This window comes from Rhinopithecus roxellana, chromosome 8, assembly GCF_007565055.1.
Source record: "Rhinopithecus roxellana isolate Shanxi Qingling chromosome 8, ASM756505v1, whole genome shotgun sequence".
Classification (NCBI taxonomy): domain Eukaryota; kingdom Metazoa; phylum Chordata; class Mammalia; order Primates; family Cercopithecidae; genus Rhinopithecus; species Rhinopithecus roxellana.
Genome location: NC_044556.1, coordinates 115,937,245 through 116,081,423, shown reverse-complemented (window position 1 = coordinate 116,081,423; position 144,179 = coordinate 115,937,245). Strand labels below are relative to the sequence as shown.

Sequence of the window (144,179 nt, the reverse complement as noted above, 5' to 3'; positions counted from 1 at the left end):
GGCAGGAGAATGGTGTAAACCCGTGAGGCGGAGCTTGCAGTGAGCTGAGATCCGGCCACTGCACTCCAGCCTGGGTGACAGAGCGAGACTCTGTCTCAAAAAAAATAAAAAATTAAAAAATTAAAAACTTGATGGACGCTAAACAACAGTTTTAGACTCAATTTAGGAGAGAATTCATTAGCTAGAAGATATATCCAAAGACTTGGCAGAAGGTAGCAAAGGGAAATGAAGACGAAAATATAAAAGAGAAGTTAAGAGGCATTGAGAATAGAATGAGATAACCTAATATATATGTATGATTGCATCCCAGGAGGAAAAATACAGAGAATGGAGGAGAGACAATATTTAAGATAATGGGATTTCACAAATTTTATAGTGCTAGTAAGAAATATAAATCCCAAAATGCAGGAAGTAAAACATTCCAGATATGATAAATAAAAAGAAATCCACATGTAGTACAATAGAGAGCTGGATGACACAAAAGACGAAGAGAAGATTTTGAAAGGAGCTTGCTAAGAGGAGAAATTACTTACAAAGGAATGGCCATTAGAATGACAGCTATCTTCTCCCTGGCAACAATAGAGACTAGAAAACAGCAGTTACAACTTAAATGCATTGAGAGAAAATAATACCAAATTATATACCCAGCAAAATGATCTTTTTAAAAAGAGGGTAAAATAATAACATTTACAGATTAAACAGAACCTGAGTTTACTGCCAAGAAACTGCTCTAAAAGACATACTTCTGAAATGAAATGCAGTTCCTGTAATTAATAAAAAAATATTTTTAAGATATACTTTGGAAAAATGGGGAAGATACAGAAGGATGATCTGAAATACAAAAAAAAAAGTATAGAGAGCAAAGAAAATGGAAAACAGGTAAAAAAAAAATTCGAACAGACACTGTCTAAATAATATAATAATATTGTGTCTTATTTCTGGGATTAAAAATTTGGAACTGCAAAAAATGAACAAAGTAGATAAATAGAACATAGATTGAAAATACAGTGATTCTTAGAATATCTGGAAATGAATGTTAAGATACTGTGTAATATTTTTAATGATTGAATTATAGCAAGACAGAAAATTTGGACATCCATTAAGAGGCTGTTACACGAGTCCAAAGGAGAAATGATGGTCCCCTGGACTAACAGGTGGCAGTACAAATGGAAAGGTGATAGTTTCAAGACGTATTTTGGAGAGAGAAAGAATGGGAAGAACCAAGAATAACTTCTAGGTTTTGGATTGAGTGACTGGGTGGAGGGTGGTACTAAATGAGATAGAAAAGCTTAGATCAGTAGGGTGGATGAGAAACAAGTCAAGTGTCCTATTTTGATATGCTAAATTTGAGAACCTTGTGAGCCCATCAAGAAGGTAAGCAATGGACAATTTTATAGTTTTAAATAAAGCTCCAAGCTGAAGAGGACAATTTGGACAGTATCAGCATAGAGATGTCTTTTAAATTCATGGAATTGGATAAAATTACTTAGGAAAAGAATTTAGAGAAAGATTAGGGGGAGGCTCAAGGCAAGTCCTAAAACACACTGGCTTTTAGAGATCAGGTAGAACAGGAAGAGCCATCAAATAGACAAGCAGAGAACAAGGAAGTTTAGAGAAAGAGAGGAGAAGAGGACCAGGGTCACCAGGTCCAAGAGGGGAGAGTTTTCAAAAATTATTTTCGTGCACTAAGAGGTCAGGTTTGATGGGGCCAGAAACAAGTACAACCTTGATAGGGGTTTATTGGAAGAAGTATGGTGAGTGTTTAGTGTTTTTTGTGGATTTAAATTTTTTAAAGTTTTGCACAGTAAAGGATACTACTATTAACCAAGTCAAAAGGCAACCCACAGAATGGGATAAAATACTTGCAAATCACATCTTTGTTAAGGGATTAATACCCAGAATATACAAAGAACAATTCAACGACAACAAAACAAACACTTGGTTTAAAAATGGGCAAAAAACTTGAATAGACATTTCCCTAAAGAGGATGTAAAATGGCCAATAAGCACATGAAAAGCTGCCCAACAAAACTAATCATTAATGAAATGCAAATCAAACCCCAAATGAGGTATCACTTTTTTTTTGTTTAACTTTTATTTTAAGTTCAGGGGTATAGGTGCAGGTTTGTTACACAGATAAACTTGTGTCATGGGGGATTGTTGTACAGATTATTTCATTACCCAGGTATTAAGCCCAGTACCCATTAGTTATTTTTCCTGATCCTCTTCTTCCTCCCAACCTCCATCCTCCAAAGGGCCCCAATATGTGTTATTCCCCTCTATGTGTTCATGTGTTCTCATGATTTAGCTCCCACTTGTAAGTGAGAACCTGTGGTATTTAGTTTTCTGTGCCTGTGTAAGTTTGCTAAGGATAATGGCCTCCAGCCCCATCCATGTCCCTGCAAAGGACATGATCTCATTCTTTTTTACAGCTGCAAGTGAATGTTTAATTAAATGGGAGAGAAGGAAGTAGAGAAGGTGTCTGAGATGTGTTCATGTCAGTTGGGTATGAAATGGGACAGAGAAATGTACCTGGATAGAGAAGTGAGATCAATAAAGGGGTTTTTGAGATTTGGAGATATCAGGGTGTTCTTGTATAGTATAGGGATGACCTAGCAGAGAAAGGGAAGTTAATAATGCTGGAGAGAATGCAAATCATCAAATAAGTGCAATCCTTGAGAGGATAAGAAGGGATGAGATCCAGAAGATAATGGAAAGATTGGCATTTAGTAGAAAAGGAATACATCCTCTATTGTTAACAAGGGGAAGAAAATGTATTAATGTTTTCTGATTTAGTGGCAGGAAGATGAAGGAGTTCACATCTAAAAGCTTCTAATTTCTCATTACAGTCAGAAATTTGATGATAACCTAAGGCTTAGGGGAAAAGGAGCTATAAGTAGCTGGGGGTGGAAGGAAGGCATGAAGTAGTACTCCCTTTCCTCTACATTACAACACTCCACGTGGCTCCTTTGTGGCAGTTATTACAATCTTTAAGTATTTTGTTTATTTTCCATTTACTCATTTATTATCCACCTGCCCTATTAAAATGTAGGCTCCATGTGGGGCAGGAACCAGGCCTGCCTTGTTCACAGTTAGAGTCAATGCCTAACAGAGTGCCCAGCACACATTACATCCTGAAAAAATATTAGCTGAAAACTGGATGAATAAACACGAGTGTATTCAGTAATCAATAATTATTAGAGAATATTAAAACTCCTAAGTGGAGGTCGCACTACTTGAAGTCATTGTTGAATCACCTGCCAGAGACACCTCCATTCTCAGTCCATTCCCAGTCTCAACACCTACTCCACTAGGGCTTCAGGGATACACAAGATCCTATTAAGATCCACCCACCCTCAGCACCTAGCACAGAGCCCCACACACAGTGTGACACCTGGCACTGAACCACCCTCGCCTCCTACTCTGACTGGCTGGCATCCAAAAAGTGACAGAACATTAAGGAAGATCCTCAGAATTTCTGACATTACCAAAAAGTGATTTTTTTTCCTTTCTCTTAGGAAACAGATGAAATTGAAGATGATCCTGTCTATTGTTCTTAAGTAAATTAACCAGCATCAGGTGCCCATTTCCCTGAAGACAGGCTGTCTGAAAAGGAAGAAAATGTAACAATGAACAGAATGTCTTCTGAGCCTCTTTATTTAGAAACCAGGCTGGCTTGATCTTTATGCTTCTATTAGCATCCCAATTGAGGCAAGAGAGTTATAATTCAATGCATGACAAGCCCATGATTTCTGCCCCAGGGAAGGCAATAAGTGGTGTCATGACCCCTTCCCACTGTCACCACCACCTCCACCAGTGCTAATTGTGCCCACAAAGCTTGACTGTGAACTGTGAGCAGATCTGCCTGGATTTACCTTCAAGAGCCCCAGACTGTTCAGACACTTGAGAAAATTCCACCTTTAACGAAAGCCTGGAAGAAGTACAAATAATATCTGACTATTGCTTGATGCTGGGTTGGAAAAGGAATAAAGGAACAGTGTGAACCTTCTAACAATCTCTTGACTTCCTGAAATGCCTATCTTGTTGAAATTCAAAGAATTAAATAAGACTTGGCCCTAGGAAGGGAGTCATCCATATTTTTGACAGATTCTAAAACAGCAACACACAAGAACACAAATATGTTCACACACACACAAGCCCCAGCTCCAGCAAGGTTATGAGCAAGCTAATAGTTAGCAGGCTTGACTAATACATCAGGAATGAAGGAAGACTCTTCACACACATATAGAGTGGAAAGGACTGCATCTCACCCACCATGTTCACTCCATTCATGTCATTGCCTTCTCCTCACCCAAAATGTCCACTCCATCCCCTCCCCTAAAATCTGCTTATCCTTCAAGTCTCACTCCTCCTGTGAAGCCCTCTCTAAATTCTCCAACACTTCTCTGAACTTCTGCATTACTGAGCCTAGAACTTCTGCATTACTGAATGCATAATGAACTTCTGCATTATTGAGTACACACAGCCTCTCAGTGCTATTTAAGAGTTCCAGGGCTGGGTGCGGTGGCTCAAGCCTGTAATCCCAGCACTTTGGGAGGCCGAGACGGGCGGATCACGAGGTCAGGAGATCGAGACCATCCTGGCTAACACGGTGAAACCCCGTCTCTACTAAAAAAAATACAAAAAAAAAAAAGTAACCGGGCGAGGTGGCGGGCGCCTGTAGTCCCAGCTACTCGGGAGGCTGAGGCAGGAGAATGGCGTAAAACCCGGGAGGCGGAGCTTGCAGTGAGCTGAGATCCGGCCACTGCGCTCCAGCCTGGGCGACAGAGCGAGACTCCGTCTCAACAAAAAAACAAAAAACAAAAAACAAAAAAAAAAGAGTTCCAGATTTTTTTTTATCTTATCTGCCCAGCAAGAACAGGGTAGCTCTTACATATTGCATTCCCCTAGAGCCACCAGAGAGCTGGGCATGCTGCACATGTTCAGTAAGAATTCAATGTGTATTTTTCTACTTGTCATTTGGTCAAATGGGCATATATATGGACAGTCCCATAATACTAATAACAACAACAATAGCTATTGTATTTAAGCAGTTACTACAGAACAAGTCCTATGTAAGTACTTTCTATGTATTACCTAATTTAAATTTCTCAATAACTCTATGAAATAGGTACTATATTTATTCCCACTTTATAGATGGGGAAATTTAGCCTTAACTCAAATTTATTGGTTAACTTTTAACCAATAAACTGATTCCAAATGTGTGTGTGTGTATTTATAACTTACAAAATTTTATTTACATTTTTTTTTTTTTTTTTTTGAGATGGAGTCTAACTCTGTCACCCACACTGGAGTGCAGTGGAGCAATCTCGGTTCTCTGCAGCCTTGACCTCCCAGGTTCAAGCGATCCTCCCAGCTCGGCCTCCTGAGTAGCTGGGACTATAGGCATGCGTCACCATGACTGGTTTGTTTTTGCTTTATATTTTTAGTAGAGACAAAGTTTCACCATGTTGGCCAGGCTGATCTCGAACTCCTGACCTCAAGTGATCCACCCACCTTGGCCTCCCAAAGTGATGGAATTACAGGTGTGAGCCACCATACCTGCCTTTATAAAATCTTAAATAGGGCATTACAGGCCCTACTAATACTTACCAAACAGAGTCATGGAATACCAGCCCCAAAAGGACTTTAGAGCTCATCTAGTCCAACTGTCTGGTCTTACAGATGATGAAAACAAACGTCAGGGGTATGAAATGACTCTCCTAGGACTAGTCAGCTAGTAAGAAGCAAAGGTAAGACTAGAGCTGTGAGTCCCTTACTCCTGAGGTATGTGACTTCTACCGCTCACAATTGTACCAAAAAATATATGTATTGTCTTTTCTCCTCCCCAACACAAGTTCTACATCTTTGAGTTTTATATCTAGTAGAGCTGATGCAGGAATCTCAGGTGCAGAGGTTTTTAGCAGTCCCTCTGGAATGAGCTAGGCTCTCTTCAGCCTTACTTTCCCTTACATCCCTTCCCTGCCATCTTCCCTCTCATCCATCTTCTGCCCCGAGGCTGGACCCCAACCCGAGGTTGCACTGCCCCTGCCCTTGCTCTTAACCAAAGCTTCTCTGTGGCAGGCAGAAATATGCTGCTGGGGCTGCCAAAAAACAGAGAGTAACACAGACTGTGACACAGGCAGCCCAAGCAGGGCCTTTGACTAGACAGAAATCAAATTATCCCCCACACAAGAAGAGGGGATTTATACCCTTGCCTGCATCTGGCTCTGCATGGCAGCCTCTGCCCAGCATGGGAGGAGGGGAAGCTAGAGAAGCACCTAATTGCACTGGGGCCCTCTAATCCAGTCACAATCTAATCAAGCTTGGGGCTGTCAGTAGCAATGCTGTTTTCAAAAGACACTTTGATCTTAAGAGTTGTCACTGCCAAAGCTGACCACATCAATCCTTCCGGAGCCAGAAGCTACCAGACTCACGTACCCATTAGACAAGGGACAGGAAAAAGGCCAGCACTCCAGACACACCAAACTGATTAGAACAATTTCCAAATGTTTCACTCTATGGGGAAATTGGGCATAGGCCCCTTAGGGAAGAGCACAGCAAGAGGCAATTCTCAGGTTTCCAGGAAATAAGTATTTTGCTTTATTTGTAATTATTAACACTGATTGCTTTATTTCTAATTATTAACAAAATAAGTATTTTGCTTTATTTCTAATTATTAGCTTTGAGTGACAAAATGTTTCCCAATAAAAAGGCCAAAACAGCTCTGTGGAGAGTATCTTTCTTTCTTCAGACTTAACTGGGAGAAATAAAATAATTGACTTCCTCAGGCTCCAATCTATCCTCTCTCCAAATCCATCCTTCAAAAAATAAATTCATTTATCTATATCACAAATCTTGCTTAAGCACCCAATCCATGGACCACTGAAGAACAAAGATGAATAAGACTTGATCCCTGGGAGACCAACACAGAGCAGGCCATTTCAGTGCGGTCAGTATGGACGATAATGTGCCTATGAAGCAGGAAGCTCGAGGGGTCACATGTCACTGTCAGATACAAAAGCTTAGAAGCCCACCCACACCCTCTCTACTTGTGGCAATCAATGATTTTCACCGATATCCCAGTCCTCTTTGTTCCAGGCCCATGGTGGGAATGTCTTTCCCTCCTCTTCCCATCACCATATGACTAACCTTGACCAACAAAATGTGAGTGGAAATGACACACGCCTTTTTTTTATTTTTATTTTTTATTTTTTGAGATGGAGTCTCACTCTGTGTCCCAAGCAGGAGTGCAGTGGCATGATTTCTGCTCACTGCAACCTCCATCTCCCAGGTTCAAGTAATTCTCACACCTCACCCTCCTGAGTAGCTGAGATCATAGGCACATGCCACCATGTCCGGCTAATTTTTGTATTTTTAGTAGAGACGGGGCCAGATTGGTCTCGAACTCTTGACCCCAAGAGTCCACCCGCCTTGGCCTCCCAAAGTGCTGGGATTACAGACGTGAGCCACCGCACCCGGCTGACATGCTACTTTTAAGTGGAAGTCTTTAAGTACTGATGTGCAAATTTCCATGTCTTCTCCCTCCAACTGTCTCAAAGTACATTTCAGAAGGTGGAAGCTCCATCAGCATGACCCTGGAGTGAAAAGGACAGGAAGCAGGCTTCCTGCTGACCTGGGATGGACTTGTAGCATGAGCAAAAATTGAACTTTGTTGATTTAAGCTTCTGAGGTTTTAGACTTGTTTGTTTTTACAGCATAATATAGCCCACCCAAACTCCCTAGGCTGGCACTTGAGACCTTCCCATAAAGCAGAGCACCTATTCCTCTAGGCTTTTCTTTAATAATACTTCCATGAATTCTACACCAAAGCCAAATTGGTCTGTCTACCATGCGCCAGCCATATCCAGAACATCTAACAAGCAGACTTTGTCTCATGCTAGTCCCTTTGCCCAAAATGCCCTCCTCCCATCTAAATCCTGCTAATCTTATAAAATCTAGCTTAATAAATCCCTCCTCCAAGAGGCCTTCCTGAATGACCTAATTTAGAAATGAATCCTGTGAATTCTGATAGCCCTTTAAGCATCCCAGTTATGGGTATTTATCTTATAGAATTTTCTAGAATATTTGGCCATTTATTTGTCTGTGTCTCTGCTAGACGTAAACTCCTTGGGAACAGGGCTTTGGGGCTCATTGGCCTTTGTAACCCACCCTCCACGTAACCTGCATTTTGAGTGCATTCCACATGGTAGTCAAAGGTTATCATTTTCATAGGCTGGAACGTTCCTTACAGCGCCTTTGAATCACTTTGTCTCATTTCTATATAGAAAATGTGGTGAGCTCTCTCAGTTGCATTATGAACCTGAGCCACTGCTAAATCCGACCTTCCAGTTTTTATCTCATATTTCTATTTTCTGGTCCACCTTCTTGGCCCTCATTATTTTCTTTTCACCTACATCCTCAACACTAGTAACTGGCTTTTTTTCAGAGGTCATTTTCCACCAAAGAACTAAACTATTATTTCAAGAGTCATGACTTCTGAGGGGTCGAGGTACAGGCATTGAGCAGTGAGCAAGCCTCCCTCACCAGGCAGGTAATTTCCCTCTGCACCCAGCCTCTCAGCAAATGGAGCAAACTCAACATTGCAGGTTGCTGCACCACATGGACCTCTGGGGTACTTGAGAATATCTGAAGCTGTAAGTGATAAACACTGTAACTCCCTCCTTGCAGGGTTCCTATGAGGATTAGAGACTAGCCGGAGCAATGCCCGATACACAACAGGTATCCAATGAGTGACAGCCATTGTGTTAGAACAAAGCATCAGTCAGGCCACACATGGTCACATGTATGTCTGAACATAATGGCCATAGAAGATCTAAGGTTGGCTGGCAGGGCTTCACTCTTCTCACCACGCCCCTCCAGCCCTGGCTCGATCTGTCACACATACATAGTCTCCCCCAACGCTCTGTACACTGTTTGAATTTCCAATGTTAGAAAACCTATCTTGTATGTTTGAAAATACTATGTCTGTCCAAGAAAGTCCCCTAGGACAATGAAAATAAATTTATGTGATAACTTCCATCATCTAACACATCATAGAAGATTCAGTAACCAGAGGCCAATCCAGGAAATGGAGCATAGGCTCAGGCACACTGTCCCATTGTTGGCGTAATGTAGGAAGAGACCCACAAATACAGAAAGAGAACATGGACCTTTACAGAAAGAGACCCAGAAATATGGAAAGAGAACTTGGATCTTTACAGAAAAGATCTTGGAACTCATCTAGGTCCAGTCCTTACCACATGTATGAGAATGCAGAGCCCAAGATATGTGAAGTGACTTGCCACAGCCCCAGATGCATTAACGAAAATGCTGGTTCCCAACTCCAGACCTCCTGATTCCCTGTTTACTGCTGCTCCTTCTACACCATGGATCTCCTGGAGACAAAGGGTGTTAGACCCCAAAGATCATTTTGCTGGGTCCCAACCTGCTGCACCCTTACTGTCACCCTCTCCCTCTGCACTTTCCTATATCATCACCATTGACATAAAATTTCAGTAATTAAAGAAAAAAAAAAAGTTGGTGAGGAGGGGAGGAAGAAGAAAAGGGGCTTCCTACACACATGTATAAAGCCCTGGCAGGCCCCAGGGAAATATACAGCTGCTCTAGCTTTCTGATTTGAGCTGTTAGCGGAGATTCCAGAAATTCAGCTGCTAACCACAGCAACGGAAGTCTTGCCTGCTCAGCCTCCCACATCTGTTCCTGGGCTCCAGAAGTGGGAGGGGAGGCCCAGCCTGGGAGGACTCAGAGCAGATGGCAGCTCCACTCCCTGTGGATGACTTCACTTGGGTAATTACGCCCAATGAGGAGGTTGGGAGGCCTCCTTGCTGATAATAATTAGCCAGGATAAATAAACTGAGCCCTGCTTGGAGGTCTTGGGAGAACATGGAAGATTAATATTAGTGACTATGGGTCACGGGGCACCTACTAAGTGCAGGCACTTTACAAACCATTTTTTGGTTAGTCCTCCCTACAAGCCTATAAGGTATAGGTTTTATGATCTCCATTTTGCATGAAAAAAACCCTAAAGCTTAGAAAATATAAAAGCAACACACCCAAGATCACTCAGGCAGTAGGTAACAGCTTCAAGGTTCAAACCTTAGTTCAAATGACTCAGGAGCCTGTGATTTTTCCTGGTGTGCCACACACATACCCTTGATGTCACTAGTGATCCAAAACAGGGGTCCTTTAACCAATATGAATCCAGTCCCTGCTCTCTGATAGACACTGACATTCAAAGACAATAAGCCACCAGCCCTCATCCAGGGGCTCACAATCAAGAGGAAAAACAAAGCAGAGACATCAGTAAGAATTATGCCACCAAATGGGAAATTCCTTTGCGGAGGTGGGTAGTCACCTAGATCATTTTTGTTGTTGTTGTTTACTTCCTTTCTATTGTCTCCAGGACCTCAAAGGCCATGGATGCATAGCAAAATGTTTTTGAGAGAAAGGAAGAAAGACTTAATAAATGCAGAAAAGAAAAGGGAAGTTCAGTATATATTTTTAGAACAAGAATTTTTAGAACAAGAATCTCCAAACTAAACAAAGGGCACACTATAGGGACTTCATTCGGTCTTGGAGAGTTTGGCTACCTCCAGGGCTTCCTTCCATGGCCCAGAGACGTTTATGGTGGATAAGAGATCACTCCAGTTAGACATCTCCCTATGGCTCTCTTTATGTCTTCATACCCTTGGTCTCGAAAAGTCATCAGGTCTCCCATTACAATCATTTTCCCCCAGAAAAGTAAAGAGAAGATCTTAGGGCTAAAACTGGAAGGAGAGCAATTCCATAAACATACCAGCTCCTAGAAAAATCTTCAGATGCTGGGTGATCCCAGCACTTTGGGAGGCCGAGACAGGTGGATCACCCGAGGTCAGGAGCTTGAGACCAGCCTGGCCAACATGGTGAAATCCCATCTCTACTAAAAACATACAAAAAATTATGCCAGGCGTGGTGGTGGTAGCCTGTAATCCCAGCTACTCAGGAGGCTGAGGCAGGAGAATTGCTTGAACACAGGAGGTGGAGGTTGCAGTGAGCCAAGATTGCACCGTTGCACTCCAGCCTGGGCAACAAAAGCCAAGATCGCACCATTGCACTCCAGCCTAGGCAACAAGAGCAAAACTCCATCTCAAAAAAACAAGAAAAATCTTCAGAGACTGGAGAGTCATCTGCCAGGATGGGACAGAAGGCTTCCTGCACTGAACAAGTCAGGAAACTAATCCATAAGGTCCCATCTCCACTCTGAGGGTCTTGTGTCATGTAAGCTGATCCCAGGCACAGAAAAGGATAAGAAGGTATCCAATTAAGGCTTTGAAGTTCTTGGAAAACCAGATAAAGGACCAAGAATTAAAAGGGAATATAATAGGTCATTCTTATTTGTGAAGATATTTATTAAGCACACATCATTTACTAGGCAGAATTTCTGAGGAGCAGTGAGCCAGACAGACCAGAAATCCATGCTCTCAAGGCACATACATCCTAGTGGGAGGAGACAGACAATTAGGGCATAAACAAAGTAATATAAGTTCAGGTATGGGAAAATTCCAAGAAAATAGGATAATACAATCAAGAGGTATTACAAAGCTGCCTAACTAGAAAGCTCAGGAAGAGCCTCTCTAAGAGGGTGGTATTTGAGTTGGGTTACGAATAATGAGAAAGTAATAGTCCAGAAAAAATCTGGGAGAAGAACATTGCTCTGTGACAGAGTAAGGCTGGCATGTTCAAAGTCAGTGCCATTGGAAGGAACCAGGGGGAGTGTGGAAAGAGAGCTGGGTGGGAGTCAGAGAATCAAAGGTCTTACAGGTTATGATAGGAAGTTCTTTTATTCCCATTACAATGGTAAATCATTGAAGGTGTTTAGGCAGGGGAGTGACTTGATCTGATTTACACTTTAGAAAGATAAGTCTGGCCACTGTGTAGTTTGGACTAAAAGAGTAGAGACAGGAGAACAAGTTGAAATATTACGAATGGGTTCGGTACATTAAAAAATAATCTCCAGTGATACAGCAAAGTTTATCCCATAAATATAAGGCTAGTCCAACACTAAGAAATCTGTGAATATACCTTATCACCACTCATCAGTCACATATCACTTAATGACAGGAATACGTTCTGAGAAATGTATTGTTAGGGGGCAAGCGCGGTGGCTCACACCTGTAATGCACTTTGGGAGGCTGAGGTGGGCAGATCACTTGAGGTCAGGAGTTCAAGACCAACCTGGCCAACATGGCAAAACCCCGTCTCTACTAAAAATACAAAAATTAGCTAGGCATGGTGATGTGCACCTTTAGTCCCTGCTACTTGGGAGGCTGAGGTGGGAGAATCACTTGAACCCAGGAGGCGGAGATTGCAGTGAGCTCAGATCATGTCATTAATCTCCAGCCGAGGCAACAGAGTGAGAATCCATCTCAAACAAACAAAAAAGAAATGTATCATTAGGTGATTTTGGCATTATGCAATCATCATAGAGTGTGCTTACACAAACTTAGATGGTAGAGCCTACTATACACCTTGGGTATATGGTAGAGCCTGATGTTCCCAGGCTACAAACCTGTACAGCATATTACTATACTGAATACTGTAGGCAACTGTAACACAATGGTAGGTACTTGTATACCTAAACCTATCTAAACACAGAAAAAGGACTGCTAAAATATTATAATCTTATGAGACCACTATAGTATATGTGGTCTGCCCTTGACTGAAACATCATTTTGCAGCACATAACTGTCTATGACAAAAGTACATGACTGGCTGGGCACAGTGGCTCACGCCTGTAATCCCAGCACTTTGGGAGGCTGAGGTGGACAGATCAGTTGAGGTCAGGCATTTGAGACCAGCTTGGCCAACATGGTAAAACCCTGTGTCTAAGAAAAATAGAAAAATTAGCTGGGCATGGTGGTGCATGCCTATAATCCCAGCTACTTGGGAGGCTGAGGCATCAGAATCTCGAACCCAAGGGGCAGAGGTTGCAGCGAGCCAAGATTGCACCACTGCACTCCAGCTGGGTGACAGAACGAGACTCTGTCTAAAAAAAAAAAACCAAAAAAAGGCATATGATTATTTCAATAGGGCATTTAATAAAATTCAAATGCATTCTAAATAAACATTTTTAAATGACAGAATAGATGAGTCATTTCTCAATATGATGAAGAGATTCTCTTTCCAACTGACTTTATTTTTAGCTGTAAAATACTAGAGGCCCCAAACAAAGATCCCCATTATTTCTATCATGGTTTATTATTTTGTTTATAAAATTCTAGACAATTCAATAAGATGTAAGACATAAATAAGAAGCATCAGTTTGGAGAGAAGAAAATTATCATTATTGATAGAGGGTTTGATTTATTTCTCTGCTGAGAATCTAACCTGGACATGGGGCTACTGTGTCCCTGCTGTTTACAATATGCTACTTCACTGAATCCCACGACACATTAGGGGGTCACATCTTTCTTCTTATTTGATAGACAAAGATGAGTAACTTTCCTACCTATGAAGCAAGGAAGCTGAGATTTGAACATAAGTTTGTGATTTAAAAGCCTGTGTTCTTACACCATGTTGCCAAAACATTGAAAGCCAGAGGTTGCCAGCAATTCTTCTTTCCTGTAGCTCCAGAGCTATGGAAATTTCAGCCTGCCTCTGGGATCAAGGTAGGACCTAGAGCTTGCCAGCATCTCAAAAGTCTTGGTGCCAGAGGAAAGCAGCTGCCTCCTTCCCTGCATCCCCTGTGCCATTCCAACTGGAAGGAGGCCCCAGAGTCTCAGCTTCTCTGCATAAAAAAAAAATGCCAAGGAACTCTGCATTTCAGTGTGAGTCTTAGTCCTTCCTAGGAATATTTAAGTACCCAAAAAAATATGTTTTTTAACCCAGCTGAGTCTACTATTAGTTGAACTGTGTTTGTAGTGCTAGAAGATAGTTTCTCTTGCCTCCAAGTTTTTGCCACATCATTGTAGTTCTTCACCTGCACAGCAAAGTCACATCATTGTAGTGCTAGAAGATAGCTAGAAGATTGGCCTCTGCCTCTAGAAGTGTGCTGACCCTGCCCAGAAGCTACGTGTTGCTGCGTGAGACTTGAAGAAAGAACCCAGGCCCCTGAGTTATGACTGTACAACCTGACTGTCTCTCTGGACTCAGACAAGACTTAACCCTACACACAGGGATGCTGAGAGGTTTCCTGAACCAAATAATTCTGCCACCTGAAGCACTGAGTCCCTGCTGAGAACATATAGCTTTCTCTTTTCATCTTGGATGTGAGCATCAGAATAAAACGTATCTCTTCTCATTTTCAAATGAAACCCTCAATTCAAAGAATTGAGGCCTATTGCCTCTCTAATATAAAGTGGACTGACATCTCTCTACATTTTCCTCATTACTCTTGAAATGCCAATGTCATGGGCAACAGGCAGTTCACCAGCTGCCTGAATTCAAAGTTGGCAAGCCCAAACTGACCTCTTCCCAGCAGCCAGTCACTTTGAAGCTTTTCACTTTCCTGTGGATGCTTTCTTTCCTCCCATCATAAACAACACAATACCCACCTGCAAGTGGCCTCTGTATCCTGGCCCTTGTCCCATCTCAGCCTTCCACTGTGCAGCGGGTATGAAGCGAGGATGTGGTAGAAAGAAAAGGAGAAGGATGGGAAGGACATGAGGAGGGGAGGAAAAGAGAGGAGGAAGGAGAAGGAGGAGCACCTGAAGAAGGGCTAAGAGGGTGTCAACAGAAGACTGAACCCACAGGGTTGTGGCATGTGGCACCATCTCTGCAACACAAAAGCATTGGTACTAGGAGAAATCTTTATCATTGCCTGAAGCATCTTTTACTGCACCATGAGGGCCAGGCTTTCCCCAGTTGTCTCAACTCATATTCTGACCACATACCTGGGCACTGAGGAGTGTGGCATCTCAGTTTGGGAACCTTGGGAAATCTGTCCCCAAGGAGGCTTCCTGTTTCCTGATAACCAACGCTTACCACAAACTCTGGAGGAATGCCCCACCGTGTCCAGAGGCCGCTGTGCCATTCTCTCCCCAGCCACAGGACCCTGGACAGCTCCCTGCGGACCCTGGGGCCCTCCCTTTGGAGGTTTCCAACAAAGTTACAGGGTTTGCCTCTCTTGGATTTCAGTCACATCAACAATAAAGACAGATTTTTAAAAATAAATGTGGGGCTCTCTGATCCACAGGCAGGGTTGGTATTCTGCAGAACACAAGGCTTTTTAAACATGGCACCCACGTCCCCCTCGAGTTGCCCCGTTTATCATTATGACAAGATGTTTATTAGCAGCAGAGCAGTAAACAGTGAGTGAACATCTGAAAACAGGACTATAAAATTCTCTAAATCACAGCTTCGCACAGCCACCAGCACTGGGATGAGCCTTCCCTTCATGGCTCTGGAAAACAAGGCTGCTCTCCATCTGCACCGGGGTCATTTACCCTGCTTAGATGCTGTAGAGGGCTTTTTCCTAGGTAGACTCATTTTGTCTCTTGCCCATTTCATTTGCACAGTTTCTAATGTATGCCAGATGCTGCACTCAGTGCCACGACCTGAAAATGGTGCCAGACTTGTGGGAGCTCACAAAATATATGCAAGTGGCAGAGTACAAACACGACAACATCCTTTGCTCTCTGAAGGAGCCAGACCCCACTTTTGTGTGTGTGTGTTTGTGTGTGTTTGTGTGTTTGTGTGTGTGTGTGTGGTGTGGCTCTATTCATTTATTTATTTGCTTTTTTATTCATTCATTCATTCATTTTTAGAAACAGGGTTTGGCTCTGTCACCCAGGCTGGAGAGCAGTGGTGAATCATAGCTCACTGTAGCCTCAAACTCCTGACCTCAACTAATCTTCCCACCTAGGCCTTCCAAAGTGCTGGGATTACAGGCATAAGCCACTGTGCACAGGTTCCCCCTTCTTTCTGTCTTCTACTAACCACCACACAGCCTATGCTCATACTTCTTATAAAGGATCTAGTTTGTATGTGTCCTGAGATGAGTTTAGCCACTTATTCCGGGTCGGTGTTACTGACGATCTTCCAGAAGGCTTGCTTGGCACTACCACATTCTTTTAGGCCACAGAGAGGAGGATTTGGTTGGTTGTATAAAGATTCATGAAGCTTCCATATTATCTTCGTAGCAGAGGCCATATCACTGTAGTTCTTCACCTGCACAGTCTGCTGGGCTTTCTGCTGGGCTTGCTCCTGCAGCTGCTTCCAGTCTCCTATGTCACTCAAGACACAACGTGGTAGGTCACCTCACACCTCACATGTCAGACTTTGTGCATCCCATCTCCCACACTGTGGGACCCGTGGAGCACCCCCTGCCCCAACCTCCTAGGCACACACACTGGAGGGCCCCTGAGGCTTCTGCTACAGGCAGGCAGGAAGGGTGTGCCACTAGCTCACCATGGTCTACCTTATGAGTTCTGCCTTCCCTAGTGGCTGCCCAGAGGGTCCACGTAACACAATTCAAAGTCCACGTAACTAGAAATACGAAGGGGCTAAGGCCCCATGGGGAAGAACCTTGGCTGATCAGAGTGGGAAGATAGGGAGGAGAGAGTGGGTCAATTCTCCCTTCCTCCCAACAGACTGTTCCCAAACACAGTGTTTCTGTTCAACCTCTCCCGAGACCCAGCATTTGATGGAGCAATAGCTGGGCTTCTTGGTTAAACTGTAGCCAGTTTGGTAACACAACTCTTTGTATTTGCTTTTTCTCATTCCCATCTCATTTCCCCTCTTCCCTCACTCTCACTTCCCTGGAATCGTACTCCTGCACCTCTATAGAGCATGAGCTCATAAGCTTTGCTTCAGGTTCTGTTTCCTAAGAAATTCAGGCTAAGATACCTCTCAACCATAAACGACCAAAAATAACTTCCCCACAACCTTCTATTTACCCTGCTCGGCCAGTCTCCTCAAGCCTACTCAGACATTGCCTGGCAGCCAGCTCCCTGCTACAGGGTGGAAGAGGAAGCCAGGAACTTTTCAAAAGGAATCAGAATGGAAGGTGAAGAAAGGTCACTCTTTGATAAATGCAATGAGATCCTTTATCAGCCTGAAGGACCAGGCTCCTCACTGATGAGGAGAAGCATGCCCCAAGCTGGGGCTTACACAGACACATTCCCCAGGGATGATGGTTTATGTGGGGGAGAAGATGGCGAAACCATGAGGTCTCCTTCAGGGTGGAGCACCATGAGCCCAGCTGGCCTTGGATGGGGCAGTGCTGGCCCTGGTGGTGCTTCTGACATGCTTGGCACTTTGCAGAAGGTATTACAGTGGATAAGCATCAGGCTTCAGAATTAGCTATTTTTAGCATCATGTGGCTTTGCAACTATCTTTGTATTTCTTTTATTTCTTTACCAGATATAAATAACTAGAATTTTCTCCAATTTTTTTCCCTTCTCTAGCAGGTATCCCCAGCAGTCAATTAACGATGAGCCACTATAACACACCTAAATTAACAAATCTACAATCTTCCAAGTTTTTTTTTTACTGTTTTTAGATGAATGTACGATGAGAAATTCAGCATTAATTAATTTTGGATTTTCTTATTACAAAAAAGAAAGTGAAGGACCTGAAAGCACCAGAACAGTTTCAATTTATTTACCTTCATTGGAATGTCTTCTAGAATATGTAAAAAGTAATAAAATGTATCTTTCACGCTACATGTACAATAAGAACTTCTATGATTGTATATATGCCTTTAATGTATTTTCCCCTCAAGATTATCAACTGTGTGCTTGACATTGAAAATTAAATCCATTATCAGTTGAAATTTTTGGTTATAAATGTAATAAGAATCGTTTCACAAAGAGAAAACATGTAAAGCAGTATTAAAATTTGGCCAAACAAGTGTTCTGTATCTACTTTAATAAGTGGTTATTCTTGTAAAAAAAAAAAATAGCTATTTTTGGCACACACATCCCAAACCTCATCAAAACTGATGCAGACCCATAGTCAGGTCAAGCTCCCCTGGTGGTAAATGACATGCTCTTACAACACAACTCTCCAATAGATAGGGAAAAGTATTAGTCCACAAAATGGCCTGTGCTCTGAAGTGTAAGGTGAAAGGCCACATTTGCAACCGGAATCTATTTTCAAAACACATATTCTGTGCTTACTACATATAAGCAGTCTAGAGGCTGAAAATCCACAGATACATAAGCCCCCAATTCTGACTTCAAAAAGTTCACATCTATTTCAGGGCACCAACACACTCACAGTTTTAATATGACATGGCATCATAATAGAAATGCAAAGTGGGAGCAAAAAGGAGGGTATCTGGTCTAATCAGGAGTCTAGCTGAGATTTCTAAAAGAATGTATAAGAAGCAACCTGATAATATCCAGTGATATAGGACAAGGGACTGGCACATGCAGAGTCTTGAGGAATCAAACCATTCTGAAAGCTCCTGCCAAACATTCCATGGAGGGTTCCTCATTCAGAAGCCTCCTGCTGCTGCTACTATTGCTGTTCCCACCACCACCAGCAGCCACACTCTACAATGACATCATCTAGGAACCTCTACATCTGTTAGGGGTACTACTCACCTCTGGCCTTTTCCCCCAAAGCTTTCATGAGTATTTGCTCTACTTGTTACATGGAACAGTGGATTGGCCAGGCAGATGCATAAGAGGCCTCCCATGTTCCCACGAATAACAGTGGCTCCCTAAGGCAGAGATTGACAGTCTCAGGAGGGAGGGCCAATAAGGCAAGCAAGGGATTAGAACATAGGCAGTATGAAAAACAATAAATCCTAGGGGAGTTACTGGAAAGGTCATGAGGAAACTTTCCAAGAAGATGGAGAAGTTCTATATCCTGGTAGAAATGGGGATTATAGAAGCATACATATTCATTTGCCAAAACTGACTAGTTAAAATATATATAAATATATTTTATATTCATTTATCAAAAGGTATTATTTATCTTCAATGTATACAAATATTACCTTTAAAGACACTGTAAAAAGATAACAATAAAACCAAATGGAGTCACAGGATACATGAAACAAAGAATGGCCAAACGTTGATAATTGTGGAAGCAGGATGATGGATTCATACACCATTGTGTTTATTGTTTAGTGTGTGTGTAAAGACTGTATGCTTTGTCATGCATGGCCACTGAAGTCTCTATTCTGTTAGTTTAGTGGTCAGCTAGTGAGATGACAGAGGTGTCCTTAAACACCTAGAGCCAAAGAAAAAGGAAAAATGAAAAACTATCTTCCCGGTCTTTGTATATTGGTTCTGTGATGGGGCACTTCTTCAAACACAGGCCATTTATGATTCTGCCTTAGCCTTCACTTCCTGCTTTCAGGGAACCTACAGGTCAGCCAGAGGTGAAAGCATGGGGTCTCCTCAGGTCTTCCCTGGACATGTGTCCAGCCCTGAGCATGTGGTGGCCTTCTAGATTCCTCAGTATGCACAGGAGCTTTTCAAAGCCCTTACTCCCCCAAGTATCTCCTTCCCTAGCTGCCTCTTCCTTCCCAGGATTTCCCATCTGCTGCTCGCCCTGACTTTTATCCTCTGCCACAGGTGGCTGCAGCTTTTAAATGCTTCCGACGAGCCACTTCAGCCCTGAGAAAGATCCAAGTCAAGAGAAACAAACGGAAGCCCTGAGCCTATCTTTCAGGGAGCCGCCAGGCAGCTTAAAACACATAACCACAATTCTTTGAAAATAAGAAGAGCACTGTTCCTGCTAGTACCAGCAACCTTTTCCAGGAATATAGATCACTGTCTTCACAGCTGCTACAGAATTGAGTGGGGCTTGGTGAGTAAGTTAAAACAACTCAGTGCTCTCTTCCCAAAATTCAGCAGCTTCTTTCTTCATTCATTCAACCAGCATTCGCCTACTTGTTGTAACTTTTTTAAATTAGATTCCAGAGTTCTGAAAAATTTGATTCTGACAGTTTTTGCCAGTTAAATCACTGCTTTAATGGAAACAGATGTTCTAAGTTCCCTACTTAGTCATTTTCAGTGACATCACTCTTGTTTATTCTGTATGTGTTTCAATTCTTCTGTAGTGAAAAGTTTTATAAATGCCCCATGTAATTCTGGTAACAATCATTTGCCCTTATCAAAGTTTTTAAAATCACTAGTTTAAATGAACTCTGGCTCTCTTTGTGATTTAAGTAACCTTTTTTAAGAGACTAGTCTTGCTATGTTGCCCAGACTGGTCTTGAATTTCTGGACTTAAGTCTCCTCCTGAGTAGCTAGGACTACAGGCATGTTTCGCTGTGCCTGGCTATTGATTTCAGCAATTTTAACTTACACTCCCTGTCGTCTTTAGAGTTAACCAGCTCTAGAATGACATTTCATAAGTGTCTCTGAAGCCTCCAGGCACCTCATATCCCTGTGTCCATCAGGGAAGCCTGTGTCAGCCAGTTCTGGAGCATCCAGAAATGATGAGGCATTTCACAGAGCCCACCAAGACTCAGTGGATGGGTGCTAGTGTTTCTCCTGCCCAATTTTTTTTTTTTTTTCTTTTTTTCTGAGACAGAATCTTGCTCTGTCGCCCAGGCTGGAGTGCAGTGGTACGATCTCGGCTCACTGCAAGTTCCGCCTCCCGGGTTCAAGCCATTCTCCTGCCTCAGCCTCCCGAGTGGTTGAGACTACAGGTGCCTGCCACCACACCCGGATAATTTTTTGGTTTTTTTTTTAGTAAAGACAGGATTTCACTGTGTTAGCCAGGATGGTCTCGATCTCCTGACCTTGTGATCTGCCTGCCTCGGCCTCCCAAAGTGCTGGGATTACAGGTGTGACCGCGCCCAGCCTCTCCTGCCCAATTCTAAGCATACCTCTCTTCAGTCTTTGTGTCCTTCCATCATTTTTCTCTTAAGACAAGCAATACACAGAGAGAATTGCAACAAGCACATCCATAATACCAAGGACTACTTATTAGTAAACATGTTTGGTTTTGTGATTGTCTTATTTTTATCTTAATCAATGTGAATGTTACTTACTCCCACTTCCCAGAATCTTCACCAGACCCTCAACAGATAGGGACCTGAAGGATTAGGCTTTTCTCCCCTTGAACACGCTTCCACATGCACAGCTAAGCAGCTCAGTATTTGTGAATGCTTTTTCTGACCTTCTCTCTTTCTTTCATTTAACTACTTTAGGGAATGTTTCTGGCCACCTAAAGGGAACTCTGAGTGACAAACAGATCTCCATGTGGTTGTTTTTCCTAAGCCAGATGCATGTAACACCTGGCAGCTGAGTCGTTTGGGGAAAACAGCTTCTTGTCACACCTCTCTGATTCCACCAGCCCAGGGAATCATTGGAGAATCCAGAAACAGTGGCATGGAGCTAGGCATTGCCAATTCTTACTTTTCACAGAACTACGGGGAGCGTGAAACTCTGCAACCCTTCTTTTGCTTTTGTATAGCTTCTTGGTTTCATCTCAGAAGAACCAGATGGGAATGCATTCCTTTCATTTGTTAATATTTTGTTAATGTGCAACTCTACATACATAATGCACATCATGCTATTCCTATGCCAAAAAGAAACCCCGAGTGTCTCCTCACTGCCAGTAAATTAAGCCCAACATCTTTTCAAGTTTCAAACGAGCTGAACCTGATATATTTTTCTAATTCTATTTTGTAGTGTGTAGAGTACTGTGATCTAGGCAAATCAACCATCATCTGCTTTCTCTTTTGCCCCAGACTGTCCCTCTTTTGTGATTTTGCTTATGCCATCCCCTCCAATTCAAGTGTCCTCTCATCCCGTTGTGGTGACCGCACACCCAGCCATCCTTCTGGAGTCAGCACGACCCCAACCAACTCAGAGCTCACCTTCTTCTCAACCCCGTAGCACTTTGGGGGTTCCTCGCTTACTCCGTTTTACATTTTGCTTTGTATTGCAGTTTTGATCGGTCTGTCTCTTCCACTGTGTTAAAAGTTTCCTGAGGGGAGGGAAGGTAGCGTAGTGACTTTTGCTACTGACAGTATCTCCTATGTCCCAGGGATTCAAAAATGTTCACCCAAATGAATGGTATATGAGAAGAGAATTAAATGGCATGGCAGTCATTTCCCTTGGGCATCAAGCATCCCCCCCACAAGTGAAACTAAATTTGTCTTCTTGCAAGTACTTATTTAGTGCCTGTGAAGCGCTTGCATTTAGTTCCCCAAGTTGAAGGTCCTAACCAGCTAGTGTAGTGCTCATGGAATTGACTGATCAATGCCTAAGGGATTAGAAGAACTCCATTCAAGACTCACTGACTCTTCTCTTGCTAATTATCTTCAGGGTCTCATGAACAAATTGCTCTGTAATCAGTAATTTCATCCTCTGCACAGAGCCTGGGCTTAACTTAAGAGGTCTGAAAAACAACTCTGTCCTCTTCCACCTCCAACAGGGATAAGAGGGCGATAAGCAGGCCTGAGATTGAGGCCTTAACACTAAGTGAGTTTAACATACAGACAGGAAGGCTCAAGAGCTCAAAGGACCCTTCGTGACTATTCAGCCCAATACTCTCATTTTATTAGGTTGCTGCAAAAGCAATTGCGGCAATACACACAAGAAAAATGCAGATGGAAGAAGGGGGCCACTTCTCCAAGGTTATGTGTTTCCTTAAAGGTAGAACTACATGGAGGCCTGATTCCCAAGGCCGCTCTACCATTAATTACGCCAATGTTTTCCCAAATCCGCCTCAGCATGCAAATCACCTGGTGTTTTTGTTAAGAAGAAAGAATCATGAAGACTGTTCTGCGGGATTATCGGAGACAAGGAATACAGGCTAAATAAGTGGCAAGTTTCATGCTTAGACGTTCCCGCCCTTCAGCCTGGCCCGGGTTCCCCCTGCGTCCTGGTTGCCACTGCTTGGGTGCCCATCTGCTGCCCTCGCGGAGCTGGGCCATGGGCGCAGATGTGCCCCAGCGCTGCGCGTGGCGTTTCCACCGGTCCGCTCGGTGGCCTGAGCCTTCTGCAGCCATTGACCCGGCTGCCCCTCCCAGTGTTCCTGCCACCTCCGGCTCTACCCCCTCGACTTCGGCCTCGGTGGCGTGAAGAGTTCGTGCTGGCCCTTGCTCGCTCAAATCTCCTCTGAGGACCTCACGGTCCCGAAAATGCTTTCATTGTGCTCCTTGGTCGCATGCGCCTCACTTGCATTCTCCGGCTGACCAAGAAGCACAGGGAGGCAAGTCCCAGGCTGGAACAGTGGCTCTGCATGGTCCGCACGTCCCCTTCTCGGCACTGGCTGTCTACTTCAGGCACATGTATTGCTAGGCTGGGGTGTGCACCGTTTTTGCCAGCCTGGAGTATGCTGTCTCCTAATCAACATAGGATCCCACATGGAGGCGTGGTGGGACTTCCGGAGCGAAGAGCAGACCCTCTTGACCTGAGGGAAAGCTATTCTGAACCCTTCAATCCTGCTAGGGAGGAGGCAGCCCACTGCCGGGAAGTCAGAATCAAGATACTACTCTACTCTGGTCTTCCCCAACCAGTGTCCTCTCTTGTCCCTACTGAAAACACAGGTGGGGTGAGACAGAAGGGTAGAGGCCAAGGCTGACTCCAGTGCTGCTGGCCTATCCCTGGCCCTCAAGCAACAGCAACCCTACCTGAGAGGCCCCAAGAAGCTGAGCTAGCAGAGACCTCCAGCATTTGGTACTGAAAAGAGTCCAGAGGCTCACGACCACCATCCAGTTTTTTGGCCTTTACATAGCCACCTTTTGCTGAGGTCAGGCACCCCTGGGCAGTGGCTGCTCCCTGACAATCACAGCCATTTCTCTTCACAAGGTCATTCACATGGCTGATGTATCTCATGATCTACTGTGCATACCCAGGCCTGGAGCCACAGTCCCCTGCCAAAGCTTCTCAGGTGGTCTAGTCCTGACCTCGCCTCTTTGATTTGGGGTGTGCCCTAGGGTGCATACCCTTCCCTATCTGAGCCTCAGTGTGTCCATGTGTGTGATGGGGAATGGGTGTGTTATGTGATTTCCAAGGGCTCTGTCAATCTGTGGTTCTGATGTCACCGATGGAGGTGGTGTTCTGTACCTAAAGGATGACCCATTCCAGAAAAAGCACCAGCACAGCATGTATTTCCCTTCCCTTCTGAAGTTTCTGGCTTATAGACTTCCCCTCCTTTAAAAGGTATGGGGTGGAGGGATCATATCCACAGGTCCCTACCCTGAAATGGGCTCCCTTGTATACCCCTGTCTTCCCTACTGCTCCAGGCCCTGAGCTTTTTTGGTTGTACATTTTATTTTAAAAGAAAATAATGTTTTTTTGCCAACAACAACAACAAAGTTTCATGCTTAGGAGATGGTAAAAGGAGGAGCCTTTAAGCAGAAAAAGAATTTGTAGGTTGATGGTGGAATTGTAAAGGGGAGTGGAGAGGAGTTCAGTTTTTGAAATGGCACTGCAAGTAACATAATAGTACAACAAAGTGTTTTATGATCTAATTGGAAAAACTAGACTAGGGCACTGCACACCACGTCTTAGAATTAAGCACGACTGGCAATGGAGGAGCAGAAATGACCATGATTACTAAATGACTAGGAAAAACTTCTTGGAGGAGGTAGTGTTTGAGCCAGACCTTGAAGAAGAGCAGGACTTAAATGGGGCCACAGAGGGGTGCAGAGTAAAGGCAATTGGGCGGAGGGGTGATTTTCAGGGACATTAGAGACCAGCTATCCTCAATCAAGAGATGAGGGAGTCTGGAGAAAAAATGTTGCAGTCAAAACAGCTAAGAAAACAATGCTTTTCAGTGGTCTCTCCCTCTTCCCTCCTCTTGGTGTGACTTACATAACTCTGCACACTTACTTTCCCACCAATATCACCCAGCACCTGTTCAGAGCAACACCCCACTTGTATCTCTCCTGCCCTAAACAACTCCCACATTCTCAACCTGCTCAGTCCCTCTCCCCACTAATTAGTCAACCAGTGCTCAGGGCTTACTGTGTGCCAGAGCCTGTGCCAAACAAATGACATGTAATGTCTTTTTTAGTACTCACAGTTTAGCACTTAGTAATAGTTATTATTATCTGCATTTAACAGAAGAGCGAATGAGGTATGGTAGGCCAAATAACGCTCCTGCCTCCCCCAAAAAATATCCACATCCTAATGCTTAGAACCTATGAATACGTTATCTTACATGTTGAAATATGTTGGCTGGCACGGTGGCTCATGCCTGTAATTCCAGCACTTTCGGAGGCCAAGGCAGGCGGATCACGAGGTCAGGAGATGGAGACCATCCTGGCCAATATGGTGAAACCCTGTCTTTACTGAAAAAATTACAAAAAAAGTAGCTGGGTGTGGTGGCAGGCACCTGTAGTCCCAGCTACTTGGGAGGCTGAGGCAGAAGAATGGCCTGAACCTGGGAGGCAGAGCTTGCAATGAGCGGAGATTGTGCCACTGCACTCCAATCTGGGTGACAGAAGTGAGACTCCATCTCAAAAAAAAAAAAAAAAAAGTTACAATGGCATTTTGCAGATGTGAATAAGTTAAGGATCTTAAGATGGGAGATGATCCCAGGTTCACTGTGTGGGTCAATGTAATCACAAGGGTCCTTGTAAGAGAGAAGTAGAAGCATCAAAGTCAAAGGGAAGATGTGATGATGGAAGCAGAATCACACAATTAAGAGTCATGCACCTGAAGATGGAGGAAGGTGGAAGCCAAGGAATGCAGGCAGCCTGCAGAAGCTAGGAAAGGCAAGGAATTCAATTCTTCCCAGAGCTTCCAGAAGGAACACATCCCTGCCAAACATCTTGATTATAACCTGTAAGACCCATTTCAGACTTTTGACCTCTAGACTGTAGGATAATAAATTTGTGTAATTTTAAGTTCCTAAGTTTGTGGTAATTTGTTACAACAGCAGTAGAAAAAGAATATCCTGGGTTTACACAACACTTGCACTTTAGCAGAGACTTTTACTACCTTAACTCAATGCCGTATCTTCAAACAAAGGAAATCTGGCAAAATCTGGCAGGCCAGTAGGGGAGACATCTGTATGTGTGTGTGTGTGTCTGTCTTGCAGAGTATGCGTGAGAGGGTGTTGTAAGAAGTAGCTGTTGGAGTGTTTGGAAATTCATAATAATGTCAAACAATCTGTTCTAATGGAGAGAATTCCCCAAGCAGTCAATGCCACACCTGGAATAAGATTCTGACAAAAGTACCTAAAGAAATTACAGGTGGTGGCTCACACCTGTAATTCTAGGTCGAGGCAGGTGGATCACCTGAGGTCAGGAGTTTAAGACTAGCCTGGCCAACATGGCAAAATCCCGTCTCTGCTAAAAATACAAAAATTAGCTGGGCGTGTGGCAGGTGCCTGTAATCCCAGCTACTCAGGAGACTGAGGCAGGAGAATTGCTTGAACCTGGTAGGCAGAGGTTGCAGTGAGCCGAGATCATGCCATCGCACTCCAGCGTGGGTAACAAGAGCAAAACTCCATCTCAAACAAAGAAAGTAACCTGGTCAGAATGCACCACTCAGAGACCTCCCTCCTACTACGGTTTTACATCCCTCTCACTGCCTTTATCCTGGAATCAGTGGCTGCATTTTTGTTCTCCAGGAGCCTGTTGTCAACCTGACTAATTAGGCGGGTGCAATGATCAGGAATGGGAGCCATAAAAGGAAAATTGCTGAGAGGTTGGCTGCCCATTAGAGAAGGGCTATGCCTATCACTTCCCCATTAATAAAAGAAAGGTGGGACTTTGCATGAAATCTCAGCTCTAATATTGCCTGGCTGGTTTTTATTGGCCATGAGAGGCTCTAAGCAGGAAATTCTGGGACAGTTCAAAAGTGCTGTATTATATAAGATTTACTTTGCATTCAGCAAGGCAAAGTAAAGTTACTGTGCTGGTGGTTAGGTGCTGAGGTACCTGACCATTTTGTTTCAAGAAAATGTAATCAATTACTTGGGGAAAATACAAAAATTGACCTATGATATGATGAAAATAACACTTTGTCCTCTGGTCTTCCTCCCAAAAACCCATACCCTAGTCTAATCTTGAGGAAAAAAATCAGATAAATCCCAGTTGAGGGCATCCTACAAAATAACTGACCAGTTCTCCTCAAAACTGCTGTAAGGATTGGCAACTATAGCGATTGCTATTTCCATAGTGTATAAAAGCTCTGGCTCCTGCCTACGCTGGCCCCTACCACAAAGCCCTCTGCAAATCTTAGCCTCAGGATCCATGTGGGTAGCTCTCCTAATTTCAGAAATAACCACCGTAAATGAACACAAAGACTTACATGTGCAGGATTCAGGAGACATGACCTTGAGTAGGTGATCTGCCCTCTGGAAAGCCATCTCCTCACTTGTAAACTGAAGAAGTCGGTTTAGGTCAGCGCTTGTCAATTCTAACTGCATACGAATCACCTGAGGACCTTGTTAAACTGCAGTTTCTGATTCAGTAGATTTGGAGTGGGCCTCAAGAGTCTTCACTTCTAACAAATTTCTAGATGAGGCAGATGCTTACTGGACCACAGACTATATTTCAAGAAGCAAGGGTCTGGATCCTTGGTTCTCAAAACAGGGAAAATTTTGACCCACAGGCGGACATTAGGCAATGTCTGTAGACAGTTTTGGTTGTTACAACTGGAAGGCAGATCTACTGGCATCTAGTGGGTAGAGGCCAGAGAAGCTGCTAACATCCTACAATGCATAGGCCAGTCACCACAACAAAGAATTACCTGGTCCAAAATATCAATAGCACTGCTGCTGAGAAACCTTAGTCTAGATCAGTCATTCTCAAACTTGAGCGTGCATCAGAATCACCTGGAGGATCTGCTAAAGCACTGATTGTAAGGCCCCTCCCCAGAGTTTCTGCATCAGTGAGTCTGGATGGGGCCTGTGCCTTTGCATTGCTAGCATGTTCCCAGGATGCACTTGGAGAACCACTGGTCTTCATGACTCAGATCCTTGCAGTTCCAGCACGCCTTGCCTCTCCCACTGCCCACACACCGGAGGCCATGACTCCTCATTCTAAAACACCCAACACAGCCAGAACTTGTTGGTTCCAAGGTAGGAACTGGCATATTTCCCCTGTGACAGCTTTAGATCTCGAGATGAGGCAAAAATCGACGGGGAAACCAACTCCATCTTAAAGAACTTTCCCAGTACACCTGGCCCTGTGTGTAGGTGGATCCACTTTTAAATGAAACTAACAGCCCTTCTCCTGAGGCTAAAAACAAAGCAATGGAAGGACAGTTTACACCCAGTTTTGTTGCCCCCTGCCCTCCATTTTTGTTCCCCACAAATGACCCATTAAATGTCAGAACCATGTACAAGGAAACAGCTAACAGGCAAAGAAACATAGCTGTCTTTCTAGGATGACATGTTGGTGGGCCCATGAGATGGCACACAGTGAGACTCCTCACCTAACCCCTCCATTCTTCTCACACAAAACAGCACAGAAAAACTGTCTCTATTAATCCAGGCGACCTAGGGAATGAATACACACACCCTCACCTCCCAGCTTGCCCACTTCTCTGAGTGACCCTGGGGAAGTCACTTCACCTCTGGAAGCCTTGGTTTACAATCTGTAAATGAGAATGATACAAGTACTTCATGGGTTACTATGAGGCTTGATGCATGAGGCAGCCTATGTTATTGACCCCAACTATGGACCAGCACCATGTTAAGCACTGGGGCTATCGCAGTGAACAGAACAGATGAAAATCCCTGCCCTGCTGGTTCATGGTAGGACCTCAACATTCTTTTTTTTCAAGATGGAGTTTCACTCTTGTTGTCCAGGCTGGAGTACAATGGTGCAATCTTGGCTCATTGCAACCTCCACCTCCTGAGTTCAAGTGATTCTCCTGCTTCAGCCTCCCAAGTTGCTGACATTACAGGCTTGTGCCACCACGCCTGGCTAATTTTGGATTTTTAGTAGAGACGGGGTTTCACCATGTTGGTCAGGCTGGTCTCGAACTCTTGATCTCTGATGATCCACCCGCCTCAGCCTCCCAAAGTGTTGGGATTACAGATGTGAGCTACCACGCCTGGCCCTACCTCAACATTTCTTGTTGAATTTACCTTAGACAAATCAGTGAGTGCTCCCCCTCCCTAAGAGATCAGTCAACCACAGCCTCCAATCCACTTACAAAGAAAAGCTCCAACAAGCCAGGCAGCTCAAAGCAGAGGAAATGGAGTCAGTGAGGCCTTCTTCAGGATGAATTATTTTTCGCTTAATATGGTATGGGCCGCAGCTCCCTGAGCTTTAAATATTAAGGGTTTTATTATGACTATTTCATTACTCTGAGCAGTACATTGCAGGAGACAAAGTTACTCAGTGTGACTAAAGCAGGAGGTGAGGCTGGCTGGTGTCAGATGCCCAGTCCTGTTGGGTGGGCAGGGAACTGGGAGCTGGTGAACCACAGTCAGCTGAGAACTCCCAGCCGGCAGAGGGGAGGACAGGATGTATCTCATTCATCAGTGGATATATGGAGCAGGCCCCATTTGTGCCAGGGACTGTGCAGGGCAGAGGGGACACAGCAGCTCTCTGGGCACAGGTGTTGAGTGATTGGCTCTGCAGCAGACTGCCAGACCCAGGCCCAGGACTCCCAAGGGCCAAAGAGGACTTTCTGGTGAAGGCTCCATTTAGACAATGGCTGTGAGCTCTGGCTGGTCAACCTGGCAGGTCAGTCTGAGCCTCTACAGGCCCCACATCAGGGGTTCTGTCAGGGGGCCAGCAGCCATGAGCCAGCCTGCCCTAGTCTACCTCCTTTCTTCCAGCACCCCAGTCCCCTGGCCTTCCTCTCCCTGTTGCGCCTTCTCCCAAGGGAACCCCCAGCATTCGTGGTCTTTTCAGTGATTACCCTGCCTTTGTCACTCTCTCCCTGGACCCACTCCCATGTCTGATTAAATGTGACAAACTCTTCCCCAGGGCTGGGATCAGAGGATACTGATTTGCTGGTGTTATTCCTCTGAAACATTGATTCGGTAAACATATATTCACATTTTTCGTATAGGTCTTCTGGAGGCTATTTTTTAACCCTAGGGAATGATGGATGCAGAAAGTTGCAGCACCAGGGAACAACTGAGGGGACAAAAGGTCAGATATGGGGAGGAAAACATTTGTTTCCTGCCACAATAGGCTGCTAAGGTCACAATAACCATAAGAGGTAGGTATTATTTAGGCAGATTTTTTGCAAATGAGGAATCTGTGGATAAGAGAGCTTTAAGGGACTTTCCTAAGTGTCACACAGCTAGCAAAAGACCCAGGATTTTCCTAAAATCACATGCCCTATCATCCATGAGAAGCCAGCTCTTTGACCCCATGTGCATGGCCTCCTGATAAACTTTGGGGTTAGGAAGCCCAGACAAGTGAGGCCTCCTCTAATACCTGTGCTGAACCTACTCCCTCACTTTCCCTCCTCGACCCCCAAAGCCCCAGTCTGTGGGTATAGCTACAGCAATTGGAGAAAGAGGTCCAGCAGCAAGGCGCAGCCTGTGCCCACACAGGAATGAAAACTGTTCAGGTGTCCCCTGACAGGAATCACAGTCCATACCCAGGTCAACTCTATGTGCGAGTCCGAAGGCCAGACCCTGATGCAGGACAGCGGGCCCTCGGCATCACTTCTCCAAGCCCTGCCTGGGGAAGCGGGGCTCACTGAAGCTAAGCTGGCCAACTGAAGCCAGTTTCCGGCTAACAGCTGGTGTAGTGCCTTCATGTGTCTGCCCTCCCGGGTCACATTTGCATTTTAACAGCCACCTTCATGTTGCCCCACTGGGAAGTAACAGTTGCAGGGCAGGGGGGAGCGGGGTGGGGATGATGTGCTTGAGAGAAAAGGGTGGACTTTCCTAGACCTGGAAACGTTTTTTATTTCCCAAGAGCTATTTTTCTATTTCCTACTCAAGCCTTTTTCCCCTTAGGCTGCTCCTTGCTTCCTTTCTACTGTAGCAGGAAGGGCTCACAGCTTTCAGGGCCCCCTGCCTGTCTTCTCTCTGGCACGGCAGCTTAGCCTCAGCTGGGGCTCCCAATTAAGCAAGAGCTCGGGCTAATGGGTTCCCTCAGCTCTCCCTCAGGGCAGCTGGGAGGGGTCCCTCCCGCCCTTTCTCTGTATCCCTGACACTGTGCCACTCTCCTCCACCCCAGCCCCACCACACACTTCCCCAAGCCGGCCTTGGATTCCCGCATCTCAGATCCAGTGCCTTTGACTACTACACACCTGCCAGCTCCAGGACTGATTGCTGATCATGGCCGCCACTGCCCCCTCCCCTGAACTAAGTGATGACCGAATCAAGCCCCCACACCCTTACACACCCGTAGTAAAATTGGAGAGGCTCTGGGTTTGGTGCTTGGTGATTCAGGTGTGACTCCCAGTTCTGCCACTTGTACGGGTGACCTTATTCAGGACATGTCATCTCTAAGCCTCAGTTGACTCACCTGAAAAATGGAAGGCAACCAATACCCACCTACTTCACAGAGTTGTTATGAAGATCGAATAAGATTATGCATTCAGGAGCGCAGTAAATAATACTCCTGTCTTCTCCTCCTGAGTTCTGAGAGGAGAAACATGATTTAAAAAAATAAAAATAAAAAGACTAAATTGAGGCAGAGTACATTTTTTAAAATCAGTCTTGGCCAGGTGCGGTGGCTCACGCCTGTAATCCCAGCATTTTGGGATGCCGAGGTGGACAGATCACGAGGTCAGGAGACCGAGAGACCATCCTGGCTAACATGGTGAAATCTACCAAAAATAAAAAAAAAAATTAGCCCAGCTACTCAGGAGGCTGAGGCAGGAGAATGGCATGAACCCGGGAGGTGGAGCTTGCAGTGAACAGAGATCACACCACCACACTCCAGCCTGGGTGACAGAGCGAGACAGAAAGGAAAGAAAGAAAGAAAGGAAAGAAAGGAAAGAAAGAAAGGAAGGAAGGAAGGAAGGAAAGGAAGGAAGGAAGAGGAAGGAAGGAAGGAAGAGGAAAGGAAGAAGGAAGGAAGAAAAGAAAGAAGAAAGAAGAAAGAAGAAAGAAAGAAAGAAGAAGAAGAAAGAAAGAAAGAAAGAAAGAAAGAAAGAAAGAAAGAAAGAAAGAAAGAAAGAAAGAAAGAAAGAAAGAAAGAAAGAAAGAAATCAGTCTTATTAATAGAGCTAAATTGAAGAACATGGATTAGACTTGGGGCCAAGGGGGCTTCCTGGTATGTCTCTCCTGAATGCACATGTGAAAGCAGAAGGCATCACAGGCCTTCTGGCCCTGCAAAGCCCTAGCCTGTAGAGTGTAGCTGCAGCAATTGGAGAAAGAGGTCCAGCAGTAAGGCACAGTCTGTGTCCATGCAGGAATGAAAATAGTTCAGGGGTGCCCTGACAAAAATCTCAGTCCAGATCCAGGTAGCAACTCTACCTGCAAGTCAGAAAGTCAAACCCTGATGCAGGACAGCTGGGCCTCTGGGCATCACTCCTCCAAGCCCTGCCTGGTATAATGGAGTATACCATTTTTATCTCCAATATACATGTACAAGAGCTGTGGCTATTACTTGCTACAGAAGAGGGCACTAAGGCTCAAAGAGATGAAGCAACTTACCTAAGCCCATACACCCAATAAACTGCAGAGCTGGGATCTGAAGCCAATTAGTTGATTCCAGGCTCTCATCACTAGTCTAGGGAATACCAGGGCCTGGCTAAAAGACAAGTGACTTTGCTGCGGTTGGAGGCAGAGGTATGGGACAGCAACTATCTCAACCAAGGGGTCATGCTTATACTCTTCACTTCACCATCTCACTGCATTCACTTATCCACTCAGTAAACTTCTATCGAGCACTGCGCTGTGCTAGACCATCTTCTAGATCCTCAGGACGCAGTAGGAAACGACATAAGTCCCTGCTTACATTCTGGCAAGGAGACAAACCCAGAAGAACTATCCACAGAGGAAAGGCAAGTACACAGATAGAGACTAAAACAGATAAATTCAATGAAAAACGAAATCAGGGTTAAGGGATAGACCATTCAAGGATGGCTGCTGTGAGTGTCACATCCAGCAGAGACCCAGTACAGTGAGCAAGTGTGACTATCAGGGGAAGAACATTCCAGGCAGAGGGAACGGCCAATGCAAAGTTCCCAAGAAGGAAGCAATGCAGTCATCAAATACCAGCCAAGTCCTGTCAAGTAAGGCATTGCGACTAAAAAACAGCAAGAAGGAGAAGGGTAGGAGGTGAGGTCTTAGAGTTAGTAGGGAGTTATGGGGCATGGATAGTGGTGATACATAGTCTAGTTGATCACAAAAAACACTGGGTTTTATTCTTCAGTGTGTCAGAAACTGGGGGATTATCAAACCAGTGAGTAACTTGATTGAATTTACATTTTTTAAATATGGCTATGGCTGTTATGGGAATAACAGGCTACAAAGGGCAATAATGGAAACAGGGAGCCTAGTCCAGTTATGAAGCTATTACAGAATTTCATCTGGCACATAATGGTGGCTTGCACCAAAGGGTAAGCAGTGGAAATCTTGAGAGGTGGTTGGATTCTGGATGTATTGTGATGGCAGCAGGATAGTTACTGTCCCCAGAAAAAAAAAAAGAAAAAGAAAAAGGAAGCCCAGAGCCCAGAAGTAGGAAGGGAGGATGAATGCACCAGGTGTAGTGTATCCAGTTAACAAGACCTGAACCCACTCTGGAAGCAGCTCCCTGACCCTGGCCTGGGATCTCTACATTGGATGCACCAAACAACACCAAATGTCCAAGCCAGGACCTAGCCCCAGTCACGGATCCATCCCTGATTCCTCACCCTTCTCCTGTCAAGATGGCAGGCCAGATGCACCATCTAACACTTGCTGTGTATTTTTCAAATGATATTTTCCCAGTAGTGAAAATACAACATGGCACTTTAATGCAAGATGGTGGAACAAAGGAACAACTCTCGGGGGAGGCATCTCAAATCCTCCCATTCAGGGAACCACACACATATCCCACAGAGAAGCCGGTGATGCTGCATTTCAATCAATATCCCTGAGCAAGAGCTTGCCAGGTGCTTGCTGCAATACCAAGCTATATACTGCAGAGGGCTGTGCTCCTAGCCTGGTGGTAGAGAGGGGGATAAATTAAGGGTCCAGTAGATTGTTCACCAGGGGCTGCGGGGACACAGGATAAACAAAGGCTAAAGCAAAGGATAAACCCAGGGTGAGGAAAAGAGTCTTCAGTGTGTGCCCTGAATGCGATTTGGTGATGGGGGTCCAGGGAGAGAAGATCAGGTAGGGCAGCATGTGAGCAGAGACCTGGAGATGCGAAAAGGCATGGAAGCAGAGTAGACCCATACAGGGAGTAGTCTAGTGCATCCTGAGCAACAGAAACTACAGCAGACACAACTAGTTTTTACTGAGCAAGGTGCCAAGCCCTGCACTGAGAGCCTGTAAGCATTCGCTCACGTGTTCCTCACCACACTGTGAGGCAGGCATTGTCACAGCCCCATCATGTGGGATGAAGACACTGAGGCTCAGACAGCCTAAGTGACTGGTCCAAGATTATACAATTAGTAAGCAGTGAAACTTGGATTTTTAAAAAATAAATGTCTTTTATTGAAATATTTTACAGAAAAGATCACAAATCCTAAGTGTACAGCTCGAAAGAGTATCACAAAGAGAACACACCCAGTAACTACCACCCAGATCAAGAAACAGAATCTTACCATTCTGAAGCTCCTCTCATGCCCCTCCCCAACCCCTTCCCTTCCCTTCCCTTCTCCCCGCAGTAAGCACTATCCTGAGTTTTAACTCCATAGACTAGTTTTTGGAGTTTACCTTTGCATCCAGGTCTGTGGCCAGGATCTGTAGTACAGACAGTAATAGGTGGATGGCTGTCCGCAGTCTGATAGGGTCTGTGCAGGATTGCCAAGCTTGTTTTCCCCAGCTGCATCCCATTCTGTGCTGTTCTCCTTGAATCTCCTTGCAGGGGCTTGTGGGAGACAGGTGCTAGCTCTAAAGAGGACCTCTGGAAACAAGTGAGGGAGCCACCTGTGTCCAGTGTGGGAGAGTCCATTCCTGCGCTCAAGGAGCTGGCTATGCACTAGGCTGCAGTCAACGAGGTTTACTACATCCCATCTTTAGGAAAATATGATTTAATGACAAGAATGTCCTTTTGGAGAGAGCAAATCAATAGCTCTGGGCAGTATCTTTGAGCAGATTTAGCCATATTCTCAAAGTAAAGGGTTTCAATCTGTGAAAGGTGAAGAAAACTCTATAGTCATTACCAAAAAAAAAAAAAAATAGAAAGACTTCAGTTTGTCAACTGGATAATAAGACTCAAGACTCACTCCCACCCCTCTATCCCACTCCTGGCTCGTGTTCTGAAACAAAAGCAAAAAATAAGCATAAATTGTGCTGAGAAAATGATTAGCTTGGGCTCCTTTGAAGCCCTAAGTCACATAAGCCTCAGCCCATCTGCCGAATCTTCATACAGAATTCCATGGTCCCAGCCTTTACTGACCATTCTCCTCTCAGGAAGTCTTCTTTTTCCTCTGTCCCATCATTCAGGTCAAGATGGACTTCTAACTTTCTCAAGTGGCCTCCAGCAAGAGTCTGCTCTCCTCAGCAGACAGTCCTGACTGGAGTGCTGTAATGCTAACTGGAGATAGCTTAAAGGGTTGTCCCTCTCAGAGGCAGCATCCCTCCTCTCAAAAGTTACTCTGAGTTTAGGGAACAGCCAGCTTAAGGGAGACTTAGGCCAAGCCACAGAGACAGGTAAAATGAAAAGTGGATGCTTCCATAACATCTAAGTTGGGAAAGTGCCTTTAAAATGCAGATATCAGCTGGGCATGATGGCTCACACCTGTAATCCCAGCACTTTGGGAAGCTGAGGCAGGCGAATCACCTGAGGCCAAGAGTTTGAGACCAACCTGGCCAACATGGTGAAACCCCGTTTCTACTAAAAACACAAAAATTAGCTGGGCATGGTGGAGAGTGCCTGTTATCCCAGCTACTCAGGAGGCTGAGGCAGGAGAATTGCTTGAACCTGGGAGGTAGAGGTTGCAGTGAGCCAAGATCACACCACTGCACTCTAGCGTGGGCAACACAGTGAAACTCTATCTCAAAAACAATAATAATAAATAAAATGCAGATATGAATGACAAGGTCTCAAATGGGGATATTATAAGGAAACACAAACCCAGGCTAAGGGCCGAGGTGCTCACCTGCTTGTCAGGTGAACAGGGACTTCCATGGACTAGTTCAGTGGAGAGCCAAGTAACTGTAAAGATATCCAAGAGGGAGAGGGTTGGAGAACAGAACTCAGTCTTTGAGATAGCATGACATGGGGGAGGCAGCAGGGTGTAAGGGTATTGGGTTTACATTCTGCAGGCAGAAAAACACGGGTTCAAATTCCGGCTTCTCCATGTATTGCTGACGACGTAATTTACTTAACCTCTCCTAAAGCTCAATTCCCTTTATGGAAAGAGGGGTAATTCAATCTACCTCACAGGATTCAAATGAGGTTTAAAACAAAACAATGCATTTCAGTGACAGGCATACAGTAGAGGCTAACTAGATAAATGGCTGATGAATGAAATGAATGGGAGAAATTACAATTGCGCCCCCTGGTGAAGTTTTGAAGCCTAGCACATTGGAGAATGACAAGCACATGGGAGGTTAGTGTCATTACAGGATGTGTCAATATGTCATGGCCAACACTTACGCACACACACACACATACACACACAGAGTCTACCTCTGCCAGATTCTCCTTGCTGCTACAGCAGCAGAGGTGACCATGCATTAGTCCTTTCTCCTTATTCTCACACACACACGAATGCAACCAAGAGAAAAATCTCCACATCTAAGTGTGTCCAAAAGTCGCATCCAAGTTCTGTATTATCAAATGTCTATTAGCAAACTCAACAAAAATAAACAATGGAGAAAACACTCCCTATTCAATAAATGGTGCTGGGATGACTGGCTATTCATATGTAAAAGAATGGACCCCTACCTATCACCACATACAAAAAATAACTCAAGATAGATCAATGACTTAAATCTAAGACCTCCAGCTGTAAGAATCCTAGAAGAAAGCCTAGGAAATACCCTTCTCAATATTGGCCTTGGCAAAGAATTTATGACTAAGTCCTCAAAAGGAACTGCAACAAAAACAAAAATTGACAAGAGGGACCTAATTAAACTAAAGAGCTTCTGCACGGCAAGAGAAACCATCAAGGAAGTAAACAGACAGCCTACAGAATGGAACAAAATATTCCCAAACTATGCATCCGACAAAGGTCTAAGACCCAACATTTATATAAAACTTAAATCAACAAGCAAAAAGCAAATAACCTCATTAAAAGTGGACAGAGGACATGGACAAACACTTCTAAAAAGAAGACATACAAGCAGCCAACAAACATATGACAAAATGCTCAACACCACTAATCATCAGAGAAATGCAAATCAAAACCACAGTGAGATACTATCTCTCGTCTGTCAGAGTGACTTTTGTTAAAAAGTCAAAAAATAACAGATGCTAGTAAGGCTGTGGAGAAAAGGGAACACTTACATGCTGTTGGCATATTAGTCCAGCCACTGTAGAAAGCAGTTTGTAGACTTCTCAAAGAAGTTAGGCTGAACTACTATTTGACCCAGCAATCCCACTACTGAATATACGCCCAAAGGAAAATAAACCATTCTACCAAAAGGACACATGCACCCATGTGTTCACTGCAGTGCTATTTACAATAGCAAAAACATAGAATCAACCCAGGTGTCCATCAACAGTGGACTGGATAAAGAAAATGTGGTACATATGCACCATGGAATACTACACAGCCATAAAAAAGAGCAAAATCGGCCGGGTGCAGTGGATCACGCCTTAATCCCAGCACTTTGGGAGGCCAAGGCAGACGGATCATGAGGTCAGGAGATTGAGACCATCCTGGCTAACACGGTGAAACCCTGTCTCTACTAAAAATACCAAAAATTAACCTGGCGTGGTGGTGGGTGCCCATAGTCCCAGTTATTCAGGAGGCTGAGGCAGGAGAATGGTGTGAACCTGGGAGGAGGAGCTTGCAGTGAGCCGAGATGGCACCACTGTACTCCAGCCTGGGGGGCAGAGCAAGACTCTGTCTCAAAAAAAAAAAAAAAAAATTCATGTCCTTTGCATCAACATACATGCAGCTAGAGGGCATTATCCTAAGTGATACAGAAAACCAAATACCACATGTTCTCACTTATAAGTGGGAGCTAAACATTGCACATACATGGACATAAAAATGGCAACAACAGACACTGGGGAATATTAGAGGAGGGATGAAGGGAGGGGCACAGGGGCTGAAAAACTACACACTGGGTACTATGCTCTCTACCTGGGTGATGGATTCAGTCATACCCCAAACCTCAGCATCACCCAATATACCTTTGTAACAAACCTGCACATGTACCCCCAATTCCAAAATAAAAGCTGAGAAAGAAAAAAAAAATGCCTATCAGCAAACCAGATGGTACTGTTGGTGCTGTTGTTGACTGCATGATCAAACAAATTTCTAACATAAAATAGCAGAGAACAGGTCAAAACCCTCTCAGAGGAAATGCTCTTCTAAAATAGTCTCTCTTTGGTCCCCATTCCCACCCCAGCAGCCCCCTGACACACACACATACACACACACACACCAATGTGTGTGCATGGAAAGCTCACCTTAACTGAAGTTTTAAAAACACCAGTTTGATCAAATCAATAAAGACTTTTTAAAAATAGACTCTGAAAGAAAACGGCCGCGAGGATCTCACTGGGGTGTTCTTCGGTGCAGCAGGCGATAAGCACGGTGACTGACATTTCCAGCCTTTCCTCCTCCCCGCTCATCCCACGGATCACGAACAGGCGCTTTAAATCTCCCACCAGCTTGAGAAGGGGTCAGTCTCTTTTCCTCAGGCATGAGAAAGGATGGCAAAGTTCTCTCTACCATTCAGTTCCTTTATTGGTCCTGAAAAGTGACAGTGGCTTTTCTTCTTGGGAACTTATGTCAAGGGTTAGGGCAGCATCATGCCCCACCCATTCTTAATCTCCTCTTCCTCAGGGTCCCTGCCTGGGAAAGGAAAGTGCCCCTCTCCACAGGCTGGAGCATAACCCTCCCACAGGGCCACCCTTCTTGGATGCCAGGCTGACACCTCCCCAGACAGTGTCAGAGCACAGTGTTCAGCTCCACACTTTAATGACACTGCTGTTTCCTGGCTCTGAGATTTGTCCGAACCTGCCTGGTATATCTCGGCTTACTGTGAGTCTCTTCTTCTGGAAGAGTTTACATTCTGGTTAATTTGGTAAATGCCCATGGTGGACCCAAACTTCCTAAGCTCTGAGGGCAGTTTAGGGAAATTTATATTAACAATTATTTTAAAGCTTCATAAATATATGGCACTTATGAATTTTCAAAATTACTTTGATCTTCGTTACTTCACTTAAATCTGACACAATCCTATGAAGTAGAAAGGACTTGGTATTAACATCCCTAAATAAAGAGATTAAAGATTAGAGAGTGGTTAGTCCAGGGTCATGCAAATAGTCTACTGCAAAGCCTGGGTGGTCTCTAGCAGGCAACAGTAAAGCCATATACACATGAAACAGGTGTATGAAGAAGTGGGTGAGACTGAGACTGAGAGGGTGGATGGTGCAGGTCCTGTAAGCTTCCTTCTCACAGATTGACCAATCTGAGTTCTACAGGAGAGACACCCACAAGTCCTCCTTCTTGAGACCCCCCTAGGTCTAGGAGTTGGGATTGTACCTCTTCGTGCACATTCCATTCTGCCCTGTACAAGAGTTGTGTCTATATGTGAGGGGCCACTGGCCATTTATGAGGTCCTGGAAGGCAGGGGGGGTTTGGCACAGTACCTGGCACATGATAGGTGCTCTCTAGTGCGTTTGAACTGACTGTCCTCCAGCTGTTCTGAAGGTTAAAACAGGACTTTGCTGTGCTGTGGCTCATTCTCACCCTCTAGTGGCCAGTTTTAAGAATAACAGCCTACAGATGAACCTGAGTTTCCAAAGCCAATCAGGAGGCACTGCCATGCCTAGGCCACAGTCCACGTTCTGGTCAGGAAAAACTCAGTTATCAAAGGAACTGTTTAAAAATACATGTGTATTTCGGGCCGGGCGCGGTGGCTCATGCCTGTAATCCCAGGACTTTGGGAGGCCGAGGCGAATGGATCACGAGTTCAAGAGATCCAGACCATCCTGGCCTACATGGTGAAACCCCGTTTCTACTAAAAATACAAAAATTAGCTGGGCGTGGTTGCAAGTGCCTGTAATCCCAGCTGCTTGGGAGGCTGAGGCACGAGAATCGCTTGCACCCGGGAGGCGGAGGTTGCAGTGAGCCGAGATTGCACCACTGCACTCCAGCCTGGCGACAGAGCGAGACTCCATCTCAAAAAACAAAACAAAACAAAACAAAAAACATGTGCATCTCCACTAGCGAGGGGTCTGGCTCTAAAGCAAAAGTTAAATAAGGAAATCAGCCAACTGTTTATCAGGCACTGACTACGTGGCAAATACCCTGCCAGGACACGTGAGATACAGGAAAAACACATTTCACAGTTCCTGACCTTAAAGGAGCCCACAATTTAATGTGTAGTAACAACACTCCACCACCCAGGCATCCCAGCATGCTTCACATACATAGAACAATGGAAGTTTTAGAACTCCAAGGAACATTTGACACTGTGAACAAAGCAGAATTTCTCTGGAGGAGAAAGTTTGAAAAAACCAATGAGACACTTTTTTTTTCATCATCATGGTTCAGATAACCAGAAAACCTTCCTGCTACAAAATACCTAGAAGTTCTAGATAAAATACAAAAAATAATAATAATGAAGTCCTGCTTAATGCATAGGTGAGCGTAAAAGAAAATGACATTAGACAAGGGCCAAGAATAGCAATTTAAAATAAAAATCAACAAGCAGATTTGGACTATAATGAAATGGTTTTTCTAAAAGCTAAAAATATGGTCATTGAAATTAAAAACTTGGTAAGTTTTAAACAGCAAACTAAACATGGCTGAAGAGAGTAACTAAATTGGAAATGATCTAAGGAGCTTAGCTACAATGTAGCTTGAGATATAAAAAGATTAAAAAAAAGGCAGGGCACAGTGGTGCATACCAATAATCCCATCACTTTGGGAGGACAAGACAGGTAAATCACTTGAGTCCAGGAGTGCGAGACCAGCCTGGGCAACATAGTGAAATCCTACCTCTACAAAAAAATACAAAAATTAACTGGGCATGGTGGCTCACGCCTGTGGTCCCAGCTACTTAGGAGGCCGAGGTGGGAGGATCACTTGAGCGCAGGAGGTTGAGGCTGCAGCAAGCCGTGATCACTCTGCTGCATTTCGGCCTGGGCAATAGAGTGAGACCCTGTCTCAAACAAACAAACAAACAAAAAACAGATTAAAAATAAAATAAGAGAGTAAGAGACTTAGAGGAAAGAACAAAAGGTCCTATGTACATGGAACCACAGATCAAAAGATAGAAAATAGAGAGAAAGGTGAGAAGGCAACACTAGAAAAGATAATAGCTATAAAATTTCTAGAATAGATGAAACACATAGATCTTGCCTTCAGGAAGAACAAGTCCTAAGTAAGATAAATAAAAATAAATCCACATCTCAGCACATCATAAGAAACTGCAATACATCAAAGAGAAGTCTTTTTAAAAGACAGAAAACAGAAGACCAATCTATTCAAAATGTTGAGAGAAACAGCTAAATTATAACTCAAGAATGAGGGTAACATAAAGGTATTTTCCAACAAAGAGTGTCCCACTAATACTTCTGCCAAAGAATTACGGAAAAATGTGTGTTATGAAGAAAACTGAATCCATCACCAAGATTGACAATGCAAAATAACATAGTGAACAAAGTCATTAGTAATAATCTGGGAAAATCGAAATGAGCACTGACAGGATAAAACCGTAATCGTAACCAATGTCAGGAATATAAAAGCAAGGTGGAACTATAATACTTAACATCAATAACAGGTAAGATAGAGTGGTCAGAGTTTAAGCTTTCAAAGCTTTCATATTGTTTAGGAAGAGGAGAGAAATACTGATTAAATTCAGACTTTGTCAACTATACATGTCAATTTTAAAAGATGGCCACTAAAGTAAGAAAAATACATTGTGTAATTTTCAAACCTAAAAAGAGGATAAAAGTGAACATAAAAATCTCAACTTTTGGTTAAACATGGTAGGTTGAACCACTGTTTTCTCTCTGCTCTCTTCCAACACCACTCTAAAAACAGTGAATTTAGCAAGATCGCAGAATAAAAGACCAACATATAAAAATCAATTGTATTTTTATATACTTGCAACAAACAATCGTAAGTTGAACTTTTTAAAAAAACACTATTTACAATAGCATCATAAAATATAAACTATGTAGGGATACATCTGATAAAAGACAGATAAGACTTATACATTGAAAACAATAAAACATTGCTGACACTTTTAAAGACCAAAATAAATGGACAGATATATCTTGTTCATAAATCAAAAGACATAACACTGTTAAAATGTCAGCTGTCCCCAAATTGATCTATGGATTCGACACCATCCCAATTAAAGTCCCAGCATGTTTTGTGGAAATTGACAAGCTGATTCTTTAACATTTATATAGAATTGCAAAGAACTCAGAACAGCCAAAACGATTTTGACAAAGAATAAATTTGGAGAGCTGACACTACTAGATTTCAAGATTTATTATAAAGCTACAATAATTAAGGCAGTGTGGTATAGATGTCAAGACAGACAAAACAATGGAACAGAGTCTAGAAACAGACCCACATATATGGACAAATGACTTTTTCACAAAGGTGCAAAGGCAATTCAAAAGAGAAAGGACAGTCTTCAATTATGGTGCTAAAACACATGGATATCACATGTAAAAAATGAACTTCCATCTATTACCTCACACCATCTTAAAAAACTAACTTACCAGGCGCAGTGTTTCAGGCCAGTAATCCCAGCACTTCGGGAGGCTGAGGCAGAAGGATTGCTTTAGCTCAGGAGTTTGAGACCAGCCTAGACAACATAGTAAGACCTTGTATCAAAAAATCAAAACTTTAGCCAGGCATTGTGTTGCACTGCTGCAATCCCAGCTACTCAGGAGGCTGAGGCAGGAGAATCACTTGAACCCAGGAGGTCAAGGCTGTAGTGAGCCATAATTGCACCACTGTGCTCCAGCCTGGGTGACAGAATGAAAAAAAAAAAAAATTAACTCAAAATAAAAAAAAAAAAAAACCTCACCTAAAACTATAAAACTTTCAGAAGACAACACAAGAGAAAAATTTCTGTGGCTGGGAGTGGTGGCTCACACCTGTAATCCCAGCACTTTGGGAGGCAAAGGCAAGCAGATCACTTGAGGTCAGGAGTTCAAGACCAGCCTAGCCAACATAGTGAAACCCGTTTCTACTAAAAATACAAAGATTAGTAGTGGTGGTGGGTGCCTGTAATCCCAGGTACTCAAGAGGCTGAGGCAGCAGAATGGCTTGAACCTAGGAGGTGGAGGTTGCAGTAACCTGAGATCATGCCACTGCACTCTAGCCGGGGCAATAAAGTGAGATTCCGTCCAAACAAACAAATAAACAAACAAACAAAAAAAACCACTGGCTGGGTGTGGTGGTTCACGCTTGTAATCCCAGCACTTTGGAAGGCCCAGGTGAGCAGATCATGAGGTCAGGAGTTCGAGACCCACCTGACCAACATGGTGAAACCCCATCTCTACTAAAAATACAAAATTATTAGCCGGGTGTGGTGGCGTGCACCTGTAGTCCCAGCTACTCAGGAGGTTGAGGCAGAAGAATTGCTTGAACCTGGAAGGTGGAGGCTGCAGTGAGCCAAGATCACGCCACTGCACTCCAGCCTGGGCAACAGAGCGAGACTCCATCTCAGAAAAAAAAAAGTGACATTAAATTAAGCAAAGATTTATTAGCTATGGCACCAACCCAAAATTGGTAAGTCAGACTTCATCAAAATTTAAAGCAAGAGTTTTCTAAAAGACAGTGTCATTTAAGAAAAGAAAGACAAGCCACAGAATAAAAGAAAATATTTGCAAAGTATAAATTTGAAAATGACTTGTATCCAGAATACATAAAGAACTCTCAAAACTCAGTAAGGAAGGCCAGGTATGGTGGCTCATATCTGTAATCCCAGCACTTTGGGAGGCTGAGGCAGGAGGATCACTTGAGGCCAGGAGTTCAAAACCAGCCTGGGCAATATGGCAAGACCACATCTCTCTTAACGAAAAAAAAAAAAAAAAAAAACTCAATAAGAAAACAAACAACCCTCCTCCAAAAAATGAGAGAAACTTTGATACACACAACATGGATGAATCACAAAATTGTGCTGAGTAAAAAGCCAAACAAAAAGGAGTACATACTATATGATTCCACTTATATAAAATTCTATAAAACACAAAGTAATCTCTAGTGAGAAGAAGGCAGTTCAGTGGTTCCCTGGAGTAGGAGGGTGGATTACGAAGGAGCATGAGGAAACTTTAGGAGGCGATGGATATGTTCATTATCTTGATTATGGTGATGGTTTCACAGGTCAAATTTATCAAATTATACACTTTAAATATGTGTAGTTTATTTTATGCCCTTTATACCTCAATAAAGCTGTTTTTTAAAACAATAAATGTAAAAATAATAAAATAAAATTATATTAACAGATGTCATTGGCTGAGTGCTTGTCATGCTTGACTGTTTCTTTTTGCTTATATTATCTTTGCACATTTCATATTTTATTCAGGGTAGGAATGCAGTCAACTAAAAGGATCACATTTCCCAACCTCCCTAGGAGGTAGGTGTAGACCTAGACTAAGTTCCGGCCAAAGAGATATAAGCAGAAGTGTCATGTGGTGTTTCTGGAAAGTCTTCCTTAACAGGAATAAGACATGCCCTTCATCTCTTCTTCCTTCTGTATAGAATGAAGATCTGCTGACTGTGACTCCAGCAGCCTTTTCAGACCAAAAAGTGACTTTGAAAACATCAACCAAGCGCTGATGATAGGAACAGGAACCTGAGTCCCTTACGATATGATGAAACCGCCGTATTAGCTCGGACTTCCAAACCCTAGACTTCCGTGAGTAAAGTCAACTTCTACCTTGCCTAAGCCAGTTGTTTTGGTTCTTTTGTTTTTCTATTATGTGCCATTGAACCTAATCCTCACTGAAAGAGCCTCCCTCAGTGATGCTCAGTATGGTGGGGCTACTTCTCTGACACTGGGGCGCTTAGGTTTTATGACAAGCTGACGCCTTGAGTGAACATTGTCTTTGTGCTTCCTGCTAGCTCGCAGACATTGCCCCAAGCCTAGCTGACACAGGCTTTGATTCCCTGAATCCACTTTGCTGATCGCATCTGCTCTAATCTGCTTTCTGGCTTTGTGTGGACATCTTATTTTCCTTACAAATATATTGGTCGAGGCTGAACTCAATCAATTCTTAGTACCACTTTGGCCCAGTTGCACTTTGTACTGAAAATGAGTAACACAGTATATGTTTGTGTTATTTTTTTTTTTTTTTTTTTTTTTTTTGCCTCCAATGCATGTTATACCGATTATTTCACATGGTCTTCTAAACCACTAAATTGAGGAGGGCAGAGGTGACGCTCTCATTTCTCAGATGAAGAGGACTGACAGAAGCGAGCAATCTACAAACGTCCCCAGGAAAGAGTGGGGCATTGAGAGTAGAGCGAGGACCCCGACTCTGCGCCTGTCCTGGCTGCAGAACAGCTCTCCCTCAGTCACTCACTCCTTTATTCCCATTTGTCTTTCAAATGCTTGCCAAGCACCTCCTCTGCAGCAGGAACCTGCCATCCCACGTGTTGGGAACACTAAGAGGAGCCAGACATGCTCCAGGCTCTCGAGGAGCCGCCAGTGCAGAAGAGGCCACTCGCCATACACACCCACAGTGCCATGGACAAGCGAGCTGTCAGGGTGGCATCTCAGGATAGATGATGGAAGTGCAAGGAAAAGGACAATTCCCTGGCATCTTCCCTTATCTGCTTTTAGGTAAGAACTAGAGCATTCTGCCATTTCCTCCTCTTTTCCTTTGATTACCAGTCATTTCCACCTTCCATTAATTCCAATCATCTCTTGACCTCTGTGGAATAAATGGACTTTAATGTGTTCCCATTTTTCAATATCATTGCAAATATTTTGCCAGTTTATCACATTTCTTTTTGACAACTTACTGTTTACTTCTCTCCACCCTGGATTTCTTTGAGAAAGATTCACTTTCTCTTCACCCATTCCTTAACCAGCATTCACTCTTCCTGCTATGAGGTGACCCCATCTCCCATTACTATATCCCCTGAAGCCTTCATGTTCCAGGCTTTCCTCTCCTCAGCTCTGGTTAGCTGTCTTTGTGGCATCTTTCATCACTGGGCTTTCAGAGGCGGAACCCCCAAAGCCTGAGCTTCTCCTGAAAGACTCAGGCCTTCCATCAGACTCAGGGCTAGAAAAATATAACCTTTACCAAAAGGCAGCGTGATGGTAGAACATCCACTAGACCAGGGCCTAACCAAAGCCTTGCTCTCTAGCTAACCATGACCTTGGACAAATCACCTTCTTTCTCTGAACCCCAATTTCCCCTTAGGTAAAAAAAATAGGACTCAACTGCAGCCTTGCCCAGCCCTGACATGATATCATTCTAACTATATAAACCAGTGCTGCCCAATGACATGGCCACTAGCCATGTGGCCATTGAGCCCCTTGATATGTGGTTAGTCCAGATTGAGATGCGCCGTGAATGCAAAATAGACACACCAAAGACTCTGTACCAAAAAAAGCATGTAAAAATCTCATGAATAATTTTACATTAATTACATATTAAAATATTTTAGATAGTTTATATAAATAAAATATAACGCAAAAATAAATTTCACCTGTTTTGAGTTTTTTGTTTTGTTTTTGTGTGTGTGACAGGGTCTCACTCTGTCACCCAGGCAGGAGTGCAGTGGTGTGATCATAGCTCCCTCAGTCTCAAACTCTTGGACTCAAGTGATCGTCCCACAGCAGCCAGCCAAGTAGGACTATAGATGCGCACCACGATGCCAGGAGTCTTACTATGTTGCCCAAACTGGTCTCAAACTCCTGGCCTCAAACCATCCTCCCACCTTGGCCTCCCAAAGCACTGATTACAGGCATGAGCCACTGCACCCAGTCCTGTTTTTTACTCTTTTAAATGTGATTCCAAGAATGTTTTAAATGTGGGATGCTCATTTCGTTTCTACAGGCCAGAGCCAGTACAATTATCTCACAAGAAGCCCAGCACCACTGACTGAGGCTTAGCTCATTCCACACGCAGGGTAAAGAGGAAAACCTTTGGTCTGCCTTAGTCTCCAGGTGACCAGGATGATTTGGATCTGGACAGGGGTTCGTAATCTGAGGCTAAAGCACTGAGCAGAATTCAGGTAATCCATGAACTTGAAAAATGACATCTATCTTTTCACTAGTCTCTAACTGAAATTTAGCATGCCCTTCCATTATGAAGGCAATTTGTAGGCATCATAGAAATATTGACTGTATTAGTTTGTCAGCCACAGAAATCAGTTACTTTCACAACACATTATTGTTACAGAAATGCAAAATATCACTCAGGTGCATCACTACCACACAATTTTGGTAGATATTAGACCTGCTGCTGGATCTCGTTATTTGATGTGTGAATAAAGCAACACGTATCTTACTATATCCCAGATTTGTCTTTATGTTTTGGTAACCGCATTGCAATTTATTTCCTTTGATATTTGTGGGGTGTTATTTCATGTATGTAAAAACATTCGGAGAAGGGGTCCTTCTGTAGCCTGCTAGAGGGGTTCATGGCGCTCCCCTACAAAATGTATGTATATAAACCCCAACTGACAAAGATGGGGTATTTTCATCAGCCAGGGTACCGGAACATCCTGAGTAGAGGTGGACACTGGGCCTAAAGGGATTCCAGGTATGATGTAGACTGTCCTGCTAAAGATGCCAAGTGTCCCTCAGCTTGTCTGACCCCCAGGCAGCCCCTTTGGCTGAAGAATCAGAGAACACAATATCAGACCCTTTCGCTTTGATGCCAGGACTTTTTGACTTTCACTATTTTGAAGAAATGGTGAAACACACACCATTAAATTGTAGGATCCCTTTAAAATTACTAAACAATATGTGCAACAGATATCCTTCCTTACGCCATCCTCAAACCCAACTTCCCTATCACGGCCTCACCCCAAAGTGGGCATCGGGATGGCAAAAGGCCTAGAAATGGGTGCGTCTCAGCCTGCGAGGCACAGAGCTCCAGGGATAGGCTAAGCTCTAAAACCCATTTGATGTCTGATCAAAATATCCTACTTTGGTTTTACTAAAACCTTCTCTACAACAGCTGAGTTTAGCCTAGGGGCAGGGCTCTAGCAGTGGCTGCTGAGAAGTCTAGTTTAGGTATTCTTTCCCAAGCCAACTCTGTCCTAATCCAATCCACTGCAGACCTACAGCCCAACGATGGGATCTTGACCCAGTCACTTTGCTTCTGGGTCTATTTCATCATCTGTGAAATGAGAAGCCTGGGTTTAAATGGTTTCCAAGCTCAAGGGAGAGGCTAAGGGGAGGCTCCAGACCCCCCTTGCCAGTTTCAACCACACAGCTTTGCTTTCCTCTAATTTCCACATTGAAACTTCAGGTAAGACTTCCTGAAGGGATCCACAGCCAAAACATGTTTGAAGGCCACTGGGCTCGCTAATTTGTAAAAGCACCCCAGCTCTAGCAGACATCCTAAGGAACACTCCCAGGAAAATTCCAGCCCAGAGCCTCCTGGGGTCTGACAACCTTAGAGAACGGTGCTGACTTTGAATGGGCTTGGGGGCAGCCTCGAAACCCTCTTTCCAGTCTCCATGCAGGCAGGGGAGGTCCTTAAGCAACACATAGGACATTTCTGGGAGAAATGGGATCCCCAACACAACGAACACCACAGATTTTAATGGTCTATATGGTTAAATACACAAGGCCCCTAGTTTCCAACCCTGCCTGTCTGTCCGATTCACCTGTCCAGTTTGTTATAAAAGATTCCCTCCCCAACATGGCGAAACCCCATCTCTACAAAAATAAAAAAATAGTTGGGCATGGTGGTGCACACCTGCAGTCACAGCTACTCAGGAGGTTGAGGTGGGAGGATCACTTGAGACCAGGAATCTGAGGTTGCAATGAGCCATGACCATGCCACTGCACTCCAGCCTGGGCAAGAGTGAGACCCTGTCTAAAAAAAAGATTCCCTCCCTAGAATTCTCAGGAATGGATCCCACTCAAGTTTTTAAACAAGCTCACCCACTGATTACGATGGCCATCTTGTGGAACCACTGCAACAGATGGTAGCAATAGAGAATTAAGGGGGTCAGCTTCCATCTCCCCTAGTGAAGACTTTAAGATTTTCCAAAAGCCAGGTGCCGTGGTGCATGCCTATAGTCCCAACTACTTAGGAGGCTGAGGCAGGAAGATCCATCCCTTGAGCCCAGAAGTTCAAGACCCACCTGGGGAACAGCATAGACCTGCCCCATCTCTTAAAAAAAAATTTTTTTTCCAGAAAAAAAAAAAAAAAGAAGACTTCTAGGGACACTCCAACAACTCTCTTACAAACCATGATAGCCAAGCATATGCCAAGTTCAGCAACCCAAAACAACCTTCCTGTTGCAATCTGAATCCCACCATTAGATGGCAGGCACACACCACACAACCTGACTATACAGCTTGTCCTACTTCCCAGCAGTTGTTTTGGGTTTAAATCAAGTTTCCTTCTCAGTAAAACTGGAGCATGACCACATTCCTTATATATTTCGCAGGACTGTTTTAAGGATAAAATGAAAGTGTAACGAGAGCTGGATAAGTTGAATGTGAACATTACAATGCAAGCTGGAAATTTCAGAAACAGAAGAGAAAGTATATGCCATTATAAAGAGAAATCTTGAGAACATCCACAACTACAATTATCTTGGGTGAAAAACTCCTGGGCTTTTCAGCATAGAATTCCACCATCACATGTGAGCAATTTAGGCAGAGGCCATGGTGGCTTTCCCTGGACCAGAACAGTCAGAATTCAGTGAGCACTGCATTAAACCCTGCACCATTTTCATTCTAGGCACCATGTCATAGGCACCACTGGATCTAGTCTAAACACACCCTCAGTAAGAAAAGGCAATGCTAAGCATGGATATGACTGTATGAAAAGGGAGTATGTATAAGGCACAACTTCATATTCTCCTGCCCCTCACCACCATTCATTTAATTGAGAATATAAATCTTGGGTTTAGTCCTAACTCAAATTTTTTACTATTTTGTTATTTTAGTTCATGAAAAAATTATAAGCATATGTATGTGTGTGTGTATAAATATACATGCAAACACACACACCCACACAAAATCCAAAATCTCTCAAGTAGCTTTACTTCATTCTGGGTTTAGAAAGTGATTTGATTCCTTTTTTCCTCTTTCCGGCATTCAAGATGTCAAAGCGAGGATGTGGTGGGTCCTCTGGTGCGAAATTCCGGATTTCCTTGGGTCTTCCGGTAGGAGCTGTGATCAATTGTGCTGACAACACAGGAGCCAAAAACCTGTATATCATCTCCGTGAAGGGGATCAAGGGACGGCTGAACAGACTTCCCGCTACTGGTGTGGGTGACATGGTGATGGCCACAGTCAAGAAAGGCAAACCAGAGCTCAGAAAAAAAGGTACATCCAGCAGTGGTCATTCGACAACGAATGTCATACCGTAGAAAAGATGGCGTGTTTCTTTATTTTGAAGATAATGCAGGGGTCATAGTGAACAATAAATGCGAGATGAAAGGTTCTGCCATTACAGGACCAGTAGCAAGGGAGTGTGCAGACTTGTGGTCCCGGATTGTATCCAATGCTGGCAGCATTGCATGATTCTCCAGTATATTTGTAAAAATAAAAATTTTAAACCCATTAAAAAAAAAAAAGTGATCTGATTACGGTCTGCTTTAAAATAGAAATCTAAACATCCCCCCCAGCACCAAATAACAGAACTCCATCTCTGGTTCCATCCTCTCAAAGCACTTTCCCATATCTCAAGTCTCCTCCACCCCTTATTTAAAATCTTTCAGCAGGTCCTAACAGGTTTCTTTTAATCTGCCCCAATTAAGGGTCTGATTAAAGCAGCACTAGTCAAACAGGCATCTCCTCCTAGCTGTGGAGCTGAAGGATGGATGGCTCAGAGGATGTTGTGTCACAAGGGTAGGGAGACAAAACTAAAAAATCGACTCCGGGACATTACTGGCCTGCACCACGGTCCCCTCCAACTACAACAAAGGTGCAGAAACACACAGTGAAAACCAAGTGGCATCCCAAGCAACGCATCAAAATCCAGAGGTGGTCAGCTTGGGATAGGCGAGACTGCGAGCAGTGCAGAGGGAAACTGAACCACAGCTAAGCACCGATTTGCATGACCACTGCCTGTGTGACACCAGGCAAGCCACTTACTGTGACTCACAACATCTTCACCTGCCAGAAGTTGACAATGCTTACATTAGCTCTTGCAGGAGCACCTGAGTGTTGCTTAAAATAGCCACCTTCTGAGGACAGATCCTGTTAAAAAGCTGCTAAATTCACAGATGGGGTTGCACCTGTCAGAGTGGAACTAGTGGCTAGAAAGAAAACGGCTCTGCCCATCAGTGACAGTCATTGGGTGCCTGGCAGGCAGTGGTGGAAGAGATGAATGAGAAGCTACGAAAGGTGGCAATTAATAGTGGATAGGGCGTGACAAAGAGCATAAAAGCCATTCCCCCCCCCCACTTTTTTTTTTTTTTTGAGACAATCTTTCTCTGTTGCATTAGTGTGCAGAGGTGCGATCTCGGCTTACTGCAATTTCTGCCTCCTGAGTTCAAGTGATTTTCGTGCTTCAGCCTCCCGAGTAGCTAGGATAACAGGCATGCACCACCACACCTAGCTAATTTTTTAGTAGAGATGGGGTTTCACCCTCTTGCCCAGGCTAGTCTCGAACTCCTGGCCTCAAGCAGTCCTCCTGCCCTGGCCTCTCAAAGTGCTGGGATAACAGGCATGAGCCACCGTACCCTGACAAAAGCCAATCATTTTTCTATTTTTGGTGGGTGGCCTAGGTCTTTAAAAAACAGGGATGAACATACATATACATCCATTCACAGCGTGTGGGCAACATGCAACTGTTTTGTTGTTATAATGTAAACTTTCCTCATCTTCCACCCACCTCCCTCAAAAAAGTTTACTTTATTTAAAAGGGTTTGTTTGGGCAAGGAAGGGGCTGGGTCACCAGCCTAAGGAAGGCAATGGGGCAGAGGCCAGGTAAACTGGATGGCATCAGGGGAACACAGCGCCAGAATGTCCTAAGAACCAAAGGCTCCCAGAAACCCTGGCCCGGGCTTCCCACTTGATAAGAACTGCAAGTCCACTACCTGAACTGGTATCTGAGACCAGGTGAGGCCTGGGGTCTGCCCCACATACACCCCAGGATCATGAGGCTTCATGACAGCAGGCCCAGTGACATCTACACCACATATGCACAGCATGGCCCCTCTGGAGCCACTCGGGCTTCACAGCCAGGATTCGGTCGCTGCTCTGGGCCAAGCATCACACAGAAGGCGAGAGCCGGATCCTTTTTGTCTGTCTTTATTTACAGCAAAGTACATAGTATGTGGTCACTTTGTAACCACTAACAATAAAGGTAGGGTGGTAAAAAGAAAAGGGAGAGGAGCAAGCATCTTAAAAGGGGGGAAAAAAAAGCCTAAGTCTGTATTTAGCTACTCACCCTGCTCCTGAGGCAGGACTGGGTAGGCTCTCCCTGCCTCTAAGACCATAGTCAAGCTGACCTGGAATGCCAGTCCCAGTATGAGGAGGGCAGAAGAACGTCCAGAGACAAAAGATGAAAGCGGACTGAGCTCTGGATGCATCCACTTATGCCTTTGCCAGACAGTTCCCTTCCTTGTTTTGTTTGAATGCTTCCCCCACCCCACCCTGAGCAAAGTGTAAAGGGCAACGGTGGCACAGAAGTACAGGCGGTCCCTTCCAGAAGCAGTCCTGAACTCCATAACCCACCTACCTAGCTGCTCCTCAGCCTGCCCAGTTCTTGGCCCTGGAATCTTTAACAGGCACATAGGAGATTCCAGGGCAGAGGAAAGTATTTCTCTGCAAGAGGCTACTTCCCTCCAACAGCCATGGGGGCCAGTGCAGGTCAAGGTTGCTAAATCAAGGAAAATGCACGAGAGCAGCAAGAGAGATCATATACAAACCAACCAGGCTTCCGGCCCTCCTGCTGCCCGACTGCTCCGAGGTATACACAAGCCTCCGGCCCGACCCAGCAGCCTAATGAAATGCTGGCAACCCACCCTGGGCGTGCCCACAAGTATCCAGCTCCAAGCCCAAGTGAGGCGGGGAGTCAACTTCCCCATGACTGCCAAGTGGCCAAGACCAGAAGCAGGGACGATTAGGCTAGTTCTGCGGCAAGGTGAACTAGAGACCCTGTCTCTGCCCTCCTCCCCGGCCTGTCGCACAGACATCCTGTTGTTTAACCCACTGCCTTTGCAAGGACCTGCTCTGTCCGCTCCAAATCAAAGGACACTTGCATCCTTCTTACATAGACTCCCATCTCTCTGCTCATAGTGGTCCCAGGCTGCCCGAGAATAAGAAACTTGGGTCAGTAGACGGCTCATTAGTGTGAAGGAGTGTGAGGCCAGGCCTTCCCGTGACATAATGCTTCTGGGCTTGTTTCCTAAACACTTGGTCCACACACAATACCTGGGCAGGAAGAGAGAACCGAGCACCACTGGATGGCTCTGGAGCCAGGGGACTTGCATGCACATACAACCCACATCACCCTACTCTGCTCATCTGTGCCTCCACCCTGAACAGCAAAGAGTACCTAGATGGCAAATGTCATGGTTTCTGGTCTAGTAATTCTACTCCTAACTCTCCATGGAATCAGAGACCCAGAGGCTCTTAAAAAACTAAGACCATTGTTTGTTCCACAGAAAGCTCAAGTTCAGATACAGAGTTGGCTAAATGCTGGGCTGCCACAGAGGGCTAGAGCCTTCCACCCCTTCCTTGTTCCAGACATGGTGTGTCACAGACCCCAGCAGACACTGTTCTGTGTCCCCAGCCAAGCCACCAAGAATTGGTGATCATGTGACAAGGGGCAGGGCAGCCCTTATAGCTGTTTCCAAGCTAGGAATGGCCTACTCAGAGATACTGGAAACTTGGTCCCAACACCACAGGTAGATGAGGAAGCAGCTAGGTAAAGGCTCAGAGATGAGACGAGTCCATCTTCCAAGGCAGTGGGATAAACAGCCAAGGCACTAAATGGTTTGGCACCTGGGAGCTTCAAGTAAAGTTGAGCGTGCTGCCCACTGAAAGACCAAGGCTCTCCCAGACAGGGGTGGGCTTCACCTGAGCACGGCCCAGTGCCGCCAAGGCCAGGGGCCCTGTGTCCTCAGGGTGCTAACCCAGGCCTGCATTCCCTGCTTCATCTCAGAACTGATCAAGCCATGACTACAAGGATAATAATGATTGATCCTCAACACACACTCCAGAACTCAGCCATCCTGGTGAGCACTGGCTTTCAAAGGAGGCATCTTAGGAGCCTTCCCTTGCTCCAAGTAGGTGGCTGCTGTGACTGGGAGCTCCTTTCAGAGCCTGCATGGTCTCCTGAAAGTCTCCGGGTGGCAAGCTCTGTTGGGGACTAGGTTTGACTCTTCTAAAATAGCAAAACAGATTTAGAGTCAAACTGAACCCAGAGAAGGGGAATCAGGCTGGATGGTGCTGAGTCTGAGGGGAAAATTTGGTGTGACCAGGTAGTAACGGAGACTGATTTACCTGAATGGCTCGCAGAGGCTCTGAGAGCAATGTAGAGAGAAGGTTCTCCAAAATGTTTCTGGCAATGGCAGCCACAGTGGGAGAGCTAACGGCACAGTCCACCAAGCACTAGGGTGGTCAACAATGAAATGAAAATCTCTGGCTCTTCTGTGGTCAGAAACTGAGGCTCGGGACTCTATAATCAGACCTCCTTCAGGCTCACTTGGGCTCCCCTCCACCCAGAATGTCAGGAATCTGTACTTCCAGAGAAAACACTGCCACCAAGCAGCAGCTCTCAGGAAAGCTAGAAATCTTCACCCCAAATATTTCAACCTCAGACTCCAACTTAGGTACCTATGATTTAAATACTCCCCTTTTAAATACTTCTTAAAAACTGCTTTTCTGAGCCCCTTTTATGCTCTGCAGCTGCCATATCCACTAGGTGGTATTGCAAATAAGTAAATCATCCTGGCCATGATGCTGCTAGCGAGAATCCCTGACCAAAGTTACTCTCCTCATCTCACTGCAAACCTCCAGGAAACAGAAACTACTACCCTTCCATGGACAGAGCTCCCCTGCCAGCTCGTGAGGTGCTGCTGCCGGCGTCAGTTACCGAAGCCCTCACCCACGCCCAGCCTGCAATGGGGCACTCTATATTCCACAATACAGGAAAAAGCCCAAGGAGTCAGATCAGTTACGTCCCTGGGAAGCAGAAAGAACCAGTGATTCTTCAGATATGACAGCAGGCACAGTTCTGCCCTCTCCTTCCCATCTTCTACCAGGAAGCGATCCCATAAAATCTCTTCCAGGGAAGGAAAGAGGCAGCTCTGGCTTCTTGGAGAGACGGAGAAGCAGGAGGGTGAGGAAGGAGTCACCAAGCTATCCAAGCAGCCAGAGGCGAGAGGGTGGGAGCAGGGCAGAAAGAAAGTGCAGAAGACTTGTTCTCCTCAGTGGGCCTCTTCCCTGAGTTTGATTTTTGAGTTGAGGTTTTACCTAATTTCAACTCAAAAAAAAAAAAAAAAAAAAAGAAAAAAGACAAGAATATCTCTCATTGACATATCGCTAAGCTCCAGCTCCAAGAGTGGTATGTGACAGAGGAGGCAATCAAGGTTTTCCAACCCCATTCCCATCGAGTTCCACGGGGGCACTCAAGAGCAATGGGACTTTAGCCACCCTCCCCGTCTCTCACAGATGCCCGAGCCTCCCTGCCCTGGGACACAACAGGCAATTTCCCCTTGGTGAAATTCCAGCTCCAGTCCTAAAAGACTCAAGTACAGACCCTCCTGCAAAATACTTATGGCAAACAGCTTTACAGTATTTGTACATTTACACAAAAATAGATCCTTTTATATATATATGTATTTATAACTGGTTACACGTTGGATTCATAATTAGGCATCACCAGTAGTAGTTGGCACAGTTTTGTTATTTAAGCTCAGGGTCAAGTTCCGTTTCATTTTGTCGTTCCAAAGTACAAAAAGAAAAAAAAAAAAAAATCAAAGGCATTTCATCTCCATGGTGTTTTCTTAAATACAGTAATGTCATAGGAAACAGTATGTACAGATGAGCAATGCCTCCTGACCCCTCCTCTGTCTCTTGGAGATAGGGGCTGGGGTCCGATGGAGACGGGTCAATGCGGCCTGCTGCTGGACTCCGATGCCTGCCTCTTGCGTGAAGGGGTGTAGCCGTTGAGACAGCCATTGGTCTGCCGTTTGGAGGGCCCTCCATTCAGGATGTCCTGGATGTGCTGCACGATGAGGTTGATGGCCACTGTGGGGCAGAGACCAGCAGAGCGTTATGGGTGCAAGCACGGGTGCAGGGGTGAGTATGGCAGTCTGTCTGGGGAAAGGGCACGCAGGAACCACAGCTGAAAGACTTCCAGGGAAGTGGCTCTGCCACTTGCAGGCAAGTCATCCAACTTTCCAGTGGCTCTGCCTGGACTAATATGATCCCTCTCCTTTGCAGGAGGGCTAAGACAGACAATGCTTAGCACAGAGTAAGCCCTTAATGAATGGGTATCTTATCAGGAGATGATCAGTCACCACTGGATGAAGCACTTGGGCCAAATTCTGCAGACGTGCTAACCAGCCATGGTTCTGCCACATCTATTAGCTATGAGACCCTTCTACCAGGAAACCTTCCAGTTTTCCATCCTAAGACAGAGCATCCCGATGGAAGGCCCTCTGTCCCTCCAAACCACATAACAGAGAAAGCTATCTTTTCTTAGCATTAGAAATAAATTATATACCTCAACCAAGAGGTCAATCTAACATCACCAAAAATGGAATACACATCAAATGCTCTCTGATGTGATAAACAAAGAGGACCACGCCATCTCTCTCCGGGGACAATTCCTTCAGATTACATAAGCTCATGAATCCAATCATAAGAAAGCAAAAGACAAAACACAAATTGAGGACCATTCTACCAAACAATGGGCCTGTTATGTTTCAAAAATGTCTTAAAAAAAACAAAAGATAGGGAACATCTCCAGGTTAAAAGAGGTCGTATCAATGGTAAGTGTCTTGGATTTAATGACTGCATTGTGGTGATGAAAAAGAATGCCTTTGTCCTTAAAAAATACAGGGTTAAATATTTACTGCTATAACTTACTCCAAACAGCTCAATAAATAATCTTTTTAAATGAAGGGAAAATTAAATAAATTCTAAAGAGAATGAAGAAACCAGGTCCCATCTTACAGATCAACTCTGCCACACTATGCCTAGTCCAGAGACATTCATACTTCCTAGACAAGCCAAAAAAATAAAACAAAAAAATAAAAAAATAAGCCAGGTGCTATGGCTCATGCCTGTAATCCTAACACTTTGGGAGACTGAGGTGGGACGGCTGCTTGAGGTAGGAGTTTTAGACCAGCTTAGGCAACATAATGAAACCATCTCTACAAAAACATTTTTTTTAAATTAGAGCATGGTGGTGCACGCCTGTAGTCCCAGCTACTGGGAGGCTGTGGCAGGAGAATCACTTGAGCTCAGGAGCTGGAGGCTGCAAATGAGCTGTGACTGTGCTACTGCACTTCAGTCTGGGTGACAGAGCAAGACCTTGTCTCTAAAGTAAAATAAAATAAAATGAAAAATAAGTACAATAACAGTAGCAATGAGCTCCCTTTAGAAAGAGCTACCGTGATGGCAGGTCACTCTAAATTAGATCGAGGGAATCTACTTTTGCTAAAAGGTGGCCTCAGAAGCAAAGTATCCAAGTGTCATCATTGGGAAGTGATAGTAAAACGTAATCTACAGCCCTCCATTTCTGCCAGAGAAGCACAAGTGCATGTCTGTCACCATAACACGTGGGTGCCTACACCCAGCAATCTGTTCCCGAGGCCAGACATGTAGGTGGAAAGGTTCTGCTGACACAATCACAGACAAGCAGGGCAGCCAGGTCTGCAGAGCCCTGTATGGTCACCACGTCCTGCCCAAATTATGACTGACAAAGGGCAGACGTTATACTCCAGGATGACACTCCGCCGGGACTTACCTAGATTATCTGCACCTCTAGGGATGATCACATCAGCATACTTCTTTGTCTGTGGAGAAAGACAGTTAAAATGCATTAACACAGTTCAGAGACAACTGGCGCAAGCCCCTCTCCAAGGGAACACGGGGAAAGGGCAGCCTTCATACTAGCGAGCCGAGAGGGGTAGCTTTTAAGGCTTCAAATATAATATTGTTTACAACTTCACAGTGAATGCATCTATTAATAGAAATTTGGGGAAATCTAAGGAATTGCCTTGTTTAGCTGAATTGTGAATGAAAGAAGATAAGCAGGGAATGAGGAAAATGAGAACGAAGGACTGAAGACTTTTATGTATCAGCGAGGGAAAAATGGTCTAGACTGAGTGGTTAATCCAAAACCAATTCAAAATTCAATTTATAATTATCTACCATGGATTTTTATCCACTTTATCTACATTACAAAAATTTAGCTTTTATTCAAGTTCTCTCTCACTCTTTTTTTATTTTTTTAAGACAGTGTCTCACTCTGTCACCCAGGCTGGAGGGCAGTGGCATCATCACAGCTCACTGCAGCCTTGACCTCCTGCGTTGGGTAGATCGTCCCACCTCAGCCTCTGAGTAGCTGGGACTACAGGTACCCGTCACCACACTCAGCTACTTTTTGTTATTTTTTATAGAGAGGCGGTATTACCATGTTGCCCAGGCTGGTCTCAAACTCCTGGGCTCAAGAGATCCACCCACCTGGGCCTCCTGAAGTCTCAGGATTACAGGCATGAGCCACTGCTCCCAACCAAGTTCTCATTTCTAACGCTTAACACTGTTTCAGCTTACGACCTACGCAGAGAACATGGTCTTTGAAGCCAAACACTTAATTGCCTCTATTCCACTAGGACAAATATGAACTAGAAAAATCCAAACTTTCCAGGGGACTGGTTCACCTCAGACTTTTACGCATAGTCTAAAACATGACAATGTTCACTCCTAGCACAGGGTAAAACCAGAAAAAGTATTCTTCAATGATGACCAGTTCATAGGTTCTGTTATTACCCAAATTTTTTAAAAAAGAAAGGCCACAGGCCGGGCGCGGTGGCTCAAGCCAGATTTTTGACTCCATATTTTAAAAGCAGCTTTTGCATTTTGAACAGCCAAATTTACTTCCTTTTCTCCTGAACATGTGAAAGTCGCTATCACTCGGCCTATAAAGAGGGGAAACATCAGTTTTATCTCAAATTGTTGTCACATATTTAAATAAAATACTATCTATAGGCCAGGCACGGTGGCTCAAGCCTGTAATCCCAGCACTTTGGGAGGCCGAGACGGGCGGATCATGAGGTCAGGAGATCGAGACCATCCTGGCTAACACAGTGAAACCCCGTCTCTACTAAAAAATACAAAAAACAAGCCGGGCGAGGTGGCGGGCGCCTGTAGTCCCAGCTACTCGGGAGGCTGAGGCAGGAGAATGGCCTAAACCCGGGAGGCGGGGCTTGCAGTGAGCTGAGATCTGGCCACCGCACTCCAGCCTGGGCGACAGAGCGAGACTCCGTCTCAAAAAAAAAAAAGAAAGGCCACAAAGAGGCATATTTCTTTTTCGTTGTTCCAAATTTACTGAGATCTTGTAGACCATTCTACAAATAACTGCATCCTGGTATATACACTAAGTCTAACATAAGACCACATAAACCACACCTCAAGCGTGTGGGCTTCTTACTCTGTGCAGCTTCCACACTAGGACTGCTGAAAGGCAACGGTGTCAGCCCCAAACCCAAGTCAAACTGAGCAGACATTTATCAGGTCCAAGTTCCTGGCTTACACGGGAATGAGCTGATCTTCCCTGAGCAAAGAGTGGCTGGACAGTGGGAGCAAGCAAAAATAACCTGGAAAATATCTATGCAGAATTTTTAGCTTTGTTACAACTAAGTTAAACAGCAGAAAACTGACAGTTAACTATAACTGATTTCCAATAATAAATTCATCTTGTGTTCTTATTAAGTCAAAAATAACAGGAGAGGTCCTCAGACAGATAAATGGGCGGAAAGAAGTTCATAGCTCCTTAGCCTCCTCTGATTTCTTCCCAGTAACCTACTCTTGTAACCCAGTAGTCTCCGGGATAATGGACAGGGCATCAACGTTTCTCAGTTGGCTCAAAAAGTCCACCTGTCCTGCATCTAAAACCAAAGTCAAGTATGGGTTATTGTAAAAGCTACTAACATCCTTGAAGAAACAAAGTTTGAGGATCATATTTTCCCAGAAGAAAAAGAATGAAGTTTATTATTAGAATAAATAGGGAAATTCCAATACCCAATCTTACTCTAAATCTATTCTCATTGTCTTCAGAGATTCCAGCCTTCCCAGTATATCTCAACCAAGACCAGGTTAAGTCCCAACCTCTTCCTACCCTTCCTCCTCGTCTCAGAGCTTAACTACAAATAATTAAGGAGCCAGACCATGGTTTGGCCAAGCTGGAGAAGACTCAGTGACTCAGGAGGATTCTCCTGAGTTAAAAACTTCTCCTTCTGCAGCCCCACCACACCACACCTCTTTTCTCTGGTAGCCTTCCCTCAACATGGCCCTTCCTGTCTTTCCTGGGCTGAGGACCAACTCCCTCCGTTCTTCCTTCTCTGAAAGCCACCTCACTAGAGAATTCCTAGCTGCCACGGGAAGGACTGGTGCGTGTGCAAGGGTGAAGGGAAGGAAGCTTATTCCAGTAAGGCATGACAGTCCCCAACGCGAGCTAAAGACAAGCTCAAAGCAGGGCTCACCAGTGATGGCGGGAGAGGCTCAGAGGGGAACACCTCGGGGCACAGGACCCAGTGCATCCATACTTCACCTACTGCAGGCCCTTCAGAGATCCAAATGGCTGAGGACTCTCCTTGGATATGATACACCCTCAGTAAAGAGTCTCACCTCATGATCCCACCAAGCAAGAAGTCTAGAACTAGCTGGGAATTAAATAACCTGCCTAAGGACTGGCAGGACCCTACAGGGCTACCCAAAGAAAGAACAGCAGGACAGGGCTCCTGGAGAACACAGAGGACACAAGGGCCAAGGGCTGCCCTCTCTTAGGACTTTGGGACAGAGGATCACTGAGAGAGAGGAGTGAGATTCAGGCAGGGGAGCTCCACCAACTTGCATACCTTCATTTGTATCATCAAATTTTAAATTCTACATGCAACAAAAACAAACCAAGAACACAACTCACTGGCAAGCAGAATTCCTCAAAGGCAGGCTTGACGAATGTAATGTACTGAGATAAAATCTGTTCAAGATCCCTGCCTCTCTCGCTGATGTCCCTTAATACTGTAAGAGAAGGGAGAATAAGAATCAAAAAACGGTGTAGGAGCCAGCGCACACCCGCCCTTCATGGGGTGGACCTAGCTCCCACAGGCTCCACAATTACTCTAGATGATTCTCAAGCTGGAATCCTGAGAGGCTTGACCAAGAGCAGATCAGCAGCGGCTTCGAAAAAGACAAGTTACATTCTGACATCTTACAATGGTCAAACGTGGCAACGATAACAATGCTCTTTCAAACAAAAGGTTGTCCATGGAGGCCAACAGCCTTCTTGTTTTAAGCAACATTTGATCCAAACAAAATATCAGTGTGAATTTAAAAAAAAAAAAAAAAAAAAAAAAGGCAGGGCAGCCCTGGAGAGCTCACTGTTAACAGGAAGCAATCTGGGCCCACGGAGGACTGGGTTACACGCTGCCTCCCTGCATGCACTTACCTGTGTTCAGAAGTCCAGCGACCCGCTGCTCAGCTCACTGCTCCCAGCTCCCACCCATGCTCCCTCTGCAGCATGGAGCCCAGGCCAGGCAGAGGACCCAGCCATGGTTAACCATTTCCACCTACCTCAAACACAGAGGTTTGCCACAAAAAAAAAAGAAAAAAAAAAAAAAATCACTCAGTGAAAGATAAGAAAACCATGGTCTAGAGAATGGTGGGCTGGCGCTGATGAAGCCCAAACTGACAACAAACTCACCATCTTCTGTCTTCTACCTTCTTCCCCTTGGTCAGTTTTATCCAGGGGCTTTTACCATTCTTTTTTTTTTTTCTTTAAAAATGTTTTTTCTTTTAAGACAAGGTGTCTCGCTCTGTCACACAGGCTGGAGTGCAGCGGAGTCATAGCTCACTACAGCCTCAACCTCCTGGGCTCTAGCAAGCGATCCTCCCACCTCAACCTCCCAAGTAGCTGGGACTGCAGGCACACATCACCTCAATGGACTAATGGTTTTTTTTGTTGTTGTTGTTTGTTTTTGAGACAGAGTCTCATCACTCTGTCGCCCAGGCTGGAGTGCAGTGGCTCAATCTCGGCTCACTGCAACCTCTGCCTCCCAGGTTCAAGCAATTCTTCTGCCTCAGCCTCCTGAGTAGCTGGGACTACAGGCACCTGCCAGCACACCTGACTGATTTTTTACATTTTTAGTAGACACGGGGTTTCACTGTGTTAGCCAGGATGACCTCGATCTCCTGACCTCATGATCCGCCTGCCTCAGCCTCCCAAAGTGCTGGGAATTACAGGTGTGAGCCCTTTTTTTTTTTCCTGTAGACACAGCGTCTTGCTTTGTTGCCCAGGCTATTCTTGAATTCTTGGGCTCAAGTGATCCTTCTGCCTCGGCCTCCCAAAGTGCTGGAATTACAGGCAGCCCATACACTCTTTATTAAATAGTCTTCTGTCAATAAAGAGAAAGAAGACTGATCACCCTGGTTCTGCCGCTGCACATGAGCCTTAGTTTCCCCATGAGTGGGGAGTTTGGAAGGAGATTCTCTTAATTAAAACTGCCTCCCTTTGCAGATGTCATTTTAAATGTTATCTTAATTTAATCTTATCATCTGAGCTGCTAAATCTTTTACCCCAAAAAGTTACCGCATCCATCTACAATCATTTGAAGTGGCTCTTCAGCTCTCTCCCAACCATTTCTCAGTGAACAGACTCAAGTGTGGGGTGAAACTCACTGTAAACGAACATGGGGTATAGCTGTGACAGAACTTCTGAAAGCCATGTGTCTAAATAGTTGTGTCTTTATACACACATGCACAGATGCATGCACAGAGGACAGGGAACGGGGAGGCTGTCATGGCTATCATCCAGGCTGACAGGAAGTTTACAAGATGAGAAGGCTAGAAAACTGCCAGGAAATCCACATTTCCAGAAAGCCGGGCACTAATGATGCTGCCATTTGACTTTTGTAACAGCTCCTCAATTTACGAAGTGTTTTCTCCATGGGAGACCTGGTAATAAAACAGTTGATTGGTTGCTAATGTGTCAGGACTTGCCCACCCAGCCCAGCAGCAGCCTTCTCCAGCCAGGAAATGGTTTTCCCCACCCCTGCAACGCTGGACCTGGGCTCCCGCTGCCGACCTGCTGCTCTGGCAGATCTGCTGGGAGACTCGCCAAGAAAGAGCCCTGAGGAGCTGCCACGTGGCACACCCCCCAGAAGTCCTCAGAGCTCCGGCACACGTGGCTAACCAGAGTAGCACTGCCAAAACACACAGCCAGCGCGGCCTCCAATTCTTCACACGTCTCCAGATAAAGCCCAAAGAAAAAAGGAAACCAGATCAAAAAGGTATCACAGCTAGGAAAAAACAAACACACCCGTGCTTGGGCAGCTTTTACTTAAAACCCTGCAAATGCCTGATGCTGGGATTGTTTCGCAACACATGCTTTTCAGACAATTGCTGAAGGCTTTAGCACTGGAGAAAGCTTTGTCCTTCTCCCAGCACACACGCGCACACACACGTGCACACACACACACGTGCACACACACACACAGTGCATGTCCACACCCTGTCACGTAGTCCTCCTACTGCCCTCAGCCTGGGCCTTCAGCCCCCTTCCTTCTACAGACCTGGTGGCTTCAGCTGTTTTGTCATTGGCGAGAGGAAGCTGGTCGTGCAGAAAGTAGGAAGAGGAGGGAAATCACAGTGAAGCTTCTACAGCCCAGAAGTTGCTTTCTGTTCTACCTCTACGGGCTCTGGGGGGGGAAACTGCCCCGGACCTGAATCCTGACCCCAATAACTCCTACCTCTGTGACCTTAAGACAAGTGACTTTAACCTCTGTGAATCTTAAGTTCCCTAACTATAAAACAGGAACAATAATGGTACCTTCCTCATAAATATTAATTTAATAAACAAATATAAATATTACTATTCAGGAATACAGAGATGTGCATAAAATTCTTCAGCACCCGTAGCTGGCGCCTTAGCACACGTTCAAAAAGCATGTGTTCTATGATTATTACGACCACAACAGAAACTGAGGGCACGCTGGGAGGGTAGTGCCTCCCTGACAGAACTGCTCAACGCCATGGGAGGGCGGGAACCTCGAATTCAGGTAAGCAGGTCAGACCCAGCTGAGCAGGGTGAGCAAAGAGAAAAAGGAGTCCTGCGGGGCAGCTGGAAGGGCGGGGTGCCACACAGTAAGGGAGAGCAGGACACAAGCACATGGGACAACAAACGTGAGGAGGGAGAAGAAGGAAGACAAGGAAGAGTCTCACTGCAACTTTTATGCTGGAAAAGCAAATAGGGAATGGGTCAGAATGTTGCCCAGACACTGGAAACACGCAACATCAGAAGGCCTTGCCCACCTCTGCTCCCCAAGAACCTCCGATAGAACGATCACCTCAGGCAGACTGGGCCTCCCTGAGCCAAGAACAACAGAGGGCCAGCCACCTCCCTGCACTGAAAGGCCCTGCTCCCCAGGCAGAGTCAGGAAACAGGGCTGCGCCAAGGACTGAGTCAAAACAAGGTCTTGGCACAAACTGGAAACCCCAGGGGCTCAAAAACCAGCTCCTCCATCACTGCTCTGACCCCAGCACGGTTGCTGGGCCAGGACAGGCCCTTTTGGAGGACAGGGTACAGGGCAGGAAGCTACAAGTCTGCCCACATTCCCTGCTGGGTTTCCATGTCAGCCCTTCCAAACCCAGACGTGCTCTTTCTGGTTAGCCAAAAACCGAGAACAAAACTTAGAAGGACCCAAAATAAAGACAATTCCTCAATGGTGAAGTCAATCACTTTAAAAATCTGATGAGGAAATGTGCTACTCTATAGTAAATGAACAGGCTGAATCCCCCTAGGGCCAGTGCAGCCCTAATTCTATGTGAACCAGAGAATGACGCATGAGGAAGATGAGGGGTCAGCCGTCCTAAAGCTCCCTGCCCCGCTTCATCCCTGTCCCTGTATTAAGGGCTGAGAGAGAAGATGAAGGCAAACGAGGCTAGAAACCAATCCCTAGAATGTCAAGGGTTTCCATCAGGAAGGAGGTAGTCTCTAGAGCTGCTTTACTCAAATACAGATTTCTCCCACATGAGGGTCAACTCAGAATATGGAGGTCACATGCCCAGGAGGGTGTGACAGACGGGTAAAATCATGGAGCTAACTCAAGTCTCTAGGAATGTTCGAGCTCACTCAACAGCTGCTTCTGACTAACCAGCCTCCCTACCCCAGCACCCCCGCACTCCACAAAGCACATGCCAAGCATATTTTTTGTCCTACGTGGAGAGAGAATGAATTTGTAGAAATAGCATGCAGAAAAGTCCCATAAGTCCATCAGGAAAGTGACTCGGCAGTAGGTGACATGTGAAGTCAGCAGATCTGAAATGAGAAAGCAGAGCCCTGCCCAGGCAGCCTGTTCAGAAGGTGGAGAGGCAGAGCTGGCCCTAAGAAACCCCAGGAGAGGGCCAGCACCACCGTAGCAATTGCTCCCATTTCACACAAGAATCCTGTGCAAGAAAGGAAGGGAAAATGTTCTGTTGAACCCACACTGTGATGATCTGTTTGAATTAAACACTAGGATGCACTTTGTTTCCAGCGTCATTGCTGCTGCTCAAAACTTGGTTCCAATCTCCTGTGCTGGCTCTTGCACTCCCTGCTGTGGGGCTTCCCTCGGCAGCACTGCATCCCTGAGACTGAGCACCACTGCTGGACTCGTGATGGCATCAGCCTGGACATCACCAGCTGCTGAGGACAATACCTGAGCAGATCCCTTTGAAGGACCTAACCAGTGTTGTCAGAAAATTCAGAAAATGAACAGCACCAACCCCTTCGGCAGAAGCAGATTTCTGATCTGTCACATAGATATTTATCGACTTATGCACCACCAGGCATTTTACCTGCATTACCTCTCATCTTCACAACTACAGCAGAAGTACCAACCATAAGACCACATTCTAATAAGAAAATGAGATACAAAGAAGTTAAAACACAATCTGCCCAAGGTCACACATCTAGTAAGTGGTAAAACCAGGATCTCAGCCCAGCTCACCTGACTCCAAAATTTATTTGTCCCTGTGTATCATGCTGCCTCTTTAATTTGACAAGCTGACATGGACACTGAGCAGATCAACCAAAGTAGGGCCTGAGTTTGCGGATTAAGGTGACAAGCCAGGCCCTGGGGTAGAAGCATGAGGGGCTGTCAGGCTCAGGGTTCAATTATCTATGCAACTCTTACCCAGCCAGAGTCGTGACACTAAAAGCAGGCCTGTCTCCCCTGCATTATCCATAAAGAAACCCAAGCCGAGGTGGCGCAAGAGCCTAGTCACAAAGCTAGCTGGGAAGAGCTCTGCTAGAACTAAAAGGCCCCTCCCATTCCATTCTTTTTCCATCACACAAAACTAACTGTCCCCACCCCATGTGGGAGCAGAATGTAGCTCCGACTGACTTAACAGCGTGCATATCTATTACTACTTAGAAGGGCAAAGCTCAGGACTTGTTTCTGTAGGTTATACTGGTCTCATTAATAGTCCTTACAATTACAGTGCTAAATGGGATAAACTACAGATCTGTTTCATGAACCGAAAAGAGAAAAGTACCCAGACTTTGAAGTCAGAGGTCTCTGGGATACAGCTTATAAAATCTGAAACTGTCAATAATGTGTCCTGTGACTAGGAGCTAACCTCGTCATTTCCCATGTCTCCCTGCCTCTTTCACACAACGGAGACTCGAACCTTCTCACCTTTCATTCCTCTATTCAGTCACCCCCACCCACTGCCCTTGCTGGGTCCTGGTCAACTCTAACTCTGCTAATACTCTTCTCATCTCAATTCTGCTCCCTCTCCCACCCACCTAAGGACCACACCCCTGCCTCGTGTCTAGATCAGCAGAGCGGTCTCCAAAGAGTTGCTCCAGCTACAGCTATAGGCTTCACTTACACTTCCTCTGTCAGCACCAGGGTCCAACACAGAACAGTGGCCACTTTACTTGCCTTGCTCAGAACTTCATAATAGCTTTCCCTTACCCACTGAGAACCAGACTAGAGATCTGTCTCTAAAACCAGACCCCAACCTGCTTTCTTGTGTCTCTTCGTACAACGCTCTGAACATTCCAGGTTCCTGCCATTCTCAGAACAAGCCACTGTCTGTACATCTGTGCTGTGCACCTTCATGGGTTGCCTGTATCGCCACCCTGCTACACCACATCCAAGTCCCAACCCCTCTTCGTCCATGAAGTCTCCCAATCTCTCCTGATGGAAGCAAACTCTCTGCTTAATACCCAATAGAGCTCAGTTCACAGGCTGGGCTCCTCTACCAAGGGGCACTGCTGTACCTTCAGCACACAGGCATGGCGGACTTAGCACGGACAGGCCCACCCTCAGCACGGCCTGTGGAGGGCACAGCTGACTTCCCTCCTGAGCTGACTGGAAAGAGTGGTAATGCCTCCATAAAGCCTGCTGGAAAATAAAGGGCTAGAGAAGCAGGCTAACAGGATGAGCTGCCCAGCGCTTTAGTCACAGGGGATCCTGTCCTCAGGGGCCCTACAGTTAGTTCCGCAAATCAGAGCATCTTCATTTTGATGTCTTGTGAACAAACTGCAAGGAACTAAGCATTTAATCAAACTTTTCCCAGCAAAACCAGACATCAACGTCTTACTTAGTCTCTGACCTCACAAGTCTTTCGTTATCCCAAACAGTAAGTGACTAATCCCTTCTCAAATGTCACCAAGTGTCTGGGCAGCAGGATATCCTGGGGCTGGACTGACGCAGCCGCTGGACCATGCGACACACAGCTGCCTCAGAGAAGGCATGGGCTTCAGACTCAGGGGGGTGGGGTCCTGTCAGAGGCTCCCAGGTCCTCTGCCCTTGAGGTGGCCACCAACAGGGCCACCTGGGGCTTTTAGAACGCACCTCTGCGAGAGAGCCGGGTGTCCGCATCTGTATCCACAAAAAGCTTCATCTGGAACAGGTCTCGTACCTCCTGGGAGTAGAAGGCCAGGATCCCTTCAAAGAGCACCACGTCTGCAGGATAGACAGTAACTGTCTCCTCCTTCCTGTAAAGCACAGAGCAGATAATGGACCAAGCCAGGCAGGGGCTAGCAAGGGGCAGAGAACAAGGGCCAGAACATCTGGCTGGGCTGGGTTCTGAGTTCCTTGCCCCCACAGACTTCAAGCGGGAGCTAAAGACTCGGCTACTACAGCCTTACACCACCACCAAAGAGCCAAGGGTGATCACGGCTGGGACAAAGGTCTCCTTTGACCACTTCTTCTGAGCTTTCACCATGAAACAGAAATACAGGGCAGACATCCTTCTCCTTGGAATCAAAAAAACCTGCTGTTGAATGAAGAATAAAGGCAGACAAAAACAGATGTGATTTCTTTTTTTCTCTGAGGGCGTCTCCAGAATGCTCTCATGCCTGGCATTTATGGAACCTAACACTCTGAACTTTAAAAACAGAAACTTACAGTTTTCTCTCAACAACCCCACCCCCTCCCCACCAGTCCTGAGGCAGCTGAAAAGGAGGGAGGCAAGGACAGAAGGGGAAGGGAAGGAGGGAAAATAAAGAAAAGTTTTGGGAAAGAGGATACAGACGAGAAAGCATTTGTGAGGAAATGCAGAATCCCGATGTCTGTCTGGTCTGGCTCTACCCCAAGCCAATACAGTGGCCACAGGTCACTCCTGAGCTCCCTAGAGCTGCTCTTCCTTATCAATAAAGCAGAAATACACATGACTTCATCCACCTAACCCACGTGGTTGGGAAGCCTAGGGCAGGCACTAATTATAAACATGACTTTTTTTTCTCTCTTTTTTTTTTTTTGGAGACAGGGTCTCACTTTGTCACCCAGGAGGCTGGAGTGAGAGTGGCGCAATCTTGGACTCACTACAGCCTCAACTTCCCAGGCTCAGGCGATCCTCCCGCCTCAGCCCCCTAAGTGTCTAGGAGCACAGATGCACACCACCACGCCAGGCTAATTTTTGTATTTTTAGTAGAAACGGGGTTTCACCATGTTGCCCAGGCTGGTCTCTAACTCCTGGACTCATGCAACTCACCCACCTCAGCCTCCCAAAGTGCCAGGATTACAGGCATGAGCTACCAAGCCCAGCCAACACGACTTTTCAAAAAGTAAGAAGAGTGAAACATTGCTAAACGGTTAGGTGATGGGCTTTCACAGATGGCCCTGCTTGTGCTCAGCTCTGCCTTGATGCAACTTTCACTGTATTTTGTCTTTTGATTCTGTCCTATGCCCACCTTACATGTCACCAACTGCCTCCTGCTCAAAATTCACTGAAAATAGAGTAACAATCATCATTGCAAGTTTTTCCGTCATCCTGACTAGCACACTGGCAAACCAAATAAAACAAAGTCTCTTAAAACAGTAGTTCCATCTGGGAAAGCACAAGGAGGTCAGTTATCAATGGCCAGCTCAAGAGGGTGCCGTTGGAACTCCTTCCCATAAACACTCCCTGATGCCTTCTTAGCTTGGACCACCGGGCTTGTGTATGAGTTTTAAGGCAGGCACTGTTGGGGTAGCTAGCAAGTGGCAGAACAGCGCAGGGAAGACGGGAGAAAAGGACTAGGATTAGGAAATGCCCTAGAATTGTGGTGTATCTGAGATGCATATCAGAACCATCTCGGAAGCTTATAAAAATATCCCTACCTGGATCCTGCCCCCCAGGAGCTCTGATTTCACAAGTCTGAAGTGGAGCTAGAACTTCAATACTATTTAGAAGCTCCCAAGATATTTCTAACATGCGGCCATGGTGAAGAAGCACCAGTCTAGAGTGTCAGCCACCAGAAAATGGTGTGCCCACTGTGGATAAGAAGGCAACCTAAAAGAGTTCAGAAAACAGGACCAATGGGTAAATAGTGAGCCACTCTCTAGGCAACTGCCCTACACCAACGAGAGGATGGGAGCACTCTGTCTAAAAATAAAGTGAATGTACGTGCGAGATTCCACTTGAACACACTAACAGAGAACACAATGGCTGCACTAAATTTACGTATACAGGTTGAGTATCCCTTATATGAAATGCTTAGGTGTTTAGGATTTTTGAATTTTGTTTTTTTTTTTTTTTTTTCAGATTTTGGAATATTTGCATTATATTTACGGCATCCCTAATATGGCAGGGGGAGAAAGGATCTAAAATGAGCATCCCTAATATGAAAATCCAAACCCTGAAATGCTCCAATGAGCATTTCCTTTGAACATCACATGGGCACTCAGAAAGTATCAGATTTTGGAGCATTTCACATTTTGGATTTTTAGATTAGGGATGTTCAATCTGTACTGACACTAGATATTAACAGCATTTTAGGATGCCTAACTGATAAATACTAAAAAGGAAAAGTGGGTTTCCTTCAGAAGGAGAAAATGAACTGCCTAATTTGTTGTTGGTGCCTTAAGAAGTTAGAATTAATCATTTCCCAAGTCCACATGCAGGTCTAAAAACTGTCATAACAGCTCAGAGTTTTTAAAAAACAACAACAAATTTACTGAGCAACTACTAGACCAGAATGTGCAAGGAGGCATACCTGGCTTAATATACCACTTACAAATTTAGGGTCTGGCTGGGAAGTCCCAAAAAGAAAATAGCCAATTAGATCATTTGAGATAACCCAGTCTAACCATCTCATTTGGCTTATGGGGAAAAGGATGCTCAGAGAAGTGTAACTGCAACAAGTAAGCGTCTTCTTCATTTTAGCCCAACAAATTTTTATTTCTACCAAACGCCCATGGGTGGGATGGAATCAGTTAACCCTAAATGGCTTGATGTCCAATTAAGTGGCCCTTAAGATTTGCAGGGACGTGGGAAGGGGTGGCTACGGGTCTGGCGTGATCAGTGAAAGTTTCTAAGACATGAGCTTTAAGCCACTAGAGAACAAGGTTTTAATATATAAGGTATGAGATAAATCAGGAGGAAACGCGAAATACTGTCTGCACTGGGAATTCTACCAGGATTTTCTCTTGTTGGCATACGAATTTGATGGAACTCATGCTGCACGAGGTCTTCAACTTCTCTCCTCCACTCCTAGACTGCATTGGTCAGGCCCTGGCTTCTGTCAACCACGCTCAGTTCCACTGCCTTCTTTCAGGCCCTTATTAGTCTCTCACTGGGGCTGTTCCAAAGGCTTCTTCACAAATGGCATTGCAGATACTCTCTCCTCCTGCCACCAAAATGACCTTTCCACTACCACAGTAGAGCCGTCTGTGGCTCCCTACTGACAAAATGTTTGTGCTCCTGGCCCTGCCACCTATGGCCTTTCATGACCTGAGGCCTGCCTGCCTTCCCACACACCCACTCCCATTCCTCCAAACCTCTCCTCTGCCGTGCCCCGACCAAGCTGATCCATGCCCAGCTCTGAAATGCTTCCCTACCCAACACCTTGGAAATCCTTTTCCCAAACAACTTCTTATCCTTTCCTATCTAAAGCTTAAATATCACTTCCTCCATACAACCTGCTCTGAATCCCCTGCTCTTCCTCCCTCCTTTACATTCTTCTGCAGGCCCTTGCCTTAGCCATCATGCTGCATTTTACCTCTTCACCTGGGAAGTGGTGGGCTGGAATGTCTCTTGACGCCACCACCACTTCCCCCTAAGGGAGAACTACAATTCTCAGAATCCCTTTCCCCACATGCTTCCAGGTTACTGCGCCAACAAGAGACTTAGAAGGTGAGAGTGAAGCAAAATCCACGATATTCAGGAGATGGTAATAATGAGACAGGAAAACTTTGCAAACAGTCCACAAGCTCCTCGATTGAGGCTGCAAACCCAGACGTGGGGGTTTCTTGGACTTTTCCATGAACCCCAGCTTCTGCTCCAGTGCCTCAGGCTAGAGTCAGTGGGGACTATTTTGTCTGATTCTCTGGCTACAAACTTCCAGGTCTTCAGTCTCCCAGCCCCAGTGTTCATGTAAGCTCCAAATCCTATACTAAATGCCTTCATTCATTCCTCCATGATCTGCAGTGGTTGAGTTAGGAAAACAGACTGACACGGGAGGCGTAAGGATGGTATCCTGATCTTTTACTCTCTTCTCTCCTACACAGAAGAACCTGGCCCATAGAAGGAAGTGTTTCAGAAGATTCTGGTGAGGCATGGAGGTAAGTACCACAACAGCCCCCTCTACACCTCAATGCACACACATGCATGCTCATTCTCTCTCTTTCTCATCTTCCTCCTGCAACCAAATCTTCACCACGCCCTCCAGTTCAGACTCACGGGAAGATGTGTGTAGTCTACATTGAGGTCTGAGACGCTCTGTGCAGCTCTGAAGGAGCTTGGGGTCTGGCCAACAGGAGTGCAATCCTCTAGGAGCCCATTCCCACCACTCAGAGGGAAGGAGGATGAGGTGGAAGTATGGCCGCTCCTCTATTCCTAATCAGGAGCACTAAAATTGAGGCTTCACTGGAAAGGACTGCTTTGATTCCACTGAGAAGCTTTCTGGAGGGCTTGGTTAATTCTGAGATCACAGTCTGGTGACCTCGTGCCTGTCCACACTGTCCAATCCCAAGTAAACCAGGACAGCAGAAAGAACAGTTTTCTTTGTTCTTCTTCCTGCCCTTCCTCTACCCCTCCCCTTACATCTTGTTCCAGGAACAACAGCACTGGAATGTGGACCAGAACGCACATGCAGTCTCTCAAGCTCAAATACGATCCCATCCTTCGGAGTTAAGGAATCGTGACAACAGGACTGTTCCAGGAAGCGCCCAGATGAACTCCCCAACCTCTGCAATCCCATAGCACACACTGCTGCCACCACCCACTCCACTGACCGGCTGGAATGGCATTAGGCAGGGGTAGGACAGAGGTCTGAAGTGCAGGAGGTAAGGAAGGAGGTCTCAGTGCAGACCAAGGATGCTCTGGGGAGCAGCGGGTGTCATCCCTGGCCCAGAACAGCTCACTTACCGGGAATGGGAGACGAAGTCATACACGGGGATCTGGACTGTTTTCCCTTCAGTGATTTCTTTGAGTGTTTTGAGAATGAGTTCATTGTCAAAGGCATCTGAAAAATATCAAATTGTTAAAATGTTTCTTAATTTTAAAATAGTATCTCCTATAATCATACACAGGACATCCTCATAAACATGTATATGGGCACATCATACTTTAAAGGTAATCATACTGCTCCCTAAAAAGCTGGATTTTTACCCAAAGCAGAATGGAAGCTCCCTGTATCTCAAAATAGGGTGTATAAATGAGTTCTGACAAACAGATTTCTTTTTTTTCTCCTTTGACATTCCATCCCTGACTTCAGACAGGTCTTTACCCTCTCCAAGTTTAGCTGTTATCATCCTACAATTGGCACATGCTAAACTAACCTGGAAAGCACACCGATGACTGGGCGAGTGCACACAATAGGCACCATGCCACGGTTTACTTCTAAGAATTTTAAGAAATCCAAGCCAGCTAAAGGAGCAGTGTGCTGATCTAGGGCTGCAGGGCAAAAACCATTCTGGCAGCCCCCCTGCCCCTCCATCTCCCTCTCTGCCACAGAGTGGGTTGAACATACATGTACACATGGGGAGGAGGGTCTGACGAGGGCTGCCTCAGAGCAGAGGCAGCAGAAGGACCAGCTCTGTATGTCTGACCCCATGTCTGGCCCATCTTGAGTCCCAGGCTCAAACAAAATCACCTTTGTTCAGATACAGATTCAATCAGTATTTAACGAGCCAAGCACTACATGAAGCATCTGAAAATTCCTTCTTTCACATAAGCCCCACAATAACACTGCAAAGTAGTTTATCAAGTCTCTACGTTCTAGATACAAACAAGATTCTGAGAGGTTAAGCAACTTCCTCATGAGCAAAATAAAAATATTCCCCCCTACACCAATACACATACATACCCCCTTCAACACCCTGACTCACCCGGGTGGTCAAAGTTGAACTGGCCCTTCAGGGCTTTGGCCTTCTGTTCCGAGGTGAGAACACGGTAGAAGCTATCCTGACTCAGGATGACCACCTGCTTCTGGCGATAGTCCACCTCATTCTGCCCCAGGAGCTGCACGATCTTAGCACACACGGAAGACTGTGAGGAGAGAAAAGAGCACCCAGGAATAAGAGAAAGGGCATGTGTGGTACAGAGGAAGTCCCTGGAGTAACCAAGCTGATGCACACCTTACAAGAAGGGGCTCTGGAAGGACGAATTCAAAGGCAGCTGTCACGCATGACGAGTTAAAGGGCTAAGGGATACAGCCATAAAAAGAACGAGATCATGTATTATGCGGGAACGTGGATGGAGCTAGAGAACACTATCCTTAGCAAATTAATGCAGGAAGAGAAAAGAAAACTAAATACCACATGTTCTCACTTATAAGTGGGAGCTAAATGATGAGAATACATGGACACAGGGAGGGGAACAATACACACTGGGACCTGCTGGAGGTGGCGGGTGGGAGGAGGCAGAGGATAAGGAAAAATAACTAATGGGTACTAGGCTTAATACCTGGGTGATGAAATAATCTGTACAACAAACCCCCATGACACAAGTTTACCTACATAACAAACCCCTGAACTTAAAAGTTAAATCAAAAAAAAAAAAAAAAAAAAGCCTAATAGAGAAGAGTCCACCTGACACGCCTGTGACAGAGAAGTCTTAGGATCCCCAAAGTCCCTTCCTCCCTTTCCTTAACACAACTTACTACTCTCAGGTACTTGCAGTGATGGTAGGGGAAAGAGGGTAGCACACACCACCTCCTCCTCCAGAAGATCCTTTCCGAAAGCCACTAATAAAGGTAGGGCTAACTGATCCTGCCTGCTTGCGCCCTGGTATAGACAGACAAAAAAGGCAGCAGCAGCAGAAAGTAGAATGAGGGCACGGTGAGGATGTGCTGAGGGGCCACAGGGTCTTGGAATCACAAGGTGACCACACACGCATGGAACGCCACTCAGCCCCTGCACATCTCTTTATATCAATGGAACCAAAAACCATGGCCAGAAAGCTCAGCTAGTTAGCAGGAGGCTATGCTCACAGCGCTAATCCTACTTCTGTTGGTTACTTTTGCTCCAGTCCACAGCCATGGACTTCTCCATACCTGTAGTAAACCAGGTGGCCTTTTCACAAATGTGTGCCACCATAGACAGGGTGACAAAGAACACAAACACCACCAACATCTAAAACAACTTAGGGGTATCCCAACCAAGAGTGGAGAAGACAATTCCAAATGAACTCAAACCTACATGCTTTGTGTGTGTTGTTAGTAATACATGTATTCTAAAATTAAAAAAAAAAAAAAAATAGTAATACATGTATCTGCCCCTTTCTTCCCTTCGATAACATATACTCTTCATAAAAGGAAAATTATGAAACAAGTGCATTCAACAGAATGAGGCAGTGAAGGATTGTATTTATCAAATAACTGATTTCTTTTTTCATTTCATACAAAGGTTAATTTAAAAATAAAAATGTCTATATTACATAAGCTGTAGAAGACATAACCCAAGTCTTCTAATTAAACTAGTTGACCTGCCAGGGACGGTGGCTCATGCCTGTAATCCCAGAACTTTGGGAGGCTGAGCGGGGTGGATTGCTTGAGGTCAGGAATTTGAGACCAGCCTGGGCAACACAGTGAGACCCCGTCTCCAATAAAGAAGGAAAGAAACTGGTTGACAGGATAATAGAGATGAAAAACAGGATAATAGAGATGATAACAGAGATGAAAAAAGGGTACGACTGTTACAGTGGGCTAAGACTTAATTATTATATTAACAGTCACAAAAAGACAAATACCATAGGATTCCACTATGTAAAGTAGTCAAATTCATAGAAACAGAAAGTTAAATGGTGGTTGCCAGGGGCTGAAGGGAGGGGAAAATGAAGAGTTGTTGAAAAAAGAAAGAGAAAGAATCCACCAATAACCAGGGTTTGAGAAGGCAGGCGATCCTGAGCCTACAGAAATCTAAATATGCCTAGCATATTTAGGCTAGGCACGGTGGCTCATGCCTATAATCCCACAGTTTAAGAGGCCAAGGTGGGTGGATCACCTGAAGTCAGGAGTTTAAGACTAGCCTGGCCAACATGGTAAAACCCTGCCTCTACTAAAAATACAAAAATTAGCCAGGCATGGTGGCACATGCCTGTAGCCCCAACTACTCGGGAGGCTGAGCCAGGAAAATCGCCTGAACCCAACACATGGAGATTGCAGTCAGCTGAGATCGTGCCATGTACTCCAGCCTGGGCAACAGAGTGAGACTGCATGAAAGAAAGAAGGAAAGAAGGAAGGAAGGAAGGAAGGGAGGGAGGGAGGGAGGGAGGGAGGGAGGGAGGGAGGAAGGAAGGAAGGAAGGAAGGAAGGAAGGAAGGAAGGAAGGAAGGAAGGAAGGAAGGAAGGAAGGAAGGAAGGAAGGAAGGAAGGAAGGAAGGAAGGAAGGAAGGGAAAGAAAGAACAGAAAAAAAAACCCAGCATATTTAGAGGTTTAATGACTCAATCTTAGAAGTTTTACTATTGAATTTATTTCACCAACTGATTTTAACAACAACAACACACACACACACAAAACATGAAATCTTTTAAAGTTACAATTCTTATAAAGTTGTGTTTGACTGCCCTGGGCATAAGGAAAACTGGCCATTCCTGTTGCACAAGTCAGTGCCAACTAAACAGGTTTGCAAAATGCGTCCTGTTATATAAGTTATGACACACGACTAAGTAAGGATCTTTGGAGGAACAATAATATTTTGACTCAATTATTTTCAAACAATTTATTTTGCTTTCATGATACTTTTGCATATTGACGCAGAAAAACATTTAAAACTACTCTGGACTTTGGGAACGCAGATCCTCCCATGCCCCAAAATGTCACAGAAAACAGATTCATATGATAAACTAGATTCAAAAGTGAAAATGTTACAACAAAACCAAAGGCTCTCTGGGTACTACAGATGGATGGGGGGTGGGGTGGAGAAATCAAAGGCTCTATGCAATTATAAACTATAAGTTTTTAAACATCTGTAGGCCCTCAATTTCCTTTTCCTCCCAGGCATCTATCTTAGGACGTTTCTTACGTCCTAAGGTTGTAGGAGGGTAAAGTCTACAGCCTTTATTAGTAGATAGAATTCCTCCTAGAATTCCAAAGAACAAAAACAACAAAGTGATCCATGAAGCCAAATATATATTATCTAGTTATTCAAATTGTGGTATTTTTAGTTATACTTAAAACCCATAAAAAGTTTTTAATATAAATAGCAATCCCATCACCATCAAAAAAGCATATTAAAAAGTTACACTACCTAATTTTGCAGATAAACAACTGTTTCCCTTAACCCAGCACAATGGAGGACAGAACCTGTACAATGGCCAGTAAAATGGGATAATGAACATACAGTAGGTGCAATTCTAGAAAATCAGCACTCATCCCAATCCTTGATCAATGATACAGTATAACTGTGTTGATCCCCAGCTGCACCTCTCAGTCCCGTGTTTTCAACAACCTGGCTGTTGATCCTTCCCTTCTACAAACACACCACCATTGCTGACACTGTAAATGATAACTTATTAGGCAGCAGGCCCTGCGCCAAACACTCCATTATGACCACCCTTAGAAGCCACATGTGCTCTCCTGCATGGATGAGGAAACCAAGTTAAAGTAACTTGGTTTCATAGAGTCCCGGCTCTTTACCTCAACCTTAGACAGTAAGAAGTCCCAAGGCAGAAGAAGCCCTTTGTCAGGAAGGAGATAAATAAAATTGCACAAATAAGCAAAGAAACACCTGCCTCTAGGTTAATCTAGATTTTTAAGGCATTTTCTTCCTCCTGGGCCATGTTACAAGTGGGCCCTAAAAAATCTGGGTAACTGTTCAATCTGGCTGACAGGTACCTAGAGTTTGGTTATATCATCCTCTCTATTATTGTGTAGGTTTGAATTTTTACCTGGTAGGGAAGAAGGCAGAGAGGGAAGAAGGAGTCCCACAAAGAGACTCTACTCTGCCCTGAATAAATGCTCTTTTGCTTACTTAATGCTCACCTCTGTATCTCTTTCACTATCATTTCTGTGTTCTCCTTTTGCCTAATCCTGCCCTTCTCTTCAAAAGGATGAAATTGAGCTCTGAAGTGTCATCTTGTTCCTTAAGAATAATTCAGCTGGGCACAGTGGCGTGCACCTATAATCCCAGTGATTTGAGAGGCTAGGGCAGGAGGATCACTTGAGCCCAGGAGTTCAAGCCCAGGGTGGGCAACACTGTGAGACCCCACCTCTACAAAAATTCAAAAATTATCTAGGCATGATGTTTGTGCCTGTAGTCCCAGCTACACGTGGCAGGCTGAAGCAGGAGGACTGCTTGAGCCCAGGAGATCAAGGCTGCAGTGAGCTATGATCATGCCACAGCACTTCAGCCTGGGCAACAGAGCAAGACTATCTCTAAAAAAATAAGAGAGAAAAAAGAAAAGAAAGAGAAATAATCCACCAATAACCAGGGTTTGAGAAGGCAGGCAATCCTGAGCCTACAGAAATCTAAAACATGAAAGGGTACGACTGTTACAGTGGGCTAAGACTTAATTATTATATTAACAGTCACAAAAAGACAAATACCATAGGATTCCACTATGTAAAGTAGTCAAATTCATAGAAACAGAAAGTTAAATGGTGGTTGCCAGGGGCTGAGGGGAGGGGAAAATGAAGAGTTGTTTAATGGATATACTTTCATTCTGTTTTATACAATAAAAGGGTTCTGGAATTTGGCCATCCAATAATGTGAATATACTCAACACCACCGAGATGTACACGTAAAGATGGTTACGATGGTAAATTTTATGTTATGTGTATTTTACCACAATTAAAAATTAGCGTTACTATAATAAAAGCCCCATTTCTTTCTATATGCTGGGTACGGGGCTCAGTACTTCAAAATGATCTCATTTGCATACCACAAGCTTATGTGATGGGAATTATTATCACACTCACACCACAGATGGCAAACATGGAGGCAAAGAGAGGTTGAATGGAGCCAGGATTCCCACTCCAGCAGTCCATCTCCAGTGCCTAGACACTTAGTGGCTGCAGCTGCATGGCGCTGTCTCACAGGCAAACTGACCCTGCCCATTGGAGTGTGAGTTCAGCCTCATTTTGTATAATATCTCTATATTTAGTGTAATGAATCCAGAATACATTCTGTCCCTGCCACTTCTAACACATTACTGAAATTGGAGTCAGGAGGGTTAAAGGTCTGCTAGGACTGTGAGCTGTAGTTCAAATATAAAGTTAGGCGAAGGTCAATACAAGGTATTTTCAGAAAGGGGAAAAAAAAAACCTATGGAAGAAATTAGTGAAGGTGATTCACAATTTCTTTACTTATATGGCATTCTGAAGACATTATCTCATTTAATTCCATTACAACAAAATATTACTTTGTCTTCTTTTTTCCTAATGAGGAAATTGAAGCTTAGAAAACTGATCACATGAAATGATTTGCTCAGTCCCAAAGCGGAGTCTCAAACCACAGGTCTAACTCCAACTGCATAATTCTTTTCACGATTTTAGAACATAAGCCGCTTTGGCATCCACCCCAATGTTCTCCATAAACATACTCTAACTCTGGAAAACAATGACAGGGGAAGGGAGACAGGGAGGGAACTGATGAGAAATATAATACTGTTTTGTCCCACTGCATCATTAAAGTCAACATTTATGTTGAACTTCTAGAACTAAAGGCAGGCAAGTGATGTGCCTATTAAAAGGAAGCTAAAAGCCCACCCACCAAGAAAACCTGTTCTAGAAATGTTTATTATGTTCAAAAGAATCCAGCTGTTCGGAGCCAGGGTCCACTAGACATGCTGAACAATGAACTCCTTGAGCAGAGATTTCCCATTTGGGAAGCCTCAGTAGCAGTCAACAGCTTATCAACAGGCCCCTTCAGCTGGCAGTTTCCAAAAGGGCAGCTGTTGAGCCAGCACAGGTTCCTGTATTGCTACAGAAAGGATAGTTCTCTAAACTCGTTCTCACTCAGGAGGTGGCTCTGACAGCCTGGACACAATCTTGCTATGCTAGTTCTAGTGTGTGTCTTCCAGGATCTAATCCATAAAATCCTCTTGTCCAGTTCCAAGACCACTGAGTGAGTAAAAGAAAACAAGCAGGGCAATCAGCTCTGACGCCTCTTTGTCATATACCCTCCACTACACTTCAGTGCTCAGAACCTGACATAGCCCAAGCCTGGACAGCTCAGAGCAGCGCAGCCCTCGGGAGGGCATCGGGCTGGGTGTGTCCCTACAGGAATGGGCTGGCACATCTCACAGTCATCCTTACAGAAGAAGACCAGATAACCATGCTGCCCAACATTTTTGAATCCCATCTAGATGTCTGTTGTAACACTCTGGATGAGCTGCTTCAGAATCACAGGGAGGGCTGCTCAGAGGGAGGAAAACTTAGCAACCAGAGCCAATCAGCTCCAGGTGAAGCACACTGATTAATCATTTCCTCCCTGCTTTCCAGGACGGGAAACATCACAGCAGAGAAGAATGCCCGAAGGCCAGAAGCTTGGCTTCCTCAGGCAGGAAGACCCCATCTAGCTCCTTGGCTCTGGGACTATGTGTGGGTCACATCAATTACTCTTGGCAGTAGCTTTCCTTGTCACTATCATTAAGTAAGTATCACCACTAGCTTATATGGTATCCATCTCAAAGGAAGAAACCATCGCGGCCCGCAGACGTTACATCACTCCTTTGTAGGTACGCGTTGCTCCCCACAAGGCTCAGAAGCTCTAATTTACAAGCATTAGAAAACCAAAGCACCAGTAATTTGCCCTGGTTTAAAACTAAGAACAAGGTTCAAACCTGCTGGCTCAACTTCCAATTCAACTGGTTAAGTGGCACAATAGAGAGGTGTCACTCAAATGCTTCCCTGGAATATCTGCAAGGCCATCTCTTCTTCCCCTCTTCCCGCCCCGCCCCCCCCACCCTGGCAGAAAGATTTATTGTGAAAAGCAAAAGAACAAAGCTTCCACAGCGTGTAAGGGGACCCAAGTGGGCTACCCTAGGCCATCTATTCTTGAAGTCACGGATGACCCTAGAACCCATGCATTGTTGACTAGGAGCTCCTACCTACAATATAATCACCACCACCCACCCACCCCATCACATACAGGATCTAAATTAGAAACTCACTAAATTACTAATAAGGCTCTCTCTCCAGTACCAAAAAGCAGCCATGGGTCAATCAAATAACCGAAGAGCTTTTGGAGCATAAGGACCAAGAGTGTGATTAAGTTTTTCTTCTCAGGCACCTGGGGTGGGGGGTGGGGGTGTGTCTCCCAAATGTCTGTTAAACAGAAATGTCCAAATTTATCAGAAGTCTTTTTTTGAAGTTGTGCGATCTTAGCTCACTGCAACCTCAAACTCCTGGGCTCGAGACATTGGTCCTTGAATTTTAGCTGGGCACACAAAATGCATTTTCAACCTCCTTTGCAGTTCCTCATGACTATGCAACTGTTGCCTTTTTTGACATTCTTTCCCGTTGACTCAAATGAAGACTTGATAGCTGAAGCTCAAGCAGCCACCTTGCAGCATTGCTATCATGCTAACTAAGGATTGGAGAGCAGCTAAATAAAAGCCCAAGATTCAAACAATTAGAACTGAGAGCCATTAAGAGTGAGTGCTTCACACCTCTAATCCCAGCACTTTGAGAGGCCGAGACAGGCGGATCACAAGGTCAAGAGATCGAGACCACCCTGGCCAACATGGTGAAACCCCACCTCTACTAAAAATACAAAAAATTAGCTGGGCGTGGTGGCATGTGCCTGTAGTCCCAACTACTTGGGAGGCCGAGGCAGGAGGATCGCTTGAACCCGGGAGGCAGAGGTTACAGTGAGCTGAGATCGCACCACTGCACTCCAGCCTGGTCAGAGCGAGACTCCATCTCAAAAAAAAAAGAGTGAGTGCTAAGGTCTAAATGTGTCCCCCCAAAATTCACATGCTGAAATGCTGAAACTTAACTGCTGATGTGATTGTACTAGAAGGTGGGCCTTTAGGAGGTGATGAGGCCCCTTATGAAAGGGCTTGAGGGAGTGGATTCATTCTCTTCTGCTCTTCTGCCACGTGAGGAGACTGCATTAGTCCCCTCCAGAGGATTCAGCAACCAGGTGCATCCTTGGAAGCAGAGAGCGGCCCTCACCAGACACCAATCCTGCCACTACCTTGATGTTGGACTTCCCAGCCTCCGGAATTGTGAGAAATAAATTTCTGTTCTTCATGAATTACACAGTATCAGGTATTTTGTTACAGCAGCACAAACATTCTGAAATAATGAGGTACACTATCTTTACACCCTGTTTTAGAAGTTTTCTGTCACTTTCAACAGAAGTGATACTAATACTGATGTCAACACCCACATAACCAGCACTCCTTAGTACATGGCTCTTGGTAGAAACGTTCTCTTGGCCGGGCACGGTGGCTCAAGCCTGTAATCCCAGCACTTTGGGAGGCCGAGGTGGGCGGATCATAAGGTCAGGAGATCGAGACCATCATGGCTAACACGGTGAAACCCCATCTCTACTAAAAATACAAAAACTAGTCGGGCGAGGTGGCGGGCGCCTGTAGTCCCAGCTACTCTGGAGGCTGAGGCAGGAGAATGGCGTAAACCCGGGAGGCGGAGCTTGCAGTGAGCTGAGATCCAGCCACTGCACTCCAGCCTGGGCAACAGAGCGAGACTCTGCCTCAAAAAAAAAAAAAGAAAGAAAGAAAAGAAACGTTCTCTTGAAAGCTGAGGAAATCCTTTGTCCTGGTCTATCAGGCTGCCTTAATTATCCCAAGAACCACAAGTAACTTATCAGCCAAGCCATTTCCATGTGAGTTTTAAAGGGTAGGGTGACGAATATTTGCCTGAACCAGTGTCCCCAGACCACTGGGCACTCTGTCACCTGCCGACCTCCAGATATTTACCCAGAGGTGTATCTTCCCCCTTTCAGCACCTGTTTGTGCCACAGACCAAGCTCTCCATAGAGAAAAGTAGCACCCAGGAGAGGGAAACCCAAAAGGCTATTAACAGTAGAAGATGAAAGATTCCCCACAATAGAAGCTCCCAGTTTTAATTCCTGATCCATCTGCTGGTGCAGCAAAGGTAGTCCAGCCTAGAAAGACACAGATGTTAGACTGTGCCTGAGAAATCTTCTGGTTGATCAACAGTCACCAACATAAACAGGTTCCTAGGACTTTTCCCTAAAATGCCAATCTCATTAAGCTCTATTACTAGAAAAGACATTTGAAAAATTCATTTCTGGGTTTACGTAATTACATGTTTGGCTCTGCTCTTTAGACTCACTAGCACTGGGAAATTAAGTGGCTCAAAATTAACTGAGTGATGATAATAACAGCTAACACACAAAACATGCTATATGCCAGGAACTATTCTAAGGGCTTCATATATACTTGGCTATATTTAATCCTCAAATCAACTCTATGAAGTGGGTATTCTTATTATCCCTATTTTACATAAGAAGAAACTGAGTCAGAGAAGCAGATTAAGTGACTCGGACCAAAGTCAAACGTCTGAAAAACAGTTGAGCCTGAGCTTCAAGAGCTTCGAAGTCAGGTGGGCTGGCTTCAGGACGCGTGCTCTTCACCACCACACAACTGCTTTGGCTTGTCTTGCCACCTCATCAGAAGGGGATGGAAATCTGATGAGAAAAGAGCCACAATAACCCTACAAGCCGGGGTGTAGTGCCAACATGTGTATACCGAATATACTGGAACCACCAGGAGCAAAACATTCTCAGCAAGCCTCTGTAATTTACTCCCTGAGGGGCTCTGCAAAGCACATGTTTGTTGGACTTCCTTAGAAGTTGATTTTTCTGACAAATATTTCATCAAGAAAAGAGAAAGGTAGGTCACTTCTGATCCCCTACAACTCATCCTTTGGTTGAAAATGGTGTCTAAGTCCATGCTTAAGGGGGTTGGGATTAATCCTCTGGGAAACAGATGAGCCCACGTAGGTGCTTTCAGGAGCAGAAATGAGCAAATCAACTGTTTAAAACTTTACCACATCAAAACTGGTACACTCATGCCGGCTGTTGTGCTCTGAACTGGTAAACCCATTTTAAAAAGCAGTAGAGTTTAAGAATCAACATGTCTACCCTCTTGCCAAGTAACAAACTTACAGTGAAATCGATCAAGATAGGAAAAAAAAAAAAAAAACCCTGAGTAAATAAATAAATATGAGGACAGGGGATAATGGAGAATATAGTACAAATACTCTGACTATAACCATGTAAAAGATATAGGTAAACATGACGGAGAAAATCCGGAAGGCAAATTGGCCAAAAATGAGAACTATGGCTCTTCTACATCATCTTTTTTTTTTTTTTAATTTTATTGAGACGAAGTCTCACTCTGTCACCTAGGCTGGAGTATAGCAGCGTGATCTCAGCTCACTGCAACCTCCGCCTCCCAGGTTCAAACAATTCGTCTGCCTCAGCTTAACGAGTATAGCTGGGACTACAGGTGTGCGCCACTACACCCAGCAAATTTTTTGCATTTTTAGTAGAGACGGGGTTTCAACATGTTAGCCAGGCTGGTCTCGAACTCCTGACCCAAAGTGATCCACACGCCTCGGCTTCCCATAGTGCTGGGAGCACGCCTAGCCTGCTACATCACCTTAAACAAAAAGGCAAAGAGGTGTCTACATGGCTCATGTGAGACCAAGTTCTACGCTCACCCAGAGCCTGGTTAACAGCTACCACCAACCAAAGACAAAATAGGGCTATGCTTGAGATTCAAGGGGCAATGTATCCCTCGCAATTGAATTAAAATTATTCCATAAAGAATAGTAATTAGGCCGGGCGCGGTGGCTCAAGCCTGTAATCCCAGCACTTTGGGAGGCCGAGACGGGCGGATCACGAGGTCAGGAGATCGAGACCATCCTGGCTAACACGGTGAAACCCCGTCTCTACTAAAAATACAAAAAACTAGCCAGGCGAGGTGGCGGGCGCCTGTAGTCCCAGCTACTCTGGAGGCTGAGGCAGGAGAATGGCGTGAACCCGGGAGGCGGAGCTTGCAGTGAGCTGAGATCTGGCCACTGCACTCCAGCCTGGGCGGCAGAGCGAGACTCCGCCTCAAAAAAAAAAAAAAAAAAAAAAAAGAATAGTAATTAATTTCAGTCTTTATGCTAAGGCTGAACATGGAATCTATGGATCCTACTTTGTATTTGTCCCCACAGGACAAACACAAAAGGCATCTCACTCACTCACAAACGCGCACGCACCAAAAAAAACCTGAATGGATCCAGACTTGTTGCTAACTTTGGTGAACTGCTGCTCATGATGCCCTCTCCAAGAGGTAGAAACAAAGAGGAGACCTGCTGGAAGATTAATTATTACTGACTTGTGGGTGCAAGTGAGGCTGGGTCTATTTCTTTCCCCTTTGACTTCAGTGTTAAGAGGCAAATTGGGATAGTGAAAAACAACAAACTGGGCCCCTTATCCTGGGTGACACACCAAAACCCACCCACTTGCTAGGGACTGGTCTACTGAGCAAAGATCATATGCTTATTACAGAAATTACGTGAAAGAAAGAACTGAAGTCCTTGGGTATGAGACACAAAACGAAAGCTGACTTTCCTCCGTTTTTAAAAAACTGAATAGATCAAGGGAGCACAATGTGCCAGTTGGATCCTCTGCTGAATCTTTCTAAATTGTAGGCCACACATGAGTAAACACTTAATGTGGATGTAACAACACAACAGTGCTTTGTTGTACAAAGTATATTTTAGTTAACTCCTCCATGCAGTAATGCTTATCCAAACTGGAAAATCAGAAATCAGACTGTCTAGTTATCAAGATTTTTAAAAATTTCTTCTTAATTTCTCCTCCAGCACCCACATCTAATGCCCAAATATGGAGCAACAGGGGAAGGAAAGAGAAAGCAATGCCAAGCACCCACTTCCCTTCCTTTTTGAGAGTCTCTTTCATATCTTTGAAAACTAATCTTATTATTTACTCCTCATAGCATTTGAAGAAAGGGGTTCAAGTCCTCTATTGGCTGCCTCAATTCCCTCGACTGTTCCTTTCTAAGTTTTGCTGAATTCATCATTCATCACCACCATCTCCGGGGCCCCAAAACTCCAAGAATCAAAAAAGAGAAAAGAGAAAAGAACTCCCAAAGCCACACAGACCATGATACTGTATAAGAAGGAGTAAGTTCATCACACTGAAAGTCATCATAAATTTTCAGGGCTGATCTACTACTGACAAAATAATAATAATAAATAATAAAAAGCAAACATCCTTTGAATATAATGATTTTCTTTTATTAATTTGCGAAACTGACACAATAATCAGTAGATATGAGCCAAACTCTTATTTCAGACTCACACAAATATGAGTAACTGATATGACAAAGATGCAAATGCAATTCAGTGGAGGAAGGACAGCCTTTTCAAGAAATGGTGCTGAAGCAACTGAATGGATATCCATTGACCAAAAAAATGAACCTCAAGCCAGGCATGGTGGTCTACTCTGCAAAAGACCCTGCCAAGAGAATGACAACAAGCTACAGTCTGGGAGAATAATTTGCAAAAGGCATGCCTGAAAGAGGTTGTTATCCAAAATATACCAAAAAATAAAAACACAAAACTGTTAAAATTCAACAGTAAGAAACAAACCTGACAAAAGATGGTCTAAAGACCTTAACAGACACTTCACCAAAGAAGACATATAGATGATATATACGCATATGAAGAGATGTTCCACATATATTGTCATCAGGGAAATGCAAATTAAAACAAGGTACCACTACATACCTATTAAAATGGCCAAAATGTAGAACACTGACAACACCAAGTGCTGACAAGGATGTGGAGCAACAGGAACTCTCACTCATTGCTGGTAGGACTGCAAAATGGTATAGCCACTTTGGAAGACAATTTGGCAGTTTCCCATAAAACTAAACAGTCTTATCATACAATCCAGCACCCATGTTCCTTGGTATTCACCCAAAGGAGTTTAAAATGTATGTTCACACAAAAACCTGCACATGGTATTTAAGAAGCTTTATTCCTAATTGCCAAAACTTGGAAGCAAGCAACCAAGATGTACTAAAGTAGGTAAATGAGTAAACTGTGGTACAGCTAGACAATGGAATGTGATTCAGTGCCAAAAAGAAATGAGCTGGCAGCGGGCGCAGTGGCTCACGCCTGTAATCCCAGTATTTTGGGAAGCCGAGGCATGCAGATCATGAGGTTAGGAAATCGAGACCACCCTGGCCAACATGGTGAAACCCTGTCTCAACTGAAAATACAAAAATTAGCTGGGCGTAATGGCACATGCCTGTAGTCCCAGCTACTCAGGAGGCTGAGGCAGGAGAATCAGTTGAACCCGGGAGGTGGAGGCTGCAGTGAGCCGAGATCGCGCCATTGCACTCCAGACAGAGCGAGACTCTGTCTCAAAAAAAAAAAAAAGAAAAGAAAAGAAAAAAAAAGAAATGAGCTGGCAAGCCATGAAAAGACATTGAGAAACCTTAAATGCATATTGCCAAGTGAAAGAAGCTAATCTGAAAAGGTCACATACTGTATGATTTCAACTACAGTATATGACATTCTAAAAATGGCAAAACTATAAGGACAACAATGAGATCAGTGGTTGCCAGGGGTTAGGGGAAAGGCAGGGATGAATAGGCAGAGCACAGAGGATTTTTTGGGGGCAGTGAAACTATTCTGTATGATGCTATAATGGTGGATAACATGTTATTATACATTTGTCAAACCTACTGAATGTATAGCACCAAGAGTGAACCCTAATGTCAACTATGAACTTGTTGATAAGGATGTGACAATGTAGGTTCATGACTATGACCAACGTACCTCTCTGATGGGGGGTGTTGATAATGGGGGAGGTTGTGCATGTATCGGGCCAAGGAGAATCAGAGAAATCTCTATCTTTTACTCCATTTTGCTAGGAACCTAAAACTGCTCTTTAAAAAAGCAATAAACATGCAACTAAACTACCATATGATCCAGCAATTGTACTCATCCCACAGAAATGAAAACACAGTCACACAAAAATATATACACACATGTTCACATAAGCTTTGTTAGAGCCAAAAATTAGAAACCACCCAGATGGCTGTCATTAGGCCAACGGTTAAACCATGGTATAACCATACAATGGACTATTACTCAGCAATAAAAAGGAACAACTGCTGATACACAACAACCTGCAGGAATCTCCAGATAATTGTGCTGAGTAAAAAAAGGCAATTCCAAAAGGTTACACATGGTATGGTTATATTTATATAAAATTGTGGAACAGATTCGTGGTGGACTAGGGTTAGGGACAGGGAGCGGCGGAGGCGCAGGAAATCCAGGGCAGGTAATAAACAGCAAAACAGCAGTAGTGATGGAAATGTTCTGTATCTTCACTGTGTCAATGTCAACATCCTGGTGTCTTTTGTAACACGGGATCTCTCTGTATTATTTCTTACAAGTGTTTGTGAACCTACAACTATCTCAAAACAAAATGTTTATCTAAAAAAAAAATTAGCGACCATCCATCTTCTGCCATTTGTCTTTTTATTTACCCCAGAAATTTGGCCTCTCACTTTTCAAAATTCTTAATTTTTCCTCACAAAGCAGTGTTAATAATTAATTGGGATGAGGTGAACGTATTCTGCACACAGTACAAATTTTGGGGGGCCAGTGGACAAGCTATAAGTGGGTTACATTGTTGCCCCCCAAAATATACAATCATATTCTAACTCCCCCAACCTCAAAATGTGACCTTATTTGGAAAAAAGGTCTTTGCACGTGTAATTAAGTTAAAGATCGTGCGATGAGATCATCCGGAAGCAGAGTGGGCCCTAAACCCAATGACACATGTCCTTCTAAGAAACAGAAAAGGTGAAGACACAGAGACACGAGGGAAAGCCATGTAAAGGTGAAAGTAGAGACTGGGGTGACGCAAGGAACAGCGGCAGAAGCTGGGAGACAGGATGGAGGCATGTGTCTCCTTCAGATCTTCCAGAAGAGGTCAATGCTGCCCACATCTAAATTTCAGTCTTACAGCCTCCAGCACTGTAAGAGAATGAATTTCTGTCATTTTAAGTCATCAAGATTGTAGTAACTTGTTACTATAGCCATAGAAAACTAATACACCTGTCACTTTTTTAATGGGTATATTCCATTTCTTTTTTTTAAGTCACAGAGGATGTGAGTACTTTCTTCAAATTTTATTTATGTACACTCCTGTACATACATTGTTTTTATCTCCTTGCAGAGGATGTATGTCATAAAGATGTATCATTCCATTTTACAAACTTGTCCTGCAGAATTTTTCCTGGTGTTTTCTGTTTGCTCTAATGGTAAACCGCTGCTGTCTGGAATATAGGTGTGTCTACCTCATCAAATATCCTGGTTAATAATTTATCATACTTACTAAATACTCAACTTAGAAGTAAAACTATACTGAGCACAGGACTTAATCTACTATTTCCTTGATGACTAAGAAGTCACTTCCAGATCCAGTGGTGTGCTTTAGGGTCTTCAAAACGAGTAGCAATTATTATTAGGCTGCAGATGTGTGAAATTGCCATTTAAGAGAGGTGTTGTGTTTCCATAGAGATACCCAATAAACTTCTGGGCAAGATGGATTTCAAAAAGCAAGACGGATGAAAACTACCCACCTACTACAATGTTCTAAAAAGCAAAATATAGGTCCTTGTGGTGTTATGATTTATAATGGTTTTCAACCACGGTTCCTGGTTCATAACTCCCACAGCCCTTGTTACAGTCTTTTGTGATACTGTTGGGTGTGTTAGGCCTCAGGAAACAGAATCTCTTTCCTGCCTTCCTTTCACCTGGCACGAGGCAGGAATCTAATCTTTCCGCACCTTTCAGATTGTGGGTCTCAAACCCTCCCCTGAGAGGGCTGAGCACTGTAGGAAGGAACGCTTTCAAAAAATCCAAGAGGGCTGGGTGCGGGGAGTTTCCGGATAGCTGAACACCTGGAGGTTCCTGGAGGGTGGCACACCAGGGAGGGGTTGGAAACTCCACACCTCTTTCCCCATGCCTTGCCCTATGCGTCTCTTCATCTGTGTCCTTTGCAAAATATCCTTTATAATAAACCAGTAAACATATGTGTTTCCCTGAGTTCTGTGAGCCATTCCAGCAAATTAATCAAACCCAAAGAGGGGGTCATGGGAATCTCAACCTGAAGTCAGAAGTTCCAGAAGCTCAGGTTTGCATGTCTACAGGGGGCACGGGCAATCTTAGAGACTTGAGTTTCCAAACTGTAGGATTTGACACTCTCCAGGTAAATAGTGTAACAAGTAAATTGGAGGACGCTCAACTGGTGTCTGTGCCTAGCTGTGTGAGGAAATCCCCCCTCTCTCACCACAATTGGTCACAGAAGTCTTCTGTGTTAACTGTTGTGGTGTGAGAGTAGAGGAAAAACGTGGTTTCAGAGAGTTTCCCCACATAGTCCTTTACAGTCAGGCTGAGCAGTGCACACAGGACCTGGCTTGATTCTTGACTCTACCACACTAGTGATATCTCGGGCAACTCAACCTCTTAGAACACTGGCATCCTTGTTTTAAACTGCAGGTTAACTATATCCACTCCACAAATGGGCCATAAGTGTTAATAAGCTACATGCCTAAGATAGTGGCTAGCACAAACTATATGTTCAATAAAAATTATTATCTTCTTTAAGATCCACCAAATTTTCATTTAGACAAATCTTTCCAGGAAAGTCCATTAGGAAGCTTTTTTTTTTTTGGTAACTCAGTTGAAACTTCATCACTGATTCATTCCCATTAGTTTTATTTTCTTCACATCTATAAAATGGCACAAAACTACATTATCATACTATTAAACCACACTACACAATTAAAACAACACACTAGTGGTTATACATTATGTTCCAGGAAAGAAAGAAAAAGCACCCATTTCCTTAGAGTTGGTGTTCCTGCCACGGCCACCTAAGAAAACACCAGGGCAAAGGACGGCACCCTCTCCTAGCATGCCCAAGCAACTGCAAGGCCTTTCATGTCCTCGGTTAAAAAAAAAAATCTTCCATTTTAACAACGTATCGATGGAAGAAAAGGAATTCTTACGTTAAAAAAAATCTTTCTGTTGTATGGCAGAGGCACCTGATAGCCATAACTGAAGCATATCCTAAGAATGAGAAGAGTGTTGGTTTGGAGTTCCAGGCTGAGAAATCCAAGAGTGGCCAACCTGAAGATTCATTCTTTATCTATTAAAGACATCCAAACCCCTGGCCTATCCCTTTTAATACAGAGGATGGAGACCCTTTGTTTTGGGAGGCTGCCAGGTGGAGGATGCTATATAATCTACATGTTTTTTACAAAAGGTAGCAGCATGCTTCCTGCCAAGCCCATCGTCACTGGACACTCTGTATGTGAGTCCACCAAATAAACCCTATGTCTCGTTCGGTATTTCCAGGTCTTTTCTTCAGTCTCTCAAACATGGTGTCATCCCTACTGGAGTCAACAGGGGTCCAGCATAATATCTATAAACAATCAAATCACAAAGCATTCCCTCAAGAAGCAGGCTGGGTGGCCCAGGAAATGGCCCAGGTTACTGTGGAGCACAGAGAATCAGTGCTTATGAAGGCAGAATCAAGTTTCCATCTACTGCTGTCTCTTTTGCTTTTAAAATAAAAGTAGTAGAGAAGTAAATTCATAAAATAGAAGGTTGTCCTCAGAGGATGGGATGCATTAAATTAGGTTATGGAGGACTGCAATTACTGGTAATGATAAGGTCTAAGGTACAGAGAGATAATGGCTAAAGTCGATTACCTATGTTTACACTGAAATTGCCAAGAACTAAAGGAAGGAATGATATTGGAAAGAAAGAGACAGTAAGGTAGGAGATAAAATGACAGAGAAATAGCTCAGGAGTAATGAGTGGCTCTGGTAATGTGACATCCAAAGCTGGGGTTTTAGGCAGGAGGAAGGGAGGGAGAATGGTCTGAAAGAAATAGGAAGTAAGAAGGAAGCACCGCCTCCCACCTCTAGGCACTAAGGCCCAAATATAAGCAGCATGTGGGAAAAGCTTCTCCGAGGCCTGGCAGGGAAAACAGGGAAATCAGGAAACAGTAAGTTGTTGACAGAAAAGGTAAAGGACACTCAAAAGAAAGGGTTGAGAATACGGAAGTTTTACTGATGATGAACCAAGACAGCCCAATGGGAGAAAGGGTTTTTACACTGCAGGAAGTGAAAAAAGAGAAGGTCAGGAAAATATAAAGAATTTACACAGAAATGGGAAACTTCATTTTTTTCTCATTATTAAAAAATGAATGTAATAATTGTTTTCTAAAAAGTACAAGTAAAAGGAAGAAAGAAATGACTGGCTGAGTCCTACTGCTAGAAATAAATGTAGCTACCATTCTGGCAAGCACTTTTCCATGTTTATATGCATGCATGGTAGCCTGTCTCCAAGATGGTGGCCATCAGTTTCTTCCCGCCCTGTATGGGAAAGATATTCCTCCAGTAAGGGGTGAAGTATATTCAGTCAATTGTATACTTACTTCTTTTAAGATAACTACATTTTATTTTTATCTCTCTATTCTCTATCTCAGAATTCTGTAATCTGTCCCTTCTTCATTATTAAATCTTGGCAACCTAAAACCAGACATGACATTCTGGGGGGTTTTTTTGTTTTCTTTTCTGTGTTTGTTGGTTTGTTTTTTGGTAGTTCGTACCCTGGTCTTTCTACTTACTTTACTTTCTATAATTAACATTGCGCTGAATAAATATCTTACTCTACTTCTCTCGACTGCCCTTTTCAAGGAGGTTGGTTTCTCCATCTCCAACATGATGCAAAATTCACAATGTACAAAATAGTATAAGGCACAAAGCCTGTCTCCTTCCTACTCTATCTCCCAGCCAGATTACTGATCACTTCTCTGGCAGCTACTGTTTTCAGTTTCACGTACATCCCTTCAGAGACAGTCCCTACATATAAAACCACGTGTGAATGCATTTTTTCAAACACAGACACTAATACATGCTGTCTGCACCTTCATTCACTTATGTATCTCAAAGATTTTCCTGTCAATACTTTTAAGACTGCGTCCTTTTCAAGGGCTTCAACGTATTCCATTATATGAAGGAACTGTAGCTAGTCCTCCAATGACAGACATAAATTATGTCTCAACTTTTTCTGAAATGAACTTAATGTATGGACATACATATATATTTGTAGAATAGATTTCCAGTAGTGGATTTGCTAGGGCAAAGAATCTGCATTTTTTAAAATTTCCATACATATGCCCAGCTAGCCCCCACCATCGATTTATATATACTGTACTACTTCCCCCTTACTCTTAACGATATCTAACCTTTGGTCTGTTTAATTTGCCTTCCTATTTTAAGTGAGGGTAAACATCTTTTATATGCCTAAAAGATGGCCAGGCACGGTGGCTCACACCTGTAATCCCAGCACTTTGAGAGGCCAAGGCGGGCAGATCACTTGAGGTCAGGAATTCAAGACCAGTCTGGCCAACATGGCAAAACCCCATCTCTACTAAAAATACAAAAATTAGCTGGGCATAGTGGCACACACCTATGATCCCAGCTACTTTGGAGGCTGAGGCAGGAGAATCGCTTGAACCTAGGAGGTGGAGTTTGCAGTGAGCTGAGATTGCACCACTATACTCCAGCCTTTGCGACAAGAGCAAGACCCTGTCTCAAAGAAATAAAAATAAAAAATAAGTAAACTGGCTAGAGCAACTGGCAAAAAGAGAGAGAGAAAAAAAAGATTATGTATATGCCTAAAAGGCTTCTGTTCTTCTGGAACTGGTTTGTTGATATCCTATCTGCACTTGTCTGTTGAGTTATTGGTCTTTTATTGCTATAAAAGCTCTTTATATATATTTTATTGATATAAAAGCTCTTTTCCTATTGATATAAAAGCTCTTTATATATTAAGAAAACTGGCCATTTCTCAGTTGTATCACAAATTCTTTCTAGTTAGCTGTCTTTTTATGTAGTGTTTTACAAAGAAATTTCTTATTGATACAGTTAAACTGATTAACCTAAACTGATTTTATCATGTTATATTCAGAAACAATTTCCTCACTCAAAGACTTTTTTTTTTAACTTCCCTATGTTATCTTCTCAATGTCATGTCTTCCTTACTCCTCGGTGGCTCACTTAATGCTTTCTTTGCCTTCAGCTCCCAAAATCCCAAACACATCAAAGGCAGACCACAAGAGGGCATCAATCCAGCAACTCCTTGAACCCTGAAAAGGCCGGCCAGGCTGACACCCAGAGAGCACAGAGGGCAAATAACCGAAAAGGAAATGAGATCTAACAGAGTGGGTTGTAAGGCACTTCCTGTGCATATACAGAGCATTACAAAAAGACCTGCAGCTGTGTCCCTGTGGAGTTCACCAGGAAAAAGAGAAACAGGACCTGCTTTCAACCCTCTAGCCCACAGCTGCACACATGCTAAGGGATCAGGCCTGTGGCACAATTGGAAGAGCATGAAGCAGCAGCAAGTCTGGAGTACATCACAGATGAAAGCCATTTGTTAAACTATTTTTCTTTAAAACACAAGGTATATTTTCCCACCTCGTGCAGGGTATCCTGTTAAGAGTATGAAATCCTGTTTTGTTCCATACCATGAGAAATAGCTACAATAAGCAAACGCGCACGCACACACACACATTCACTCTCCCTACACAAAAAGAACACCATACTAAAGACTAACAGGGGCTAGGCGAGGTGGCTCACGCCTGTAATCCCAGCACTTTGGGAGGCTGAGGCAGGAGAATGGCTTGAACCGGGAAGGCGGAGGTTGCAGTGAGCCGAGATCGCGCCACTGCACTCCAGCTGGGGCAACAGAGTGAAACTCCTTCTAAAAAAAAAAAAAAAAAAACTAACAAGGAATTTTTGTCCAATGAAGCCTTCTGTAAAATAATAACACATATATAACTGAAGACTGGATATTAAGCAGCACAATAAATACATGTTTCTAATCCTACCTTAATAACCTCCTCCCATGTCACTTGAAATGGTTCCTACAGATTTCTAGGAAACAGTACACAGAAAGTTCCCTCAGGGAAGTTCCCTGTAGTGTGCTGTCTGCCCGTAATAGAGTGAGAGGCTTGAATCTCTTCCTCCTACATATTAAAGCAGAACCCTGCAGCCAGACACTTAAGCTCAAAATCTCCTGTGAGCAGAAGTATCTTCATTCACATATTAAAATTATCATCCAGCAAACGGTACTGGGAAAACTGGACATTCACATGCAAAAAAAAAAATGAAGTTAGAACTTTCCTTACTTTACACCATACATAAAACAAAAAACAAAAACACCACCTCAAAACAGATCAAATACCTAAACTTAAGGGCTAAAACTCTAAGTCTTAAGAGAAAATATAGAAATAAAGCATCATGACATTGGATTTGGCAATGATTTCTTACATGTAATACTGAAAGCATGGCAACAAAAGAAAAAAATAGGTAAGACGGACTTCATCAAAATTTAAAACTTTTGCCAGGCACAGTGGCTCAACCTATTAATATAATTCCTGTGGTTTAGGAGGGCAAGGCAGGAGGATTGCTTAAGGCTGAGAGTTCAAGAATAGCCTGGGCAACACTGCAAGACCTCCACAAAAAGGTTTTCAAAAATTAGCTGGTGGTGGCTCACGCCTATAATCCCAGCACTTTGGAAGGCTGAAGCGGAGGAGCGCTTGGGCCTGCAGTGAACTATGATCACGACACCGCACTCCAGCCTGAGTGACAGAGCAAGACCCTATCTCTTTTAAAAAAAAAAAAAAAAAAAAAAAAGGCCCATGATGAGATTCTCTTTCATACCCATTAGGATAGCAATTTTTTTTTTTTTTTTTTTTTTTTTTTTTTTTTTTTAAAGAAAGAAACTGGAAAGAGCAAGTGTTAGCAAGCATGCAAAGAAAAGGAATTCTTGTGTACTGCTGGCAGGAATGTAAACTGGTACAGCCACTGTAGAAAACAGTATAGGAACTCCTCAAAAAACTATAGAATTACCATATGACCCAGCAATACCAGTTGTGGGGATGTACCCCAAAGAACTGGAAGTAGAAACTCAAGTAGATACAGGCATACTTCATTTCACTGTACTTCACAGATACTTTTTTTTTTTTTTTTTTTTTTTTTAAACAAATTGAAGGTTTGTGGCAACCCTGTGTGGAGCAAGTCTTGTTAATACTATTTTTCAAACAGCATGTGCTCACTTTGTATCTCCGTGTTACATGTTGGTAATTCTCACAGTATCTCACACATTTTCATTATTATAATATATGTTACGATGATCTGTGATCAGTGATCTTTGCTATTACTATTGTAACTGAAGGGGTGGCTTGCCCCTCCACATCGGTGGGCATTTCTCGCTAGGTGGAACGAGAGACTTGAGAAAAGAAATGAGACACAGAGACAAAGAGAAAGAAAAAGTGGGCCCAGGGGACCGGTGCTCAGCATACAGAGGATGCCGGTGTCTGAGTTCCCTCAGTATTTATTGATCACTATCTTTACCATCTTGGAAAAGAGGAAGTGGCAGGATAATAGGATCACAGTAGGGAGAAGGTCAGCAATAAGACACATGAATAAAGATCTCTGTGACATGAATAAGTTTAAGGAAAAGTGCTGTGCCTTGATATGCATATGCAAACATCTCCATAAACCTTTTTAGTGCATAAAGAGCAGCATTGCCGCTAGCACGTCCCACCTTCAGCCCCAAGGCGGTCTTCTCCTTTCTCAGTAAATAGAACATACAATTGGGTTTTACACCAAGATGTTCCATTGCCCAGGGACTGGCAGGAGACAGATGCTTATCTCTATCTCAACTACCAAGAGGCCTTCTTTCCTCTTATACTAGTCCTCCTCAGCACAGACCCTTTATGGATGTCAGGCTGGGGGACGATTAGGTCTTTCCCTTCCCACAAGGCCATATTTCAGACTATCACATGGGGAGAAACCTTGGACAATACCTAGCTTTCCTAGGCAGAGGTCCCTGCGACCTTCCACAGTGTATGTGTCCCTGGGTATTTGAGATAAGAGAATGGTGATGACTTTTAACCTGCAGGCTGCCTTCAGGCACTTGTTTAACAAAGCACACCCTGCACAGCCCAAATCTGTTAAACCTTGAGTCACCACAGCACATGTCTCTTGAAAGGACAAAGTTGGGGGTAGGGTTACAGATTAACAGCATCTCAAATACAGAACAAAATGGAGTCTCTTACGTCTACTTCTTTCTATATAGACACAGTAACAGTCTGATCTTTGTTTTCCCCACAGTAATTGTTTTGGGGTGCCACCAATCACGCCCATGTAAAATGGCAAATTGGATCCATTAATGTATATGTTCTGACTGTTCCATTGGGGCATTCCACTGTCTCTCTCCCTCTTCTCAGGCCTCCCTATGATTTCCTGCAACACAACATTAAAGTTAGGCCAATTAATACCCTAGGATGGCCTCTAAGTGTTCAAGTAAGACTCACATGTCTCTAACTGTAAATCAATGGCTAGAAATAATTAAGCTTAGTGAGGAAGGCATGATGAAAGCCAAGATAGGTCAAAAGCTAGGCCTCTTATGCCAAGGAGTCAGCCAAGATGTGAATGCAAAGAAAAAGTTCATGAAGGCAATTAAAAGTATCACTCCGGTGAACACATGAATGATAAGAAAGCAAAACAGCCTTATTACTGATACGAAGAAAGTTTGGTCTGGATAGAAGACCAAACCAGCCACAACATTCCCTTGAACCAAAGCCTAATCCAGAGCAAGGCCCTAACTCTCTTCAATTCTGTGAAGGCTGAGACAGATGAGGAAGCCACACAAGAAAAGTCTGAAGCTAACAGAGACTGGATCATAAGGCCTAAGTTAAGAAACCGTATCCCTAACATATTGTGCTAGATGAAGCAGTAAGTGCTGATGTAGAAGCTATAGCAAGTTATCCAGAAGATCTAGCTAAAATAACTGATGAAGGCAGCTACACTAAAGATTTTTTCAATGTAGAAGAAACAGCCTTCTATTAAAATATGATGCCATCTAGGACTTTCACAACTAGAGAAGTCAATGCCTGACTTCAAAGCTTCAAAGAACAGGATGGCTCTCTTGTTAAGAGGCTAATACAGCTGGTGACTTTAAATTGAAGGCAATGCTCATTTACCATTCCAAACATCCTAAGGCCCTTGTATGCTCTATCTACTCTGCCTGTGCTCTGTAAAAGGAACAACAAAGCCAGTATGGCAGCACATCTCATTACAGCATGATTTACTGAATATTTGAATCCCATTGTTGAAACCTATTGCTCAGAAAAAAAGATTCCTTTCAAAATATTACTGCTCATCAGCAATGCACCTAGTCACCCAAGAGCTCTGATGGAAATGTACAAGGAGATTAATGTTATTCTCATGCCTGCCTATACAACATCCCTTCTGCAGCCCATGGATCAAAGAGTGATTCTGACTTTCAAGTTATTAAGAAATACATTTTGTAAGGCTATAGCTGCCAAAGTGATGATTCTGGTGGATCTGGGCAAAGTAAACTGAAAACCTTCTAGAAAGGATAAACCATTCTAGATGGCATTAACATTTGTGATTCATGGTAGGAGGTGAAAATATCAACATTAACAGGAGTTCGGAAGAAGTAGATTCCAAGCTTCGTGGATGATGTTGAGGCGTTCAACACTTCAGTGGAGTAAGTTACTGCAGAAGTAGTGGAAATAGCAAAAGAACTAGAATTAGAAGTGGAACCTCAAGATGTGACTGAATTGTTGCAATCTCATAATAAAATGTGAACAAATAAGGAGTTTCTTATGATAAACAAGTTTCTTCTTATGAAAGTAGTTTCTTGAGATGGAATCTAACGCTGAAGATGCTGTGGGCATTGTTGAAATGCTAACAAAAGATTTAGAACATTCCATAAGCTTAGTTGATAAAGCAGCTGCAGGGTTTAACAGAACTGATGTTAATTTTTTTTATTTTTTATTTTTTGATGGCTGGGTTGAATGGTAAAATTGACTCCCACTTTGAAAGAAGGTTGACCATCGGCAAAATGCCATCAAACAGCATCACATGAAACAGAGAAATATTTCATGAACGGAAGAGTCAATCAACATGGCAAACTTCACTGTTGACTTTAAGAAATTGCAACAGCCACCCTAGCCTTCAGCAACCACCATAATCAGTCAGCAGGCACCAATATCAAGGCAAGACACTCCACCCGCAAAAAGATTACAACTTTCTGAAGGCTCAGATGACCATTAGCAATAAAGCATTTTAAAATTAAGGTCTCTGCAATTTTTTTAGACATAATGCTACTGCATACTCAACTGACTATAGTATAGTGTAAACATAACTTCTATGTGCACTGGAAAAGAAAAAAAAATTGTGTGACACTTTACGATATTCACTTGATTGCCCTGGTCTGCAACCGAACCCACAATACCTCCGAGGTGTGTATCTGTGTACACTCATGTTCATAACAGCATTATTCACAATAGTCAAAAGGTGAAAATAATCCAGTGTCCATTGATGAATAAATTGATATATACAATGATATGTAGCCTCAAAAAGACAATTCTGACATACAATACAGTATGATGAGTCTTGAGAAATTATGTTAAGTAAAATTAGCCAATCACAAAAGGGCAAATGGTGTGTGATTCTGTGTCCGGAACTGTTGGGTTCTTGGTCTCACTGACTTCAAGAATCAAGCCACAGACCCTCACAGTGAGTGTTACAGTTCTTAAATGGTGTGTCCAGAGTTTGTCCCTTCTGATGTTCGGACTGTTTGGAGTTTCTTCCTTCTGGTGGGTTCGTGGTCCCGCTGGCTTTGAGAGTGAAGCTGCAGACCTTCACAGTAAGTGTTACAGCTCCGAAGACAGCACGTCTGGAGTTGCTGCGGAACCGTTCCTCCCTTCCAGAGTTGTTAATTTCTCCCGCTGGGTTGGTAGTCTTGCTGGCCTCAGGAGTGAAGCTGCAGACCCTGGCTGTGAGTGTTACAGCTCACAAAGACAGGGCAGACCCAAAGAGCAAGCAGCAGCAAGATTCATTGCAAAGAGGGAAAGAACAAAGCTTCCACACTGTGGAATGGGGCCCTAGGGAGTTATTGCTACCCGGCTCTGGCAGGCTGCATTTATTCCCTTGTCTGGCCCCACCCACATCCTGCTGATTGGTCCATTTTACAGAGAGCTAATTGGTCTATTTTACAGAGAGCTGATTGGCCCATTTTAACAGAGTGCTGATTGGTGCGTTTACAATCCCTGAGCTAGACACAGAGTGCTGATTGGTGTGTTTACAATCCTCCAGCAAGACACGGAGTGCTAGACAGAAAAGTTCTCCAAGTCTCCACTACTTTAGCTAGACACAAAGTACTGATTGGTATATTTACAAACCTTGAGCTAGACACAAGATGCTGATTGGTGTATTTACAATCCCTTAGCTAGACATAAAGGTTCTCCAAGTCCTTACTAGATTCTGGAGCCCAGCTGGCTTCACCTAGTGGATCCCAGTCGGGGCTGCAGCCGCAGCTGCCAGTCAGTCCCCTGCCGTGTGCCCGCACTCCTCAGCCCTTGGACGGTTGATGGGACCAGGCGCCACAGAGCAGGGGTCAGCACTCTGAGGAGGCTCAGGCAAGGTGGGTTGAGGTCCCGAGCCCTGCCCCACGGGGAGGCAGCTGAGAGGCCCGGCGAGAATTCCAGTGCAGTGTTGGCAGCACCCTCCGCAGCTGCTGGCCCGGGTGCTAAGCCCCTCAATGCGGCCGCTCCAAGTGCTGGGCCCACTGAGCCCACGCCCACCCGAAACTCAGGCTGGCCGGCCCTCAAGCGCCACGCACAGCCCTGATTCCCACCCACGCCTCTCCCTCCATACCTCCCAGCAAGCAGAGGGAGCCGGCTCTGGCCTCCGCCAGCCCAGAGAGGGGCTCCCACAGTGCCGTGGTGGGTGGAAGGGATCCTCAAGCTCCGCCAGAGTGGACATCGAGGCTGAGGCGGTGCCGAGAGCAAGTGCTGCTAGCATGTTGTCACCTCTCAATTCCACTTAACTAAAGTATCTAGAATAGTCCAATTCTGAGTCAGAAAGTAGAGGGGTGGTTGCCAGGGCCTGGGAATAGGGAGGAATTATTGTTTAACAGATACAGAGTTTAAGTTAGACAAGACGAAACAGCTTTGGAAATAAATGGTGGTGACGGTTGCCTAACAACATGAGCGTGCCACAGAACTCTAAACTTGAAAATAAATTTTATGTATATTTTGCCAGAATAATAAAATTATCTATTTATATTATTCCTCTCACTGCCACTAAACTGAATATATCAAGGGCGGGGATCTTATGTTAGCAATCTGTGTACACTTATTCCAGCGCCAAGCCCTCAATAAAAGTACAATGAACCTAAGTCATATTTTTCAGGTAGTCTCTAAAAAAAAGATGTCCTCCAGGTTCAAAGTGGTGAAAAGTAGTACCTGAAACCACAATTGGGCAGGGGAGACCTTGTCCTACAGCCACTTTCACAGTTATAGAAATCAATTCACTCTTAACAAATACTTTTAAAAAAATCAATAGCTTGCATTACTAATTCACAACTTCAAGCCAGCCTCCTAAGAGGTGTTTACTTCCTGGTATATGCTACTTAGCACAGCCTACACTCCAATCTCCCAGTTAACTTCCTCTTGCAGGAAGACTTAAAATACTGCTTCCTGAAAGTACCTTTGCTCCCTGCTCCTCCCTTTCTTCCTCTCCCTATTCCCCATACTACCTAGCCCATCACTCAGTTTTAGACGCCCTTCTTCCGTTTCCAGCCTCACATCAAATAACTGGTTTGGGAAAGGGGATCAGATCTTTCTGCTTAGCAGGTGGTAAGCATTGGGCTTGATCTCACACTTTTTTAGAATCAAAAGAACTGGCCTGAGTTCTGTCACTGTTGAAAGCAAAGTCTCATTGTGCGAGTGTTCTTCCCTAATCTGTCGTTAACGACTGTGGTTATCCCAGTTCGCTTACCCCAGACCCTGGCTTCCAAGCTCTGTCATCAGAGTGCTTGGCTGGTGATCAGGGGCATGCTCATTTCAGACCTCCTTTACTGTATCCTCATGGTACTGGCTTTGTTTGAAAAGCGTCCTACTGAAACGGAATGGACAGTCTGTCGGTAGCTCTCTTTTTTGTGTGGGAAAGGCGTTTAAAAAGGCAATATAACATAGGAAGTCTATGTTGGTACATTAAAAAAAGAAAGAAAGAAATATGGCTGAATTGACAAAGAACACTAATTGTCCTCCCAAAAAAATGGGGAAAAAAGCAATGTCAAAAGATGATGGGAATGACTGTCTTCCTGGTGTTTGCCATCGCAGATCTTGTGTTGCACTTGCCATGCTTTGCAGGGGGTGGGGGGCCTTTCGGTACTGTCACCCCTGCAACACACTGCATCTGGGAAAATACAGTGCTGCCAACAGCAAGCACCAAGAATTCTGCACACCAGTTTGGAAGGAGTATAAAAAACGTCTAGTCTTTTAACCAATGAATTCCACTTCTAGGAATTTATCCTAAGGAGATAATTAAAGAACAAAAAATTAACTTACGAAGATGCCCATCATTGCACAAAAGTGGATTAACAAACTACATGGTCACCAATAATGGGGGCTGTAAGTTTTAGTACACTACACATATGGTGTGATGTGTACAGCTACCAAAGGACATGTTTGAGAATAATATTTGGTAATACAGGAGATGTTCAGGATACATTATCAAAAGTGTAAGTTTGTGTGTGTGTGTGTGTGTGTGTGTGTGTGTGTGTGTGTGTGTGTAAAATCTCAATTTTGGCCAGGCACAGTGGCTAACATCTGTAATCCCAATACTCTGGGAGCTAGGATGGGAGGATCAATTGAGGCCAGGAGTTCAAGACCAACCTGGGCAACACAGTGAGACCCTCATCTCTACAAAAAGTAGAAAAAATAAAAATTAGCCAGGCATGGTGGCTCACCTCTGTAGTCCTGGACACTCAGGAGGTGGACACTCAGTCCTGGACACTGAGGTGGGAGGATCACTTAAGTCCAGGAGTTCGGGGCTGCAGTGAGCTATGATCATGCCAATGAACTCCAGCCCGAGTGAAAGAGTAAGACTGTATCTCTAAAAAATAAAAATTAAATAAAACTAAAATCTCAATTTTATCCAAAACCTTTTTGCCTAAAACCTTACTTATATATACAGGTTCCATACATATATTTTTAAAAGTTTAGAAAGAATTGTAACAGTGTTAACTGTTAGTTAATGGTTAGGTTTGGGTCATGAAAGTTTTCTCGTCTTTATACTATTCTATTCTAATTACTTTTTATATACCCAATAATCAGGCTGAAGCATAATGAGGTGAAATCCTACACCCCATACACAATATACTGATACCTATAAAAATAATGAAACGTTTGTTTCTGAAATGTCATTTTTAAAAAATCTATTCTCACTTGGCACCCTGGGTGTGACCATCACAAAAGCCAAAGAATGCACAAGAGGTGGCAGATCTAGGACCCTGATATGTGGAGTCATGTACCTGGATATTGAAAAATAAGGCAGGACCTGGCCGGGCATGTTGGCTCATGCCTGTAATCCTAGCACTTTGGGAGGCCAAGGCGGGTGGATCACCTGAGGTCAAGAGTTTGAGACCAGCCTGACCAACATGGCAAAAGGCTGTCTCTACTAAAAATACAAAAATTAGCTGGGTATGGTGGCAGGCGCCTGTAATCCCAGCTACTTGGAAAGCTGAGGCAGGAGAATAGCTTGAACCCAGGAGGTGGATGTTACAGTGAGCCGAGACTGCAGAGCAAAACTCCTTCTTTAAAAAAAAAAAAAAAGGAAAAAAAAAAAATAAGGCAGGAACTACTAAAAAACTACATGACTTTTTGTAAAACACATAAGGTGATTGCCATATTTAACAAATACATTATTTGTATAATATAATAAGTGATATATAATACATGCTTTCTATATAAATTTCAGAGAATGTAATTTTCATCACAAACCAAATCAGTCCGTAAACTCGCAACAGGAACCACTAGATGACCTCCATGAGTCTACTACTAATATTTTGTATTGCAAGAACACTCTGCTGGAGGTTATTTTGGCTCAACTGTACTAAAGTAAAATCAAAACTAATTTCAAGCATGCTTTTTTAGCATCTGGTTCCAATGACAACTCCTTTTATCTCTCAGAAGCCCTTGGTTTGAAAAGCATGTTCTCTTCTTTACAAAATGCCCTACAGGCAGACCCCAACTTACAAACACACTGCCATCGAAAAGTTCACTCACTGTGCAACACTGGGAACACATTTGCCCAGACAAACGGGTGGTTCCCAGCATAGTTTCTAATGCCAGCTTAACCCATACTGCTGATGAAACATTGAAGATCTGCTTAACAAAATCAGGAGACAATACTGCTTCTAATCTAAAACTGAAGTAAAAAAGAACACCAAAAATGCTGGTGCTTGCAGATCCAGAAAAGCCTATGTTTCTGAAGCATTTTTCCTCACACCATTCATAACAAATGGCCAATATGGCTTGCTCTCCAACATACAACCTGCTCACTCTGTGCAGACTTCTTTACTCCAAACCTCTGCCTTGCTAATTTTCCGTGTGTCTCCAGAGATGAGCCCTCAAGTGCATAACTCCTTATCAGGGTCAATCTGCAAAGTAGATCTTTAGCATACCTGGTACCTGGCACTGGAGAAGACAGTGTCCTCTGATGGACATCACAATAGCTGTCTATCTCTTTTCTCTGGACCCACTAGCTCGCACATAATATGTTTCCGATGTTCCCCATCTGGCTAGGGACAGCTGAGAACCAGACCATCAGAATGATCCCTAAGTAGGCAAATGCCTAACAAAATCCCTAAAAAAATAGTTTTTCTTTTCTACCTAGGGAAGTCCTATTATTTATTCTTTATTTCTATACACAAATCTAACAAGCTTCTTTTCCAAACTTCAAACACCACAAAAAGGGAAGTGAAAGGGAAGGTATCCAACATTTGTTGATGGCCTCTCTCTCTGTGTCAGGCACTTTTTAAAATTCTCATTTACAAGAGGGAAACTAAGGGTTTAAGTGTCTTGTAAAGGTCCCTCGGCAACGACATAAGACCTGTGGGCTGAAACTAGAACTCACTTGGCTGGCCCTAAAGTCAGTGGAGGCTGGGTTGCAGCCTGGGTTGACTATACGGAAGTCAAAAACTGACATCAGACTCAGCCTGCAGCGGGTCATTCACTCACTGTTCCTTAAGGACACAAAGCAGTGCTTGAAATACTTCCCAAACACCTCTCTCTTAAGTTTTCCCAAGTGCTGGCACTTCAGATGGGCTGTGAAACACTGCTAACCCTGAGGTTCCAGGCAGATGAGGTTTTTACACCAAAGGACCTCCCATCATCTCCATTCGTCTTTGCCTTGTGCCCGCATCAAGAGTGGGCCAGACTACACCCTATGGATGTTTTCTGATCTGGAAGCAGCACTGTTCTGACCCTGGCTGCCTTAGCAACAGCAACTTTGCTCTTCACTTGTTTAGAATGCAGCATGAACAGACACTCCAGGACTGGGGTGAAGAAATTAGCTTTAGAGAAGTTTATCATCTGAGACTACCGTACTCTAAAGAAAGGGAAAACGGAGATTAAGAGACTGTGCATATGAACAAAGAGATTGATGAGAGCCAAACCAGATGACTAACAGTTTCAATCAAGTATTTAGCAAGGATGATTTAGCACCCTTCTACCAAGGGTGATGAGAGGACTTATGGCTTTCATTTCAGTAAGCAAGGACCTTCAAGTGGAAGTCATGAAAGAATAAAAAATGATGATCAGAACCCCTTCTACCTTCCAAGGACCTTCCAGCTAATTATCAGTTAACTGAAAATGATAACATAATTTGCTGAAATTAAAAGTGGTATCATGAAATCGGCATGTATTTTGCTAGAGGCAGGATTGGCATGGTGAAGAGAAAAATAAGCCTGAGTCACACAAGCTGGTGTCTGAATCCAGATGTGCTGTCTGACCTTGGGCAAGGTTGTTACCCTCCTTTAACCTGAGTTCCTTCATCTGTAAAATGGCCAGGTAGGGAATGCCTATCTTAGTAGGCATGTAATAAACACTCAAGAAACCAGAGCTATTGAGTTTTACTGTTTTTAGGATACAAACTATATGACAAGTTGCTGCTAAGGTTGGCATGCCTGTGTCCCCCTAAAATGCCTGTGTTGAAACTTAATCCACAAAACAATAGCGTTAAGAGGTGGGACCTCTGAGGGGTGATTAGGTCATGAAGGCTGGGCCCTCATGAATGGAATTAGCGCCCTTTTAAAAGAGACTTGGGGGAGCCCTTTTGCCCTTTCCACCATGTGAGGACCATAAAAGGCACTAACTATGAAGCAGAGAATGGGCCCCCACCAGACACTGAATCTACTGGTGCCTTGAACTTGGGCTTCATAGACTCCAGAATTATAAGCTATAAATTCCTGTTGTTTATAAATTACCCAGTCCAAGCTATTTTATTATAGCAGACTGGACAGATGCTTTCTTTTCTTTTTCTCAACAAAGCAGTTTCAAGTATTATACTTCCTCCCAATTAAAGTATCACAAATCATGCAGACTTGGTCCCTACTCTCTTAGAGTTGACCACCACAGCTCTAAAGATTATAAGAGAAACAAAGGAGTCAAGAATAGCGAACAGATGTGAGATAGGTTAAAAATTCACTCTGGGGCGGGGCGCTGTGGCTCACACCTGTAATCCCAGAACTTCGGGAGGCTGAGATGTATGAATTACTTGAGCTCAGGAGTTCCAGACCAGCCTGACCAACATGTTGAAACCCTGTCTCTACTAAAAATACAAAAAATTAGCCAGGTGCGGTGGTGTGCACCTGTAGTCCCAGCTACTTGGGAGGCTGAGGTGGGAGAATCACCTGAGCCTGGGAGGTCAAAGCTGCAGTGAGCTGCGATTGCACCACTGCACTCCTGTCTGGGCAACTGGAGTGAGACCCTGTCTGAAAATGTGGGACCCTGTCTCAAAAAAAAAAAAGAATTTAGCCGGGCGACCTGGCGGGCGCCTGTAGTCCCAGCTACTCAGGAGGCTGAGGCAGGAGAATGGCGTGAACCCGGGAGGCGGAGCTTGCAGTGAGCTGAGATCCAGCCACTGCACTCCAGCCCGGGCGACAGAGCAAGACTCCGTCTCAAAAAAAAAAAAAAAAAAAAGAATTCACTCCACACAAACATCATGCACAACTGCAGGGAGATGAATTATAACCCTAGGTGATAGTCCCCTCTACTTTTGTCAACAGTAGAAAAGCAACTGGAAAAGCAAGGAAGGCTTCAACAGGAAGAGGGCAGCTTCAAAGGTGTGGCATGTGGCCTTCAAGACAAAGCTGTGGAGAGCAGGGACAAAGGTGGATACAAAGAACTAAGAAGGTGATCCTGAAAGGCAGCAGGCAGGTGTGACCAACACAGCCTGAAAACAAGCAGTGGGAAACAGGCTGGGCATCTTGAATAGCCCCGCAGTGCAACTGTGTGCACGGAGTTAAGGCGGGGACTTATCAACGTCCAGCAGTCTGGACTATAGCAAAATAGGATGGTTGCTTGAGCCTCCTTCAAAGCTGTGAGCCCTGACGCAAACAGCAACCCAAAGAAGAGTAAAGACTGGTCCTGCACAAGAAGACTAGTGGGGAGGGGTACTGCAGTGGAATGGGAGGCCTGCTGTGATGGGCAAGGCAGGGTGGACAAGGTGGGCAGGGGAGGGCCAGAGAAGGCAAGAGCTTCTTCCCCAGAGTTGAGTTTGGGAAGAGACTTTCACTTTCAACCCATTGATCTTTTTTGAGAAAGGTCTCACTCATGACTTACTTCAGCCTTCAACTCCTGGGCTCAAGTGATTCTCTCCTACCTCAGCTTCTCCCCACTCCTCCCTGCCCAGTAGCTAGGACCACAGGCATGCACCACCACACCTTGCTAATTTTTTGTGGTTTTTTTGTACAGGTAAGAGTTTTACCATGTTGCCTAGGATGTTCTCAAATTCCTGGGCTCAAGTGATCCACCCACCTTGGCCTCCCAAAGTGCTAGGATTACAGACGTGAGCCACGGTGCCCAGCCCCACTGATCTTTCTGACAGGGTGCTATTTAGGTCTGAAATGCAGGGGAGGGTTCAGGGATCTGGGTCCAGAGGGTAGAATGTCACTTCACTGAGAGCTGGAATACATATAACAATGAAAGTTCAGTTAAGGGGTTCAGTTAAAGTTAACCAACTCAGACATCAGCGGAGGACCGGCAGCAAGTCTCCAACACAGGAAGGAGACAACAGCTCTGGACTGGGGCGGGGGCAGGGGGTCCTCCTCTAGACATCCAGAAACTTCAGGGGTAACAAATGTTGTTAACCTCCATTCCCAGGCTGCCAGCAGCCTCCTCTGCCGGGAAAAATGAAATGATGCACCCACTCAGAACACCTGCCCCAAGAAGTTCAAAGTACACTTGGAAAACATGGCCTTTTTATGTAGATTTAATTACAGTCCTCCATTCCCTGTGTCATAAACGTTGCAACTCAGTGAACTGTCTTATCTTTTTCATTCTTCAAAACACGGTTATTAAACATGTTGTAGCAATCCCAGCAGATTTATCCAGCAGATGCCATCTACAGAATTTGATTCCTGGTTTACGCAGTCCTTTCAACAGTCATGTAGCTAACAAAACAGTCCCTGAAGGCCTCAGAATGATGAATATATAAAACAGGACCCGCTCCCACAGTAATTGTCACTGCTTTGAACACAGTTGGAATGCCTGGCTTCCCCGTCACCCTTGCCCCATCAGCATTCCATCTTCTTTCTTGCAATGACCCTGGCCAGGTCACTGTGAACATCTTCTCAGAGACTGGGAAGGGGAAGTTCCCAGAGTCCAGGAGTTCAGAAGTCACGGCAACTCTCCCTCCTCCCATGGGGCCTCTCCTGGGCTAAGGGATAAGTACCAGGCAGGGAGTCAACACAGGGGTCCTACAGAAAGGGCTACGAAGTAGGCATTGCTGGCTCAGCAGACTGTGTGACATGTCCAGACATTTCTGCTTCATGACCTGGCATAACCTTCCTGGACTTGGGCATTCTCTCCAGGGACAAGTTCCCAGGCCTATCAAAGCAGCTGGCTGCTTGTTTGTTCACCTGTCAGCAAATCGAGCTATTGTAGGCAAGGCTCCCAATGGGGCGGACTGGGAACCACAGCCATTCTGCGGAACACTCAGGGTGGTACTGACAGACCCACCTACACACATAGGAGGCACAGGGCATGGAAGAAGAGGTTGGTCGCCCCACATGCGAATCCTTGGTTCCATATCTTACTGGCTGAGCAACTTCAGGCAGGTTATTTAATCTCTCTGAGTCTCTACTCTCTCCACTATGACAGAGGTCTAGGACCTCACACCTCGGGATAAAAGTGCATGAACTATCAATCTCCAAGGAGCATCTTGCACAGTGGCTATAAACTCACTAAATACTAGTGGGGTCTTCAAACATCCGCCTTATTCACACATCTGATATATCCTGAACTCGTGAGTTTTTGTAATGGTCTGAAAGAAGAAACACCTCTCTCCAATCCTACTACCATGCTTACTCCCTCTTTCTCAGAGTGCTAATTCCAGATGTCATGATCCACAAAACAACTTCTGTATCAATTCTCTCAATCCCCCCAGCAGACACAGTCTCTCCTAGTAGTCAGATCTGTCCTGCTGGAAGGATCTAACCTTTTATGGGGTGCAGTAAACACTGACAGCCTAAAGCAAACATTGAGAGAGGTAAAAGGGAGAAAGTAAGGCCAGCAGGAGTAGGGTGGAATGACAGATGTCAGCCAGAGCTGCAGGGGAAGGACATGTGGTATACAGTGGTAATGGGACATCATTCAAATGCTTCGCTTCACACACAGGGCTGTCAAGCTGGCCTCAAACTGCTGTTCCTGCCTCTCGCTCCTGCTACATACCGGGTGTGAGCGCACACTGCTGTTCCAAGCCCTCCAATTCTGTCTGCAAATGCCACCCTGCGTGTGCCTGCACACCCCCTTTGCAATCTGCCTAACTCCTGCTCATCCCTCCAACTCCAGCTCAGTCATTACCTCCTGTCATCTGCCTCCTCCAACTCCCCACCCTAGGCAATTGTGGCTCCCTCATGGGTATCCCCACAGTACTCTGCACTCCGTATCATGCCACTTACGCAACTGCACTGTCATGGGTTATGTCAGTTATCTGTCTACTGCCTTACTCATCTTTGCAATGCCAAGTACTAGAGATACAACAGACAATCAATGTTGGCTGAATAAATTAATGTATTCGATGGTACTTAGTACCGTAAGTCACCTACCGCTACAGTGGACCCTGATCAGCTTAGTACAAAGCATGATTCAGAGAGAAAAGGGTTCAAGTATTGGATGTGCCACTGACTAGCTGCATGTGCTTGGGGAAGGCACTTCCTCTCTGAGTCTTAGTTTTGTCATGTTAATATGTAACAAAGGAGGGGTGAATAAAACCATCTACCCCACAAGACTGTGGTTGACTCAAGATCACTTGGGAAAGCAGATGTGAAGATTCCAGTAACTATGAGTCCTCTCTTGGAGTTGAAATACTTTCCCAAGCCCCTAAAAACACTCTCTCTGCAGAGAATGAAGGCAAGACATATGTATGCCTGTCTTCTGAGCCTCATCTGCGTCAACATGTTTGCAAAAGCAGAAAAAAAAACACTTGGGGCCGCCTATGAGGGCCATATTTAACATATATCCTTAATTCTCAGGCTCTGAATACTTGTCCCAGTTGACATCTGCAGCTGCCAAGAGTGACATTTGACTCTGGAAGCGTGTTCCAAAAACTTACCTATTAAAGCTTTTCAGCTCCCACTGGATAAGCCTAAGACTGAAGACTTAGGAAGGTTAACAATAAAATCACTTCCCGAGAAACTAACCATAAGCAATTTAATATAATCATGTATCACAACTCCTAATTCACTTACTGAAATCATTAAAAATCTCTGTTCCTAATAAATAACCCTCCGACCAACTGCAAGATAAAAACACACAGGAATGTCAACTAAATTTTTAGACTAGGAACCAAGTATAAGAACCAAGGGCAGTGTGGTTAAAAAGAGGGATGAAGATTTTTTTTTTTTAAAGCTAAATGCCTCTGAAGCTCGTTACAAGTTACTTGTGAGGTGGGGGTGGGGGGAGGAAATTTTAATGACAAACAAAATTCATCTAACACTCAAAATACCAGGAACTGGGGATACAACAGGCACTTAATGTTTGCTGAATAAATTAATGTAGCAGACAGTACTTAGTACCATAATTTGGCTACTGCTTCAATGGGCCGCAATGAGCTTACTAGGTATCAGAATTCAAAGAGAATATTCAAGCACTGACTATGCCATTGATTAGCTGTGTGAGCTTGGGAAGATATTTTCATTTCTGGGCCTTAGTTTTATCATCTAAGTGCAGATATATGTATCTTATAATATGTAATAAATGTTTTTTATATATACAGATAAAAGATAAAACCTTCTACACTGGAAGACACACATCACTTTATCATGGGGGAGTTCTTTATGGTTTATAAATATTTTCATACTTATTTTCACATTTTATTCTCACAACACTCAGATGCTATAGACAGGACAGATTCTCAACCACTGGACAGAGATTATCAAAAACCACAGGTTAGTCAATTTGCACCAGGGTGTAAAAAGGCCAAGCAGAGAACAATTCAGTGTATTTTGATTTCTGTACTCTGCAACTTTTCCCAAGGGTTCACACTGGCCAGGACAAGGAAACGCGGTTCCAAGTCTCCACAGGGCCAGGCTGGCTCTGTAACGATGCACAAGCTCTCGTCCCCACCCCACATCCACCTGTACTCCTAGAACATTCAAGTTCCCCATCACAGTAGCCCCAGCTTCTACACACCAGTCAGACACAGCGACTTCCAGCAGCTCACGCACAGCAAGATTCAAGTAGCACATACTCTTCTGCTCTGCACATATTCAGACACCAACAGAAACCCGGGAATGTCCAACTCAGCTGGCTGAGATGTTATGTGGGTCTCAGCCCGGACAGAAAGAGAAAAAAAGAAAAAACTGGGAAGTGACCGAATATACATGTAAAAACAGTTTTACTTCCTGCCACGATAGATTCTGGGCCCACTGAAATGTGTTAAAAAAACTGAGTGAGCTGTCCTGAAACAAGATGTGAGGAAGTAGAATCTGTTGCTATATATAAGCACCTTATTTGGGGACATCTTTGCTGAAAAATAAATGCAGATTCAGACAAGAACTAGGAATAGGTGTTTATGGAATGAATTAAGAAAGCCTAACACATTGTAATTCCCCTTCACATACTAAGAGCTACCTGGACCTGTCAATCACAATCTACGTCATTCTAAAGGTAAAGTCTTTTTCATTTATTTTATAAGCATCCATCTCTCTAGGGTAGGACAGTTTAAAACGAAGGTGGGTGGGAGAAACACAGGCTGGCTAACCATCTGCATTCCTTACAATTTAAGGCTGAAAATGTAGCAATGTTAATTTTCCCCCAGTGAGCTACTTTATAGAATCTGTCCCTCTCTTTTCAGTGTCATGTGTACGAAGTATCTAGAAAATTATTTATTATACCTTCATACGGGAATTTATTTAATTATTCAAACCCAGTTAAATTCTTCTCAGTTATGTTCTCCTACAGTAGGGTTCTGTTCGAGTTGGGGATTGGTAGGAAAAACAGAAGAATAAAGGAAAGATTTCAAGGACCAGAACAAGGCATGGAAGGTAGTATTTAAGGACTAGAAAAGATATGGTGAAGTAAGATAGAAGCTAAGTGGGGAGGGTGGGGGAGCTGCTTCAGAGTGAAGGACTGAACGAAATCAGGACAAACACAGGAAAGTCAAATACAGATTTTTTCTAACCTAAAGAGATCCAAAAGACATATTTATTTATTTTTAAAAAAGGAAGCCTAGTTAGCAATGCACAGTCTAACTCTAGAAGACAGGGCTGGGGGCTGCGGGAAGTGGGACCCAGTTCCCTACGACACTGGTCAGGCTAGCAATGGCGCCTTATGCTACATGTTGGTTCTCTGCAGTATGTGACTAATCAGGTCCTACAGCAAAACCAGAGAAATCAGTTTACTTCCCCATGGGACACCTGAGAATCATCTGAATGAGGTTAACTAATATCCAAGGAGTTGACATAATTTGTTCTCCATCCCCCCGCTACTGTGGCGACACATGTCCAGCAGTAGGAAGCAACACACGGGGAGGAGCGGTTTCCAACTCCCAGACAGTCTTTTTGTGTGGGGTCACACAGACATTCTCAGCCTGCCACTGTGCTCTGAGGTGCCTGGTGAAGCCACTCCAGAGCCCGCTGCTCCAGTGCTTCCTATGTTCTCAGAAAGTCTCAACAGGCATTCTGACCCACAATCTGAACCCCAAAATCAGAGGAGGCAGGAATGTCACCTAAACTTTCTCAGACTTCCCAAAGAGCATGGAATTCTGACTACACGGATCTAGTTGAAAGAACTGGTGAACGTTCAGCATCCAAGAATCTAAAACTGTTAAGAAAGAAATTTTGAAAGATGAAGTCTTTATATTCTAGTAACAAAATACAGCTGCTCCCATGAGTGGAGATTCCAAAAGCCCTTGAGTGTCTACCCAGATCTTTACACTTAGGGTAAGTTAAGAGTTCTAGGGAAGAAACTCACTTGTCTCCAGATGTGAAATACTCAAGAAGGGAGACAGGATTACAGCACAGAGATAAGAATGAAAAAGATGCAGGATAGCAATAGTGCCTAAACCTGGAAATACTAGGGGCCCAAAACAAATACTTTTCATTATTTTCATGGGTCAGAAGGCATCAAAGGATGGAAGGCTTAAAGAGGAGGACACTCTATGAAATACATTCTGGCTAAGGATGACGTTCAGTGAGGGAAGCACTGATGTGAAGCAGAACTTAACTCTGAGGTTTAAAATTCCTTTCTGGGTAAAGATCCTTTCTGGGAAAAAAAAAAAAGCCTTTCTGCAAACACCTGTTTGGAGAGGGGGCAGGTGACAGAGAATCCACTAGATTTAGCAGAAAGATATAATACTTGGCCTACTTTTTAAAAAATAAATATTTGGCATATTTGACATGGTTTTTATGGCATTTTTTTAAATGAAAACAAAAAAATATATCAAATATGCCTGACAAGTGAAGGGCAGGAAATGCAATAGGGAAATATATTTATCCTTTCACTTTGCAAATAAAGGTGGGCATTAAAATCACTGAGATGATCTGCTCTTCCCAGCACCCAAATTTTCCCCCATCTCTGATTAGATTTGGGAGAGGCCTCATCAGTAGGTTCGGCTCTTTCTGGGGCCTCTCGGCACTAGCCCTAAAGCCTAACAGCAGCCCAATATTAAAACCTGTTCTCTATGACACATATGAATCTGCAAAACTCCACGGGAAGGCGGCCCCTTGGAACTCACACGGAAGAAGGATCAGGCCTTGATATTCACATGACAAGTAATCAAAGGGGCAACTTAGAAGAAAAGAAACCAGAGCCAGGGCACCAAGAGAGGGATAACCTTGGGAACAATAACCTTTAAGGGAAGACCACTCTTTAATATTTGAGAGATGTTTGACTGTCCATTAATCATAATACCCAAGTAGTTTCCAGAGAGCTGTGGCAACACTTCCCATGCCATCTATTTCCCCACACCGTTTGTCCACATACCCACCCATTCTTTCTCCTTTCTACCCAAATAACAAGCCACCTCCTGTCCCAACTCCAGGAGAAATAACTTATATAAGGAAGGATAGATGAAATGCTAAGAGGCAGGTTAAGAGATGTGTTCTATGGGACTAAATATATGGGTCCCCTGCTCTGGAAGCCTTTTAAAAACCATAAGCACTAATTTACATTCCAACCAACAGTGTAAAAGCATTCCCACTTCTCCGCAGTCTCTCCAGCATCCACTGTCTCCTGACTTTTTAATAATCGCCATTCTGACTGGTGTGAGGTGGTATCTCACTGTGGTTTTGATTTGCATTTCTCTGATGATCAGGGATGTTGAGCTTTTTCTCATGTTTGTTGGCCACATAAATGTCTTCTTTCGAGAAGTATCTGTTCATATCCTTTCTCCACTTTTTGATGGGGTTGCTTTCTTCTTGTAAATTTGTTTTAAGTTCCTTATAAATTCTGGATGTTAGACCTTTGTCAGATGGGTGGATTGCAAAAATTTTCTCCCATTCTGTAGGCTGCCTGTTCATTCTGATGATAGTTTCTTTTGCTGTGCAGAAGCTCTGTAGTTTAATTAGATCCCATTTATCAATTTTGGCTTTTGTTGTAATTAGTTCAACCATTGTGGAAGACAGTATGGTGATTCTTCAAGGATCTTGAACCAGAAATACCATTTGACCCAGCAATCCCATTACAGTGTATATACCCAAAGGAATATAAATCATTCTACTATAGACACATGTACACACATGTTTAGTGCAGCACTATTTACAATAGCAAAGACTTGGAACCAACCCAGATGCCCATCAATGATAGACTGGACAAAGAAAACGTGTTACATATACACTATGGAATACTATGCAGCCATAAAAAGGAATGAGATCATGTCCTTTGCAGGGACATGGGTGAAGCTGGAAGCCATCATCCTCAGTAAACTAACACAGCAACAGAAATCCAAATACCACATGTTCTCACTCGTAAGTGCAAGTTAAACAACGAGAACCCATGAACACAGGGAGGGGAACACACACCAGAGCCTGTTGGGGGTGGGAGGGGAGGGAACTTAGAGGACGAGTCAATAGGTGCAGCAAACCACCATGGCACACGTATACCTATATAACAAACCTGCACATTCTGCACATGTATCCTATTTTTTTTCTTTTTTTTAGAAGAAAAAAAATCCATTAGCAGCTTCAAGCCTTGGGCTCTGAGAGGGTCACATTTTAATAAATATTGCAGGGGCAGGGGAGCAGCATGCACAGAGTAGCAACAGCAGCTTTACCAGCTTGACTTTGATTCTTATTAGGCTATAAGGAGGTCTTTCAGAATGTTAAATTAGCCAGACTATGTTGAGGTACTCATGTTGGGTTGAGGTCACTCCTATGAAGCATATCCAGATCCAGGAAAAAAAAACATGGGCACAAAATGAGGGCTTCCAAATAAATGTTCAAAAAAAAATAAGACAAAGGCAAGAAAGAGGCTGAGAATCTGTGTTTGTGGGCGAAGCCAGGAAATAAGGATAAACCGCAGAAAGAAAAACTATCATGACAATGCACCTTTCACAACCGTCTTTCTCACTACTGCTGCCCCTGGGGGCGCATGATCTCAGAGACACCCAGCTGGACCAGCTCTAAAGATGAGACAGAGATAACAGGACAGGAGGAGCAGAATCTCCAGTCTGCCTTCCCAAGATTCACCCTGTGTGACCTGGAAGGGACTTCACAGGCTGATTAGGCTGGGTGCAATGGCTCACGCCTATAATCCCAGCACTGGGAGGGCAAAGCGGGAGGACTGCTTGAGCCCAGGAGTCCAAGCAACATAGCGAGACTCATTCTCTACAAAAAAAAAAAAAATTTAAAGGCCGGTCGTGGTGGCTTACGCCTGTAATCCCAGCACTCTGGGAGGCCGAGGCAGGCGGATCATGAGGTCAGGAGATCGAGACCATCCTGGCTAACACAGTGAAACCCCATCTCTACTAAAAATACAAAAAAAAAAAAATCAGCCAGGCGTGGTGGCGGGCGCCTGTAGTCCCAGTGACTCGGGAGGCTGAGGCAGGAGAATGGCGTGAACCCAGGAGGCGGAGCTTGCAGGGAGCCGAGATCGCGCCACTGCACTCCAGCCTGGGTGACAGAGTCAGACTCCATCTCAAAAAAAAAAAAAAATTTTTTTTAAATTAGTCACATGTGGTGGCATGTGCAACTGTAGGCCCAACTACTTGGGAGGTAGAGGCAGGAGGATGGTTTCAGCCCAGGAGTTCAAGGCTGCAAAGAGCTGTGATCACGCCACTGCACTCCAGCCTGAGCAAGAGAGCAAGACCTTGTCTCTAAGAAAAATTTAAAAATTAAAAAATAAGGCCAGGTGCGGTGGCTCACGCCTAAAATCCCAGGACTTTGGGAGGCTGAGGCAGATGGATCACCTGAGATCGGGAGTTCGAGACCAGCCTGACCAACATGGAGAAACCCCATCTCTACTTTAAATACAAAAAATTAGCCAGGTGTGGTGGCGCATGCCTGTAATCCCAGCTTCTCAGGAGGCTGAAGCAGGATAATCGCTTGAACCCAGGAGGTAGAGGTTGTGGTGAGCCAAGATTGCAACACGCACTCCAGCCTGGGTAACAAGAGCAAAATTCTGTCTCAAAATAAATAAAAATTTTAAAAAATTTTTAATGAACAAAGGCTGTTTAGTTCAGTCTCCTCAACTTGGATCTAAGGAAGGTGTCTTCTCTGGGACATGTAGTGATCTCAGGTTCTTCTCACTATTTCATACCATTTCTGGGTCACTCCAGTCCAAACTCTTACCTGTTAATCCAGTCACTCTCTGAGTAACAGGTGTTATTAACTACATCTAATTTACAGAGAAGATGACTTGCCTGCAGCTACTCAGCAAAACCTGTTTAAGAGCTGGGTGAAAAATGTGGAGTCAGGCACCACACCAAGAACAGAAAGGAAAACTACCTTGAGCAAGAAAACCCTCTGCTACTCATTCCAAGAGACAGATTTTTCCTGTCTAAAACGAGCTTTTCCATTTTCACAAGTTTTCCAGATTCCCTCACTACAATCACTCTCCAAAATTGGTTCCTAACTCCCAACACAAAAAGTTTAGAGCCAAAAATGGAAAAAGGAACTCCGTTTTAAGCAGAAATTTCATGTTTCTCTATGCAGGCTGGAAGCTGGCATTGTGTAAAACTATAATTGGTGCCCTAGCACTGGCTTCCTCAGGAGAAAAGGGCTTGGCCTTCCTCATCTCACTTCACCTCTGGCCTACTGCCTTCTTGCCCATCATCCCTCTCAATCTTAGAGGCCAGAATACCCTAGACCAGGCTGGCTTCAGGACAGTTTCATTAACCACAGCCCCACAGAGAAATCTGCTTTGGTCCCGAGTCCACTCTTTCCCAGATCAGAGCCCACGGTTGTGCCAAGCACTACACAGAGACAATGTTTTGCTTCTCGGTCAGGTTCTCAGAGCAGAAGCTCTCCACCACCTGACCACCTCCATCTGGTTTGTTGGTAAACACCTGACATCCATAAAACCACAACTCCCCCTCTATCCTTATGCTCTGCCCCTTCCCCCACTCTGGGTAGACTGTACCAAGGAAAACTGTATCAATACTGACATTCCAACTATCAGATCAGCCTAATCCTCTTGTTCAGTGCACTTTCAAGAAATCTCGGCCGGGCGCGGTGGCTCAGCACTTTGGGAGGCCGAGACGGGCGGATCACGAGGTCAGGAGATCGAGACCATCCTGGCTAACACGGTGAAACCCCGTCTCTACTAAAAATACAAAAACTAGCCGGGCGAGGTGGCGGGCGCCTGTAGTCCCAGCTACTCGGGAGGCTGAGGCAGGAGAATGGCGTAAACCCGGGCGGCGGAGCTTGCAGTGAGCTGAGATCTGGCCACTGCACTCCAGTCCGGGCGATAGAGCGAGACTCTGCCTCAAAAAAAAAAAAAATCTCTGCTCTTCCCTACTATCTTTTTCAAAAAATGGGGTTTCACTTTGTTGCCCAAGCTGATCTCAAATCCCAGGCCTCAAGCAACCCTCTCGCCTCAGCCTCCCAAACTGGGATTACAGGCCTGAGCCACTGCACCCAGCTCCATCATTCTTACTTTTCATAATCATGTTAATTTGCCTTTTCCCACATCTGGCTCATTTTGTACCAAATCCAACTTGGTTGTCCCATCTGAGTGCTTTCCTGTGACCCACCATGTTTTCTGAAATATGGTGGGCTTATTTCTATGACAACCTAAGAATAAAGACATGAAAGGCAGATAGTATCAAAAGCCGACACAGATAACAGGTCATCTATTTCTACTCCGAACTCCTCATCTATGGATGTAAAGCTCAGGGGGTTTTTTTTTGGTGTGTGTGTGTGTGTGTGTGTGTGTGTGTGTGTGTGTGTGTGTTTTGGAGACAAGAGTTTCACTCTGTCATCTACGCCAGAGTACAGTGGCACGATCTCAGCTCACTACAACCTCCGCCTTGCTGGGCGCGGTGGCTCAAGTCTGTAATCCCAGCACTTTGGGAGGCCAAGACGGGCGGACCATGAGGTCAGGAGATCAAGACCATCCTGGCTAACACGGTGAAACCCCGTCTCTACTAAAAAATACAAAAAACTAGCCAGGCGAGGTGGCGGGCACCTGTAGTCCCAGTTACTCAGGACGCTGAGGCAGGAGGATGGCATTGCCCAAGATCATTTCACTAGCAAGTGGCAGCACTGAGACAGTGTGATTTGTCTTTTTATACCATATACTTTTTTTTTTTTTACTCTTACCAAAGGAATAACTTATATGTTAAATTTTTAACAATATACAAGTACACATACACTTCACAGCAGCAGCATCTGAAAATAAAAATGGCCAGTTAAATAAGGGTGTGAGCTATCTTCACTCTACATGATACAAAGCTCACAAGGGGACAAAGGCAGTCATGACATTGCTGTCACGTCACAACATGAGATTTAATCTGAACAAGTGCCCCCATATATACAGGCTGAGGCCATACATCCACCTGATGAGTGCGAACCCCTGTTCTTCACTGAGGAACAGTCCAAACTGCCCTCTCTCATTTTATTCCCACCGATTTCATTTTCTGGGACTAGGAATAAAAAGGAAAAACATGTTCTAATCCCTAAATCAAGTCAGCTTCCAGGATCCTTGTTGCCAACTTGACAAAGAATACACCTATATCAAAAAGGATTCGTGCTTATCCTCAACCTGGGATCTGGCATGAAACACTCTCCCCAGTGAAATGTGAAAGGCACACTTAACAAAATTCTCTGTGTAGTTTCATAAGATAGATAGCCCTTCTGAAGCCTATCCATGGATCCTAGGCTAATCTAGAAACTCTTGCTCTACAGGTAAACTGTCTGCTACCACCAGAGGGAAACAGAAGGAAAGACTTGACCAACTTTCAGATATTTTGTTTTGTTTTGTTTTTTTAAAAAAAAGGGCAGTCTCTTTTTCCTTATCAGCACAGTTATAGAAACTAGGAAAAGACCACAGTCAAAATCCCATACCCATAGGAATTCAACACCTGTAGAAATCTAGGGACATTAAATAAATTTTAAATTGTTGTGTTTCTTTAGAGACAAAGTCTCACCCTACTGCCAATGTTGGAGCACAGTGGCACAATCATAGCTCACTGTAACCTCAAACTACTGGGCTCAAGTGATCCTCCCACCTCAGTCTCTAGAGTGGCTACAGGTGCCACACTCAGCTAATTTTTTTACTTTCTTTTTAAATTTTCTGTAGAGACAAGGTCTCACTGTGTTGCTCAAGCTGGTCTGGAACTCCTGGGCTCAAGTGATCATCCCACCTCGGCCTCCCAAAGCACTGGAATTACAAGCATGAGCCACTGCACCTGGTCAACTTTCTTTGCAGGGCATGACATCCAGTGAGAACGCACAGAATGCTAGGCGCAGTGGCTCACACTTGTAACCCCAACACTTTTGGAGGCCAAGGCGGGAGGATCACTGGAGTGTAGAGTTCAAGATCAGCCTGGGCAAAAAAGTGAGATTCCACCTCTAAAAAGAATTTTAAAATTAGCTGGGCATGGTGGCACACTCCTATAGTACCAGCTACTCAGGAGGCTGAGGCACGAGGATTGTTTGGGTCCAGCAAGTTGAAGCTGCAGTGAGCAGTGATCATGCCACTCACTGTACTCCAACCTGGGCAACAGAGCAAGACCCTGTCCCAATCAATCAATCAATGAACAAACAAACAGAAAACAGCAGCTGCCATCTGCAGGAGCACCCCCTTCCCCAAAATACTGCTGATGAGACTTAAATATTTCCCAGATCGCAAGGAGAATGATATTTAGCTGATGTAAAACAACTCAGATGCAGTTAATTGTTACACAGCTAAAATAATGTCACATCTCAAGGGACATGCTCTCCAAAGAGTTGTGAAGAAAAAAAGTCTGTTTCCCAAGAGAGGTAATATTCATTTTATAAGTACTTCATCTGTGCATAAATATATATTTGTAATTGAAAAGGAAAAGCTTTATGAGGAAAACAAATTATAGCAACTAACCTCTGAGGAAGAGTGGGCCAAGAAGATACAGAAAAAAAACCAAAGTGCCTTTCCTACCCTCTACTGTGCACAGAATATTCCACCTTTGGTCACCAAAATGTGCGGGGATTTCTCCCCACCAGCAACCAATCAATTCACCAGCAGACACCAGCTGGGTCTCCTGTAATTCAATTCCGACATGATCTACCTGGAGAGAGCGCCAGATCCCACAGGCTGAGGGCTCAGTCCCCAAGACTGCCCCATACTTCAGATGCCAATGGCAGGTCCCAGGTTGTGACCTGTGCTTCTGACAGACACTTTTAAATCAGGGTTCTCATGACCCCTCCTTAGGCTCGATTAATTTGCTAGCGTGGCTCGCTGAGCTCAAAGAAACACTTACTTATGTTTACCCATTTATTATAAAGGGAACAATTTATAATTTATTATAAAGATTACAAAGGAAACAGAGGAACAGCCAGATTAAAAAGATGCAAAGGGCGAGGCATGTGGGAAGGGCGCAAAGCTTCCACACCCTCTCGCGGCAGTCACCCTCCAGGAACCCCCACCTGTTCTGCTATCTGGATGCTCATTCAAAAACTGTCCTTTTGGGTTTTTCTGAAAACTTCATTATATACGCATCATTGATCACAATTCTGCCATTAGTCATCAGCTCGACCTTTAGCCCCCCTCTCCCTCTCACCTCCCCCAGAGGTCAGGGGCATGGAGCTGAAAGTTCTAACACCGTAATCACATAGCTGGTTCCCCTGGCAACCAGCCACCATCCTGGCTATCCAGGAGCCCACCACAGTTATCTTGTTAGAACAAAAGATGCTCCTATCACCTGGGAAATTCTAAGGGATTTAGGAGCTCTGTTATCACCCAGGAAATTACAAAGGTTTTGGGGGCTGTCAGGAACACATTAGAACAAGAGGTTCTCCTAATGCCCCTATCCACGAGGGTTTTAAGAGCTTTGTGCCAGGAATGAGACCAAATACATATTTCTTATTATATCACAGTACCACAGGTGCTGAAGGATTTTATTTTTACTTCTTACTTGGAATACCTCGTGTTCATCCACACTGTATGTCAACTATGAGGAGGCGGTCATTCTAGGTGCAGGCACTGCAGAAGGCATATGTGCCCTTTCAGGCTTGCATTGAGATTCCATGGAGCAGAGTAGGTTTTTTGGACTCCGAGGCCAGGAGTTTAAATGCCAGCCCCACCTGGCACTCTGCTATGGCACAGTGGGTACTTAACACCTTGGGGCTGCAGTCTTCCTGTGTTGAAATTGGGGATAATTAGAGTACCTTACCTGAAGGGGCTGTGAGAGGAAATAAAGGCATTAACACAACATTCTTTCTTTCCCGAAAGAAACACACTGAAAAGAGATAAACAGTAAACACATGCAAAATTATTTCAAATGGTATCAGTGATATAAGAAAAAAATAAGGCAGTGGAATCAAGAGTTGCAGTAGGCACTCCATTAGTATTAAATCAACATTTTACAAGAACATATGTTACTTCTGATTAAGAATAAAAAGTGGCAAAACATGATAAAAGTTGTTCTCCTCTTTTTTAGATAGGGTCTCTCCATCTGTCACCCTCAAACTCCTGGGCTCCACAGATCCTCCTATCTCAGCCTCCTCAGTAGCTCGTACTATAGGTGCATGCCACCACACCTGGCTAATCAGTTATTTTCTGTAGAGATGGGGGTTCTACTCTGCTGCCAGGCTGGTCTCCAACTCCTGGCCTCAAGTGATTCTCCCACCTTGACCTCCCAAAGTGCTGGGATTACAGGCATTGAGTCACCAAGCCCAACCAAAAGTTGTCCTTTCTAGTAAGTTAAAAGCCTGTACCATCCCTCAAAAAATCTGTGGCTAATGACTTCTTGAAACTCAATCATGTCCCTAATTTTTGCTATAAATGTAGCATTCATTTAAAGATGACTTCTTCCCCAAAACTACAGATGTGAAATTAAGTTTTCAAATCTTAAATTCTGATATGAGAATGAGAAACAAAAAAGACCCAGATGAACTCCCAGATAAACCAGTCTCACAATCATGGTTTCAAAAAAAAAGACTTGAATACATTCACTCAAGTATGTTTGAGCAGCTACAATATTCTAGGCACAATGGACAGAGATAAAGACAGTGACCCTAAACTCAGTCTACTGAGAAGAGAGCAGTATGGGGTGTTAGAGAAAGAAAAACACAGGATGCAAACCTCAATTCAGACTGCAGTGAACTGACAGAACACTTCCTAGGGGAAGTGACAGGTGAAGAGGTGTTTGAAGGATGAGTAAAAGTGACCACACAAAAGAGGCACATCAGAAGCAGCAGCATCAACACGTGCAGTAGTCTGGAGGTGAGCTCTCAAGAGCTGGGAACTGGAAGTGCTGACAGCTCAGGGTTGGGGAGGACCGATATGGCAAGAAGGGAGTGACAGGAAGCAAGGCTAGAGGGACTAAGCCTCCTGTGGCTTAGCTGGGAGAAAAGGATGACGGCAAGACTGAAGGCAAAGAAGAGCTACTGAAGAATGTACAGGAAGGACAGGCAGCATTGGAGTTGCATTTTTAAAAGATCACTCCAGCAGCAATGTAGAGAACGTTTTGGAGGTGGTCCAGATTGGCAGCTGGGAAATCAGTCAGTGGAGAGTCTTCAGGCAAGAAATATGGATGTGGATTGGGAGGAGAAATTATTTCAAGAGAAATTCAGAAAGCAAGATTGACTGCACCAGGAGACGGGATGGATGTGGGAGAATGTGGAAGTGCAGGAGTGACAGAGATGACTGTAAGGTTTCTGTCTTGTGCATCTGTGTGGAGAGAAAATACAGGTAGAGCAGCAGGTCTGTGGCTGGGAACAGGAGGAGGCAAGGTATTGTCAGGAGTCTCATTCTGGATAAACGCTGGTTAAGAACATGATGTGGAAATGCCCAGTGACAGCTGAATAAATGAGAAAGAAACCCAGGAAAGGACTCAAGGCAGGAAACAGCCAATCTTCGAATCACTGACAAATAGAGAATACAGAATAGGGAGGGGGAAAAACCAGTGAACCAAGAAGGGGATTCTGAGGCATGACACAGCCATAGGCAGCAAAGGGCCCAGGGATGACTGAGAAAAATGGTGACAGTGAAGAAAGCCAACCAGCCAAGAGCAGTGAAACCAAGAAAAGTTTCCCAGAGGACAAGGGCACTGCCAAGTGTTACAAAAAGTCAAGGTAAACAATCTACAGCTTGAACAGGATTTACAGACTAGGTGATTACTGGTGACTTTAGCAAGAAAAGCTTTACCACAGTCATTAACACTTTCTGACTCCTCTCGACCTGTGACAGCACTTAATCGCTGTAGCATTTACTTGGCATTTAGCACACTTTCAACAATCACACTGAAGCCCTCCCTGTGCACCAGACTGGGGACACAAGAGGAATAACTGACACTCCAGGATCCTGGAATCTGGAAGTCAGGTGTAAACAGCCAACCATGACACAAGACAATGACTGCTACAGGAAACCAGTAAAGGGAGTATTACTTAATTCAGTTTGGCAGACGCTTAAACACCTACCATGACACTGGGCAATGGGTTAACACAGATGAGTCAGACCTAAACATACAAGCTCCCTGAGGTCAGGGCCTTTCTCTAACGCACTGCTGTGTTCCCAGCACCTCACAAGTGTCTGACACACTAAGTAATCAACACATATTTACTGAATGAGTGGCTGAATGAACAAAGACATGGACCTTTTCTTTCAGGAGCAGGAAGGGGTGGATGCTTCAAAAACTGCAATTTGTGACCTGGATTAAAGAAGCAATAAGGGCCAGGTATGGCGGCTCACGCCTGCAATCCAAACACTTTGGGAGGCTGAGGTGGGTGGATCACCTGAGGTCTGGAGTTCTAGACCAGCCTGGCCAACATGGTGAAACCCCATCTCTACCAAAAATAAAAAAATTAGCTGGGTGTGGTGGCGGGCACCTGTAATCCCAGCTACTCGTAATCCCAGCTACTCGGGAGGCTGAGGCATGAGAATCGCTTGAACCCTAGGAGGTGAAGGATGTAGTGAGCCGAGATCGTGCCATTGCACTCCAGTCTGGGTGATAAGAGCAAAACTCCATCTCAAAAAAAAAAAAGCAGCAGCAGCAGCAGTAGGATTTTGCCAGGCTCATGGAGATTTTTATATTCATTATATATATATATATACACACACACCCCCACACACACGCGTGCACACACAAATATATATCTCCTGTACAAGGCTAAGTTACTAGAGTCACACAGATACTGGTCAAACACTACCTTGCCTCTAGCAGGTTATGAAGAAACAGTTGATAGGAGAGGTAGCGAAGGGTGGGGAGGGCTTTTCCATGGTGCTGGGAATAATCTATGCTAGCCATATGATAATTCATTGAACCGTGCATTTAGAATTTATACATTTTGCTCGGAGTTCTATTTGTAATTAAAAGTTTTTTTTAAAAAGATGCTAATAAACTGTTTTTTTCTGCCCCTACCTACCTACTACAAAACAAGAGACCTTAACTCCTTCAGGAAAAGGCACAACTTAACTACAGGAAAGGATAGCTAAGGCCTACAGAAAGCTGGTAACACACGAATAAGAAACTTGAAAGGTTGACCCAGGAAGAGGGTGCCCAATATCTGAGTAGTTATGGGCCTTATCAGCAAAGAAGTAATAACTCACATTAGTCAGTGGGACTCAAACTACAAAGGCTCCTTATCACTATCAATGCTCCCATTCCTAGACCCTGTCAGGCACAGATGCCAGGGAGCAGTGCTAGACAGCAAGACTGGCCAAAGATACACTGAACGGACAAGTTCAAGGGATCGATTGCACCACATGCTGACTACGGTTAATGACAACGTATTGTATACTTGAAAATTGCCAAGAGAGTAGACATCAAGTGTTCTCATCACAAAAAAAATGACTGAGGTAATAGATATGCTAATTAGCCTGACTTAACCATTCCACAATGTATACATACATTAAAACATTAACGTGTACACCATAAATATATTTTCATTTGTCAGTTAAAATCAATGAATAAGTATTTAAAAACATTTTTAAAGGCTGACCAGGCCGGGCACGGTGGCTCACGCCTGTACTCCCAGCACTTTGGGAGGCCGAGACTGGGGGATCACTTGAGATCGGAATTCGAGACCAGCCGGGCCAATATGGTGAAACCCCAGCTCTACTAAAAATACAACAAGTAGCCAGGCATGGTGGCACAAGCCTGTAGTCCCAGCAACTTGGGAGGCTGAGGCAGGAGAACTGCTTGAACCCGGCAGAGGCTGCAGTGGGCTGAGATCGCGCCATACTCCAGGCTGGGCAACACAGCAGGACTCCGTCTGGGGCGGGGGTAGGGAGGGAAGGTTGGCCAATGAACCTGTTCTGACAGCACATCTGCACAGAACATGAATCACGGTACTGGCAAGTGACCGGCCCACTGCAGAAGCATATACCTCTACATACATTTTATCGTTTAACCCCAACACCTCTCCAAAGCAGACATCGTCTCCTTTTCACAGATGTAGGAATAGGTTCAGAAGAAACAGATTAGAAGTAGCCAAGCAGGAATGTTAACACAAGCCTGGCTGACTCCAAAACCCACGCATGTTCTCCACTCCATCAAGCTTCCTGGGCTTACCTCAAGGAAGTATTTTCTGAACAAACCAGGGATTCTCAATCCTAACCCCAAGTGGAGACATTATAAAGCTTCAATTCTATCACACCAAAAAAACACCTTATACCCCACCAAGACCTAGCAAGCAGAGCCTCATGGCAGGCTAGGGCTGAGTTCTTCCCAGAAGACACATCCAAAACACAAGCTTTTCCACCTTAACAACAGATGTCTCCTGACCCCTTCCTCCAGAAACCAAATGGCCAATCTCATGCCCACTTCAGCTTGTGTCCTCCCTCTGTAGTCAGACAAGGAGGCTCCCTCAGCTTGCATTTCCTTCCTGAAGAGTATTCACTACCTCTCTTGTTCAAACACTATGTATCACTCAATATTCTATTCCTTCTGCTCTCAAATGTTTACTTTCTCTACAAAAGGAGGTAGAGAAAAATGTAGCCACCGACTAATAAAAAAAGCATATCTTACCTCAATTAAAAGAAAAGTATTGAGTTAAACAAAATAGGTGACAGTTCTTTAAGAGTATGACAATAAGAATTTGAAGTTAAAAGTTTAAGTTAAAGTCACTCTCTGATTTGTTTTTCTTTTTATTTATTTATTTATTTTTTTGAGACGAAGTCTTGCTCTGTCACCCAGGCTGGAATGCAGTGGCATGATCTCACTGCAACTGCTGCCTCCCTGGTTCAAGTGATTCTCCTGCCTCAGCCTCCCAAGTAGCTGAGATTACAGGCACCCACCACCATGCCCAGCTAATTTTTGTATTTTTAGTAGAGATGGGATTTTACCACATTGGTCAGGCTGGTCTGGAACTCCTGACCTCAGATGATCTACCCATCCCGGCCTCCCAAAGTGCTGCGATTACATGCATGAGCCACCGCACCCAGCCTGATTTTTTTTAATGCACCATTAAACAGGCATCTAAGCCATCTAGCATGCACAACTACAAGACCAAGCTCAGTGACTGACAACGTGCCAGCAATCTTATCCAGGTGATGGTACCCCAGGAGGAAATACAAATGTGAACAGCAAAGGGACAACTATCCACATCCCCCAGCAACAGGTTTAATGTTAAAACTAGTATTAGAAGCAGTAACTGAGCAAAGTAACTCATTCTTCAACCATTCAACAGATATTTGAGTGTCTAATGTTTACAATTTTAAATAGTGATCATGAGAAGGAGACACGTGAGCAACACTTGAAGGAGGGAAGGTGGTTAATGACACTGGTATCAAGAGATACCCTGGCAGAATGAACAGCCAGTGCAAAGGACCCATTTGTAGGGCCCTCCCGATCTTGTTGTAGACTTAATTTACTAGGAGTAAAATGGGAAGCCACTGCAGGGTTGTATCAGAGCAGAGAATTATCCAACTTTCATTTTAACAGGATCACTCTGGCTGTTATGAGAATACAACATGTATACAAAGAAGGAAGAGGGAGATGGGTCAGGAGACAACTGCAATGATGCAACCGACAGATGATGAATGATGACCTGGACCAGGGTAGAAGCAAAGGAGTGGAAAAGCGCTCAGACTGCAGATACGCTGTGAAGGCAGGGCCAACAGGATTTCTTAATGGACTGGATCCAAGTGACTTAGCAATTATGAATGCAAACATGTTTGAAGACTACAGTCCAAAGTCAGCACTCTTACCAGCCATTCTTCGTAAGTTCTCTCTAGACAGCCTGAGACTACAGAAGAAAGAGTAGTCAAAGATAACCCTGAGGTTTTAGGCCTGAGCAACTAGAAAGATGAAGCTGTCATCAACTGAGATGGTGAAGGTTAAAGATTGAGCATGTTTAAGGGGTGAGATGAGGAGTTCAGTACTGGACATGTTGAAATTCCTATGATACACGGAGTTTGGAAAAAAAAATACTTAATATTTGGTTATTCAACAAACATTTGAGAACCTCCTCATCCTTCCTGTTTTTGGACATGTGTTAGCTTCAGGCAATAGTGAGGTAAAACAAAGTCCCTGATCCTGAGAGCTCAGCCTAAAGATAGACTAAACAAGCAAGGACCACACAGGGCAGGGAAAAAAATTTCTGTAACTGCGGTCTGTTTAGGATGCTTTAGCAACATAGAAGAGGAGGACCCAAAAACAGCAAACAGCAACACCTGCAAAGGTTTGAAAGTGACAGTAAGCATACAGGGTACCAGGACCTTCAGGAAATCTAACTGGTATCCAGTTGATGATATGAACGTTAGCAAATGGCAGAGGATGTCAAGTCTTTCAGAACCCCACCAAAGAAAGCTTACAAATGCCTACCACTTACACAGGTTCAGATTCAAGAAGTACTTTCTGTGGCCAGTGGTAACAATTATAGGATACTCAAGGCTAGTTACAGAACTGTGAAAATGTAAGGGCTGTAAGGACCCTCTTCTGTAGATGAATATACAGATACTTAATAAGTAAGTGGCAACAGTGGGCTGGAACACAAGTGCTGTGGTTTGAAAGTGTCCTCCAAAGTTCACATGTTGAAAACTTGATGCCCAATGTGGCAGTGTTAGGAAGTGGGGCCTGATGGAAGGTGTTTGGATCTTGGAGGCACCACCCTCATGAACTGGATTAATGCCATTATCATGGGAGCAGATTCGTTATGACAGGGGCGGATTCCTTACAAAAGGAACCTCGTTTGAACCTCTTGGGCGTGAGGACACGCACTTTCTCTCCTCCCTTCCCCCGCCCCTTGCCCTTCTGCCTTCCAGGATGGGATGACCATGACACAGCAAAAAGGCCAGGTGTCAGACCCTCAATCTTGGACTCCTTAGCCTCCAGAACTGTGAGAAATACATTCCTGTTCATTATCAGGTATTCTGCTACAGCAGCACAAAACAGACTAAGACACCAAGCTACCTAAATCAGTTGTCTTCAAACTAGGGTACGTGAAAACTTCCCGAGCCAAGTGAAAGCAGGGATACCCTTTCACAATCCGGCTTCTCTCATTTTACAAAATAAAGGCCCATCACCCCTCCATTCTGAATCCATGCAAAAGGGTGATCTAAAATACTCAAGCTGATACTGGAAGATGAATGACTTAATGATGGAATAACAATTCCTTTTACAGGTCTGGAGGTTTCCAGTTTTCCTGCTTTCTACAAAATTAGAAGAGATGAATGGCAAGCTAGTTGATTCATAAAAATCCACTGTATTTTGACATATAATTTCAAACGTAAAAACTGAGTCTGATTGACCTTGATATAACAATATTCTTTCCATTTCCATCTACTTATTTATGTCAACAGGGTTCCTTAAAGCTTAGAGCTATACAAATGAAAAATCTTATTCTAGTATTAAACAGTAATTATCCACAGAATCATCAAATAATTCGAGGTGGAAGGCTCTATCTCATCAAGATGCTTTCTTCAAAAAAAAAAAAAATGTATAAGATACCCATTTGGTGTTTTTTTTTTTTTTTTTTAAAGACAGAGTCTCACTCTTGTCACCCGGGCTGGAGTGCAGTGGCCCAATCTCAGCTCACTGAAACCTCTGTCTCCTAGGTTCAAGCGATTCTCTTGCCTCAGCCTCCCAAGTAGCTGGGATTACAGGCACCCGCCACTATGCCCAGCTAATTTTTGTATTTTTAGTAGAGATGGGGTTTCCCCAGGTTGGCCAGGCTGGTCTTAAATTCCTGACCTTAGGTGATCCGCCTGCCTTGGCCTCTCAAAAGTGCTGGGATTACAGGCGTGAGCCACCACGCCCGGCAGTATCCATTTGTTTTGATGAATTTTGTACTAATAAGTATAGTAGTAATGCAATCCAAAAGAAATAAATACTTAGATTCATGAGAACAGGAAATAAAATTTTAATGTATACTTTTGTCAAATATGATAGAGTGACCAATAAAATTTTCAAGCATAAAAAAATGAAATTTAATTAATATTTTGCAGGGGAAGCAGAACTGAAATGATTGAGGAAAAAAGAAAAGTGAAAATTTCTGACTCAAATAAGAGCTTGTTCATCTACAGGTTTTAAAATGTATGACAACAGGTCACATTATTACAGTAGTTAGAACTCATCAGATAATTTAAAAGGAATGAAACCATTGTTGTTTTTAAGTGTATATTTACAATATATCAGAAATTACTTCCTTTTCAACTCTTTACTGACAATGAAAAAAACTGATGTCAAAAATATGTGATGGGGCCCAGTACAGTGGCTCATGCCTGTAGTCCCCGCACTTTGGGAGGCCAAGACAGGAGGACTGCTTAAGGCCAGGAGTTCATGCCAACCTGGGCAACATAGTAAGACACAGTCTCTAAAACAATAATAACAACTAATTTTAAATATATATATATTTTATAACATAAAAACATATTTTATAACATACAAAATATGTTATATTTTATAACATACAAAATATGTTATATTTTATAACATATAAAAATATATGTATTATATGTGCAAAATGGGATGAAGAATTCTCCAAAATTCTCTTAGTGGTTATGAATGCAAAAATGTCTTTTAGACCATAGTCCAAAATCAGCACTGTTGTCAGCCCATTCTACCACAAGCTTTATCTAGACAGCCTAGGAGACTAGAAGCCTGCGAAGGGCAAAGACAGTACTCATCTCCACTCCCAAGGAAAAGCAATCCCAGAGACACAGAACTTTGGACTTCTACAAGACAGGCAAGGGAAAGCACAGCATGCTAGCTGAGGTGACAAAACAGCCCTTGCTCCCTGCTAGTCAGCCAAAAAAAAAAGGTAAAAATGTCAGACCAAATAGCAGCCCTTATGGGCTGAATAAGGAAATAAAGAAGCACAACTCTACAACCCACACAAAATTTTTATGTTTCTGCCATGTATGGGCCAGGCAAAATTCTTGCAAAGACTACACATCACAGGAATAAAAAGTACTGCTTGCTGGTCACCTGTCCCATAGGGTACTGAAGGTTAAGTGTGGGCATTCACAGAAAGACTGACACTTTTCCTATAGTTTCACAGGGAGAAACCAAGTAAAAACAACTACTTTAAAAACAAAAACAAAAAAAGAAAGAAAAAAACCCCATCTTATGGAAAGAGTATTGCTAATAGCAAGTTGGCAAAGCAAACTGTTTTCAGAGTTGTCACCTTCTCTCATTGTTCAAAATTCTCAAGCATACATTTAGAACCATTGCCCCTCATCTAATCAAATGACCGCTTATGAGGTCTGAAAGTCTAATGCTAGAGGGCTTTATATGGTTCTTTATATTTTTCAGGTTATTATATTAAATTGTGTACTAATGGAACTTTTTTTGTTTTTTCTGAGATAGGGTCTCGCTCTGTCGCCCAGGTTGGATTGCAATGGTGGGATTAAGACTCACTCCAGTCTCAACCTCCTAGGGCTCAGGCAATCTTCCCACCTGAGCCTCCCAAGTAGCTGGGACTACAAGATGAAAATTTTCTAGCTCGTTTTAAAGAAAAGTCATAGCATAATTGGAGGATGGGAATATCATGATTCAGTAAGCACTATAAAATGATAACTTTCCTCTACTTGGATTTTTTTAGGGGTAACTTTTTCAAATATGATAATCATTAAATAAAAATTCAGAAGACTAAACTTAGAACAAAACCTTCAGTCATGAATGACCACCAAAACTACCACCACCAAAGTCATCCAAGAATCACCAAGTATTCAACAAGATTTTTAAAAATAAAACATCTTTCAATCTTCAGTCACAAGTAATATTTTAGTAACAACCGAAAGATTTTATACTATTAAAGAAATTATGTTTCTAAATGTTTCCTTTTTCTTTTTTTATTCCTACTTTGTATGTCATAATTATATATGGGTTATGCTTATATATTTTATATATATGATGAAAAGATCAAATGCTTTCATGACAAATCAGCTTAATGACTGAAATGGTTTAATGGACATGAAAGCATACAGACATATGCATACACACTCGCATATAAAAGCATACCCTCAACCCTTTTTTATTGATTTTAAAATACTGAAATACAAGTCTAAGATTTAGAGACCGTAAGTAGTTCCAATAGCACCACTACCAAGCCCACTGGCAAAAAAGGTCAGGTCTTCAGCAGTGAAATTCCCAAAGGCAATCTGTCTCCACCACAGAACCTCATAAAAGCAAGATTTGACAAAGAAATGACGTGAAAGCAAATGCTATGTAGTGAACTGGTAGGTGACCACAGACAGAGTGAGCATCAGAAACCATACTTCAAAGACACTCAAGGAACAAAGAAGAAATACAGCCTGAGGAAAGGCAGCAGGAGAGGAACTACTGGAGGCAGCAGGACCCAGGGTTTCTTCATTCTACCAGATATCCTGCTAGGCATGGCTTGGTGAAAAAGCAGGAGTTTCAGGCAGAGCAGACAGCAAGTGCGGACATCCTTGGCTGGGGGAAAGCCTGCCATGCCAAGAGTGGGTGTGGCTGTACTAGCTAGAGTGGGAAAGGGAAGGAGGTCCCAAGGGCCAGATCTCACACCAGGCCTTCCCCGCCATGGCAGCAGTTTGAGGTGATGGAAAACACACAATGCCAGCTCTGAGAAAAACAGCAGAAGGAACAAACCAGCCCCACAGTCCTGGGAACACTTGATAGGAGGGTGTGGAATACGTGATCTGGCTGGATGGGGATGGCGACGGAGGTTCCAGAACAGGGCAGTGGGAGCCCACACGGGTCCAGAGCACATTCTGAAGCACTCCAAAAGCAGATGCTGACTCATGGCCAAGCTGCACTGAGGTGGCAGTCCACACCTCAGAGGGGACAGCATCTCCTCTCGTGTCCTATATTGGTCACACACAGGCCAACCTCCCTAAAAATACTCACACGAAGAGGCCACTGCTTGTGGAGAAAGTTCAAAACAGATACAGATTTTAAGAAGAAAAAAAAACTGGCCGGGTGCAGAGGCTCACACCTGTAATCTCAGCACTTTGGGAGGCTGAGGCGGATCATGAGGTCAGGAGATCGAGACCAGCCTGGCCAACATGGTGAAACCCCGTCTCTACTAAAAGTACAAAAATTAACCAGACATTGTGGTGGGCACCTGTAATCCCAGCTACTCGGGAGGCTGAGGCAGGAGAATCGCGGGGGGTTGCAGTGAGCCAAGATCGCACCCCTGCACTCCAGCCTGGGTGATAGAGCAAGGCTCTGTCCCAAAAATAAATAAAAAATAAAAAATAAAACCCTAGATCCCAATCCCAGTCCTATCACTAAGTCAAAAGTTCCCCTAACCTCATCTTCCATTGTCATCTACCAGTAGGGAAGACTTGTGCCTGACTTCAAAGGGAATAGATAATCAAATGCTTTAATGATAAAGTGACTTGGTGATAAAAACAGTGGAAGAAATTTAGAAACAGTAAACTGCTAAGGACAGAGACCTTCTCTCATGGTTCCTTAAAATCCTTATTTCCCCTCAATCCCAAGCACTTAAACAGGTTAAGTAAGAAAAAGTACTCTCTCACAGAACACATACTCTAATGGAAGAAGCAGTCAACAAATAAGCACAAGCCAAGAAAGATATGGTAAGTCTATGGAAGCAGAAGAAAGAAAACAAGTAATTCTCATTAAGGAAATGGGTAACAAAGCTCCCTCGAGGAAGTATTAACAGAGTTGAGCCTTAAAAAGCCTAAAGGCCATTCCAAAAAGAAGACGACTGAGCAAAATGTTAAGTGAAGGCAGTTCAGTAAGATGGTCTGTGTGCATTTGGCTGTATAGAAAAATAAGGTCGGGCATGGTGGCTCATGCATGTAATCCCAACACTTTGGGAGGCTGAGGCAGGCAGATCACCTGAGGTCAGGAGTTCGTGACCAGCCTGGCCAACATGGTGAAACCCCCACCGCTACTAAAAATACAAAAAAACTAGCCAGGCCTGGTGGCACATGCCTATAATCCCAGCTACTCGGGAGGCTGAGGCAGGAGAATTGCTTGAACCCGGGAGGTGGAGGTTGCAGTAAGCCAAGATGGCACCACTGCACTCCAGCCTGAGTGACAGAGTGAGACTCCATCTCAATAAAAAATAAAATAAAAATAAAAACAATAAATAGCCTGGGACCACATTCAGGGGCCAAGGGGATTTGTACTGTACTGATGTATTTGACCTGTACTGAGCAATGGGGAGTTACCCAAGGTTTCCAAAAAGGAAAATGGCACAACCAGAGCCATTCCTAAGGAAGACCATTCTGATGACAGTGTAATGGAACAGATTCAGAGGCTATTTCAGTTGTCCAATGAAGAGGTCACAGGAACAAGGAATAGGCAATGAAAAGGAAACAGAACGATACTAAAAGTCAGGTATGTATGCAGGCAAAGAAGTTTAGCCTGGGTTTTTTTTCCCCTTTAGTGTTGTCACTACACCTGTCCTTTAGGGGGAAATATGAGAATCTGGTTTGGTTTGGTTTTGAGATGGGGTCTTGCTACATTGCCCAGTCTGGAGTACAGTGGCACTAAAGCTCACTGCAGCCTCCAAGTCCTAGGCTCAAGCCATCCTCCTGCCTCAGCCTCCTGAGTAGCTGGTGGAACAAACCACCATACATGGCTAATTTTTTTTTTTTTTTTTTTTTTGTAGAGACAGGGTTCCTCTCTGTTGCCCAGGCTGGTTCTAAGTCATCCTCCTGTCTTGGCCTCCCAAAGTGCTGGGACTAGAGGTGTGAGCCACTGTACTCAGCCATAATCTTTTTTGGTTTTTGTTTGAGACAGGTCTTGGTCTGTCACCCAGGCTGGAGTGCAGTGGCACAATCACAGCTCACTGCAGCCTCGACCTCCCATGCTCAACCATTCCTCCCACCTCAGCCTCTAGACATGCAACACCGCACCTGGATAATTTTTTTTATTTTTTGTAGAGAACAAGTCTCACTATGTTGCCCAAGCTGAGAATCTGGTTTTTAACATAGGTCAAAATAACTTTCTCAACCCATCACAACTTTCATTTTATACAGACGGGGTCTCACTGTGTTGCCCAGGCTAGCCTCAAACTCCCAGGCTCAAGCAATCCTCCTGCCTCTGCCTCCCAAAATGCTGGGATTACAGGCGTGAGCCACCAGGCCCAGTCTGGATTTTTTTAATAACAAAAATATCAATAATCTTAAAGGATGACAAACTATCAATCAATTGTATGTCAAAAATGTACAAACAAGCTTGGGCAACATGGTGACCTAGTCTCTACAAAAAATAAAGATTAAAAAGCCAGCCCGGGTACTGGCTCATACCCGTAACCCCAGCACTTTAGGAGGCAGAGAATTAGCTACTCCCATATTGGCTCACCACTATTCCCATCCCACACTTTACCCAAGTAACACCAAAAGCTTGTACTGATTATCAAGTTGGAACAGGTGACGACTGAGAAATACACAAGAACAAGAACAGAGTTATTCACCTTCTAGGGTGGCAGTTTTCACCCTGGTGGTAACTAAATTATTTAGATGATTACCAAGGTCATTTTGTTTCTAAAAGCTCATATGCAAGTTTAAGTCTCCTCCCTACCTTAGGAGGACTGAACTTCAGCTTAAAATCTGGACCCCACTACATGCCAGGCAGGCACTGTGCTAGGAGGGCTGGGAAAACAGCCACGAACACACACACACACACACACACACACACACACACACACACACACACAAAAGCTCCCAATCCAACAGGAGTATGCCAGAAGGGCAAGAATAATTCTAAAAGAACAGGTAAAGCGTCCTGAAAGGGCTAGCATTCTGGTTTTGCTTTGAATTACTAGTATAAGTCATAGTAAAGAACACATTCAAAAATTACAAATTTTTTTTAAAAGCCTTCAACCAGGGAGCACACAGAACAGAAACTTCAGGACCTAAAGCAGGCCGATTCCTAACCCTGGGAGCTAGGGACGAGATTAACTTCATCAATAAAGAAGTTCCACAGTGCCAGCCGCCGTGTCTAGCTGGGCTCCCTGCGCTAAAGTCGTCCAGACCTGGAGGGAAAAATGTAAAACCAAAATGGAGGAGGGGCTACGGACGAGTCGGTTCGGGAGCGAAAACCTCGTGGCTCTTTCCTCATGGCGCCAACCAGCCTTCCTGCTCTGCTCTCCCCAGCCGGGGCAAGCATCATCCTGCCTCTCCAAACCAGCACACCAGCACCCAGCTCTCACGCTCCCTTGAGGAACCCGTGCTCCAAATGAAGTTGGAGGGTGTTAAACGGTGGGAAAAACAAGTAGCCACATATTAAAGGCTGTTAGGGGAGCAAAGAAAGAAGCATCTGGGAGGACTCCACCCTTCTCCACCTGCAGAAAAAGCCCCGAGTAAAGCTAGGAAGTCATTTCCCTAGTCTCTTCTTGCCTTGCTGATAAAACAAAGGAAACAAGCTCCTAAGAGGGTCAGACGCCCATACGATGACCCCCTTCCGTGGATCCAAGACGCGTACGTCCGGGACACCGAAGAGCATGGAGCCAGTACAACTTTCTCATTGAAGTCGACCACGTTTCCTCTCATAACCTTAAAAAACAGAAGCCCCTACTATTACCGTTTCATTAATGTCACGGCACCTATTTGGCTCTCAGGCTTTTACCCGGAAACCCCTGTAATCCCCAGCCCTTGAGTGCAGCCCCAAACGGGGCTCCCCTTCCCCAGGATGCCGCCTCGCGCGTTCCCGCCACCCTCGCCCTCCCGGCCGCGCTTCCCGGCTCGCTCCGCCCTCAGCACCGGGCTGCGCCGCTGGGCGAGCACGTCTGTGCCAGACCGGGCTGGGGTGGGGGAGTGGGGGGGCTCATCGGGGGTTCGTAGGGGGTCCTGCGGAAAGCCCTCTCCCCCAACACTGGACTTGCAAAACAATAAGCATCCGCTTCCCTGCCCTTCCCCCATAGGACCCCGGCCACGAGTTATTAACGCAGGGGGAGAAAAGCGAGGGGAGCACTCCAGCCCTGCGATCTTAGCCGCGTACCCCCAGAACCTCCATGGCCCGAGTCTTCGCCCGCCCCCACCGCAGCGCTCCCAGGCCGCGCGGGGCGCACTCGGCGCTGGAGCGCGGCCGGGAGCGGAGGCGCGCGGGCCACGCGGTGGCTGCAGCAACTGACATGGCCCGCGGCCGCCGGCCACATGCGCCGCCGGGACCGGAGCCGGGAGGGGAGCGCGGCTTGGGGCCCCGCCGTACCTTGCCGCTGGCCGTTCCCCCGCTGACGCCGATAAGGAAGGGCTCGCCGCCGTTGGGCTGCTGATGGTTCTGCAGGGTCTGCTCGCTGTCCCCGGCCATGGTTCGCGCCGCCCCTCCTCCCGCTGCCTGTGCGAACGGACGCACGCTCCCCGCCCGCGCCCGCGTCGGCCTCCCTCCGCTTCCCGCAGCCGCCGCTGGGCGCTGCCGGGGCCGAGGCTGCTGCCGCTCGCCTGCGAGCCGCCCGGAGCCCGGTGATGGGGCTGGGTTTCCCGGAGGAGCCAAGAGCCTTCCTTTGCCCGCAGCGGCCGGGCCGGTTTACATCCCAGGCAGAGGTCAGCGTGATGCTGCTGCTCCAATCCGGGCGGGCAGCGTGCTGCTATTCGCCGAGGCGGAGGCGGCGAGGCGTCTGGCCCCAGCCTCCGCCCCTCCCGGGCCCCGCCGCCGCCCGAGGTCTCTGCGAAAGGTGTGAGCCCGACCCTCCCTTCCTCCCACCCGCTCGCTTAACCCTTTTTCCGACGCGCCCTAGCGGACCCTGGGGGAAAGAAACAGTCTGTTCTGTGTTTCAATTTGGTATGCTACCACCTATTTCAGAAGGGATAAAAAGCTTGAAAGAATTAATAGGCAAATTAAATAAGAAGGAATGGCCCAGGTTTGAGAAGCAAAATTTGAGCAAGCTTGGAAGATTAGGGTGGAACAAAGAGTTAATGTCATTTACCCATTATCCAGACTAAAAACTTGTGTTTCCAAAAAATGTGGGTTCTTTTTCCCTTCTCCCGTTCGCCAAGATAATATGTCAGCCTCTGGCTTTAGATATTTCCTGTCTTGGAAACCTCCCAGCGCCATCCTTTTTAGCAGGCCTGTCCTCTTGCGACTCTACAGAAGGGCAGTTTGAGGGGCTTATCTGAAAGGTGCCCTCCCTTGGAAAAGCAATTCCCTTCTAAACTACAGTATCTCAAATCCCATACACTGAGCTTCCTATGGAGTTAGGGTATCTGAAAACATACTGACATTTTGATCCATTAATACCTTCAATTGAACTAGTTTTCCAGAGATTGGCAATCAGTCACTTAGAAAGGCAGTCTCAGACTCCACCTCTGGAGCCAGATTTCTGCATTCACATCCAGGTCCCTGAGCAAGTTACTTAACCTCTCTGTGCTTCAGTGCTCTCATCTGTTAAATGGGAATAATAATGGCAATTACATCCCAGGATTTTTGTGAGAATTAAATGAATTCGTATGTGTAAAGTTCTCAGAACAGTGTTGGTATAGTCTAGGCCCTATGTTAGTGTTTGAAGAAAAAAGGTCTCTAAAGGGCTGAAACTGGAAAGAGAAGTTTTGCTGGGACATACGTGAGAGAGGCAGGACTAGCCTAGTAACTTCCAGTCTCTTCTCCTCTAAACTTGGGACTGGTATCAATGAGCTGATGGGGCCTACAATCTAAAACAGAATTTATGTCAATAGCATTATCTTTTGAAACTTAGTAAATTACCTTAAATTGAAAATTATTTTGAAAAAAATAATTTTCTCTTAAGCCAGGGAAATCGAGGCTGCAGTGAGCCATGATTGCCCCACTGCACTCCAGCCTGGTCAGCAGAGCCAGAACCTGTGTCAAAAAACAAACAAACAAACAAACAAAAAAGGATACCAGAAAACACAAACTTTTTTTCACTTTTAAATTACAGTTGACGAACAACACAGGTTCAAACTGGGAGGTTCACTTTTATGCACCTTTTTTTTTTAACCAAAGGCATATGGAAAATACAGTATTTGTGCAGGTTCCCCAGGGCTGACTGTGGGGCTTTATATGTGGATTTGGTTACGTGTGGACTGTCCTCGGACCAGTCCCTCCGCATATATCTAGGGATAACTGTATTTTATGTCACCATTTAACATCAAACTCTGTAGACAGGAAACAAAGATGGGGAGAGTGGCCACTACCTGGTACCCAGAAGCAGGCATTTAGGTGAAGTTTCCTAAAGGTGTGCCTTACCAAATAGCTATGGAGTGGGTGAGTTTTAGGTGATCCTAGAGTTAGCCTCTTCTCCAAAAGGTCTTTTCTCTACTAGATAGATTTATTAGTCCTCATGGACTTTTGTAGAACTCTTTATAACCCATTGGAATTTGGAAGTTGAACCTACAACTGAGGGTTAGCTTGGGGATATTAGGTAGTTAAGGAGAAGAAGAGGAGGATAAAGGAATGCCAAAGGCCAGTGGGGTAGCTCATGCCTATAATCCCAACATTTTGGGAGGCAGAAGAGTGAGGATCATTTGAGACTAGGAGTTCGAGACCAGCCTGGGCAACATAATGAGACCCCCCCCCCCCATCTCCACAAAAAGTACAAAAATTAGCTGGGCATGGACCTTTTTTCTTCAAACACAGGTGCACACCAGTAGTCCCAGCTACACCAGATATTGAGGCAGGAGGATCACTTGAGCCCAGGAGTTCGAGGTTGCAGTTGTGATCATGCCATTGCACTCCTCTATCAATTGTCTCTTAAAAAAATAAAAGAATGTCATGTCTTCCCTAAACTTCTCTCAAATCTGCACCTTCCTTGTCATTCCTATAGTGTTTCTTCCATAATATTTTATCATAAAAATTTTCAAGCACAGTTGAAAGATTTTACAGCAAACACCAATATACCCACCACCTAGACTCTATCATTATAAACATCATACTATATATATACTTGCTTTAAAACATAACTGGTCATCTACCCATCCCTTTATCCATCAAGGCATTTTTCTTACAGGATTTATTTCCTTTTGCTTTGTTAATTTTAATTGACTTAACTCCACACTGGCTTATACATTTATATATATGTGTATATATATATAACTATAGCCCTAACACCTAGAACAGTTTCTGGCACCTTGTAGTGCCTCAATAAATGAAAAAAGATAATGTCTCATTTCTGCATCTCCCAGGCCCACTGAGCAGAATGACAAGCAAGTGGGAAGCATTTAATACATGGTAAATGAATGAACAAATGAATGAATATGAAGTAAGAAGACACCAACAAGTAAACTTCATTTCTGTCACTTTGGAAGGAAAGGCTTGTTCCCTTGATAGCATTAATGTGGTTACTACACTTATTTCTGAATGTTTCATTTTCCTGGCATTCCAGAGTGACTGTCCCCATCTAATCCTAGTATTAGATACATCTATTGCATAGTTGAGCTAATTCATTAACTGAGTTAATTCTCCATACTTCTCCGCACTTTCTTTAATAACTATAATATTTGACCTCTGTGCATGAGTTAATATACATGAAAGTGTCTGAAAAAATGAAAAGCATTCTATATAAAGGTAAGGCCTAATTAGCAGAGGGCAGCCATCTGTACTCTGTACTCCCTGTTTTTCTTTCTGTTTCCTATCCCTAGGGCTGGCTTGCCTACATATAAGGAAATTACCCGTGTCCATTTAAATTATGAAGAGTACTCTCAGCTCCAGTGACCTCAACAAGGACTTTCACGTCTCTGCCCCCTACAAAGCAAGGCAGGCTGCCTGTGCTATTCCCTGTGCTGTGTCATCCTCTCTTGGGAGCTTGGTCACCAAATCCCATAGCTAGGAATGTTCAAATCACATTTGAGCCTACCATAACAATTACACTGCAGATTCTGAATTAAGTGATTCTGAGCTGTCCTCCTTCCCCTCCTACTTAAAAAAAATTGAATTTTTTGACAAAATTCAGAGTTAGAACAGATCCAAGGAAATACATTTTCTTGGTATCTGTGATGATTTTTTTTTTTTTTCTTTTACAGATTTCAGTCTGATCAAGTTCTGGCCTAGTTAACATTTGGGGATGAAGTCAGCATGAGTATGCAAGTGCAGCTGTAGCCAAAGAACAATAAGAGACATTGCTGTTGACAGTCCTTTGTCTGCCTGCCTTCTCCCCTTAAGTAGCCATAGTTCTGAACTAGACAAGGAATGTTACATTTTGCACCCAACTGAAGTGTTGTTCTACCTCTAGGTGCTTCATGCACCATGATCAATTCTCTGTTTTTTTATCTCATTCCCCAGCCAGAAAAATAGATGTTATCACACTTCATCATGTATCTGAAGCATTTTCGTTCTCTGTATTACCTTTCTAATTACTTTCCACCTTTTATCAATCAGCAATTGCTTTGTCAGATCATAAGCACTGTTATGAAAAGACGGCTGGTTGATGTTAAAGCTCTCTGACCTTAATCAGTCACATCCAGCTCTGTGACCTTAATCAATTCATTATCAGGTACTGTTAGGCAGCACAACATAGTGCAGTGTCAGACCAGCAGCAGCAGCATCTGGGAATGCAAACGCTTAAGCACCACCCCAGAATTAGTAAATCAGAAATTCTGTGTGTGGAGCTCCACATTCTGTGTTTTATAAGCCTTCCAGATGATTCTCATGCCCACCAAATTTCGAGAACCACTGTTCTGGTGCAAAGAAGATGAATATGTTTTAGTCAGAAAACAAAGATTTATAATCTTGCTTTGTTACTAACTTTATAACCTTTGACAGGTTACATAATTATTTTTTCTTTTCTTTTTTTTTTTTTTTTTTGAGACAGAGTTACTCTGTTACCCAGGCTATAGTGCAGTGGTGCTATTTTGGCTTACTGCAACCTCCGCCTCCTGGGCTCAAGCAGTCCTCCCGCCTCAGCCCCCAAAGTAGCTGGGACGACAGGCACCAGCCGCCACGCCTGGCTGATTTTTGTACTTTTGGTAGAGATGGGGTTTCACCATGTTGCCCTGGCCGGTCTTGAACTCCTGAACTCAAGCTGTCTGCCCGCCTCGGCTTCCCAAAGTGCTGGGATTATAGGCATGAGCCACCACACCAGGCCAGGTTACATAATTTCTATAAACCTCAGCTTCTTCAACTGCTGAATGATACCTCGCTCATAGGATGGCTATGAAAGTAATGATATACATTAGTACATAGTAGTTGTTAAATAAATACTATTTCCCTTCCCCCCCATTTCTGTCATAGCTCTCTGATTTATCACACATGTCCACCATTTAGAGGTCAGGAATTCCAAAAATAAGACTTCCTAATCCCCAAGGGCACTTTTTTTTTTTTCCTTTTTGAAACAGGGTCTCACTCTGTTACCCAGACTGGAATTCAGTGGCATGATCATAGCTCACTTGCAGCCTTGACCTCCCCAGGCCCAAGTGATCCTCCCACCTCAGCCTCCCAAGGAGCTGGGACTACAGATGCGCACCACCATGCCCGACTAATTTTTGTATTTTTTGTAGAGATGGAGTTTTGCCATGTTGCCCACGCTGGTCCCGAACTCCTGGTCTCAAGTGATCCTCCCGCCTTGGCCTCCCAAAGTACAAGGGCACTTTTGAATAAAAATTAAAAATTAATGTCCAGAATGGGCCCCCTCCAATGTAGATTTGTGGTTGCCTATGGCTAGGGAGGTTAGTGGGGGAAATGGAGAGAGACTGCTAATGGGTCCAAGATTTCTTTCAGGGTGGAGGAAATGTTTTAAAATTGTCGTGATGGTTGTACAACTTTGAATATAGTAAAAACCATTGAATTGTACAACTTAAATTGGTGAATTGCATGTTATGTGAATTATATCTTAATAAAGCTGTTATTAAAAAACAAAATCAGTGTCAACCAGGCTAGAAGAAAGAATTTTAAGAAATGGGAACAGAAATGGGCAAAAGCAAAGAGAAATGACTGAGATTTAAAAAGACAGCGTCAGAGAACGTAGTAACCTGTAAGACATTACGCAAATGTAGGTTATTAATTTGGTGGAATTTAACATACACCCTCTCTCAGCAAAGATAACAGTCATTCAAGGGCCCTTAAATTTTAGTTGGCCCAACTTCAGAAATCTCATAAGAAAAAGCCTTCACAGAATTGAAAAAATTAACATACAGATTTTAGTTCTATAGAGATTTTCTGATTTTTCTCTCCCTTGCCCATACCAGGACACTTTATAATGTGATTCTTTGAAAATAGGCTGAGATAAAGTCAAG

General features: G+C 44.3%; 1 protein-coding gene and 1 pseudogene across 2 annotated transcripts; one reads left to right on the top strand and one right to left on the bottom strand.

The window, feature by feature from the left end:
• The first annotated feature begins 50,339 nt into the window (after window positions 1-50,339).
• On the top strand, window positions 50,340-50,828 carry LOC104670188 (annotated as a pseudogene). The gene has a single exon (XR_749106.2). The product of XR_749106.2 is annotated as a 60S ribosomal protein L23-like (transcript).
• A 1,673-nt stretch (window positions 50,829-52,501) lies between these two features.
• UCK2 (uridine-cytidine kinase 2) lies at window positions 52,502-138,648 on the bottom strand. The gene is made up of 7 exons (XM_030936186.1): window positions 138,211-138,648; window positions 74,246-74,405; window positions 73,284-73,380; window positions 68,288-68,430; window positions 61,369-61,466; window positions 58,192-58,240; window positions 52,502-56,465 (listed from the first exon to the last, which is right to left on the bottom strand). Exons 1-7 carry the CDS (start codon window positions 138,307-138,309, stop codon window positions 56,326-56,328), a joined length of 786 nt encoding a protein of 261 aa, XP_030792046.1. The 5' UTR covers window positions 138,310-138,648; the 3' UTR covers window positions 52,502-56,325.
• Window positions 138,649-144,179: the final 5,531 nt, after the last annotated feature.

Excerpts from the sequence above, each read along its gene's own strand:
- UCK2 (XM_030936186.1), bottom strand. The coding sequence starts at position 138,309 with ATGGCCGGGGACAGCGAGCAGACCCTGCAGAACCATCAGCAGCCCAAC. Across the intron at positions 74,406-138,210 it reads GGGGAACGGCCAGCGGCAAG|TCTTCCGTGTGTGCTAAGAT; the intron begins GTACGGCGGGGC and ends CTCTCCTCACAG. Across the intron at positions 56,466-58,191 it reads TAGAGGTGCAGATAATCTAG|TGGCCATCAACCTCATCGTG; the intron begins GTAAGTCCCGGC and ends TCTGCCCCACAG.